This window comes from Macaca mulatta, chromosome 10 (genome assembly GCF_049350105.2).
Source record: "Macaca mulatta isolate MMU2019108-1 chromosome 10, T2T-MMU8v2.0, whole genome shotgun sequence".
Classification (NCBI taxonomy): Eukaryota; Metazoa; Chordata; class Mammalia; order Primates; family Cercopithecidae; genus Macaca; species Macaca mulatta.
Window position 1 is genome coordinate 15,162,197 of NC_133415.1, and position 121,896 is coordinate 15,284,092.

Sequence of the window (121,896 nt, forward strand, 5' to 3'; positions counted from 1 at the left end):
TGGGAGGCCAAGGCGAGAGGATCATGAGGTCAGGAGATCGAGACCATCCTGGCTAACACGGTGAAAGCCCGTCTCTACTAAAAAATACAAAAAACGGCCGGGCGCGGTGGCTCAAGCCTGTAATCCCAGCACTTTGGGAGGCCGAGGCGGGCGGATCACAAGGTCAGGAGATCGAGACCACAGTGAAACCCCGTCTCTACTAAAAATACAAAAAATTAGCCGGGCGCGGTGGCGGGCGCCTGTAGTCCCAGCTACTCAGGAGGCTGAGGCAGGAGAATGGCGGGAACCCGGGAGGCGGAGCTTGCAGTGAGCCGAGATCGCGCCACTGCACTCCAGCCTGGGCAACAGCGTGAGACTCCGTCTCAAAAAAAAAAAAAAAAAAAAAAAAAAAAAAAAAAAAAAATACAAAAAACTAGCCGGGCGTGGTGGCGGACGCCTGTAGTCCCAGCTACTCGGGAGCAAATGATCCGCCTGCCTTGGCCTCCCAAAGTGCTGGGATTACAGGCATGAGCCACTGCTCCTGGGCCACATATATTCTTATTTCAATTTGTTAGCTTATTTGTTTATTCACGCCATGGACATTTATTGAGGGTCTTGCAGAGTGCTAGGTTCCGTGCCATGTACTTGGGATATAAGCATAAAGCACTCGTCTGTCTTTAGGAAGCTCATGACCTCCTTGTCCAGAGGTAGGCAAGCTGACAGCACGAGAATGCTATAACAGAAGCAACCTAAGGCCAGGTGGGGTGGTTCTTGACTCTAATCCAGGCACTTTTGGAGGCTGAGGTGGGAAGATTGTTTGAGGCTAAGAGTTTGAGATCAGCCTGGGCAATATAGAAAGACCCCATCTCTACGAAAAATAAATTAGCTGGGTCATAAGACCCCATCTGAGGCAAGAGGATCACTTGAACCTGGGAGGTTAAGGCTGCAGTGAGCCAAGATCACGTGACTACACTCCAGCCTGGGCAAGAGAGTGAGACCCTGTCTCAAAAAAAAACCATAAAACAGAAGCAACCCCAAGTACAACGGGAGCACAGAGGAGAACATCCATGCCAGGCAGGAGGATCCAGTGAGGCCTCTGGAAGGAGTTACCACACTCAGAGACTCAAGGGGCAGTGGGGAAGTGTTAATGGTATGCAGACCAGGGTGAGCCCTAGATGGACAGTGTTGCGAATCAGGCACAGGAACCATTGCATCAGATTCCCGGAATGTTTGTTGAGTGCACACTAGAGAGGGGCCCTGAGCACGGATCCAGGGAAGGAGGAGGTGTGGTCCTTCAGATGGAGGTCCCAGAGCTGGTGCTCAGTGATCATTTGCTGAATGAATGGTATAAAATGTGGGTGTTCAGGACTCACCACCTGAGATACTGGTTTAATTAAAATCTCTCTAGGTGGTTGGGCACGGTGGCTCGTGTGTAATCCCAGCAATTTAGGAGGCTGAGGGAGAGGGATTGCTTGAGCCCAGGAGTTTGAGACCAGACCAGGCCACAAAGCAAGACTCATTCTCTACAAAAAAAATAAAACAATGAGCTGGGTATGATGGCATGTGCCTGTAGTCCTAGCTTCCTAGGAGGCTGAGGTGGGAGGACTCCTTGAGCTCAGGAATTTAAGCTTGCAGTGCACTATGATTGCGTCACTGCACTCCAACCTGGGCGACGGAGTGGGACCCTGTCTCTTAAAATAAAACCAAAACCAAAAAAACAAAAAACAAAAAACTCCCTAGAGATTCTGATGTCTGACGGATTAAAAACTCCCCAGCACAACCACAAGACACTTCCTGATTAAGCCAGTGCTTTGCGCACTTTAATACGATGCCAGCCCCTTGGGGGCTTGTTAACATGCAGATTCAGATTCAGTGGGTCTGGGCTGGATCCTCAGACTCTGCATTTGCCTTCTGTTCTTTTACTCTCTCTCTCTCTCTCTCTCTCTTCTTCTTCTTTTTTTCTTTTTTTGACAGTGCAATGGCCTGATCTGGCTTACTGCAGCCTCAATCTCTCAGGCTCAGGTGGTCCTTCCACCTTAGCTTTCTGAGTAGCTGGGACTATAGGCATGTGCCACCACCATGCCTGGATAATTTGTATTTTTTTTTTTTTTTTTTTGAGACAGAGTCTGGCTCTGCCGCCCAGGCTGGAGTGCAATGGCCGGATCTCAGCTCACTGCAAGCTCCGCCTCCCGGGTTCACGCCATTCTCCTGCCTCAGCCTCCCGAGTAGCTGGAACTACAGGCGCCCGCCACCTCGCCCGGCTAATGTTTTGTATTTTTAGTAGAGACGGGGTTTCACCGTGTTAGCCAGGATGGTCTCGATCTCCTGACCTCGTGATCCACCCGTCTCGGCCTCCCAAAGTGCTGGGAATTTGTATTTTTTTTGAGACAGAGTCTCACTCTGTTGCCCAGGCTGGAGTGCAGTGGTCTGATCTCGGCTCACTGCAAGCTCCGCCTCCCGGGTTCACGCCATTCTCCTGCCTCAGCCTCCCGAGTAGCTGGGACTACAGGCGCCCACCACCACACCCCTCTTTTTTTTTTTTTTTTTTTTTTGTATTTTTAGTAGAGACGGGGTTTCACCATGTTAGCCAGGATGGTCTTGATTTCCTGACATGGTGATCCGCCCGCCTCGGCCTCCCAAAGAGCTGGGATTACAGTCGTGAGCCACCGCGCCCGGCCTTTTTTTTTTTTCTTTTTTTTTTGAGACAGAGTTTTGCTCTTGTTGCCCAGGCTGGAGTGCAATGGCGCAATCTCGGCTCACCGCAACCTCCACCTCCCGGGTTCAAGCGATTCTCCTGCCTCAGCCTCCCGAGTAGCTGGGATTACAGGCATGCACCACCACGCTTGGCTAATTTTGTATTTTTAGTAGAGACAGGTTTTCTCCAAGTTGGTCAGGCTGGTCTCAAACTCCTGACCTCAGGTGATCTGCCCACCTCAGCCTCCCAAAGTGCTGGGATTACAGGTGTCAGCCACTGTGCCCGGCAGATAATTTTTGCAGTTTTCATAGAGATAGGGTTTTGCCATGTTGCCCAGGCTAGTCTTGAATTCCTGGGCTCAAACGATCCTCCCTCCTGAGCCTCCCAAAGTGCTGTGACTACAGGTGTGAACCATTGTTCCTGGCCTAAAACTCTGCATTTCTTTTTTTTCTCCTTTCCTTTCCTTCCTTCCTTCCTTCCTTCCTTCCTTCCTTCCTTCCTTCCTTCCTTCCTTCCTTCTTTTGAGATGGAGTCTCCCTCTAACACCTAGGCTGGGGTGCAGTGGCACAATCTCGGCTCACTGCAACCTCTGCCTCCTGGGTTCAAGCAATTTGCCTGCCTCAGCCTCCCGAGTAGCTGGGACTACAAGTGCACGCCACCACACCCAGCTAATTCTTTTGTATTTTTAGTAGAGACAGGGTTTCACCATATTGGCCAGGCTGGTCTCGAACTCCTGACCTCGTGATCCGCCCGCCTTGGCCTCCCAAAGTGCTGGAATTACAGGCATGAGCCACCACACCCAGTTGAGACTGCATTTCTAAAGGCTCCAGGTGAGGTTGATGCTGTTATGCTGAGGTTCCCAGGACCCCATATCTGCTGCAGGGCCTTGCCCCTTCCAAACCCTGCTGCCTTCTTGACATTCCCTCCCTTTACACTGAGCTTGTGCACAGACTGTCTTCTCCCCTCTGGGCTACACTAGAATGAGCTGCTATTTCCCTTTACCCTACACACCCCACCTCCTCTTTCCCCAACAGCACCCTGTGCTGAAGCCTTTGCAGGACTTACCAGGCTGACCTGTTACTAATAGGTACCCGCATGGATGTCTTGAGAGCAGAGACTGTGGATTGTCTAATACCGAGTTCCAGCACCTGGTACAGGATCTGGCAAATCACAAGCCCTCAGGAAATATTTGGAGAATGAAAAATGAACCTCTGAGAGGAGATAAGATATGAAGATGCATAATCATCATGACATCATCATCATAGCAAATACCACTTGGCACTTACTCTGTGCTGGCCCTGTTGTTGGTGCTTGACATTTAGTTAAGTCATTTAATTTTCACAACAACCCAGTTTTGTAGGGATTATCATCAACCTTATTTTATTGTAATTAATTAATTAATTGTTTGAGATGGAGTCTCACTCTGTTGCCCAGGCTGGATCTTGGCTCATTGCAACCCCCGATTCCTGAGGTCAGGAGTTCAAGACCAGCCTGGCTAACATGGCAAAACTCTGTCTGTACTAAAAATACAAAAATTAGCCAGGTGTGGTGGCACGGGCTTGTAATCCCAGCTGCTAGGTAGGAGAATCCCAGCTGAGGTAGAAGAATCGCTTGAACCCGGGAGGCAGAGGTTGCAGTGAGTTGAGATTGCGTCACTGCACTCCAGCCTGGGCCACAGATCAAGACTCCGTCTCAAATAATAATAATAATAATACAAATGAAAAAACCTCTGATTGTGGTTTAAAAAATGCCAAAACATTTTAATAACTACCTAGCATTTACATTCTACAGTGTATTAGGGATTATAAGTAATCTAGACATGATTTAAAGTATATGGAAGGATGGTTACATAGGTTATTTAGCAAATACTGTCATTTTATACAAGGTACTTGATTGAGCATCTGTGAATTTTGGTATCCTCGGTGGGGGGCAGGGGCATCATGAAACCAACACCCTGTGGATACTGAGGAAGGGCTTTAATAAACTAATATATATGCCAAACGCTTAGCACCATGCCTGGGATATAAGAACTCCGTGGCAGGGTGCGGTGGCTCACGCCTGTAATCCCAGCACTTTGGGAGGCCGAGGTGGGTGGATCACCTGAGGGCGGGAGTTGGAGACCAGCGTCACCAACATGGAGAAACCCCATCTCTACTAAATATACAAAAATTAGCCGGGCGTGGTGGCTCATGCCCGTAATCCCAGCTACTTGGGAGGCTGAGACAGGAGAATTGCTTGAATCCAGGAAGCAGACGTTGCAGTGAGCCGAGATCACACCACTGGACTCCAGCCTGGGAGACAAAAGCGAAACTCTGTCTCAAAAAATAAAAATAGGCCGGGCGCGGTGGCTCATGCCTGTAATCCCAGCACTTTGGGAGGCCGAGGCGGGTGGATCACAAGGTCAGGAGATCGAGACCACCCTGGCTAACACAGTGAAACCCCGTCTCTATTAAAAATACAAAAAATTAGCCGGGCGTGGTGGCGGGCCCCTATAGTCCCAGCTACTCAGGAGACTGAGGCAGGAGAATGGTGTGAAGCCAGGAGGCGGAGGTTGCAGTGAGCCGAGATCGTGCCACTGCACTCCAGCCTGGGCGACAGAGCCAGACTTTGTCTCAAAAAAAATAAAAAAATAAAAAAATAAAAAAATAATAAATAAATAAAAATAAAAAAAGAAAAGAAAAGAACTCCATAAGTTTGTGCCGAGCTGATGCTTACAGCTGGGCTTCAGGACCATTAACTGAGGATGCAGAAGATACAGATGGCAGTTGGAAGAGACAATGGGGGAGGGCCATGTTGGGAAGCTAAGGTCATGGTGTGGAGGGGAGGAAAGAAGGGCCATTATCAGAGTGGGACAAGAGTGCTGGGGAGGAGAGGACGGCTGGGTAAGATGGTCAGGAGGAGTGATGGGTCTTGGGAGCCAGGGAAGAGGAAGGAGAAGGACTGCGCATGAGTGTGGTTGACAGACAGAGGCTGGAAACCTGAGCAGAGCAGGAAGTCAGGCATGCGGACAGGTTTGGCAAGAACCAGGATGGTGGGAGCCGGGTTAGACACTGTGTGCTGGATTTAAGGAGAAAGCAGTTAAACAATAGGGAAACACGCCAAGAATCTTGGACTTGAGAGTAGAGCTACAGTTAACGAAGGTGTTTTCTTATTCTTTTTTATGTTTTCTAACTTTTAAAATGAGCCTGTATTCTTTTGTACCCATATTTGAATTTATAGCATAGTTTATCACATTAAAAATGGATTTACTTTAATAGGCAATCCAGCCGGGTGTAGTGGCTTATGCCTATAATCCCCAGCACTTTGGAGGGCCGAGGTGGATGGATGACTTAAGCCCAGGAGTTCAAGACCAGCCTGGGCAAAAAAGTGAGACCTCCCATCTCTACAATAAAATACAAAAATTGGCCAGGTGCTACTCTGGGCACACTGCCTATAGAGTAGCCCTGCTCTGCGAGGCCAGTAGTGGGGGGGGAAAAAAAGAAAAATAAAACAAAAGAACAAACAAAATAAGAAAAAAAAATTAGTGGGGCATGGTGGTGAGTGCCTGTAGTCCCAGCTACTTGAGATGCTGAGGTGGGAGATTGCTTGAGTCCAGGAGGTTGAGGCTGCAGTAAGAGTGAGCCGTGATCAGGCCACTGCAACTCCAGCCTGGACAACACAGAGCTCACTGCAGCCTTGACCTCCTGGGTTCAAGCGATCCTTCCACCTCAGCCTCCGGAGTAGCTGGAACTACCGTTATGCACCACTCTGCCTGGATAATTTTTGTATTTTTTTGTAGAGACAGGATTTTGCCATGTTGCCTGGGCTGGTCTCCTGGACTCAAGTGATACCCCCACCCCTGGCCTCCCAAAATGCTGGGATTACAGGCATGAGCCACTGCACCCTGCCCTTTTTTCTTTTTCTTTTTTTTTTTTTTTTTGAGACGGGAGTCTCACTGTGTGGCCCCGGCTGGAGTGCAGTGGTGAGATCGTGGCTCACAGCAGCCTCTGTCTCCTGGGTTTAAGTGATTTTCCTGCCTCAGCCTCCTGAGTAGCTGGGATTACAGGTGCCTGCCACCACCCCGGCTAATTTTTTGTATTGTAGTAGAGACGGGGTTTCACCATGTTGCTCAGACTGGTCTCGAACTCCTGAGCTCAGGCAATCTGCCCACCTCGGCCTCCCAAAGTGCTGGGATTACAGGCGTGAGCCACCGAGCCCAGCCCCTTTTTTCTTAACGTAGATGTTCTTCGTAACTTCTGGGTACATATTCTTTGTTAGATATACGTATTATAAATATTTTCTACCAGTCTATGATTTGATATTTCACTCTTTTAAATGTGTCTTTTGATGAACAGAAGATATTAATAATAATGAGGTTCAATTTAATAATCATCCATTTCTTATGGCTTATACTTTTTTGTGTGTCTTAAGAAAGTTTGGTCTACTTGAAGGTCATGAAGATATTCTCCTATGCTTTTTTTTTTTGAGATGGAATTTTGCTCTTGTTGCCAGGCTGGAGTGCAATGGCGTGATCTTGGCTCACTGCAAGCTCTGCCTCCCGGGTTGAAGCAATTCTCCTGCCTCAGCCTCCAGAGTAGCTGGGATTACAGGTGCCTGCCACCACACCCGGCTAATTTTTGTGTTTTGGTAGAGACGGGGTTTCATGATATTGGTCAGGCTGGTTTCGAACTCCTGACCTCAGGTGATCTGCCCGCCTCTGCCTCTCAAAGTGCTGGGATTACAGGCGTGAGCCACTGCGTCTGGCCTAGGAAACTTGTTAATAGTAGTTGTGTTGAGGTTTTAAGGTTATGGGTGATTTTTCTTTTCTTTTTTTTTTTTTTTGTATTTTCTTTTTTTTTTTTTTTGTAATATTAATACTCAGACAAAATGAAGAAATATTTTTCAAAATCTACAGGAGTAGAAACTATTAAGGGTGCAGGTCTTTACAGGATGGAAAAGGGGTTAGGCTTTATGCAAGTGAGAGAGCTACTTTAGCTATAAGGACCCATGTAGCCTAGCGGATGGGGAGGAAAGAATTCAGGGCCTGCCTGATGGAGGCCTTTTGTCTTCTTAGTGACCTTAAGTTTTCCCTGGAGAGGGTGATGCTAGGAGGCCGGGGCATGAGGAAAGTGGAAATAATCATTACCAATTATGCTCTTTTGTAAGTGCGCATTGCTTAGTGGTTTATAAAACACTTTCAGGTCCATAGTCTCCTGTGTTCCTCCCAACAGTCCTGTGGGCTGGGCCAGGCACAGTGATCACACTCATTTTGCAGATAAGGAAACAGGCTGAGTCCTGCTTAAGCATTCACTAAAGGTCATTTTAATTCAGGCCTTGTGCTAGTTCTGGGCCCAGAGAGACAAATAGGGCTCAGTCCCTGACTGTCCACAGGCAGCTTCCAGCCTGGGCAGGAAAAGCAGAAAGTAAATGAACAATTAAAACTCAGTGTGTAAGTACAACGAGAGAATGGATACAAGAGAATGGAGCACAGAGGAGGAGCTCCTAACAGGTCTTGACAGTTAGGAAAGATGTTTTAGAAGTGGTGACATTGAAATGAGTCTTTTTATTTTTATTTTTATTTTTTTTTTTGGAGACGGAGTCTCGCTCTGTCACCCAGGCTGGAGTGTGGTGGCCGGATCTCAGCTCACTGCAAGCTCCGCCTCCCGGGTTTATGCCATTCTCCTGCCTCAGCCTCCCGAGTAGCTGGGACTACAGGCGCCCGCCACCTCGCCCGGCTAGTTTTTTTTTTTTGTATTTTTTAGTAGAGATGGGGTTTCACCGTGTTAGCCAGGATGGTCTCGATCTCCTGACCTCGTGATCCACCCGTCTCGGCCTCCCAAAGTGCTGGGATTACAGGCTTGAGCCACCGCGCCCGGCCTGAGTCTTTTTATTTTTTAATTTTTTTAGAAGAAGTCTCGCTCTGTTGCCTAGGCTGGAATACAGAGGCGCAATCTCAGCTCACTGCAACCTCCGCTTCCTGGGTTCAAGCGATTCTCCTGCCTCAGCCTCCTGAGTAACTGGGATAACTGCTGCACATCACCACATCCAGCTAACTTTTGTATTTTTAGTAAAGATGGGGTTTCACCATGTTGGCCAACTCCTGACGTCAGGTGATTCGCCCGCCTCAGCCTCCCAAAGTGCTGGGATAATAGGCGTGAGCTACCGTGCCCGGCATGAAATGAATCTTTTAATTTTTGTATTTTTTCTTTCTTCTTCTTTTTTATTTTTATTTTTTCCAGAAACAGGGTCTTGCTCTGTTGCCCAGGCTGGAGTGCAGTGGCATGCTCACAGCTCATTGCAGCCTCAAACTCCTGGGCTCAAGCAATCCTCCCACCTCAGCCTCCTGAGTAGCTAGGACTGCGGGGAAGTACTACCATGCCCAACTAAGTTTTCTTTTTTTTGTTTGTTTGTTTTTAGTAGAGATGAGGTCTTGCTATGTTGCCTAGGCTGGTCTCCGACTCCTGAGTTCAAGCAATCCAGCTGCCTGGCATCCCAAAGTGCTGGGATTACAGGTGTGAACGACCACACTAGGACAAAATCATGTTGTAACAGTATTCTATAAATTTGCTCCTCCTCACTTAGTAGATTTTCTTTTTCTTTCTTTCTTTCTTTTTTTTTTTTTTTTGACAGAGTCCCTGTCTTGTCACCCAGGCTGGAGTATGGTGGCGCGATCTCGGCTCATTGCAACCCCCACCTCCCAGGTTCACACCATTCTCCTGCCTCAGCCTCCCGAGTAGCTGGGACTACAGGCACCTGCCACCACACCTGGCTAATTTTTTTGTATTTTTAGTAGAAGCAGGGTTTCACTGTTTAGCCAGGATGGACTCGATCTCCTGACCTCGTGATCCGCCTGTCTCGGCCTCCCAAAGTGCTAGGATTATAGGCGTGAGCCACCGCACCCGGCCAGATTTTCTTTTTCTTTTCTGTTTTGAGACAGGGTCTTACTCTGTTGCCCAGGCTGGAGTGCAGTGGACGATCAAGGCTCACTGCAGTCTTAACCTCCCAGGCTCAAGCAATCCTCCCACCTAAGCCTCCTGGGTAGCTGGGAATGCAGATGTGCGCCACCATGCCCGTCTAGTTTTTGTATTTTTTTGTAGAGATGGGATTTTGCCATGTTACCCAGGCTGGTCTTGAACTCCTGGGCTCAAGCAATCCTTCCACCTTGACCTCCCAAAGTGCTGGGACTACAGGCATAAGACACTGCATCTGGCCACTTAGTATATTTTCAGTCGGCAAATACAAATCTACATAAAAATTTTAATGACTTTTTTGTACTTTTTGACATATGAATATATCACAATGTATTCAATCTTGTAATATATTGTACATTTATTTCTAACATTGTGTGACTATAAACAATGTTGCAAAGAACTTTAAAGTTCATAGGCCGGGCGCAGTGGCTCAAGCCTGTAATCCCAGCACTTTGGGAGGCCGAGACGGGCGGATCATGAGGTCAGGAGATCAAGACCATCCTGGCTAACACAGTGAAACCCTGTCTCTACTAAAATACAAAAAAAATTAGCCGGGCGAGGTGGCGGGCGCCTGTAGTCCCAGCTACTCGGGAGGCTGAGGCAGGAGAATGGCGTGAACCCGGGATGCGGGGCTTGCAGTGAGCTGAGATCCGGCCACTGCACTCCAGCCTGGGCGACAGAGCGAGACTCCGTCTCAAAAAAAAAAAAAAAAAAAGTTCATATCTGTGTACTTTTCTTTCTTTTTTTTTTTTTTTTGAGACGGAGTTTTGCTCTTGTTGCCCAGGCTGGAGTGCAATGGCACGATCTCGGCTCACCGCAACCTCTGCCTCCTGGGTTCAAGCGATTCTCCTGCCTCAGCCTCCTGAGAAGCCGGATTACAGGCATGCGCCGCCATCCAGGCTAATTTTGTATTTTCAGTAGAGATGGGGTTTCTCCATGTTGGTCAGGCTGGTTTTGAACTCCCGACCTCAGGTGATCCGCACGCCTCGGCCTCCTAAAGTGCTGGGATTACAGGAGTGAGCCACCGCACCTGGCCTCTGTGTACTTTTCTAATGCCTTTAAGGATGAATTCTCACATATAATTGATCAATTTACTTTCTCATCTGTATCTATAAACCTGACCAATATTGAGCATTTTTATTTTTATTTTTTTGAATTAGGTGAAAATGGCATGCTATGTTGTTTTGTTTGCATTTCTGATGACTTTTTTTTTTTTTTTTTTTTTTTTTTTTGAGATGGAGTCTCACTCTGTCGCCCAGGCTCTGTATGTCTGGAGACAGTCTCACTCTGTCTCGGCTCACTGCAAGCTCCGCCTCCCGGGTTCACACCATTCTCCTGCCTCAGCCTCCTGAATAGCTGGGACTACAGGCGTGTGCCACCATGCCCAGCTAATTTTTTGTATTTTTAGTGGAGACGGGGTTTCACCATGTTAGCCAGGATGGTCTTGATCTGCTGACCTCGTGATCCGCCCACCTCAGCCTCCCAAAGTGCTGGGATTACAGGTGTGAGCCACTGTGCCCGGCCTCTGATGACTTTTTTTTTTTTTTTTTTTTTTTTTTTTTTGAGACGGAGTCTCGCTCTGCCCTTCAGTCTGGAGTGCAGTGGCCGGATCTCAGCTCACTGCAAGCTCCGCCTCCCGGGTTGACGCCATTCTCCTGCCTCAGCCTCCCGAGTAGCTGGGACTACAGGCGCCCGCCACCACGCCCGGCTAGTTTTTTGTATTTTTTTTAGTAGAGATGGGGTTTCACCGTGTTAGTCAGGATGGTCTCGATCTCCTGACCTCGTGATCCGCCCGTCTCGGCCTCCCAAAGTGCTGGGATTACAGGCTTGAGCCACCGCGCCCGGCCCCTCTGATGACTTTTAAAAAATAATTATTGGCCATTTATAATTCTTCTTTAAAATCACCTGTTCCTGTTTTTGGCCATTTTTATTTTGGAGTCTTTGAGGTTTTTCTTTTTCTTACTTTCTTTTTTCGTGTTTTTTGAGACGCAGTTTCGCTCTTGTTGTCCAGGCTGGAGTGCAATGGCATGATCTCTTTTCACTGCAACCTCCGCCTCCTGGGTTCAAGCGATTCTCCTGCCTCAGCCTCCTGAGTAGCTGGGATTACAAGCATGGGCCACCATGCCTGGCTAATTTTTTTGCATTTTTAGTAGAGACGGGGTTTCTCCATGTTGGTCAGGCTGGTCTTGAACTCCCAACCTCAGGTGATCCGCCTGCCTCGGCCTCCCAAAGTGTTGTGATTACAGGCGTGAGCCACCGTGCCCCGCTGAGGTTTTTCTTATCAACTGGGAAGAGATCTTTATATACTGCTGATAGTAATTCTTTGTCACAGAGTTGCAAAATCTTTTTTTTCCCAGCTTTTTTTTGCCTTTAGAACATAGTTTTTTTTCTGAAGTTAATTTGGAAGAACAGTTTAGTCATGATAGGAAGAACATTCCAGTAAGAAAGAGTAAGGATGAGAAATTTACCCTCATAGATATAGAATGTATTATAAAGGTATCATCATTAAAGCATTGAAGGATTGGCACAGGTGCACACAGAAAGATCAATGTATACAAGTCAGAAACAGCTTAAAGTATAAAATAGTTGAATAGGCGATGAAGGTGCCAACTAAAATCAGTGGAGAAAATAGTGTCTGGACAAGTGGCTTTTACAAAAATTATGTCAGGTTTCTTCCTCACCCCAAAAATAAATTCCAGATGGATCAAAAGATTTTTCATTTAAAAATGAAAACATTTTTTATCCTCTTGTAGTGGACAGTAACAACAAAAAAAAGTGCAATTTGTAACAAGCATCTGAAAGGATGTATGCGAGTTAATGACATGGAGGTGAAGAGAGGCTCCGAAGGGTATTCCAGGCTGAAAGAACGGCCAGAGCAAAGGTTTGGAGGCTGAAAGGCAGCAACGTGCGGTCTCTAAAGAGGCAGGGTCAGGAATCGAACTCAAGACGCCCACAATGGAATCCAGGGTTGAGTCCATGCCCGCCCCCACAGGGATCATAATTATGTAAAATAGCATTTTTCCCATATATGGTACTTAATATCTGTCCTACTGGTGGGATGACAGGAGACTGAGAGCACAGCTCGCGGGGCGGGGTATCCAGACCTTCCCAGTCGGCTTGCGGGGCGGGGAGTTCCAGACCTTCCCTGTCGGCTCCCGGCGGGCCTCGCCCCGGCCCAGGCAAGGCACCAAAATCCCGGCCCGGAGCCCTCCGCGCCCCGAGTTGCCGCCTCCTGATTGGATTCCCTCTGTGTCAATCCTATCCTAGAACCTGGCTGTCCGTTGGACCCGCCCTAGAGGGCGGGGCTCCCGCCTAGGAAGCGGAGGAAGGTCGAGCGGGTGGTGAGGTGGGGGCGAAAGAGGAGGATGAATCCCCACCCATCTGGCCGCAGAGGCTCCGCCCACTCCCCTTTCCAGAGGCCAACACGTCTGCCCATCAAAGCCAGGCGCGGCCTGCAGTGGGTGAAGCAGGAAGGGGGGCGGGATTGTGCCTCCAGGCTCCGCCCCGGAGCCGGCTCCGGGCTGGGAATGGGCCCGCGACTCCGAGGGCGGGGCGGGAAGGCGGCGAGGAGCCGAGCTGGGTGCGGTGAGGCGCGCAGATCACCGCGGTTCCTGGGCAGGGCACTGAAGGCTGAGCAAGGCTGACCTGCTGCAGCTCCCGCCTCGTGCGCTCGCCCCACCCGGCCGCCGCCCGAGCGCTCGAGAAAGTCCTCTCGGGAGACCAGCTCCTGTTCCCGGGGCAGATCCAGGTTCAGGTGAGCGAGCCCCACCGCGGTCCCGCCCCGGGCAGGCGGCGGCGGGCGGGCGGGGGCGAGACGCGCGGCCGCCGGGCCGACTTGTGGTTCTTGGGCTCGGTGCGGCCCGCCACCCGCGCGGGCAGGCGCGGACGCCGGCGGCCCGGTGCCCGGCACCGCATCCTTCCCAGGGGGACCGGGACCCCCGCGCGGGAACTCGGGGAGGGGGCCGGCGGCAGCGAGGCCTCGGGGTGCAGGGGCGGCCTCGGGACCCGCGCTCCCCTGCGCCCCTCGTGTTCCCCGGTGCGGTCCCAGGACTGGGCACCGGAGCCGACCTCCCCCTGCCGCTGGGGCACGCGCCCCGCCCTCGCCTCGCCTCGCCCAGGCCCGACTCTGGCAAACTTTTTAACCCCTTCCGGGAGCCGCGGCCCCTGGGACCCAGCCTCACGGGTTGGGAGCCCGGGGCAGCCGCTCCGGTGGAAGTTCCTGGCGTCTGAGGCACGGAGGTAACGGGCAGCGGGCACCGTTTGGCAGCTGTCAGGGCGTCCTCCTGAGTCAGAGTCGGACCGTCCCGCTGCAGACCTTGCACCCGGCCCGGTTTCCGCCTCCGCGGCCGACTTCCTCATTCGCCCGCTGCCGTCAGGCTGGCCGAGGAGGGCCCGGGGGAGGTGCGGCGGCTGCCCGGACAAGGAGGACCCGGCGGGGACCTGGGCGCGAGGCAGGAAGGGCCACCCCCAGCCCCTGCTCCAGCCCTCGACCTCCGACTTCTGTTCCCCGGGGGAGGGAGGCCCGGAATGCAGCAGCCGTCGGGGCCGCCCAGGCGTGCACCTGATTCCACCGCACCCAGGGGCCATCCTGCCCGGGCGGGGCGCGGCGGCAGCTGGCTCTGCCGTTACGACCAGGCCTGGGCGATTGCATCTTTCCTGTTTGAGCCAGATCGGAGTTTTCTATTCTCCACTCCCCGCACCCGCTTCCCTGTGCTGGAGTCCCCACCCCATCCTGTTCTGGGGCCACGCGCAGGAGATAGGACGGCGGCATCCTCATTCCTCCAGGAAAGCCCCGCTGTTTCAAACTGAGAGGCAGCACCCCCAGCACTAGCTTGCCGGCTGTCCTGAGGTGGGGGGCAGGGTGAACGTTCGGCCCCACCCAGCCGGTGTGGAGAGCAGACTCCTTGGGAAGTCCCAGGTCGTGGAGGCAGGCGCTCTCTCCACCGGGCAGTTGAGAGGCCCAGCCACTTTTCGGTTCACTGCGCCCTTTTCTGGGTTTAACAGGATTTCAAAGTAACTGTTGAGTAACTGTGGAAAGGGAAGAGAACCTTGGCTCCTTCTCTATGCGGCGCAACACTGTGGCCATTCTAACTCCACTGTCTGGGCCAGTGTTTGGCTCACCTGATGGCTTAGGAGTTCCTTTTTGGTAAGGAGGGAGGCCTTTTGAGACAATCACTCAATTAATAATAGTCAGTTTGTATACAAGGCTGCTATGTGGGGGGAAGGGGACACAGATGTGTAATTGAGCAAATATTTAACTGCCCTCTCTGTGCCAGGGACTCTGGCAGGTGGTGGGGGATGGGAGTTGAGTAAGACCTGGCCCGTGCCCATGGGCACTTAGGGGAGAACTGAGACAAATCCGTAGATGAGTCTAACGTGAGGTGGAGATGACAGGGACCCCGGAAAGGTACTGTGAGTCATGGAGATTGGGAGAAGGGAGCCAGACTGCCCTGTGAAATCCCGGGCCCTGCCTCTGCCCTTGGGGAGTTTACAGTCCTCAAGGGGAAAGTGGCAGAACGAGTGAAATACAAAGGCAGCCTGTGATGTGTGTCCCAAGTATGCCATAGACAAAGGACTCGAGGAATTTCAAGGCTGAGAGGGGCCACTTCTCTGGGACAAGGAGGGAGCTGCTACGAGGGAGAAGCACATTGCAGGTTTGGCAAACTGAGGCAAGCACGCGGTGCTGGAAAGTGAGGAGCCTTTTTGTGGGTAATTGGAGGGTAATTAAAAACATGGAGAGATTGCTTAGTGTAATTTGAGAGCCACTGCGCCCTAGATGACTGTGGGGTGACACCAAAGAACTTCAGTCTTCATACTCAGCAAGCCCTGGCAGCGCAGGTGGGCAGATCCAGGTGTCTGGAGAGCCGGCATTGGCAGGTTCCGTTTGGGGAGCTCTCCAGTCCGGGAGAAAAGAGCAGCATTCTGTGAGGCTGCTCATCTGAAAGGTTCAGCAGGGTAGAGGAAAGAGAAGATCAGGGCCCTGGCTTTCTTGCTTTTATTTTTAAACTTTTTAACCTAAGGGGTTGGAGATGGGACAACTTCTCTCTTGTAGGATGAAGGACGCATGTTAATCACAGCCTGCCTTTTGCCCGCTCTTGCTCCAGAAAAAACAAAACAAGGATCTGTTAGCGCTTTAAAAGAAGAAAAACACACTCAAAAAATGCAGCATTGTTATGTAGCCTGGTAGGGTATTGCTAGAAATCAGCTTGGCTGTTCTTCCTTTACTTCCTCTTCTAGCTAATTCTTCAATAAAGTACTTAAGACAGCCCTTACCAGCTTGACATCTTTATTTCAAAAGGAGAGGAGGGGTTGGCTGTCGTTTTCCTCCGAGCCGTACCCTTCTTCTCTTGGAGGGGGAGAAAGAGAAACCCAAAGCAAAGGAAGAAGAGAAAAAAAAAAAAAAAAACAAACCGAAAAAACCCATGCCTTGACAGCTTCCTCCCAAGCATTATGTTCCAAAAATATTTAGAATAACAAAATCTGTGTGTCCTCTTAATTAAACAAACGTCCTAATTTACTGAGCATAAAACAGCATCTCTGCCTGCTGGGGCAGGAAGTGCATTTCCCTTTGTGCAGCCCCAGAGAGTCACTGCCTCTCAGCCTTAACCCTTGGTGTGCTGAGACCCTGGGCTGGAGTCCTCTGCTGACAAAAGAATGGAGCCCTGGCAGTGCTGCTCCTGTGGCTTACTGAATCCCACTTTTAGAGCTGAGAAGAGTGCGATAGTGGAAAGAACGTGAGCTTTGGAAACAGGCCGAGTTCAAATCCTGACCCTGCCGCTTACTAGCTTTGTGACCTTAGGCAAGTCACTTAGCCTCACAGCCTGGATGTGCTCATATGTAATACGGGAATCAAGATCCTACCCTGTGGGGTAAGATGCGTGAACTGAAAGAAATAAAGTATGTACATGGCCTATTATGTAGTGGCTGTGTGTGTGTGTGTATTTTTTTTTTTTTTTTTGAGACGGAGTCTTGCTCTGTCGCCCAGGCTGGGGTGCAGTGGCCGGATCTCAGCTCACTGCAAGCTCCACCTCCGGGTTTACGCCATTCTCCTGCCTCAGCCTCCTGAGTAGCTGGGACTACAGGCGCCCGCCACCTCGCCCAGCTAGTTTTTTGTATTTTTTAGTAGAGATGGGGTTTCACCGTGTTAGCCAGGATGGTCTCGATCTCCTGACCTCGTGATCCACCCGTCTCGGCCTCCCAAAGTGCTGGGATTACAGGCTTGAGCCACTGCGCCCGGCCAATATTTTTTTTTTTTTTGAGACAGAGTCTTGCTCTGTCGCCCAGGCTAGAGTGCAATGGCGCGACCTTGGCTCACTGCAACCTCCTTCTCCTGGGTTCAAGCAATTATCCTGCCTCAGCCTCCTGAGTAGCTGGGATTACAGGTGCCTACCACCACACCCCGCTAGTTTTTGTATTTGTAGTTGAGACGAGGTTTCACCATGTTGGCCAGGCTGGTCTCGAACTCCTGACTTCAGGTGATCTGCCCATCTTGGCCTCTGCCACAGTGCTGGGATTATAGGTGTGAGCCACCGTCCTCGGCTTGTATGTGATTTTTTAAAATTTTTTTTATTTTTTTGAGATGAGTCTCACTCTCGCCCAGGCTAGAGCGCAGTGGCATAATCTCCGCTCACTGCAACCTCTGCCCACAGGTTTAAGCGATTCTTCTGCCTCAGCCTCCCAAGTAGCTGGGATTACAGGTGCCTGCCACCACACCTGGCTAATTTTTGTATTTTTAGTAGAGATGGGATTTTGCCATTTTGACTAGGCTGGTCTGGAACTTCTGACCTCAAGTGATCCACCTGCCTCAGCCTCCCAGAGTGCTAGGATTATAGGCGTGAGCCACTATGCCCAGCACCCCCTCCCCCACTTTTTTTTTTTTTTTTTGAGACAAGGTCTCTGTCACCCAGGCTGGAGTGCAGTGGCACGATCTTGGCTCACTGCAACCTCCACCTCCTGGGTTCAAGCAATTCTCATGCCTCAACCTCCCGAATAGCTGGGATTACAGGTGCCCGCCACCACACCTGGCTAATTTTTTTGTATTTTTAGTAGAGACAGGGTTTCACCATGTTGGCCAGGCTGGTCTTGAGCTTTTGACCTCAGGTGATCTACCCGCCTCGGCCTCCCGAAGTGTTAGGATTACAGACGTGAGCTACTGCACCCGGCCCCCCGCCCACATTTTTTTTTTTTTAGTATAAATGATCAGTCTTAACTCCCTGGGTTATCAGGTTGAGGGGGCGGGGATGAGGGTGGAGGATAGATTGTTTTCCTGGCTTCTAGCTCCATGTTCTTTCTGCCTCTATGCACAATAAGGTATGCGTGTATTGTGGCTGTGGACTGTGATGCCCGAATGGTGAATAGGCAAGTGGCTATGAGGCCCATCTGCTGATGCTTTTGAATGCACTTGGTGATGAGTTTGTGCTGAGTAATCTCTTCACAGGGTCCTGGCTGGGACAGAAGGTGTGCAGACTGTGGTTTTAATTCAAACACGTGGTTTCCCGTGGTCTGGGAGACAGCCAAAGGGTGATATAGGAAGAGCACTGGACTTGGGTGACTGGAGACCTTGCTTCCAACCCTGGCTCTGGGCAAGGGGAGGTTTGATTTCCTTTGTGTTTTTTTTATTTTGTTTTGAAGCAGGGTCTTGCTCTGCTGCCCAGGCTGTAGTGCAGTAGCATGATCATAGCTCATTGCAGCCTCAAATTCCTGGGCTCAAGCAATTCTTTGCCTCGGCCTCCTGACTAGCCAGGATTACAAGTGCATACCGCTACACCCGGCTAATTTTTGTGTTTTTTGTAGGGATGGGATCTTGCTGTGTTGCCCAGGCTAGTCTCAAACTCCTGGGCTCAAGCAACCCTCCTGCCTCAGCCTCCCAGAGTGCTGGGGTTACAGGTGTGAAATATTGTGCCTGGCCAGGTTTGATTTCCTAGGAGGTGCCATGTCTCCCTACAAAGACATCATACCAGTTTATGTGCCCACAAATTATGCATGGGAGTGCCTGAGAAACTGAAAAATTAAGTAATTTTATTTATTTATTTATTTATTTGAGATGGGTTCTTACTCTGTTGCCCAGGCTGGAGTGCAATGGCGCGATCTTGGCTCACTGCAGTCTCCACCTCCTGGGTTCAAGCAATTTTCTCACCTCAGCCTCCCGAGTAGCTGGGATTACAGGGGTGCACCACCACACCCAGCTAGTTTTTGCATTTTTAGTAGAGATGGGGTTTTACCATGTTGGCCAGGCTGGTCTCGAACTCCTGACCTCAGGTGATCCACCTGCCTTGGCCTCCCAAAGTGCTAGGATTATAGGTATGAGCCACCACGCCCAGCAAAATCAAGTAATTTTAATTTCCTAGGCACTCTTTTATTTTTTGTTTTTTGAGATGGAGTCTTCCTTTGTTGCCCAGGCTGGAGTGCAGTGGCATGATCTCAGCTCACTGCAACTTCCGCCTCCCGGGTTCACGCCATTCTCCTGCCTCAGCTTCCCGAGTAGCTGGGATTATAGGCGCCTGCCACCGCGCCCAGCTAATTTTTGGATTTTTAATAGAGACAGGGTTTCACCAAGTTGGCCAGGCTGGTCTCGAACTCCTGACCTCAGGTGATCCATCCGCCTTGGCCTCCCAGAGTGCTGGGATTACAGACGTGAGCCACTGCACCTGGCCAGCACTCTGGTACCTTATTGATGAGAGTGTATATTGTACAATCCTCTTTTTAGAAGGTCGTTTGGGGCTGGGCATGTTGGCTCACATCTGTAATCCCAGCACTTTGGGAGGCCAAGAGGGGAGGATTCCTTGAGCCCAGGAGTTCTAGACCAGCCTGGGCAACATAGGGAGACTCTGTCTCTATTACATTAAAGAACAACAATAAAAAAAGAAAGTTGTTCGGCAGTATCTGTCAAAGCATACTCCTTCTGAGTGCATTCTAGGAATTTATCTCACAGATAAACTCAGATGTGCTAAAGGGAGTATCTGAGAATCTTCATCTTCACACTGACATAGAAAATGACAGGAAACAAGCTGTCTATTAAAAAGGTCAACTAAATCATGGTACAGCTGTACAGTGGAAATCCTTGCAGCCCTTTGAAAAATGAGGTCAATCCATATATACTGATAGGGCGTGCTCTGCAAGCTATGTTGCAAGTGAAAAACACCAGACGCAACGTAGTGTAAATGGTGCTTCGTTTTGTGTAAAACATGGTATGTAAACTCCGCTCTGTGCATGCAGTATTTCTGGAAAGATATTGAGACCCTGATAATGGTGGTTGCATAGGCAACAGGGATTGAGCAGTACATTTCACTGAATACTTTTTTTTTTTGAGATGGAGTCTCGCTCTATTGCCCAGGCTGGAGTGGCATGATCGATCTCTGCTCACTGCAACCTCCACCTCCCGGGTTCATGCGATTCTCCTGCCTCAGCCTTCTGAGTAGCTGGGATTAGAGGCGTGCGCCACTACGCCCAGCTAATTTTTTGGTATTTTTATTAGAGATGGGGTTTCACCATGTTGCCCAGGTTAGTCCCAAACTCCTGACTTCAGGTGATCCATCCGCTTCTTCTCCCCAAAGTGCTGGGATTACAGGCATGAGCCACTGCGCCTGGCCATATTGTCCTTAAAGAATCCAAAATTCAGCTATTTCTCATTTTTCTTAACTATAAAAATAAGAGGTCCAGCTGGCCAAGCTGTAGGTCTCAACTTTAAAGTGCATTGCTTTAGGTTCCATGGTGCAAACGGAATGCCTACCTTGTACAAGGAAGGAGGGAAGGGTCTTTGTGCTTGAAACCTTAGGGTCCTGTTTTCTTCCCATGATGTCACATCACTAGAGTAACCCCTTAAACAGAAGTGCCTTCTGATCCACTTCTTCATATTCTGGGAAATGGTAGATGATTGATTTTTCTTTGCTGTATGAGAAGAGAAAGCCTGCATGTGTGTGGAGAGCGTTTTGGGATCCCTCTTGCAAGGTTTCCATAATTCGCTTGGCTCCAAATCATAAGCTGTCCTGCCCTAGGGAACCCACCCCAACCTGGAGCCCAACCCAGGCCCTCACATACCTGGCTTGCTTTTTTTTTTTTTTTTTTGAGACGGAGTGTCACTCTGTTGCCCAGGCTGGAGTGCAATGGTGTGATCTCTGCTGACTGCAACCTCCGCCTCCCAGGTTCAAGCGATTCTACTGCCTCAGCCTCCCAAGTAGCTGGGATTACAGTCACCTGTCACCACGCCCGGCTAATTTTTGTATTTTTAGTAGAGACAGGGTTTCACCATGTTGGCCAGGCTGGTCTCGAACTCCTGACCTCAGGTGATCCACCCGCCTCAGCCTCCCAAAGTGCTGGGATTACAGGTGTGAGCCACTGCAGCCGGCCACCCGGCCTTCTTTTTTAACTTGGGGTCGTTGCATCCACTATTATGTCCCTTCCCACTCTGTCCCCAGTTTCCCCTGAGACATCTGGCCTGTGGTTTTTATGTATAACAATACTGGAAAAGCCCAAATTCTTGAGAAGATGTGATCAGAGGGGTGTTTTGAATCGGAGGGCACTGCCCCTCTTCTCAAGGACGGCTGTCTTTCACCTTGGATGGTGTGGGCCCTGGGAGGAGCTGCCGGTGCTGCTGTTGTGCCTGGTTGACTCCTTTCCTGATCAAGGTCTGGAAGACCCCGTCAGGGTCCTGAGGTCCTGCAAGGCAGCCTCCGGGCCTCCTGGGAGAATGGTGTGAGTCACACGTGAGTACACACTATGAGCCTGGCTCTAAAATGGGACTGCCACTGCACGGGCAGGTGGCCTGTATCTGTACCCAGCCCCCGTCCCTTGTGCTTAGATGGCACCAAATATTTGGGAGGCAGGAGGGGAGCTGCCTACTCGGTCTGATGCATGTCTCTTTAAAAAGTAACCTAGGCAGGCTTCTGTTGGAATTACTCAGGTTCCCATTCCCACGATTAGCTTCTTGAGCCTGAGATGATTCAGCAACCGGGCAGGTGTCCCCAGAGAAAGCCCTTGGCTGGACTTCTGCCGAGCACCGGAGCAGCTGGGAGTCCCTCAGTGGCTGTCTGCATCTCTAGCCCGGGACCCTCCTGCTGTGGCTGGAGGGAGCCTTGCATGGCCTTCCCGAAAGGTGTGGCTTCCTGCCACGCAGGTTGGGCTGAGGCCTGTAGTGGGGTTACAGGTAGTTGATCTCCCCCACCCTCGAGTCACTTCCTTGGTACCACTCAGAGGCCCTTATCATCCTTATGGTATGTCCCAGAGGAGAAAGGGGGCTTCTCAGGGAGGTCCCTCTCTCCCCTTCTTGGACCAAGCATGATGTCTGTCTGTACAATTTTTTTTTTTTTTTTCTAATACAGAGTCTTGCTCTGTTGCCCAGGCTGGAGTGCAGTGGTGCTATCTTGGCTTACTGTAAGCTCCGTCTCCCGGGTTCACGCCCCCCTCCTGCCTCAGCCTCCTGAGTAGCTGGGACTACAGGCACCTGCCACCACACCCAGCTAATTTTTTTGTATTTTTAGTAGAGACAGGGTTTCACCACGTTAGCCAGGATGGTCTCCATCTCCTGACCTTGTGATCCGCCCACCTCGGCCTCCCAAAGTGCTGGGATTACAGGCGTGAGCCACCGCGCCTGGCCTCTCTGTACAATTTTTAATGTGTTGGGGAGCTCGAAGCTAATCTCCTTGAGTAGGTTGCCACTCATCAGAAGGACGTTTACATCATTTTGGGAACGTGGGCCTTAGAAAGAAGAGCCTTTCTTCTTTCATTTTATCTCTAATTTGAAATGATCCCCTGCTTAAAAGAAAAATCAGCAACAACAATGAAAGCCCTCCCTACTGAGTTTAGAATTATAGAATGCCTGGCTGGAAGAGATGTTGGGAATAATTAAAATAACATTTCTTTTTTTTTCCTAATTAGAGAAAAAGTGATTTGCCCAAGCTCATTCTGTGAGTCAGTAGAAAACCTCGGCCCCTGGTTTCACTCATCCCAGTGCCTTTCCAAATCAGGAGGCTTCATTTAAACGTGTTTTCTAAATGGTGACTCTCCCTTTTTTTTTTTTTTTTTTGATGTTTATTCCCTGTTTAGCCAAGCAATACATACTTAGCTCCTTTAATCTTTCCTTAAGAGTCTATTCTTCTACTCCCTTCGTCTTTGTTGTTGTTTTTTGGCGGGGGACACTAGGGTTAAGGAATGGGGTGGGAAGTGTTTTGGGTTTCTCTGAACTTCTTCCAGCTGGACGTGGCCACTTGAACTGAAAGTTCCCACAGCTCGAAAAATCAATATTTCACATGGGGTGGTGCCAGGCAGCAGGGTGGGCCATTCAGAAAGCCACACCGCTGCCCACTGTCCTCAGCCAGCCCTGATTTCTAGTAACTTTAGGTCACTTAATGTCTTGGGTGATAATTTGTTGTGTTTTCAACACAAAATGCATGGGAGAAGGAACAAAACAAAGTTGTGGGATCAGGCAGAGCTAGGACCAGACCCCCCGCCTTTTCTCCTGCTGCTTGCCTTAGTTTTCCCATCTGCACCATGGAGAAGCCTCTTTCTTAGCATTATAAATGGATGTGAAGTGGTCTGGTCCTCCTCTTCCTCCTCTTCATCTTTCCTTTTTTTTTTTGAGACAGCATGTTTCTCTGTTGCCCACGCTGGAATGTGGTGGTGCGATAAAAACTCACTACAGCCTCAGCCTCCGTCTCAAGCATTCCTCCCACCTCAGCCTCCTAAGTAGCTGAGACCACAGGCGTACACCACCACGCCTGGTTAATTTTTTTTTTTGTAGAGATGAGGTTTTGCCATGTTGCCCAAATTCATCTCAAACTCCTGAGCTCAAGCAGTCTACCTGCCTTGGCCTCCCAAAGTGCTGGAATTACAGGCGTGAGCCACCGTGCCCGGCCAGGTTCAAGTTTTAAAGATTTCATATTTATCCAACAAGCCTGTCCCTTGATAACAAGGTGTGACGATTAAGATGACTAAGGAAACTGCTGGAACCCACCCCCGGCATTGATGCTGGGGTTTCTGATGCCTGCAACTTTTGCATCCTTTTCCCATACAGTACAGTTCATCTCGTTACACTGATCTGAGGGTTAAGTATTTTTTTTTTTTTTTTTTTTAGAAAGCCTGTTACAAAGCAATAGAGGCACCTTTATTTAGAGTTGTCTATGTTCAAAAGCCACTGCGTTTCCTGTGTTTCACATTAAGTCACTGAGCTAGAGGAGGCAGCTTCCTGTCTGATAAACATAAAGAACGAGACATTTGGGACAGTTTGGGTGACTTAATCTAACTGGGCCAGAATGGGGGAGAAGATTTGAGAACTCACTGTCCTATGCGGACGAGGAGGTCAAAGGCGGGGTCTTCTTTCATTTCTGTCCCCAGGCTGTAACTCCATGTTTGGGACAGTTAGAATCAGCTCCTAGTCCTTGTTGCACAAATGGGGTTCAGGTCTCATTGGTGTCTTCACTTTTTTTTTTTTTTTTGAGGTAGAGTCTCGCTCTTTCGCCTAGACTGGAGTGTGGTGGCACAATCTTGGCTCACTGCAACCTCCGCCTCCCGGGTTCAGGCGATTCTCCTGCCTCAGCCTCCCGAGTAGCTGGGATTACAGGCGTGCACCACCATGCCCAGCTAATTTTTATATTTTTAGTAGAGACGGGTTTCACCATGCTGCCTAGGCTGGTCTCAAACTCTAGACCTCAGGTGATCCACCTGCCTCGGCCTCCCAAAATGCCAGGATTACAGGCGTGAGCCACTGTGCCTGGCTGGTGTCTTCACTTCTAAGCCTGTGACAGGGAGGCCTAGACAGCCAAAAGCTTTTGAATGCCATTTAGTGACCTCTTCGTTTTACAGAACGCTGATGGGGGAATCCCTAGGAGGAGAAAGGTGGTAGGGAGGCATTTTCGAGTTTTTATTTTTATATTTAAGAACCAAGTATTGGGTATAAGGGAGTTGTCCTTTGCCAAATCAGTCCGCAGAGACTCCCTAAGCTCCAGTTATGTGGTCTGCACTGTGCTGTCTTGGTGGGGCTCAGCAGGGATGGAGGACTGACAGACTGTCCCTGTCACCAAGCAGCCTTATCCTCCAACAGGGAGTTGGGATACTGAGGGAAGCCCATGCTACCCTGAGTCACTAGAGACATCTGAGCATCTTGAGCCAAGTTTCTGGAGGCTAGGATTGCCTGAGAGGAGGAGGGAGAATGGGAAGGTGGGCATGGAAGGGAGGAAGAGCTGCTGTCTGGGTCACATCACAGCCTTGCTATTAATTATAATTATTAAACTTTATTGGCCGGGTGTGGTGGCTCATGCCTGTAATCCCAGCACTTTGGGAGGCTGAGGTGGGTGGATTACCTGAGGTCAGGAGTTCGAGACCAGCCTGGCCAACATGGTGAAACCCCATTTCTACTAAAATTACAACATTAGCCAGGTGTGGTGGTGCATGCCTGTAATCCCTGCTACTGGAGTGGCTGAGGCAGGAGAATTGCTTGAACTTGGGAGGCAGAGGTTGCAGTGAGCTGAGATTTCATCATTGCACTGTAGCCTGGGCAACAAGAGCAAAACTCTGTCTCAAAAAAAAAAAAAAAAGAAATTATTGAGCACTTGTATGTACTAGGTACCATGCTGATGCTTTAAAAAATTTATTATCTTTTATTTAAAAAAATTTAACTTATATTTTAAAAAATGGAAATGGGGTCTCACTGTGTCGTCCAGGTTGGTCTCAAGTTTCTGGCCTCAAGTGATCCTCCTGCCTTGGCCTCTCAATGTGCTGGGATTATAGGCATGAGCCTCCACCGCACCTACACCTGGCCATTGCTAGGGCTTTTACATGGATTATCTCATTTAATTCTTCCCTTGTTTCCATAAGGTAGGGACTTATCCTCATTTTGCAGATGGGGATACTGTGCAGGGATTCAAACTTGGGTGCTCCAGCTCCTGACTCTCTGTGGCCTTGGAGACGCCCTGCACTCCTGGACTTGTGTTTCCTCATTTGGCGGTGAGCGGCTGGGCTGGTCCTTGAGGCCTCCACCCTCGCCAGTGGCTGAGCATTCATTCAATGTGCAGAGAGAATGTTGGGCTGCGGCAGAATGGGATCTCTCATACAGCAGATGGCAACCCACAGCGGGGTTGCCAGGTCAGCAGTGATGCCTTGGCTACTGACTTCACCTTTAACCCCACTGGCCATTTTTCAAATGAATGTGGTTGGACCTAAGGGAGAGCAGGTGGGAAGACCCTGGTCCTAGCGTGAATCCAGGCACTGCTGTGCCTGTCTGAGTAGTGCCCTCTGGGGAACCAGCTAGCCAGACGACCTGCCATCATATTGCGTCGTGGGCTCTTGACATCAGCCCACTTGAAACCATTGGGTTCTGTTCGTCCCTCATCTATCCACCCGTCAGATCCATAGTCATTCAGTAGTGACTCCTTGGAACTGATTCTAGGTACAAGGCACTGGTTGGGTGCTGGGAATACTGAGGGAAAGGAAACATGGGCCCTTCTTTCTGGTTGCTGATGGCCTCCCACCAGATACAGATGCTGGGAACCCAGGGAGAAGGCATGGGGGAGTCTGAGAAGGCTTCCTGAAGGAGGCAGGCTTTGAGATTGTAAAGTAGAGACATGGTGTGGCAAGTCCAGGGAGCAGGGGTGGGACCTCGTTCAGTTGCCCAGACTCAGGCAGATCTTTGTTCAGAGGTGATTCAGGTTGGCGAAGGCCCTGTGAGTCACCTGGGGCTGGTGAAATGCTTCCTCTCCTCCTTCGGCCAAGACCCAGCCTCTTCATAAGCCAAGGCGGCCCGTGAAGGCTTGCTTCCTTGCCCCATTTCCCAGGAAATGTGGGAGGGCAGGATTCCACCCCCGGGTCACTCACCTCGGGGTGGATGCTGGGAATGCCGCCTGCGTCCTCTGGTTGTGTGGCCAGCACGTTTTTCCAGCCAAAAAGGTCTTGGCATGAGATTTTTCATGGAATATTGAGGGAGACTTAATTGTTATTAGAATCAGTTCTTCTGTTTTTATTATTATTTTTTGAAACAGAGTCTCAGTCTGTCGCCCAGGTTGGAGTGTACTGGCGCAATCTTGGCTCACTGCAACCTCCGCCTCCCGGGTTCAAGCAATCCTCCTGCTTCAGCCTCCCGAGTAGCTGGGATTACAAGCACGTGCCACCATGCCTGGCTAATTTTTGTATTTTTAGTAGAGATGGGGTTTTGTCATGTTGGCTGGGCTGGTCTCAAAAACTCCTGACCTCAGGTGGTCCGCCTATCTTGGCCTCCCAAAGTGCTGGGGTTACAGGTATGAACTACCCACACCTGGCTAATTTTTGTATTTTTAGTAGAGATAGGGTTTTGCCATGTTGACCGGGCTGGTCTTGAACTCCTGACTTCAGGTGATCCACTTGCCTCGGCCTCCCAAAGCGCTAGGATTACAGGTGTGAGCCACCACACCCAGCCAGTTCTTCTCTTGTTAAAGTAAAAAAGAAATAAGGGTGTGTGTGTGTGGTGTTTATTCCACAAGCATTATTGCAACAAAGCTGGCAATGAGCAGATTTGCCCCGCACCTCATCCACTGTTTTGCATTTTTCTGGGTTTCCTGTCCATAGACACATGTATTTTACAAAATTGTAAGCAGAACAGAGACTGTGTGTGTTCTGAGTTACTTAGTACTATAATGTGAAGTTCCTATGTTGCATTGGTCTCCACAATTCATAATTTAATGACCCACTTATGTCCACTGAGGGGAGGGGCCGTGTTTCATGTTGCCAGAAAGTTCCATGGGTTTTATTGACTCTTGGAAATTCATTCAGCAAACGTATCCAGTACATCTGTTCTAGATCTAGGCCAGAAACGGCCCGCTGGTCAGGATGCAGATGAATGTGAGGTTCCAGGCCCTGTCCTGGAGGGGCTCGCAGTGTAGACCTAGGAAGCATGCCACTTCACTCTGGTGTGGCTGTGATTGAGGGGACTGAGGAGGTGGCGCCTGCTTGGATGCCCAATTCCGGTCGATTCCAGCCGATGGAAAACAGGTAAAACCACTTTGTCATTAGTGGTGAGAAAGCTTAGGAACAAGGGAGCTGGGAGATCTTTCTGGGCTTTTGGAGGAAGCTCTTCAACCTGTTCACCCCGCCTCCACTGTGCCTGTCACTTCCAAGGCCCCTGGCCAGAAAACCCACTGGGAGGAAGTGAGGGAGAGAAAAAGTCTCCAAGAGACCTTGACAACAGGGAGGCTTAGGAAATAGCCCCTGGCCCTACTGAGAGAGACCCTACCGAGGGTGGCAGTGGAGCAGGGGCAGCTGAGGGCAGGGGCAGGGGCAGCTGAGGGCAGGGGCAGGGGCAGGGGAGGATAGTGGGGTGGAGTGGTCTTCCAAAGTCGGAAGGCCATTGGCAGGCGTCTTGGGCTCTGCTGAGGCCCCGCGTTTTCCAGGATGGTGTGAGAATGGTAGCAACAAGTTGCAACAGTTTAGTTTTGTTGTAAAGAGGAAGTTTCAGAATCCTAGTGGCTACTTTTGAGCAGACAGATGCTTATAGAAAGAGAGTATTTGGAGGTGGGCCTAAGGGGAGAAGATGGGTGGTCAAGGGGCTAGAAATTGGAATGCAAGAGTTGCCTTTGCTCTGGTATTTCCTTTCATTCCAGAGAAAGGCTTCCTCTGCCAGGTGTTGTGGCTGCCTCTTTCGGTGTCCAAGACCCACGTTTCCTAACCCCGGTTCCCCACTCAAATCCAGCTGACCTGAATTCTGCTGTCTTCCTAGACAGCGGGAGAGAAGTCGTTTCCTCATGGGAAAGGTTCCAAAGTCTTGTTGCTCCCCACCCCACTAAGGGCACAAACAGGGCTGGGGGCCCAGGTGGTCACGGTGGTCATGGTGGCCACTGCTGCCCTTGTGTGTTTGCAGATTTTCTGAGCTCCTTTCATCCCCTCTCCAGCCTGCTCTTGGGACCTGGATCAGCACTAGGCCTGAGGTTTCACTGGGACAGCTCTGTCAGTCCTTAATACCCTCCCATGGTTAAATACGAACTCAAAAACACAACCTAAATCTTAACCTAACTTTTTTTTTTTATTACCTGTCAATTTTTTTTTTTTTTTTAAGAGACAGGGTCTCACTCTTTTGCCCAGGCTGGAGTGCAGTGGCACAGTCATAGCTTATTGCAGCCTCAACCTCCTGGGCTCAAGTGATCCTCCCACCTCAGCCTCCCAAGTAACTGGGACTATAGGTGCACGCCACCACACCTGGCTGATTTTAAAATTTTTTGGTAGAGATGGGGTCTTGCTATGTTACCCAGGCTGGTCTCAAACACCTGGGTTCAAGTGATCCTCCTACCCCGACCTCCCAAAGTGCTAGGATTACAGACACGAGCCACTGCGCGCAGTCTGAATTTATACTATTTAAAATTATTTAGTAGCTGTTATATTGGAGGAAGTAGAGGTGGATGCAAGGAATAGAGAAAGCAGCAGGAAGTGGGGTGTGGGACAGGGAGTGAGTGACTTCAGAAGCAGCAGGTGGGTTTACATCCCATTTTCATTCAATTTATTTATTCATTAAATACGTATCAATTGCTAGAGACTGTTCTAGGTTCCGGGGACATGTCATTGAATAAGGCAACTGAAGTCCCTGCAGTTTCCTCTCTAGTGGCGGAAACAGACAATAATCAAACACGCTTACTAGGTAGGTCAAGACAGTAAGAGCTGTAGAGAGCCCAAGTCAGGTGAGGGGTATGGTGAGAGGTAATAAATTGCCCAGGCAGCCGGGCATGGTGGCTTACGCCTGTAATCCCAGCACTTTGGGAGGCCAAGGCGGGCGGATCACCTGAGGTCAGGAGTTCGAGACCAGCCTGGCCAACATGGTGAAACCCTGTCTCTACTAAAAATACAAAAATTAGCTAGGCGTGGTGGCGGGCACCTGTAATCCCAGCTACTCAGGAGGCTGAGGCTGCAAGAATTGCGCAAACCTGGGAGGCGGAGGCTGTGGTGAGCCGAGATGGCACCATTGCACTCCAGCCTGGGCAACAAGAGTGAAACCCTGTCTCAAAATAAAAATATAAATAAAAAAAATAAATTGCTCAGGCTGCTATGATGAAGTGCCAGACTGTGTGGTTAAGCAGCAGACATTTATTCTCTCAGTTCTGGAGACTGGAAGTCCACGATGGTGTGGACAGGCTTGGTTTCCTTTGAGCCCTCTCTCCTTGGCTTGTAGGTGGCCGTCCTCTCATTGTGTCCTCACATGGTCTTCCCTCTGTGCACGCACACGCCTGTCTCTTCCTTGTATTATAAGGACACCAGCCATGGGATTAGGGCCTACCCGAAGGACCTCATTTTAACTTAATTACCTCTTCCAAGGCCCTGTCCTCAAATACCACAGTCACATTCTGCGGTACTGGGAGTTAGGGCTCCAACATGATGGATATTTTTGGTAGGGACACAATTCAATCCATCACAGGGAAGAAGAGAGTAGAGGAGTGGGTTTGTGTCAGCAGAGGGTTCTCTGATCCAGGGACATTCTGTTGATGCCTTCAGGTCCAGGGGACGAGCCCTCCAGGACGGTACTTTACCAGTTGTTTAAGTGCTTTGAGCTCCAGTTTCTGCATCTGTAAACTCTGGTTCATAGAACTATCTGTCCGTGTTCTCTGGGTAGCTGAAGTATGAAATGCTCTCAGCAGTGTCTAGTTCATGATGGACTCCCAATAAGTATTAATGCCCCTCCCGCCCTGCTTCCCGCCCCCTCACTCCCCACCCCTCGTTCACCAGCGCTTTTTCCTTTTGTCCCACTTTACTCTCTGCTCCGGGGTTCTACTTCTGATCAAAACGCTTGAGTACCAGGGGCTGCCCCCTGCCCCCTGCCCGGTGCCTGTGGGCCAATTGTTCTTGGAGGTGGCTCCTCCCCTCTGTTACGTCATAAGCCCTTTTGACAGCGGTAAAGAGGAACAGTTGTAGAAAGCTGGTGCAGGACTCTAACCTAAACTCCCAGTTGCTGGCCCGAGTGTTGGATGGCTATGGTTCGAGTGTGCATTGCTGAATACTTCGCTTATGCCACTGTTCCCAGCGGACTACTTCATGTCTTAGCAATTCTCTGTGCTGGCTTATGTGCTGGTCTCGCTTCCCCCTTTTTTTTTTTTTTTTTTTTTGAGGCGGAGTCTCGCTCTGTCGCCCAGGCTGGAGTGCAGTGGCGCGATCTCGGCTCACTGCAAGCTCCGCCTCCCGGGTTCCCGCCATTCTCCTGCCTCAGCCTCCCGAGTAGCTGGGACTACAGGCGCCGCCACCACGCCCGGCTAATTTTTTTGTATTTTTAGTGGAGACGGGGTTTCATTGTGTTAGCCAGGATGGTCTCGATCTCCTGACCTCGTGATCCGCCCGTCTCGGCCTCCCAAAGTGCTGGGATTACAGGCTTGAGCCACCGCGCCCGGCCGTCGCTTCCCCTTTTAGAGGCCTTGCCGCCAGGACCCTAGCATGGTGCCTTCCCCATGGTGAGTACTTGATACCTGCTTGAGAGACAGGTGAGGATATTCATAAACGGTGAGGATATTCATACCAGAATGCGGGGGGCACAGACCCTGATGTGCCCTGGGTAGGTGGCTTTATTTCTTTGGCTTCTGAGCCTCGCCAGCATGATGGGCGTGGGTCTGGTGCTTAGGTAAATAGGCAGGCGCTTTGGACTCAGACCGTCTGCCCTAATCCTGGTTCTCGCACTTGCAGGCCCTTGGACCTTGAGTGAGTCATGCCGTCTTTCTGTACCTCAGTTTTCCTTATCTGTGGAATGAGGAAAATAAGAAATGCCACAGAGGATTTTGACGCTCAATAAAGTTTAACTTTATTGTTTATATGTTTTATCTGTCCACAGTTTATCCGGCACCGTGCCAGGTTATATATTTTTATCCGTTTACAATTTTCAGTCTAATGTTTCTATCACGTTGTAAAGGTTAAAGTCACTTTCGGGATACCGCAACAAGAGTCTCTCAATCCCATGAGGGTGGCGGTATTAGTGTTCCTATTTTGTAGCTGGGAATGTTGAGACTCCAAGAAAACCTACGTGACTGGCCCCAGGTAGCAAAGTGAGTGATCTAAGATCCTCTCCCAGCGCCTCATTTTCAGGCCAGTTATTTTCCATATCTACTTCCATCGCCTCTCCTGCCTTCTTATCCCACTTCAACCCCTTTATGGACAATAGTTGTGAAACTGGGTTTTTGTAGACTTCCATGCATAGCCACACAGCAGTGGTTGCATTACCTAGTTGGCTTTATGGCACCAGGTGTAAATTACAGCCTTCCCTGTGCCATCCTAAGAGACCTGTTGGGTAGACAGCAGGTGAGGGCTGACAGGCTGGTGTGAGGTCTGGTCAGCCTGGTCCTTGTGGGGAACCTGGATTTTTGCTGTTCTCCCTCTGAAGAATGGATACCACCCCCTCGTACCTTCCTGGCCCACCAGCATGCCGTTCTCAGCCCGCCTTCTGCCCAGAGCCGGCCTGCCACCCACTGTTTCCTGCCTTTGCCAGGGCGAGGGGGAGGTGGGTATATAATGCCAAGTGCTCATGAAAAACGCCTCGTCATGAGATTAATTACTTGCTGCTGAGCACTGTGGAATTCACAAGTCTCCATCAGCACCTTGACGTCTCCCCTGAACTCTACCGGGAGTTAGTTCTGCGGACTCTCTGGCTAGAACTTTAAACCTATGTTAGACAGAAAGACATAGTGGCCACCAGTACGATGCTGGAGATCAGTCTGGCAGAATCCCTCCTGCCATTGACCAGCTGTGTGTCCTGGAGCCTTGATGTCCTCAAAGGGGGGACGCTAGGCTGAGGGCGCTTCTGGGTTGTGAGGTCCGGGTGTGCAGACCTGTGCAGTATCATACACCTTGGAGGACCAGCATAGTACAGAGGGATAGGTCTCTTCCCTTTTAATACAAGTCACAGGCTTTAATGACCCTCAGGTTGAAATTAGAGCCCCCACCCCCACCCCCTTGCCTTACTTCTGGCTTTTACACAAGAATCTGAAGAATGTGATGCTCTATTGCGGACCGGGCAGGCTTCGCAGGCCCTTCCGGGGCTTTGCAGGGCAGCCTTTGTTGTGCTGCAGGACCTGGGGCGTTCCGAATTGGTTGTGGTTGGGAGTCAGAGACAACTCCAGGCTCATTAAATTCCTGGCTGTTTAGGGCGATCTAGACAGCTGGGAGGGGTAAGGGTGGGGAGATAACACTCTTCCACCTCCCGGCACTGTTATCTTAGAGAAAATGGGTTAAAAGTGAGTCTGCTGGAGAGGGTTGGTAGCAGCCAGGAGGGCAGATACTGCTGCTTTGGCCCTGGGCGACTGGAAAGCTTGCGGGTCCGCCTCTGCGCTTTCCCTTCCTGATCCTGGAGCAACTGCTGTTGACAAGGTCCTACGTGGAGCCTTGCCGGATGCTCTGGGTGCATTCGCTGCCTTATTGCACCCCTAGAGGCAGTGGAGCAGAGTGGTTAGGCATGGAAGACCCAGAGCCCCAAGTGAGACCTGCAGGGTACAGACACCAGCAGCTCCTACCTGTGTGCCCTTCAGCAAGTAAGCCTTCTGGCCTTCACTTTCCCAATCTGCAAAACAGGATACCAGTAGAACCTACCTCACAAGGATGCTGTGCGGTACAGTGAGATTCCTGGTGAAAAGCACTCAGAATAAAGTGCAAGTGACCATTATTTAATTGCCAGCAGGGTCCTGGGAGGTGGGCTTTTTCATTCCCATTGTACAGATGAAGAAAGGGAGGTTCAGGACATTTAAGTAATTTGCCAGATTTCCTGAACCAGTGAGGAGAATCCAGTGCTTACCTCCAGGTTGGCCTGACTCTGGAGTATCACATTCGGCCATATCCCAGCATCCTCTGGGGTGCCTGTGTGCAGGCATCTGTGGGTGTGTGTTTGTATATGTGCCTGTCTGTGTGCACAGGTCTCTGTGTGCGTGTCTCTGCACCTCTGTGTGCACAGATCTTTGCACGTGTCTGTGTGCACGTGTATCTGTGTGTGTGCAAGTCTCTATGCACACATCTTGGAGTGGGAAGGGGAGGAGGGTGCCTGGGGCTGTGTCCAGGGCAGGATGGCGTGGCCCAAATCTGGCAGCTCTCTAGGGCAGGGGCTACTGCTGCTTCCTTCTCTCATATGCAGCTAACAGCTTTGGCCACTTTCAAACCAGACTGTGGCCTGGGCAAAGGAGCGCTGCTTGGTGGGTGGTAAGGTAAGCGGTAGTCACGTTTCTGGGGAAGGACGTGGTAAGGTCGTCCTGCCGGCCAGGCTCTCTGCTCAAGGACACTGGGGTTGGCCAGCCTTTCAGACAAGGGTGCTGCTGTAACCCAGTCTAGGAGTGATAAGTTAATTTTTCTGTAAAGTATGAAATAAGTGGATTTCATCCTCACTTGTATTTGATCATTTCCCCCGGGGAATGCAAGAGGCTCTGGGATGCTTCTCTGGAAAGCTTGGCACTGCCTGCCATGCCTTCTATGTGCCCAGGGCTGGCTGTGTGCTGGCTCAGCCGAGAACCGGACTAAGGGATGGAAATGTAGGGAGGAGAGACCGTTCACCCTTCAGTTTTGGGCTTCTTGTTCCTGGAGTCCAGGGCACCCTAGAGCAGCGCAGAAGAGTCAGCCTCCCTCCCGTGCCACGTGGACTCTCACTATTGGGCTATTCTGCCCACAGCTTTGCTTCCTCAGTGAGATCCTCCTTAACCCTCCGGAGGGTGACGAAGAGATCTCGCCTCAAGTCTTTGTTCATGTTGCCTTGGTAGAAAAGGAGGCCACTCTAGTGCCCCGTTACCTTTGAGCTTGTGACCAGGGGACTCCTAGAAGTCCGTGCACCGCACTGCAGAGTCTCTGCGAGCCCCCTACCGTGGTATGCAAGGCATTCACCACCTCTCACAAGTTCTCAAAGGGGTCCTTGACCACTGACCTAGACAAATAGAAGCTTTGGGTTTTCCATCTGTAGAGTGCGCACACGTGTGAGTGTCGCGTAACAGATGCAGCCCGGGGGCCGTTAGGATCAGGACGAGAGTTTGTTCTAGTCTAGGCTGTGCCACCCCAGGGGTAGGAGTATGTGGGGATCACCTTCCTGGGGCTCATCACTGTAGCTCCAGCACAGTGGCCTTCCCCTCCCTGATGATCCTTCTTGCATGTAAGCCTTTAGAACACCATCTCTTCTGGGTATTTCTTCCGTGTGGGGCTGGGCCTGGAGATGGGAGGGGCGATGTTTCTGATGCCAGACTTGATCTCTTGTTACTTTGGATGCTGAGGAAGGTGGGCTCTTCTTTCGTTCTTGTGCTCTTGCACCTGCACGTCGGCAAGGATGTTCCTGGGAAGCCCTGTACCTAGGCAAGTCACTTAGCCTCCCTGAGCCTCTGAGGTGCTCTCCTTTTTTAGGGGGAGGGGCAGCATGACCCTTCACTTTGCTGAGGATGGCGGGATCAAATGATGTCAGTGTCACGAGATGAATGTGTCAGGTGATCGGGTAGCTACAGCTGCCTCTCACCTGCCTGGAGTAGGATGCTCCCCCCGACCCCCCACCCCTCACTGAGTTTCCCTTTGGCTTTGGACTTGAGTTTCTGCTTGGCCTGACTGTGTGATCTTGGGCAGATTGTTTGAGCCTCCGCTTCCTAGCGTAGATAAGTCAGGGTGGTGCTTTTCAAAAACTTTCAAGTGAGATTCATTGGTGAAGTGAGTGGCAACCAGTTTGTTTGTTTGTTTATTTATTTTTGAGATGGAGTCTCGCTCTGTCACCCAGGCTGGAGTGCAGTGGAGGATCTTGGCTCATTGCAAATTCCGCCTCCTGGGTTCAAGTGATTCTTTTGCCTCAGCCTCCCAAATAGCTGGGATTACAGGTGCCCACCACCACGCCTGGCTAATTTTTGTATTTTTAGTAGAAACGGGGTTTTGCCATGTTGGCCAGGCTGTCTTGAACTCCTGACCTCAGGTGATCCACCCGCCTTGGCCTCCCAAAGTGCTGGAATTACAGGCGTGAGCCACCATTCCCGGCCGGCAACCAGTATGTTTAGACTTGAATGGAAAAGAGTCAGAGTGAATAGCATGTGTATGTCACATTGTGACAGTTTTGTTGGACATGTTTGTATTTGTGACAAAAAGTTTTTGAATTAAAGTTAAAAAAAAAGGCCGGGTGCAGTGGCTTATTTTGGAAGGCCGAGGTGGGCAAATCACTTGAGGTCAGGGGTTCGAGACTAGCCTGGCCAGCGTGGTGAAACTCCGTCTCTACTAAAAATACAAAAATTAGCTGGGTGCGGTGGCACATGCCTGTAATCCCAGCTACTTGGGAGGCTGAGGCAGGAGAAATGCTTGAACCCAGGAGGTGGAGGTTGCAGTGAGCCAAGGTCGTGCCACCACACTCCAGCCTGGGCGACAGTGAGACTCTGTCTCAAAAAAAATAAAATAAAATAAAAATAAAAATTATAGCTTGAGATGAATGTTGGGGCCCCAAGCATGAGATGCCCTGGCGCCTCTGGCAGCCCTGACTTAGGGTGGTTCCTGCCTCCAGGCCTGAGCTGAGCTGCGTGTTCAGCCAGGGCTGTAAAGGGAGCCCCTTGCCAGATCAGACTCTTTAACTAAAGGGCTTAACAAAATTCTGGGAAATGAGCTACATTCCTGGGGTGGAATAAATCATGTCGAGTTGGGTTAGGCAGGATGTGACTTCAAACCCTCGAAGTGGGCTGTGTGAGGGCAGCTGTGTGAGGGCAGCGTCTGTAACTGACTCATTGTGAGCTCAGTGGCGACACAAGCTGTCTTGAGAGGACGCAAAGATCACGGGGGAGGGGCTGGTGTGCGGGGCTGCCCCGAGCCCAGCTCTGGGAGCTTATTTTGTCCTCACAGTGGCTCTGTGAGTTAGACGGTACTCTGATCCAATGCAGAAGGGGCTGATGGGGTGGGGGTGGGGGTGGGGGCTGTCAGCTAGACCCGCTGGGGCTCCCTGTAGCTGTCCGTGGGGGTAGCTGGGATCAGCTCCATTTTACAGGTGGAGAAACTGAGGCTTGGGGCCCAAGTCAAGCTGGCAAAGTTTGTTAGTTAAGTGGTGGCTCTTGCCTTGCACATGCAGCCCGTCTACCTCCTGGCTGCGGCTCGTCCTCAGATGTCTTCTGTGAAGGTTGTAAGTGAATAATCACCATTAGCAGGTCCCTCTCCTTTTGAAGTCCATGATCAGAGTCCACTGCAATGACCACTTGATCAATTCAGGAAGATTGTTGCTGATCCCTGGCCAATGATGTGTCTCTCGGAAACAAAATCAAGATTAGTGTACGGCAGATATAGTTATCAGTGAGGCAGATGATGGGACGGAGGGTGAGGGCCCTGGATGGCTACAGAGAAGCTATGGCCTGTTGTGGGTGGCCCTTGTTGTCTGTCCTCAGGGGAGACCTGAGCCACACGATAGTCATGCCTCTATTTGGACAATAAGATGGAAGACGATATTGGACTTAACATCAGGCACTTAAGAATGAGTGACACAGATTTGACTGGACTTGGTCCCTGGAGACTGGACCTTTGGGAAGATGGGAACCTCTCCCATGACTTTACTTCAGCACCTCCCATATGTGGGGCACTGGGGATGCAGTGGTGACCCGATCTCTGCCTTGGAGCCCTCAGCCCCGCAGGACTAGAGGTGAAATGGCTACTGGAGGGAAGTGGCTTCTCATTCACTTTTTTTGTGTTATTTAAATATCACTCAGAGGATAACAAGCTGCTGAAGATCTGACGGGTTCTAGGCTGGGCGACCTTCAAAAGGGGTCTTCTGTTTCTGGTCTCCGGTTGCACTTCTCAGCAGTCGTGATGTGGACTCAGAAAGCCCTCATGCTGCACTTTCCCACTGAGACGGGGGCCATATAATTACATCTTCTGAGTATGGTTATTTTTCTGCATTGGGTTTCGGCAAACTGTGCTCACATGCTTGAGGAAAGAAAAACCATTCTATCAGCAGAAGCTAAGGGAAGGAATAACTTTGCTGCAGGAATCTGAAGGGTTCAAGTTGCCCCTCCTGGGGGTGTGGGAAGCCTCCAGCCAGCTGGGGAGATACCATCTGGAGGGGGACCCACTTGGTGTGCTCGGTGAACTCAACCAAACCCTTCCCCTGTCAGCCATTTCCAACCTGGGGGCGAGTCAGAGGGGATCATCTGCCCCTCACTGTTTAGGAGGGGACGCCCCCACCGTACCTGAAACAATTTGCTTTTCTTTGCAGTTTCTCCTGGGTGGCTGAGAGAAAGCTCATTATTGAGTAGGTAAGGCACAGGCGTGATGTCACTGTGCAAATATTGAACCAATTAAAAGCAAAGCCAAGGGCCCAGTGTAGATGACTTATCTGTAGATCCAGCCCCAGGTCTGTCTGCCTGACCTCTTAACGTGGGGCAAAAGCTGCTTAACCTGTTTCCTCCTCTCTTTCCTTCCTTCCCTTCTTTCCTCCTTCTTCCCTCCCTCCCTCCGTCTCTCCCTCCAGCTACCCTTGGAGTGGTCATTCTCTTGGACTGCCAGGTTCCCAGAAAATACTTGTAAGCATTTTGAGCAATTCAGTTATTTTCAACAAGCATTGATGCTCCTCTGCAGCACCCTGGGCAAGAGCAAGAGGGGTGGGGAGACAGTCCCTGCCTCTAGAGAGTTCTTTTTTTTTTTTTTTTTTTTTTTTTTTGAGATGGAGTCTCGCTCTGTCGCCCAGCTGGAGTGCAGTGGTGCGATCTCGGCTCACTACAACCTCTGCCTCCTGGGTTTAAGCAATTCTGCTGCCTCAGTCTCCTGAGTAGCTGGGATTACAGGCGCCTGCCACCACGCCCAGCTAATTTTTGTATTTTTAGTAGAGATGGGTTTTACCACGTTGGTCAGGCTGGTCTCGAACCTCTGACCTTGTGATCCACCTGCCTCGGCCTCCCAAAGTGCTGGGATTACAGGCCTGAGCCACCGCACCTGGCCACCTCTAAAGAGTTCTAAGAGACATTGGAGGACACGGGCAGTGAAGCCATGGTTCTGGTGTAAGGCAGATTGTGCTGGGCCTGTCGGGGAGGAGGGAGAAGGATGAGTAATTCATACTAGGGTAATTCATACTGTGAGAAATTCATACTAGGAGAGGCTGCCTGGGGGAGATGGCATGTCCACTTGGTTTTGGGGACTCTCAGTCTGTGGAGAATTAGGGAGATGGGCCCTCCAGCTTGTCTCTGGGTGACAGCTGAAGCAAAGGCTGCTCTGGGGAGTGTGCTCTGGTGACTGGAACGGAGGGTTCTAGCAGGGGACAAGAGAGGTGTGGCTGGAAAGATGGTCGAGAGGCACTGGTGGAAGGAGTTGGGGTGGGGTTATAAATGCTGTGGGAGGCACGTTTCTATCCATGCTGGGTGGGCTGTCATTCTGGGGTGATGGCAGGGCTGGCCTCAAGCTTTTGCTGCTTTCTGCCCTGGCTCACTGGTTGATTGACTTATTCATTAAGAAATGGTTTCAGGGCCGGGCGCGGTGGCTCAAGCCTGTAATCCCAGCACTTTGGGAGGCCGAGACGGGCGGATCACGAGGTCAGGAGATCGAGACCATCCTGGCTAACACGGTGAAACCCCGTCTCTACTAAAAAATACAAAAAACTAGCCGGGCGAGGTGGCGGGCGCCTGTAGTCCCAGCTACTCGGGAGGCTGAGACAGGAGAATGGCGTAAACCCGGGAGGCGGAGCTTGCAGTGAGCCGAGATCACGCCACTGCACTCCAGCCTGGGTGACAGAGCCAGACTCCGTCTCAAAAAAAAAAAAAAAAAAAAAAAAAAGAAATGGTTTCAGGCCGGGTGTGGTGGCCCACGCCTGTAATCCCAGCACTTTGGGAGGCTGAGGCAGCTGGATCACTTGAGGTCAGGAGTTCAAGACCATCCTGGCCAACATGGTGAAACCCCGTCTCTACTACAAATACAAAAATTAGCCGAGCGTGCTGGCACACGCCTGTAGTCCCAGCTGAGGCGGGAAAATCACTTGAATCCAGGAGGCAGAGGTGCAGTGAGCCAAGATCGTGCCACTGCACTCCAGCCCGGGCAACAGAGCGACTCAGAAATGGTTTCTGTGCTGAGGACCCAAAGCTATGTCTCTGTGGTCCTGAGGTTGGTATCTTACTGGAGGACACCCAGTTGGACACTTTATTGTGTAGTCTATGTGACACATCCTGCATGAGATCTGTGCCCAAGATGCTTTGGAAACGCTGGCCCTGTAGCTCCTGGGATTCCTGGGCTACTTCTCACTGTTGTAGGACGGTGATTTCAGGACTCTCCTCGAGCCAGGCTCTTTGGAGTAGGAGATGAGAGGGTGAAATCTGTGTCTGCACTTGTCCCTCTCGTGTCATTTAATCACTCTCCATCTAGCCTGGTCAGGGAACTGTCTTTTCTTCTCTTAGATTGGAAGCTCCCTTATTGCAAGTCCCCAGTACTTTCTAACCACTGACTTCTCACTGCCCCCTCCGTGCAGGTAAGGGAGGATGATTTCTTTTTTTTTTATTTTTGAGGTGGAGTCTTGCTCTGTCCCCCAGGCTGGAGTGCAGTGGCACGATCTTGGCTCACTGCAACCTCCGCCTCCTGGGTTCAAGCAATTCTCAGCCTCAGCCTCCCGAGTAGCTGAGATTATAGGCGCCCACCACCATGCCCGGCTAATTTTTGTATTTTTAGTAGAGATAGGGTTTCACCATCTTGGCCAGGCTGGTCTTAAACTCCTGCCCTCGTGATCTACCTGCCTTGCCCTCCCAAAGTGCTGGGATTACAGGTGTGAGCCACTGTGCACCCACAGCCAATTACTTTATTTATTTATTTATTTTGAGACGGAGTCTCGCGCTGTCGCCCAGGCTGGAGTGCAGTGGTGTGATCTCGGCTAACTGCAAGCTCCACCTGAGTTCTCGCCATTCTCCTGCCTCAGCCTCCTGAGTAGCTAGGACTACAGGCGCCCGCCACCACGCCTGGCTAATTTTTTGTATTTTGTTTAGTAGAGATGGGGTTTCACCGTGTTAGCCAGGATGGTCTCTATCTCCTGACCTCGTGATCCACCCGCCTCGGCCTCCCAAAGTTCTGGGATTATAGGCATGAGCCACCGCGCCCAACCAATTACTTGAAAATACAAATCTGATGATGTCACCTCTGCTCCTCCCCCACTATCCCTAGAATAAAGTCCACATTCCTAAATGGCCGATAAGATCCTGGGTTAGCTGCCCCAGTTTATCCCCTCCAGCCTGTCCCAGGCTACTGCCCCCACCCTTTCCCATGCAGGAAGAGGGAATCTATGTACCACCTTCTGGTGTCTGGTGTCATTTTTTAAAAAATAAATTGTTCATTTAATTTTTAAGGTGACAAAAATTGTTTATATCCATCGTGTACAACATGATTTGAAATACATACTGGTGGTATTTTTGGTAGTCTGTGTTTCCTTGGGTACCAGGCAAAGTGAAAGTGACCACAGGCCCTCCCTTGGACAGGCAAATGCTGTCATCTTTCAGTGTTCCCTGGACTTTCAGCAATCACCTGAGCCCCCCTCCGTGCCCACTTCGAGGAGGCAAAGGCAGAGCTGGCAGACAGGGCAGGCTCTGAGGCCCGGGCACTAAGTCCCTCTCTGGTTTTCTTATCTGCTAAGCATCAGCACAGGCTTGGGTTGGAATACTGCTAATGGAAACAAGTTCCAGCTTCTTCTGTAAGCAAACAGCATTCCTGAGGTGGGAAGGGAAGGGGGGCCCACCCGCAGTCCTCAGCTCCTACCTCCTGGGCCCTGGGCAGCTGGGAGGAGCCCCTCACCCCTTGTTAGCCTAGGGAGAGTGAGGGCCTAGGTCGAGGCTGCTGTAGGTTAGCCCTGAGTGACAGAGGAGCCACTTTGCTGACCTAGCCTGTAGATAACTGCTCTGACAGCCCTGGTGTGTATTGCAGAGAGTGGGCTTGTGCATACCTGTGAGCAGACAGGACATGTTGCAGGTGGGAAAGTGAGGCCTGGGTGGTGCCTGCAGGATTGCACAGCTGGTCAGCGCCTCGCCAGACTCAAATCCAGCTCTTCTGCCACAGGCTTTGTACCCATCTCACCAGACCAGCATTTCCCAGACCAGCATGGAGAGAGATTTTTCCTGCAGGATATTCCTGGGATGGAGTTAAGCAGATTTCTTTTTTTCTTTTTTTTTTTTTTGGAGACAGAGTCTCATACTGCTGCCCCGGCTGGAGTGCACCACTGCAAGCTTTGCCTCCCGGGTTTACGCCATTCTCCTGCCTCAGCCTCCTGAGTAGCTGGGACTACAGGCGCTCACCACCACGTCTGGCTAATTTTTTTGTATTTTTTAGTAGAGACGGGGTTTCACCTCATTAGCCAGGACGGTCTCTGTCTCCTGACCTCGTGATCCGCCTACCTCGGCCTCCCAAAGTGCTGGGATTACAGGTGTGAGCCACCGCGCCCGGCCGAAGTTAAGCAGATTTCTTTTTGCAGGCTGCTTCCTACAACCTTTTGTGCATATCGTGATTGCAAGAGGGCCATAGGGAGGCAGCATTCCATCCTTACTCGGCCATGAAACTGTCTTCCCTCTGCAGATTGCTGTCTTTATAGTCACCGTCCCTGAGAGCTGTCCTCTATGGATGGACATAACCTGCAGAAAGAGTCACTAGACTCCTGGAAACTGATTTGCAGAGGGCCCAGGTGTCATTCCTAGGAAGAGTGGGGATTAAATAGCTCAGGATCACAAGATAGAGGAATTGGGAGGGGAATTCCTATCATGCCATTCTCCGCTGGGAACTCGAGCTACAACTCTTTTTTTTTCCCCCTTCATTCTAAAGCTAGGAAATTGAGGTGCTGACAGCTTCAAGGTCACAGGAATTGTGAGTAGGGGACCTGGGACTCCAACTCAGGTCTGTCTGGCCCCAAAGCCATAAACCCCATCATGGTGCATTACAAGCATTTATCTTGAGATTTGCAGAACCAGGACCTCACATGGCTGTGGTTTTTCCACCCTTCCGTCTCTCAGTTCTGAGTTGATACCAAAGGTCGATGTTGCCAGCACCTACTTGATAGATGGAGGCGTAGCCTTCCAGGAGGGCACACGACCTTCTCATGGCATCCTATCAAGAGCAGGGGCCATGCCAGCCAAGATTCTTTCTGGTTTGTTGGACTGGTAGTAGGCGGTAGGTGCCTCTACATTTAATCAGGGGGTGCTAGAAGGTTCTAGAAAACAGAGATGGTTGAAGTATATGCAAAACCAATAAATTATCTTCAGTCCTATTTCTGTTTGTAGATTGAAAGCTCCAATATGCATTCTTTCCCTTTTTGTTTTGAGGATATAAAAATTAGTTCGTAAATGGTTTGGTGTTTGTAACAAATTAGGTGGCCGTAACCCTCATGTGTGTGTGGTTTCAACTTGGCTCTCCTGTTACCTTCAGCTCTCCAGCCCTGGCCCTCTTTGCACAGCCACAGCCCAAGGGGATTTTCCAGCCTCTTGGGACCTTCCCCGTTAAGTCTTTCTTGCTCATTTTGGCCTTGTTCCTCATCCATTCATTCAGGACACTTTAACTGAGCACCTGCTCTGGGCCCCGCATTGTGCTAGACATTTGGAATTGATGAATGAGACCAATTTCCTGTCCTCAAATAAAACTACAAATAGTGAGTATTTAGCTGTTTGGTTACGGTGGAACAAGTACAGAGCACAGATGAGAGGGACATATAAATGACACGTCTTTCTGCTGCAAAAAGTCTTTAGAGAAGGGAGTGTTTGAGCTGAGATCTCCGAGAGGGTTCCTAGTACAAAGGACACTTCTCTGGCTTCTTTGAAGGCCTGGAGGCCTGAGCGGAGTGTAATGTGAATGGAATTGATTATATGCCGCTGGGGACAACTGTGGCAGAAAGGAAGGGCAGGGGTAAGATGAACAGGTGGGGTCCTAGAGGGCTTGCTTACCATGCAGAGAAGATTAGACTTTATTCTGGAGAAGGTGTGGAGCTGTTGAACCATTCTGAACTGACCAAGTAATATCGATGAAATAGGAAGTCACATAAATAGGAATTTGAATTTGTGAGTCATCAGAAAGGAGTTCTGTAGAAGTGGCAGGGGAGGCTAGGAGGGAGGCACTGGGAGCAGCCCAGAAGGGAGGGCTTGTGGGCCTGGACTGGAACAGGGCACGGGCCGTAGTGTTGGCAGCGGGCTAGGGAGGAGTTTACGATGACTGTCTTGGGTGGCCAGATGGACAGTGTCTCCCAGAGATGGACACCCAGAAGAGGGTATGGGTCTGGGGAGAGAAGGTGGGGGAGTTCAGGTGTGACGGTGTGTCCTCCAGGTGGAGATGGCTCGTTGGTAGGTGTTTAAATATATTTATTAATATATGAAGGGGAGTGGGGGAGAGCTCTGGGCGGGAAATAATCCGGGTATCCCAGTAGTGGAAGCCATGGATTTCCTGGGTCTAATCCAGATTGATTTGCCAAAAGTATTCAACAAATAGCATTTGGGCTTGGTGCGGTGGCTCACACCTATAATCCTACCACTTTGGGAGGTCGAGGTGGGTGGATTGCCTGAGCTCAGGAGTTCAAGGCCAGCCTGGCCAATATGGCGAAACCCCATCTCTACTAAAATACAAAAAATTAGCCGGGCGCGGTGGTGTGCACCTGTCATCCCAGCTACTCGGGAGGCTGAGGCAGGAGAATTGCTTGAACCCGGGAGGTGGAGGTTGCAGTGAACCGAGATCATGCCACTGCACTCCAGCCTGGGCAACAGAGAGAGACTCTGTCTCAAAAAAAAAAAAAGCATTTGGTGGGATTCCCAGGGTGGGGTGAGCTGGCACAGCCATGTCAACAACTCCCACCCCCGACCTCCAAAATGTGGCTTCTGCTTGTCTTCCGTTAATCATCTGGATCCTTTGATGCTGGTGACTTTGCTTACGAGTCGCAGGCTGAGCTGCCGTGTTGGAGGTTCTGAAGGTGCTTCTTGCCTGCCTGGGGAGGCACATCAGTCTCTTCTGCCTGGTTGATGGGTTTACTTTTAAATTGGCTATTCAGGATCTTTAAAGCACAGTCCAGCAGGTGAATCTAGGTCAGATCTCTTAGAATACATCATGTTACAAGGGCTGTCATTCCTTGGTGACAATGCCATCCGTAATGGCCATTTTTATGGGGTCCTGGGAATCATTTTGCCCTGAGGACTTCTGTTTTGTTAAGGAGATTTGGCCCGTGCACTTAAGAGATGGGGGAGGATGACGACTGAGAGGTCTGGCTTCATAGTGCAGCGTTTGCTTATACAAACCCCTTCAATCAGTGGGCTCAACTGGGGGCAATTTGTCTTCCCCCGCAACCCTCAACTTCCACCTTTGGTGATGTCTGGAGACATATTTGGTTGTCACAACTGGGGACAGGGTGCGACTGGCATCTAGTGGGTAGAGGCCGGGGTGCTGCTCTGCTGCTGAATACCGCACAAGGCACAGGACAGCCCCACCACAAAGGATTCTCTGGCCCTAGATAGCCGTAGTGCTGTGGCATTGTTTTGTATGTGGTTAGTGAGCGACCGTGCCTTCTTTCTGTACGTTGGCCCCCTTTTTTTTTTTTGAGACAGAGTCTTGCTCTGTCGCCCAGGCTGGAGTGCAGTGGCTGGATCTCCGCTCACTGCAAGCTCTGCCTCCCGGGTTTACGCCATTCTCCTGCCTCAGCCTCCCGAGGAGCTGGGACTACAGGCGCCCGCCGCCTCGCCTGGCTCGTTTTTTGTATTTTTTTTAGTAGAGACGGGGTTTCACCGTGTTAGCCAGGATGGTCTCGATCTCCTGACCTCGTGATCCGCCCGTCTCGGCCTCCCAAAGTGCTGGGATTACAGGCATGAGCCACCGCGCCCGGCCCGTTGGCTCTTGCTTTTCTCCCTCAGCCCGGAATACTTTTCCACCATCTCTTCCTTTCCCCGTCAATATCTTACCCATCCTCCAGGACACAGTTTAAATGTCACATCCTCCACGACACTCTCGCTTGAGCGTCCAAGGAATTGTCCTTTTCGCTTTGTTCCCACGGCAAATTGCGTGTTCCCCTCCTCTTCTTCACTGAGTCTGTGGTGGAGCTGGTTGTTGGCGTGGGTCTTCCTCTCTGCATGAATGTTCCACAGTGGTAGGCGTCCTGTCTTGTCGTTATGTGCGTTTAAGGAATACATGCTGCATTAAGCAGCCCTGTGAGGCAGGGAAGGCAGCAGAAAATATTATCTGCATTTACAGTTGAGGCCAGAGAGGTGGCACCGGCCCAAGGCCACAGAGCAAGGAGTTTCGGCTTTCATCCACACGGCAGATCCGTCTAGCGGGTGCTTACTGCCTTTGGGTGTTGGATTCAGCGGTGAACAGGACAGAAGGAAGCCAAGGAACTTGCTTTCTGTCTCCTCTACCACATTGCCCAGGTGGACACTGCATCTAGTTACCTAGACGTGTGCATGCCCGTCCTGCTGCGTGACCTCATTAGAAACCCCTTGGGATCTTTATGCCTTTGTCATGATCTTTTTGCATGTGGATTCTCTATGTATTAGTTGATTGAATAAGTGAATCAAATGAGCTTGAAAAAATCTACATTATTATAGCAGCTGCTTTCAAAGAATCTCTCTTTTTTTTTTTTTGAGATGGAGTCTCACTCTGTTGCCCAGGCTGGAGTGCAGTGGCATGATCTCGGCTCACTGCAACCTCTGCCTCCTGGGTTCAAGCGATTCTCGTGCCTCAGCCTCCCTGGTAGCTGAGATTACAGGCACGTGCCACCACGCCTGGCTAAGTTTTGTATCTTTAGTAGAGACAGGGTTTCACTATTTTTTTTTTTTTTTTTTGAGACTGAGTCTGGCTCTGTCGCCCAGGCTGGAGTGCAGTGGCCGGATCTCAGCTCACTGCAAGCTCCGCCTCCCGGGTTTACGCCATTCTCCTGCCTCAGCCTCCCGAGTAGCTGGGACCACAGGCGCCCGCCACCTCGCCCGGCTAGTTTTTTGTATTTTTCTTTAGTAGAGACGGGGTTTCACCGTGTCAGCCAGGATGGTCTCGATCTCCTGACCTTGTGATCCGCCCGTCTCAGCCTCCCAAAGTGCTGGGATTACAGGCTTGAGCCACCGCGCCCGGCTAGGGTTTCACTATTTTGACGAGGCTGGTCTCAAACTCCTGACCTCAGGTGATCCACTTGCCTCAGCCTCCCAAAGTGCAGGGATTACAGGCATGAGCCACCACGCCTGGCCCAAAGAATCTTTCTTAACAATGGAAGCCAGCTATTTTGACAGTTTTATTTAACTGAAAACCAGCGGCTGCAAGGAGAAAGAGAAAGGACATGTTCAGCTGTGTTCTCCAGGATGGGAGTGGGGAGGGAAACAAACAAACAGAGGGGCTGCTTGCGTACATCAGTGGTGAGGCTGGAATAGGGCTTTCAGTGTCTGGGCTGAGGCCGCTGGGGTGTCTGAACTGAAACCTTGGCATGCCCAGGGCCATTGGAGATTGGTTAGGTTAACTCCCGGCAGACTGGGCACAGAGAACTCAAATGGCTCACCCAAGGTCACACCCCCACCTTCTTAGCCCCCAGCAATTTAGGTTGGAAGGATGGAGTCCCTTGTGCAAGCCAGCATGGGAAGATGGGGTTTACAGCTTTGAGGTGGCATTATTAAAGTCTGCTTAATTAATAAGGGGGGTTCTCTGTTTGCTTCTTGTAGCCCCCTTGACCTCACCAGGAAGGCAGCTAAAGGGGAAATGGAGCAGGGAATTGAAGCCACACGGGGCTGAGTCTGACCCTAGGTTTTGTGCCTTGTCTGAGCCCCATTTCCCCCACCTGTAAAATGAGTATATATGTGCCTCATGAAATTATTGCAAGGATTGAGTGAGAACACACAGCGCTTACTAGCAGGCCCTCGGTCTATGCAGCTTTGTGATGAAGGTGATGACTTGGACGCTCCCAGCCTAGAACTTGGCCCATGGAAAGGTTTACATCAGCCCTCATTGTCTGGGAGTGGAAATGCTCTCAACGTTTCGACCAAAGATCCGAGAGTAGAATAAATTCTGTCTTTAAGGTGCTAGCTGTTCATTTTCCAGACAAACCCACAAATAAGTAAAAAGAGAAACGGAGGGAGAGAGGGAGGGAGAGGATTCTCTGGGAAAACAGGGAGAAATAAAAGATCCATATGGATGTTTGCGGGGAAGGGGAGAAGGCAAATAATTGAGGCATTACATTTTGGGTTGAAAGAAGATGTTTTTGGTCAACCTATTTACTTTCAGTTTCATCATTTCCTGAGAGTCCTGATTTAGCCTCTGGTTGTGTCCTGCTCGATTATGGCCTAAAAAGGCAACTGCTTGGGTTTCTTGGAGTTGGACTGGCACCCGCAGGAAGCCGGCAGGAAGGAAAGCGCTGGGGGATGGCCTCAGCCAGATCCAGTCTCATCTCCAGGGGCGAGAGCTGCTTGCTTCCTTCTGAACCTCTTGCTGGCCTGCCCATTCCCACAGGAGCTCGGGACTTTCTGAGCCCTGGAGATCTTTCCTCTGTGTGTGTGTGTGTGTGTGTGTGTGTGTGTGTGTGTGTGTGTGTGTGTGTTTTAGTGGTTGAGGATGCTGGTTGGTTGCTTTCACATGTACATCCTGCTCAAATGGCAGTGCACATCGATTCAACCCTTTTCGAAAACAACTGGATGGGACATCCCAGGACTGTAGAAATGTTTGTATGTTCTTTGCTCCTGTAACTCCACTTCTGGGAATGTGTCTGAAGGTGATGGTACACTAAGGCCGGCCGTGGTGGCTCACGCCTGTAAGCCCAGCACTTTGGGAGGCCAAGGCAGGCAGATCACCGGAGGTCAGGAGTTCAAGACCAGCCTGGCCAACATGGTGAAACCCCATTTCTACTAAAACTACAAAAATTAGCTGGGCGTGGTGGTGAAAAAACCTTGTAAGTGGTCCTTAAAAAAAAACACACTTGAGAATATGATGCAGCTATTAAATGATGGACATTGAGGCCTTGGAGTCAGGAGTTCTGTGTTCAGGTCCTCATTCCCCCAGCTTGTGTGACTGAGTAGAGTTGCTTTCTCTCAGGGCCACTGCTGCATCATCACCTGTAAAATGGGTTGGATAAAATTGATTAACAAGCAAATCTGAGGCTGGGTGTGGTGGCTCACACCTGTAATCCTAGCACTTTGGGAGGCCAAGGTGGGCGAATCACCTGAAGTCAGGGGTTCGAGACCAGCCTGGCCAATATGGTGAAATCCTGTCTCTACTAAAAATACAAAAAAATTAGCCTGGCGTGGTGGCACACGCCTGTAGTCCCAGCTACTTGGGAGGCTGAGGTGGGAGAATCGCTTGAACCCAGGAGGCGGAGGTTGCAGTGAGCCGAGATCGTACCATTGCACTCCAGCCTGGGTGACAGAGCAAGACTTCATCTCAAAAAAACAAAAACCAAGCAAATCCTCGCCCTACAGGAAAACAGTCATAATAAGTAAGGAAAATACAAAATCTGAAACTCTGTCCTCTGCCTGATAGTTAAAAATCAAGTGTTTCCACGAACCAGGTCCAGAAAGGACCACGCAGAGAAAGAGAAAACTGATTTTGCAAGGAGGGGAAGGGTGGTAGGGGGAGTTTAGGAATTTAGGGGAATATTTTTCTTTTGTTTTCAAAAACCTTTATATTATGGGCAGTTTTAAAAAGTTTTGGCCGGGCTAGTGGCTCATGAGTGTAATCCCAGCACTTTGGGAGTCCAAGGTGGGCGGATCACCTGAGATCAAGAGTTAAAGACCAGCCTGACCTAAAACCCCGCATCTACGAAAAATACAAAAATTAGCCGGCTATGGTGGTGGGCGCCTGTAGTCCCAGCTACTTGGGAGGCTGGGGTTGCAGTGAGCTGAGATCTCGCCACTGCACTACAGCCTGGGCGACAGAGCGAGACTCTGTCTCAAAAAAAGTTTCAAAGAGGCCATTTAGCACAGCCATTTAGCACAGGACAGAGTAGGGAGGAGTGGCTGCACGCTGGCTGCTGTGTTTGATAGACTGCCTCCTGGATATCCTGCTGTCGTGACCCTTACTGAATTTTTAGCAGCTCTTTACTATCCTCCATTCATAAATGAGGCATATGGATTATAGATAAGGTGGTTTAACTCACATGCCTCCTGGAGAGGTCTGAGTATTAACCTGACCGAACACACTTAATACACACACACACCCCCCACGTCCCCAGGGGCACAGGAACCTCCTCATCGGATACGGATGGAAACAGCAGCTCTGCTGCAGCCCTGTGGCTCCCCATCATTGAATGCGGCTAATCCTGCCCAGGTGGGTGAGGGGACTTTCATAGAAACTCCACTATTTATCCTGACCTTTGCGGCTCTTCCTGCTGGTCTAACCCGTGTATTGATCTTGGCGCTGCTGCTAACCCACGTCATTCTAGCAGAATCGCTGAAACCAAATAGCCCTGTCCTTGGCCAGGCTGAGCAGAGCCCAGCCTTGCTTAATGAAAAGTTCTGGGAGGGAGGTGCCCATGCAAGCAGGGGCTGTGACCTTCAGCTGGAGCCTTGGTCTTTGGAGGCGGGGGGTATCCCTGGCAGGATGCATTCTCTCTTGCAAGAACTATGGCTTGGTGGCCAGGCCTCTGCTAGCCTTCGCGTGGACACCACTGACCTGTGACTGTCCCCTGCCCTCCCACCAAGGCCCGAAAGTTGGGCAGGGTGAGGCTCTGAGGGCGGTTGGTTGGGTGGAGTTCCTCCCCGCCAGCTGGTGTGATGTGTGTGACCCTCCAGTGCAGATTTCCAGGGCAGTCTGAGTGCCTGGGCCCTGCAGCCCGAGGGAGGCCATGGGCTGCCGAGAAGCCAGACTACCAGATGGGTTCTTTGCTGTTAGGGTTGGCATTGCTGGGGTGAAGCAGAGTTTGAGGAGGGTCAGAGCTCATTCTGCCATTGCTGATGGGCTGCAAGCTTGCTGCCGACAGTAGCGGGCTGAAGGAGTGAATCTTGAGTTGTAACGTGCCTGCTTTTTGATGGACCACGTGGTCCACACTGGGAAGGCTCACTCAGCCTTCCTGCCTGCCCGATAACATCCGGTAAATATTTGTTGAACACTCTGGAATGCATTCCTCTCCACCCCCCACATCACACTCAGCTCATAGGGACAGTTAGGGCCCAGCTCCAGTGCCGGCCTGGCTTCCAAGGGACCCCAGGCACAAGTGTTCTGGGAGGAGGCCAGGCACAGGGGCCAGGTGTCCCTGGGTTAGCATCCCACTCCATGCCTGGGCTGGGCAACTCTGGACAAGTGACTTGCCCTTTCTGAGTCTTTTTCCTAGTTTATGAATTGGGGAATCTGTTTCCTAGTTTATGAATTATGAATCTTGAGACAGCTCTTTCCCAGGATGGTTACCAGTTAGGTGAGGTGGTGAATAAACGGAGCTTGGTGCTGGGAGGTACTTAGTAACTGTCCCCTGCCCCTTCTGCTCTTGGTAGGAGTCTCATGAGGGGCACTGACGTCCTCAGATGCCTTCATTGGTGGGGTCAGCAGCATACTTAGGATTTTGGGGCATGGGGTTCAAGTGAGTCTCTCTCTGCTATTCATGGAGTTATCCTTCGTGGGTTTGGGGTCTATGAAAAGGCTGAGAACCAGCAGCCCCTGAGACCTGTGTTCTGTGATTGCTGCAAGGTCTTGAGCAGGCAGGGACGCGATGGGGAGACTTTGGGGAGCCTGGGTGCTGGGACGCTAGGGGTGCCTATTGACTAGTTGGTGGTCAGACACATGGTAGGGAGGCAAAGAACAACTAGGATTTACCTGGTGGGGAGAAACCTTGGATTTGCTTGAATGGACTGGCCAGGGTGGAAGTGCAGACAGCTGAAAAAAAGCTGGTGGTGCCCTGGGGACTGCTCCTGGCGTAGACCCTAGACCTCAGACCCGCAGCAAAGACGGGGCGGCCAGGCAGTTCACAGCCACTGTTCCTGTCTTGTTTGCTCTGACTTTCTCTGAGCCTGGCCTGGTCTCAGGGTGGTCCTTGCAGAGTGGATGTAACCCCCTGGTCCCCACAAGGGTCTGTGGGGTTTGCCTGTGTTGGGAATGTCAACAGAGCCACCGGCCGGGGTAGCTGGTGTCGCCGCCAAGCTCTGTTCCTGGGACTTGCATCCCTTCTGGCAAAAGGGAGCCAGCAAACAGGGTTTTTTCCTGGAAAACAGCCCCTCCTGGAGTGAGTCCAGGGGAGCCCCTCGGCCTTGACTGAAAACCGCTAATGAGCCCAGATGAAAAGTTCTGGGCAGCCTAGACTTTTCCTTTTGTTCTTTCCCTCCCATGCCCCTAGCCTCCTTGGGATCCAAGACCCTCTTGGAATCTGGAAGCACGAAAGCCCATGGTATTCCGTATTTGGATCTGGGGACTTTCTGAATTGCAAGGGCCTGAGGGGAGGGGGCTTGATCTCAGAGGGAAAAAAAGCACCTTCCTGATCTTTCTTGATTTCCCGGCGGGAGCTGGGCAGTGAGCTTCTGGGCTGCCTCCTCTGGTGGCCACGAGCTGAGTCTGTTTTACACCATGGTAGCCACCTCAGGTGATCCCAGCCTGCGCCTCTGAGCAGGAAAAACGACTGTGTTAGCCGTGGAAAGGCCACAGGACTGAATGACTATGGAAAAGCCCGTTACATCCAGGGAACTTGTTTCCTCATCTGTAAATTGGTGATAATAATATATACCTTACCTGGTTTACAGAGTTGTTATGACAAAGACCTTTCGAGATAGCGAAATATGTGTGAAAGCATTTCATAAAGTATAAAACCACACAGATCTATACGGCATTATTATTTTATGTCTTTTTTTTGAGACGGAGTTTTGCTCTTGTTGCCCAGGCTGGAGTGCCATGGCACAATCTCGGCTCACCACAACCCTCGCCTCCCAGGTTCAAGTGATTCTCCTGCCTCAGCCTCCCGAGCAGCTAGGATTACAGGCGTGCGCCACCATGCCTGGCTAATTTTGTATTTTTAGTAGAGATGGGGTTCCTCCATGTTGATCAGGCTGGTCTTGAACTCCCGACCTCAGGTGATCCGCCCGTCTTGGCCTCCCAAAGTGCTGGGATTACGGGCCTGAGCCAGCGTCCCCGGCCTATTTTATATCTTCATTTTGCTGATGAGTTTTGAAAAAAGCAAACACACATGAACTTAAGTTCTCTTGGCCCATGAATTGTGAGGGTCACTTTTGACCTTAGTGTCCCCAGAGGGAAGCACTCTTAGCATTCTACATGTTTCTTGGAACCTGGCATCTTTTCTCTTTGCTTTTTTTTGGGCTGTCTTATCAAGATGGAATTCAAATCTGGTGGTAACATATATTGGTGTTTTATTTTCTTCTCTTGTCTTAGTTGACTTCATGAAATAAGAACAAGTTTTTTAAACTGGAAACTTCTGCCATATGGGGTTGTAGTCAGTTGCGTTTTTTTGGCTGATTAGAAACCTGTTTTTGTTGGAAATTCTCCTAAACTGTGTGGCTACTTTGCTACCTTTGTATGTGTAGCATAGCGACTTGAATTGCATCTGTCCTGGAGACTCTTGTTACGTTCATTTGGCACGATAGTTTTCTTGATGGATTTGTTTGATTGTGTATTGACCCTAGGGTGATACACCTTACCTTTAATTGCTAACAAAATCCCTGCTATCAGCCTGTTTCTCTGTTGCCCAGGCTGGAGTGCAGTGATGTGAGCCAGCTTACTGCAACCTCCGCCTCCTGGGTTCAAGCGATTCTCCTGCCTTAACCTCCCGAGTAGCTAGGATGACAGGTGTGCACCACCACACCTGGTTAATTTTTGTATTTTTAGTAGAGATGGGGTTTCGCCATGTTGGCCAGGCTTGTCTTGAACTCCTGACCTCAGGTGATCCGCCTGCCTTGGCCTCCCAAAGTGCTGGGATTAAAGGCATGAGCCACTGTCCTGGACCCAACTTATTTTTTCAGTGATGCACATCTTTATCCCAAAAGTGTGGAGCAAGAAAATTGTACAGCCTGGTTATACAGAGTTTTACTGCGTCTTAATCCTATACAGTTTGCAAAGAGAAGAGGTGTGCGTATGAGTGATCTCGTGTGGCTGATGTAGTTGTATGTAATGTGTTGTCTTTTTCCTCCCCCTTAGGTCCTGGCTGTAAGTCACCATGGCACAGCAAGCTGCCGATAAGTATCTCTATGTGGATAAAAACTTCATCAATAACCCGCTGGCCCAGGCCGACTGGGCTGCCAAGAAGCTGGTATGGGTGCCTTCCGACAAGAGTGGCTTCGAGCCAGCCAGCCTCAAGGAGGAGGTGGGCGAAGAGGCCATCGTGGAGCTGGTGGAGAACGGGAAGAAGGTGAAGGTGAACAAGGATGACATCCAGAAGATGAACCCGCCCAAGTTCTCCAAGGTGGAGGATATGGCGGAGCTCACGTGCCTCAACGAAGCCTCAGTGCTGCACAACCTCAAGGAGCGTTACTACTCAGGGCTTATCTACGTAAGTGGCTGCCCTGGCACCCTGCAGGATGGGTCTGAGGACTCCAAGTGGGGGCGGGCCAGGTCTTCCCATCACCCTCACATGCCTGGGCCCTGGCTCTCTGGTGGAGAAGGGGTCTGGAAGGAGTGCTGGGGTGACATCCTTGGACTTTGACATCTGAACATCCTAGTGGGATGTTCCCATAACATTATTCTTTTCCCTTTGCAGCCAAAAACAAAACAGGAAGCGTGTTTTAGAACATATGTAGGGAGAAGAATATGGCCCTGTCTGAGGGATGCCCACCCACTGGCCTTTGTCCTCAAGTTTTGGTGGAGATATGAAGGTTCAGGTCAATGTTGTAGATTCCTTCTCTTTTTTAATTTTTTAATTTTTTTTTTTTTTTTTTTGAGACAGAGTCTTGCTCTGTTGCCCATGCTGGAGTGCAATGGCGTGATCTTGGCTCACTGTAACCTCCATCTCCCGGGTTCAAGTGATTTTCCTGCCTCAGCCTCCCAAGTAGCTGGAATTACAGGCACCTGCCATAATGCCTGGCTAATTTTTGTATTTTTAATAGAGATGGGGTTTCACCAGGCTGGTCTTGAATGCCTGACCTCAGGTGATCCACCCACCTTGGCCTCCCAAAGTGCTGGGATTACAGGCCTGAGCCACCGCTCCCAGCCTCTTTTTAAAAATTTTAATTATTTTTAATAATATCTTAAAAAATATCTTTTAAAATTTTAATTATTTTAAAAAATATCTTTAAAAATATTTTTTATGGCCGGGCGCGGTGGCTCACACCTGTAATCTCAGCACTTTGGGAGGCCGAGCTGGGCAGATCTCAAGGTCAGGAGATTGAGACTATCCTGGCTAACATGGTGAAACCCCGTCTCTACTAAAAATACAAAAAGAAATTAGCCGGGCATGGTGGCGGGCGCCTGTAGTCCCAGCTACTCAGGAGGCTGAGGCAGGAGAATGGCGTGAACCTGGGAGGCGGAGCTTGCAATGAGCCGAAATCACGCCACTGCACTCCAGCCTGGGCAACAGAGCAAGACCCTATCTAAAAAAAAAAAAAGATATATATATATATTTTAAAATAAAATATCTCATTTAAAATATTTTTTAAGATAAAATATGTTATTTTTAAAAATATTTTAAAAAATAGCTTTATCTCTTTGATTTCTTTCCAATAAGCCTTTTGCACTCTAAAAATGTAGTAGATTCCTTCTAAAGTAGGGAGTGCCATCTCCTGGTTTCCTGCTTTGTTCCTCTTGCGCCACCAGATCCCCTCTCCCTTCACCGTTTGCCCCAAGCCCGTTTTTGGTATCTCTGCCATCTTTTTTTTTTTTTGAGACAGGGTCTTGCTCTGTTGCCCAGACTGGAGTGCAGTGGCATGATCACAGCTCACTGCAGCCTCAAACTCTTAGGCTCAAGCGATCCTGCCACCTCAGCCTCTCTGGTAGCTGGGACTACAGGCCTGTGCCACCACGCCTGGCTAATTTTTTATATTTTTATTAGAGACAGGGTCTCATTATGTTGCCTAGGGCAGGTCTTGAACTCCTGTGCGCAAGTGATTCTTCTGCTTGGGCCTCCCAAAGTGCTCGGATTACAGGCGTGAGCCACTGTGCCTGGCCCATCTTGTTCTTTATGGATGCATGTTGGTGTGGCTTACTTCACTAGGGAGTATACTTTGAGCGGAGGTGAGCCACCAAGAGTAAGACTTGCTCCGGGACTCTGTCCAGCACTTGAGTGCTGGTCCCTTGCCAGGCTTGACCAAGGGGGAGTGTATTGAGAGTCCAGCATGTGCAAAGGGCCAGCACATGCAGCAGATCAGGGGTGTCATTTTCTTTCTTCTGGCAAGAAAGAAATGCAGAAAGACAGCCCATCACCAAGTTAGGAGACAGGGAGATGAGCATTTATGTATCCTGGAGGCAACAGGCTCTGGGATCACAAAGTCCTGTCCAATATCAACCTCAAATTCCTCTGTTCAACTCAAAGATATTTCCTTCTGGTTTTGTCTCCAGTGGGAAAGAAATATCTGCTTGTTATTATTCCTAAAATAGCTCTTTATTTCTTTATGCTGCTCTAGCCACCTTGAACTTTGGGCTGAATAAAACAGTCCTCAAAATGTTTTTGACCTAGAGGAAAAAAGCCATGAAGAGGTTATTATAGGCTGGGCATGGTGGTGCATGCCTGCAATCCCAGGACCTTGGGAGGCCAAGACGAGAGGATTGCTTGAGCTCAGGAGTTTGAGACCAGCCTGAGCAACATGGCGAAACCCCATCTCTACAAAAAATAGAAAAATTAGCTGGGCATAGTGTGGCATGCCTATAGTCCCAGCTACTTGCTAGAGGCTGAGGTGGGAGGATCACTTGAGCCTGGGAGGTCAAGGGTGCAGTCAGCTGAGATTGCACCACTGCACACCAGCCTGGGTAACAGAGTCTCAAATAAAAAAAAGAGAAAAGACTATTATGGCCTTCCCACTTTATAGATGGGAAGACCAACTTTCAGACTGAGGGATTTTGCTCACGATCACATGTGTAATAAAAGGAGGTGGTGGCAGGCTCATTCCATTACAGAGATAGCAGCTCTCAAAGGGTCAGCTGTTTAATTTTCTGTATGATTTCAAAAAGACTTAAGCACATTTCTACGAGGTAGACTCATGCTTCTGAGTGCGCTGCAATGTGCTAAAGCCTTCAGTGGAGCCATGGGGCATTTTATTTGCCCGGAATTCCTGACAAGGACTGCATTTCCTTGTTGATTGCTAAATCAGTCTGTGTCAGTCTGTGACAACGAGGTCCTTGTTTTCTGCCATTGATGCCCACCCTTTGGGGATGAGCCTGGCTCATCAAGGACCTATCAACAAGTAGATATGTGGAACAGTCTCCTTTAAAGCCCAGCCTTCTTTTTTTTTTTTTTTTTTTTGAGACGGAGTCTCTCTCTGTCGCCCAGGCTGGAGCGCAGTGGCCGGATCTCAGCTCACTGCAAGCTCCGCCTCCCAGGTTTACGCCATTCTCCTGCCTCAGCCTCCCGAGTAGCTGGGACTACAGACGCCCGCCACCTCGCCCGGCTAGCTTTTTTTTTTTTTTTGTATTTTTTAGTAGAGACGGGGTTTCACCATGTTAGCCAGGATGGTCTCGATCTCCTGACCTCGTGATCCGCCCGTCTCGGCCTCCCAAAGTGCTGGGATTACCGGCGTGAGCCACTGTACCCGGCCGATAGCAAGGAACTTAAGCAGGGTCACACAGCCAGGTGTTGGCCAGGCTGAGACTGGAACTTGGGTTCCTGATTTTCAGCCCAATTATGTCTCATCTGTTTCTTGATGAGATTATCATGTGGACCAAATTAAAAGCCCCTGTCCCTAAGGAGTATTAACCACTGAAATTCAGACTTAGTGACTTGCAAATAAATGAATGACAGACTGTGCTTTAAGGAAGCACAGTGTCTGTGGCGGTGACATGGGAGCCGCAGCCTCATTGTCTGGGATTGAGAGGTGCTCCTCTTGGCAGGCTTTATAGCTTATGTCACCCCCACTCTGCTGTGCCACTAAGCTAAGACGGCCTCTGCTCGGTAAAGCAGAGCCCTTAAGTGCCACAGTTGGAGCCTCCAGGACCTGGTTCAAATCCCAGTTCTGCCCCGTACTGACCATGAGACATAGCTACATGGAGTCTCACTTTCTCATCTGCAAGGATTCCACGGGAACTTTCTAAAGCGCCCAGCCAGCACCTGGCTCGGGGCAGGGCCTGGGGGCCTGGACTCAGGCTGCTGATGTGTGTTATAAGTGAAAGTAACTCCTGTTCCTCTGCTTAGCTCTTTATTGGTGCCTTTTTAACTTGAGTCTCTTTTGGGATCCACTGGATATGAATTAAAACAAGCGGAGCACCTGAGCCTGCCTGAGCCTGCACAGAGCCTTTCCCTCCCACAAAAGGGAACAGTCATTATTCAGATATATTCAGTGTTAGTGGCTGCGTCTTTCCTCTGCAAGTCACACGCGGAGATTTTACTGTGGGTGGGCGTGGTGGGTAGTGCCTACGCCTTTTCTCCAGGACTCTGGCTGGAGGCATTAACTCTCATTTTCGCTTCCTTGCTGTCACCTCTGGTGTGCAGTTGTTCCTGCCTCTTACCAGCCTTCTTCTAAGCATCATCACTAAGAGGCCCATTGATGGCCTCTGCAGTCACTGTAGTGGAGACCCCAGCAGGTGCAGAGCTATTAAGATGTCAGCGCCCCTGGGCGGGGCCGCCTGGGCAGGAGGTGCTGCCTCATTCACGGTCTATCTCTCCATCAAGCTTCCAAATCATGACCTCAGGAGCCTTCGTGCAGCCTGTTTGCCCAGCATTGTGGGCGGCGTGGCTAATTCTGAGCCACAGCTGCTCTGTCTTTTTCTTCAGGGGGTGAGGCCCTGGGATGGGGGCGGATGGGCACAAAGAGCCTCTGTGGCCTGTGAATGGAGCAGCACCATGGCGTGGCCGCGCCGCGTGGGAGCAAAGCCACTTTGCTCGATGTCTTGCCTCCACGAGCATCCAGTGAATCTCCTTCCTCCCACCTGAGCCTCAGTGCTCATTCCACAGGGCTTAGCTCCATCATCACTGATTTGATGGGATTAGCCCAGAGAACTTGGAGCTCCCGTAGACCACTCCACAGGACCATCTGCCCACCCAGCTGTCAGAAAGACTTGTCCTAATGACCCACAGTCCCCTTCTGCTGTCAGCACCAGCTGTTTCCAAACATCTGGCTCCATGGCACTCCCTTAGTGTGCGACCACGTGTCCTTGATTTTCCTGGGCTGGATTTCCTAGAGTGTGGGTTTTCTCAAAGTCCAGGAACAAAGCTTGATTGTTTCTGAGCTCCTGGGGTGACCTTGCTGTTCCCTGGCCTTCTATCTTGTCCCCATTCAACATTCACGCAGAGGGAAAACCAGAATAGGCTCCCGCTTCTCTTCCTCCTGAAATGCCCGGGCCCGTAGGTTGCCAATACCGTGTTTGCATTTCTTTGCCTCAGAGCTTTCCTGGTCTCTTGTGAAAAGAATAGTTGGAGGGAAAACAAGTGACTAATTATCCCAGGAAGAAAGGAAATCAAGGGCCCTGCATCCCTTTTTCTAAGCAGCCAAACATGTTTGTCCATTTTTAAGCTCAGCTGCTCTTTTCTTTTTAAGAGACAGGGTCTCCCTCTGTCACCCAGGCTGGAGCACAGCATTGCCATCATGGCTTATTGCAACCTCGAACTCCTGGCCTCAAGTGATCCTCTCATCTCAGCCTCTTGAGTAGCTGGGACTACAGGTGCATGCCACCACACCCACCTAATTATTTTTTAATTTTTTGTAGCGATGGAGACTTGCTTTGTTGCCCAGGCTGGTCTTGAACTCCTGGCCTCAAACGATCCTCTCACCCTGGCCTCCCCAAGTGCCGGGATTCCAGGTGTGAGCCCCTGTATCTGGCCTCTGCTGTTTTGAATACATACCATTGTGTGGTTGGTGGGGCCCTCTGCATTCTGCCTTTAGTCTAATTGCTGCCTGGAAGTTCCCTGTGCCAATAGCCTTTGGCCAGTGCCTGAGAAGAGCCTTCTCTTCATGACTGGTTCCTGTGTGGACCCTGTCTTTGGGTTCAGCCACAAGATCCATCCCCAGTTTTGGAGTGACTGGAAAGGGCACAGGTCAAGGGGGCTGGGTTGACCCCATAGTGCATAGACTGGTGGCTGCTTCATGAACAATCAAGGTGCAGGCCACTTGTGATGGAGAAAACAGAGGGTTGGAAGGAGCTTGGAGAACCGGCCTCCATGACCAAGGAGGTTGGCATTGGAGACCCGAGTCTGCTCCCAGCTCTGCCCAATGCCTTGTGACCTTCCATCGTCACTTCACAGAGGCAGGGCCGCAGTTGACGTGGTGCGTGGAGCCCTGGCCTCACTTCGCTGGGTCCCTCAGGCCCATTTTCTTAGGAAGAGGGTACTTGGGTTGCTCCAGCTTCTTAAAGAGAGTTGCGTCCCCCAACTGAGCACCTACCACCTGGGTGGTCTTGGGAGTCTTGCGCAGCTATTAGGAGTCTCTGTCTTTTTTTTTTTTTTTTTGATGGGGGAGAGGGATCTTGGGAGAAAAAAATAACAGGAAGTTTATTAGAAAAAGAATTAGTAGTCACAAGGTAAAGTATATTTACCTGAAGACACGGAGGCAGTCACAAGGTAAGGTGTATTTACCTGAAGATGAGGAAGGACAGATGTGTGTAAACTGTTGCTGTTGGAAATGATTCTCCTGACCTGCCCAGAGCTACTCTCCAAGGCTGTGCTGCCTGCTGTGTAAGCGCTTCATTTAATCCTCTTAACCACCCAATGAGGTCTAGAGCTCTGCCTGTCCCCGTTTTTCACATCAAGAAATGGAGGGAGAGAGAGGTTAAGAACCTTACCCTTGCTGAGATTTGAACTCAGGATATCTGACTCTGGGGGGTCTTATTTGAAATTGATTAAGTCACACTTGGAGTATTGGGTGTATTTTAGGTACCTCACATTAAGGATGTTGATTAATTTTTTTTTTTTTTTTTTTGAGACGGAGTCTCGCTCTGTCACCCAGGCTGGAGTGCAGTGGCCGGATCTTGGCTCACTGCAAGCTCCGCCTCCTGAGTTCATGCCATTCTCCTGCCTCAGCCTCCCGAGTAGCTGGGACTACAGGGGCCCGCCACCTCGCCCGGCTATTTTTTTGTATTTTTTAGTAGAGACAGGGTTTGACCGTGTTAGCCAGGATAGTCTCGATCTCCTGACCTTGTGATCCGCCCATCTCAACCTCCCAAAGTGCTGGGATTACAGGCTTGAGCCACCGCGCCCGGCCTGGATGTTGATTAATTGTGTTCCCCTCCAGAGAAGAAGTCTTGGAGAAAGCTCACAGGGAACGTGAAATAGTCTTAAAGTTTTTGAGGGATTTGCATGTGAATGTCTCTAGAAGATTCCAGAGAAAGAGGTGTCTGTCTGGTTCCCAGTATCCCACAAAAGATCTAATTGGTTTAGGACACAGTGCGTTTTTCCAGTGCTAGAAAGATGTAAGCTTCACTATCTCTCAGTGTCCTTCAGTGTGGAATGATTTGGGTTTCTGCAGTTTGCTGCACTGCAGCTGAGCCCTCTTCTGTTTATGCCTCTCTCACGATGACAAACACATCTCTCATTGTCCTCGGATCTGAGTTTTGTAACTGGACTTCTGCTGTCCGTTGGGCACAGACCTTGCCTGGTGGATACACACACTCAATGACCTATGAGGCTGGAGCACTCCTGCAGTGGAGAGGGAGGATCTTCACTTACAGGGCAGAAGGAGGATGCCGGTGCTCCACACCTGCAACAGGGCTGTGGGAGCTGGGCCACTGGGAGCAAGGGCCATCAGGGACTGCCTTCACGTCAGGCTGACTCAGGTCCTTTGAAGCCGCAGATATTTTGCTGCGAAGTTTGTACACTAGTGAGAATCAGACTTCCTAACCCGTTCCTATCTGCCGCTCTTTTCTTTAGACCTATTCAGGCCTGTTCTGTGTGGTCATCAATCCTTACAAGAACCTGCCCATCTACTCTGAAGAGATTGTGGAAATGTACAAGGGCAAGAAGAGGCACGAGATGCCCCCTCACATCTATGCCATCACAGACACCGCCTACAGGAGTATGATGCAAGGTGGGTGACGCAGTGTGAGCCCACCTGGGGCTGAGTCTTCTTCACCTGGGGCCTCATCGACACCTCCACAGGTGCTAAGTCACATTTGGTGCCACATCGATCTAGTGGCTGGTGATGGGCAGTGCATCATGGAGGTCTGTAGACCTCTGTATGAGAGCCAGGGCCAATGGCTATCCAGAGGACATGTTTACATGTTGATAGAATGTTCTAGAAGCTTTAAAATATACATTTCCTAATTTTTCTCCTAATTTCTCATACTTTTCAAGAGCTCTTGTGCCTGTCCCCTCTGCTTTCTTTTAGGCCCCTTCTTCTTCCTGTTCTTCCCTTCCCTTTGTGTTTTTCCCTCTTCCTCTCTTGCTCCTTCCCCACAGTCTAGAAACACATTTGAGTTATTCCCATCTCTACACAAACAGATGCAGAGCCTCGGGTGGCTTCTGCCCCGCTGTCACTCTGGCTTCTGTGCCCCTTCTGTTCCATTGCAGTGAAGCTTTGTGGAGGAAATGTCTGTGCTCACTGCCTCCATCCCCACCTCATGGTCATTCCCCTCACCTTGGCTGTCTCTCTCCACCCCTTCTCCAGACTGGCCGACAGAGGTCACCTATGACCTGTATGTTGCTAAGTCCATGGCTCTCGGGAGTTCCTACCTCACCTCTCCCCAGCATCGGACAGTCTCTACCACTCCCTTTATTTCTTTTTTTTTTTTTTTTTAATTTGAGACAATCTCGCTCTGTCACCTAGGCTGGAGTATGCAGTGGCATGATCTCAGCTCACTGCAACCTCCGCCTCCCAGGTTCAAGTGATTCTCCTGCCTCAGTCCCCCTAGTAGCTGGGATTATAGGCACGTGCCACCATGCCCGGCTAATTTTTGTATTTTCAGTAGAGACAGTGTTTTGCCATGTTGGCCAGACTGGTCTCGAACTCCTGACCTCAGGTGATCCACCCGCTTCGGCCTCTGAAAGTGCTGGGATTACAGGCGTGAGCCACTGTACCCGGCCAACTTCACTCTTAATAGAGTCCCTCACCCTGTGCTTCCACCAGCTGGTCATCTTTCTGGGATGTAAATGTGATCAAATCACTTGATTTGAAATCTTGACAAATCATAGAAAGGCTCCTCATTCCCCCAGGGCTATTAAGTTGCTGCAAAAGTAATCGCGGTTTTTGCCATTAAAAGTAATGGCAAAGACTGTGATGACTTTTGCACCAGCCTAATAACACTGAGACTCTGTGGTAGTGTACAATGCCCTTCAAAATTGGCCCCTTGCCTGCCTCTCCACCTTCCCAGCTATGTGGAACTCCTTACATTTCCCTAAAAGCTCTTTCTGCTTCAAAACACCCTACCTGCTCCATCTGCCTGCAATGCCTGGCAAATCCCTACTCTTTTTTTTAAAAACATGACTGAAGCATTAGGGCCTCCAAAGAGAATATCTGGGCTAGATTTGCATCAGAGCCCTGGTGATGCTTTATTTGACTGCAGTGTTTAGACATTTCTTTTTCTCCTCTAGATATACACAGGGCCCATGTTGCCTTTATATTCTCAGAGCTTAGCCAAGTACCTGGCATATGTAATCCTGACTGAAACCCAATTTCAGGCAGGGCTGTGTTCTCCTATCTTGTATGGATAGTGGTTTGTTATGTCCCATTATATAAGGATCCTTTTTTCTTTAAACTTTGCAGTCTATCTAGACAGTGGTGGTAATGCATCTTGTTGGGTTAACCACTTTGTCCCTGGTGTAGTGGTTTAGAGTGGCAGCCCGCGGCCTGTCTCCCACCACCCGCGCCGTGCTGTGAAGCAGGCATTTCACTGTTGAGCTTGATGCATTATGTAGGATGCTCAAGTTTGGCTGAGTCTTTGGCTTATGTTCACGTCTATCAAAATTCCTTGAAGAAGTCAGCCCTTCAGTTCTGAAGTTTCAAAATGTTAACTAGAACAGCCTGGTGGAAAAACATTCTGTGGGATTCCAGAAAAGTCTGAGTCTTTGTCTCTAGAGGTTATGAGTCAGTTTGCTCCCAGCTCTCTTAACTGGCCTAGTGCAAGAAGTGTATTCCGGAGTCATCTTGAGATCTGAGCTACTAAGTAAGGGCCTGTTCTCACACTTGGATCCTGGATTGGGATGGTTATCTAGCAACTGGGCAATTTTGCTTTTAGGCAAGACATTAAGACTGAGTAATATGTACTGAGGAGGCAGGAGAGAGAGTCTTTAGGTCTGGACTTCAGACTGTCTTCAGTTAACCTGTGGGACTCCTTCTCCAAGAGATTCATTCAATATTTATTTGTTCAACAACAACAAAAATTTGGTGGGAATGGCCTGAAAGCTCCATATATTGAAAGTAATTGGGAAACAAAAAAAAGGATGCAGAGAACCAGAGCTTTCCTTTGTCTTGGCCATAACCAAATGGCCTTAATAGGAACTTAGGGGCTGCCCTCATGCATCTGTGCAATGAAGAGTCTCTTCATGATTTGTCAAGATTCTGAATCAATTGGTTTGATCAGATTTGCAAATTATGAGGGCAGGTAGGTGGGCGATTTCTTTTATTTTTTTTTGAGATGGAGTCTCGCTCTGTCACGCAGGCTGGAGTGCAGTGGCGTGATCTCGGCTTACTGTATGTAGCCTCTGCCTCCTGGGTTCAAGCGATTTTCCTGCCTCAGCCTCCCAAGTAGCTGGGATTACAGGCGCATGCCACCATGCCCGACTAATTTTTTTTTGGTATTTTTAGTAGAGATGGGGTTTCACCATGTTGATCAGACTGGTCTTGAACTCCTCACCTCACGATCCACCCACCTCGGCCTCCCTAAGTGCTGAGATTACAGGCGTGAGCCACTGCACCCAGCCAGGTGGGCGATTTCATCTTTTGGAGACCAGGGATAGGAAATACATTTGTGAGCATGGGAAACCTGCATTGTTGGTGCCTCCTTTAAAGCAGTCTGTGCAGGAATTGGGTCCATGTGTTTTCTAACCCTCAGTCTGAGAGGTTTTCACTTTGCCTTCTGCCTAGCGTTGGACTTGCTGCAGCTCTTGAGCTCCCACGTTGACTGACGGAGGACATTTCTAGGCTATTTTCCTTCTTCTTCGGCTGGGCGTGGTGGCTCACGCCTGTAATCCCAGCACTTTGGGAGGCCAAGGCAGGTGGATCACCTGAGGTCAGGAGTTCGAGACCAGCCTGGCCAACATGGCGAAACCCTGTCTTTACTAAAAATACAAAACAATTAGCCAGGCATTGTGGCACACGCCTGTAGTCCCAACTACTCAGGAGGCTGAGGCACGAGAATTGCTTGAACCCGGTGGCAGAGGTTGCAGTGAGCCGAGATTGCGTCATTGGACTCCAGCCTGGGCAACAGAGCGAGACTCTGTCTCAATTTAAAAAAAAAAAGGCCGGGCGCGGTGGCTCAAGCCTGTAATCCCAGCACTTTGGGAGGCCGAGGTGGGCAGATCACGAGGTCAGGAGATCGAGACCATCCTGGCTAACACAGTGAAACCCCATCTCTACTAAAAAATACAAAAAAACTAGCCAGGCAAGGTGGCGGGCGCCTGTAGTCCCAGCTACTCGGGAGGCTGAGGCAGGAGAATGGCGTAAACCCGGGAGGCAGAGCTTGCAGTGAGCCGAGATAAAAAAAAAAAAAAAGAAAGAAAAGGAAGTTCCTTCTTTTTGTGTATAGCTGACCTGCAGAGCAATTAGTAATAGGTTTCTTGTTCTTGCAGCAGGGAGGAAGTTAGTAACAGAAGTTGTCCATGTTATGACAGGCTGGTTCACTAGTAAAAGAAAAATGTCCAGAGGAACCTTTGGTTCTTGCCCTGGGTCAGGTGTCACCCGTGGAGCCTCAGGGTCTGCAGGCTGTTAAAATCTGCCCCTGTCTTTTGGAGTGAAGTCTTAGTGCATGCCGCCTACCTGGCTTTGGGGGAAACAGGTTTGTTCTCTGCCACTTACATCTTAAAAGGCACAGTCGGAAAGTTCCTTTTCTGCTTTTCCTTTAAACAAGAACTAGACAAAGATTTCCTTCCTGAGCCGACTGTGGCTTGTGACATACTAGCATTTATTCTGCCAAATAGGGCAGTTGGTGGCTCTGTCTGGGGACTTGTGGGAGAGGAGCTCTTTGACCCTTCCTGGGGACCTGCCTCTGCCTTTATCTGTTCAGTGTGCTGGTTTGCCTGTACAGTCCTGATTTATGCCTGTTGTTCCACAGTTATTATTAATAGCACTCTCTTTCACTTTCAGAAGCACCCCAGTTTGGAGGATAAATTATATGTCACTCACTTATTGTCAGACTAAGCCAGGGTTTCTCACACTTGGCACTAGTGATATTTGAGGTTGGATGATTCTCTGTTGGGGGTGGGGGATTTTCCTGATCACTGCAGGATTTTTAGCAGCATCCTGGCCTCTGTTCACTTGATGCCAGCCACACCTTCCCTCTCCAGTTGTGACAACCAAAAATATTCTCAGACATTGCCATCAGATATTCCGTGGGGGTCAAGATTATTCCCTGTTAAGAACTACTGGACTAAGCATTGCAGATTAGTTTTACTTTGAGTGTCATCTCTGATCGATCAGTAGTGGCTGCCTGGAGCCCTGTGCTGGCAAGGATTTGAGACTCGATGTGGGAATTCTGAGATGGATTAGTGCTGTCTACCGTGGGCACGGGTGGGGCATGACAGCATGTAGTGCCTTGGATTAGGCCGTGGAGGTAGGTGACAGAAGGTGCCAGAATGCCAGGAGGTTTTGACATTATCCTGTTACTGGATGCCCTGGCGGTCCAGGTGGAGAGACAAGGCATGTTTATAGACAGAGATTTGTGGCCCTAGCTACAAAACAAGACATTTGCTGCCTACACCTGCGCCAGCACGACCAAGCCAGTGTCAACTGTCCTGGGAGTTTTGTCAGGTGTGGCGGTGAGGCCTGGGGTGGTCGGATCTTACAGAAAGGCAGTGGTGTGTGTCAGTCAGTAAGTAGTTACAGGGCATCCCAGACGTGCCCAGCATGGCCTCACCCTCCTGCCCCTGGCTTTCCCATGTTGTTAATTCATTGTCATGGCCGTTCCTGGGTCTTCCTGCCTTGGGGATTGGACTGTTCCTCGGAACTCTGTGATGGCACTGAAGCCTTTGAACTGGCCAAGGCCAGGAGAGTGAGAGAGCATAAATGTTGTGTTGCTGGCCCTTGCCAGGCAGGGGTGGGTGGGGCTGTGTCCCAGGGCAGGCACAATGTCTGCTGCAGAGTTCAGGCGGAAACAGCTGTGGTGGGCAAAAGGTCTGCCTCACCTAGGAAATGGCGCTTCTGGATCCCGGGCCAGACCCTCTGGGGTCTCCCCTGTGGGGAAAGATATGTATATCTCTACAGGAGAACTCTCTAGTTGAGGAATTTGACATGAGCCCAGTTATCTCCCCAGTGGGTAGAAAAAGCCCCTTCTGTGTGAATTAGGTAGAATGCCAGGTTTGGTTCACTTTCGGTGACTTTATGGTATTAATATTTTAATGAGTTCCCAGCATTTTGGGGGAAGCAGATCTGCTTTCATTCTAGGCCTAAACTTGTCTGAGAGCATTTAACCCTTTGCTCTGTGCCAGTCTCCCTCCCACCCAATCTCTGGTTCTTAGTGGAAGCTGCACCAGAAGTGGTTGGTCACCCAGCAGCCGCTCAGTGCCAGTGAGTGTGCACATGCCCCTCGGTGTCTGACCTTTTTCTGTAAACTATGAGGGGTAGAAATTTTGTGTATCTTCACGTCTGAGCATGGCTCTTCAAATTCATACGTAAAGAGGCAGGCACAGATGTGTTAACTGACTTGTCGAAAGCCCACAGAGAGGCAACGCCAGAAAGCAGTCTCCTGATTTCCTGTCCTGGTCCCCGTTACCCCGGGACAGGCCCGCGGGGCCTTGGTGCCCCTCATTTTCTCTGGTGGGTCTTGAAGGAATTCTTATCTCCGGCTCAGTGGTTGGGGGGCACTTGGGGAGGAGGGGCCCTCTCTTTCCTTCTCTCCACATTCTCCCTGCCCCGCTAGTTGTGTCTCCTGTGGAACCGTCTGCTTTCCAAGGTCTTTCTGAGGAAAAATGCCATGTTCGGCAGAGGCTCAGGAAAATGCTTCAAGGGGGCAGAAAAGCTCCGTTTGAATCGACTCACCGGGACAGGCAGCTGAGGAAGGAGCGTCGTGGAAGCCACAGATGGGATGACTCTGCTGAAGCAGGAATGCACCCAGCCGGGAGGCCGCCAGCCCTGCCAGCCGTCAGCACACAAAGGCCTCGCTGTCTGCTGGGGAGGTCGTGAGCAGGCCTTGTGCACCCAAATGTGCCTGTGGAGGCAGCGCGGGCTCTCCAAGATGGGGCGTTCTGTGTCTGCACCCGCTGGTCTTCCTGTGCTGGCTGAACACCTACTGTGTGTGTGCCGGGCACTCTGCAGAGAGTGTACACACAGCAGACTGGGGCCTGCCTGGAGGAGGTGACTGACTTGTGCCCAGAGACAGGCAAATCAGCTTCAAGATGACAGCGAGAGACCAGCACAGAGGAGGGGCGCCCCACTGAGCCTCGAGAGCTGCTGGGGTGGGTACGGGCCTTTGATAGATGACACAGCACTTCTATAGGGCACCAAAACGGGGCTGCTGGGCCTGTCTCAGCCTTAGATTTGGGAAAAGTGCCATGTATTGCCTTTGAGCAAGAGGAAGTGTGTTGTGGAGGAGAGACTGTGGGCTTTGGACTAGACAGAGCAGCAATCTGCCTCTTTCACTTCCTAACTGCAACCTGGCTGGAGCAAATCAGCTCACTCTGATTGAGCCTTCGTTCTCTTGTCCTCCTCTTGGGCTTCATACCACTCCCTGGCAGGGCCATGGTAAGAAGTAAGACGCCGTGTGTGTGATGCCTGCGATAAGTACCTTTTAGAGCTGGCAGTAGGAGTCTAAACACTTCTCAACTGAACTGCCCCGCCTTCCACGGAGCCTTCAAATCGCTCATTCCTTCCATCCACACTCCTGCTTGCTTAATGAAGGTGATGGCCAAATGCGTCTTGCAGGCAGCCATTTGAATCTCCCCTAAAAGACTCCCCCGAGAGTCCAGGCACAGGAAGTGAGTTGTCACAGCCGCTTCCCCTGCAGCGACCGTGCCACACACTGGAACGCGATAGCAGACGCGGTCTCTGGCTTGTCTGGTCTGGTCCACGCAGAGCTGAGCTGGGGCCTGGGGCTGATGTAGCCTCAGCGGAGCTTTAGGAGATGTGCTTGATCCAGAGTTGGTTCTTCTGCAGCCCTGAAATGCTTTTCTGTTCCCTGGGCTGCTGGTGGACCAGAGAGGTGCTGTGGGAGGCAGGCCCTGGGCCGCCACCCAACACCATGGCTGCAGCCGGGAGGCGCTGTCCTCGAGCTGATGTGAGCTGGCTGCTTCGTGCTCCTCCCCCAGGAAGGAAAGCCGGGCCCCAGCATGAGGCTGCTGAACTACCCATGGTCCTGCCTGTCAGTCTCATTTCTAGAACGTCTTCTCTCTAGAAGAGGAATCTGTGGTTAACGGGCCCTTTTCAAGGATTCAGCGTTAGGCTTACTTTTTTTTTTTTTTGTAAATCCAACCAAACAGGCCCACCATGCTTTGCTCTGGGCCCACTGAGCGGGAGATAAGAAGCAAGTGCCCTCTTAGAACCTGAAACTTTGGGTGGCGGTGTTTGGAAGCTTTGCCCAGTGTTTTTGTTTCTGTTCCCCATCCCCTGAAACAAACCAACAACAAAAACTCACATCAAATCCCTCATCACTAAGCCACTTTGTGCTTTTGGCCTCCTGTGATGAGTTCTCTTGCTGCCTGGTGAGTGTCACCTACTAGCCCGTTTTTCCTGTTCTCTCCAGCTCCGGCTCTGAGACTTCGGTTGAACTGTGTCCCAATTTGTCAGGGCTGAACAACAGTGTGTTCAGAGAAAGGCACTGCTTTCCTTTACCTACCTGATTTCCGGAATGACGGTATCAGTTGAGAACCAAAGTAATTCCCTACGTACTAAAGAAAGATAAGTGAGCTGAAAGTCTGCAGGTATAAAAGTTGAGATTCTGCAAATGGCTTCTGTCAAATTTGTTTCGTCTTGACCAAGGCCGTCAGCCCCGTGTGGACCTTGACGATAAATTCTCGAGGACCCAAGCTGTTCTTTTGGCAAACAGACAGAGCTGATGGGGGCTCAGGATGTCATTCCCACCTGGTATCAGGATTCTTCCTGAAGATCTTGTTTCTTCCACATGAGCTGGTCCACAGATACAACAGGGCACAGGTCTAAGCTGAAAGGAGAGGAAGTGTGAGCCTTGCTCCAGGAGCAAATCCTGGCCTAGCAGTCACCGACACGCCTTTCCTTCCACTGACCGCTCCTCCAAGGCGGCATGTTCACGCGCTGTTACTGTTCACCTCCTACCATTGATGTCCCTGGTGCTCTCAGGCACGTTTGACTCATCCAAGGGAGTTTCACAAAGCCGGTTGCTGTCTTTGCAGGCCTGTTTGTGCCCCAACAGGGAGCCGAGTTGGTCACGAGCAGTGCCTGGCTGTGTCTGCCATGCTCCCTGTGTGTGTCCTGGCTCCTTCCCTCTTATTCCCTGTTGCTCCAGCCCGCTGCAGAACTCAACAGGGGCCCCTCCTGCCTTGTCTTTCCTTTTCCCAAGGGGAATGTTAGGTAGGAGCAAGGCAGAACTGGACTGGGAGTGTCCTGGTGGCATGTGCTGTGGGTGGTCAGCACTCATGTGTGGCTTTTGAATTTCCCTCCAGTCTGACAAACCTGTTGGAGCTGCCTTGGCAACAACCCCAGAAGGAGAAGGTTCCCCCTCCTGGCCCCGCCCACGGGAAGGGCAGAGAAATGCCCAGCAGTGCTGTTTCTGGCAGATTTGCCTGTGTGCTGGGAACTTACCTGTGTTTTCCTAATGCATTTTGGCCAAGAGAAGGCTTGTTTGGGGCCTCGCTTGGTCTCTGACATTAATGAAAGTTAAGAGCAATCCCTCAAGGTTTTTTTTTTTTTTTTAATTATCCAGGGTGCCTGGAACGGGAGGGCTACCCATTCTCTGCCTCCTGTGACTGGGGACTTGGGTCTCAGCAGGTTCAAACCAAGGTTCCACCTGGGGGAACACAGGGGCTGTGGGCAGAGGCACTGGGCCAGGTCGAACTGGCTTCTGGCGTGGATGCTGCTGAGCAGGCATGTCCCTTGGTCTGGGCCTACCGTGGGGGCCTGGAGGGCACACTTGCCCATGACCGCACTGTGTGCCTGGGAGCCACGGCAGGGGCTCCCTCCTTTGCTGGCGGATTGCTAGGCAGGCAGGCTGCCAGGAAGCTCCACCCCACTCGGCACAGATCTGCAGCCTCTGCTAATATGAAGCATCATTTTGCACTTGCTTTTCTTCACCTCTCTGTTTGCCTCCCAAAGACTTGTAACCCAAGCTTGTGAATTGAGCTGGCTGTGGAGAAGCAGAGCTTCCCGTCATGAGAGTGTCGCGGCCCTTTCTTTGCAGCACTGAGGCAGGCCTGCGGGAGGTGCTGAGTGCTGGGCCCATAGGGTCATTCGATGGAGGGGAGTCCGGGGGTGGGTGAGGCCTCCAGAGGCCTGAGTTCTCAGCCCCATTCGTGCAACTCTGATCAAGTCATTGGGTTTCTGAGGAAAGAAGAATGATGCCCTGATCTTGGGGTCAAGTTGAATTAGGTCCTCTACAAGGCCTTCCCAAGCCCCTAAGTTCCAAGCTTCAGCCCTACAGGTGCTTTGTGCTTTGACCAACTGAGACCCAGATGCTGTCCACATGAGGGTCTTGGGGAGAAGTGACTCTGGGTCTAGGACTCTGCCCAGGACAGCCTGAGACGCCCATCCTGGCCCCACAGGGCAGGGCTCACAGTGCCAACACATATAGCGAGCCACCCCCAGGGGCCACTCTGGAGTTTCCCTGAAAGCAGAAGGTTCCCTGGTGGTGGAAAGTTTTGGTCCCATTTGTCTCAGATTATCCCATCAGTCTCACCCAATGTGGGCATATTGTCCAACCTAAAACTGCCCTTTTTCCTGTCTTTCTTTCTTGGCCCATACCCATTTCTCAAGAAGCCCAGCGGAGCCGAAGATGGGGTGTCTCCCAGGTGGAACCCAAAAGAGCTGCTCCATGCTGGAACCTTGGGAGGTGTGATCTTGGGAGCGGGGTGATGAGTCAGTCCCAGCAGTGGCTGCTGGTGAAGCAGGCCCCTTCCTCTGTGCTTCCTGTCAGGCTGATGTCACCACTCTGCGAGCCTCGTGGCCTTTTATGGACAAGAGTGAGCTGCAGCTCCTCTCACAGAGGAAGTGAGCCTTAAGCCCCCCGCAGAAGTCTGCACCTGGGATGAAATACCTGTGGTCAGGTTCCCGCTTCCTCCCTCCTGGGCCCAGCGTGCTAAGCTGGCTGGAAACACTTGTCCACAGGTAGATGGCCACATCAGCTCAGGTGCCCTCACTGCATGGGCCTGGCCTCAGGACATTTCAGGTTTAAAGTGAAATCCAGGGAGAAAATGACCTGGTTCCTGAATTTGTAACTTTTATAAAAGACTTACTTGTGGCGGTGCCAAGGAATTGCTCAGTTGGGAGCTCCGAGACAGCAGGCAGGTGAGCACAGCATGTCTGGGCGCCTGCCTCACACCGTGTATGACAGGACACCATTTCCTTCCATCGTCAGAGCAGTCCCTTCATTCCCAGAGAGGTCAAGGGGCCAGGCACTGCGTGGGGAAGAGCAGAACCCAGGGCCGTAGCACTCTCGGCTGTGGCTTCCTCCTTTGCAGAGCTGCTCCAGACACATGGACCAGTGGTTGTCAAACTGTGCTCTGAGGAACACAGTCTCCACCACCCACTGTCCTTTGCTCAGGGATTTGGGAAGATTTTGTCTGAGGAAGGACTGCCACTGCTTTTTGAAAAGTCTGAAAACTACTGCAGAGTGACTCATGACCCAGTCTGTACCCCATCCTAACCAAGAGAGGGGCTGGGGCAGGGGGTTCGGAACAGGCGCCTACCACGGCTAGACTTTCATCTGGCAGGGGCCTCGTGTCCCAGAAGAGGCTTGTCCCTGGCGGCCTCCTCCCGTGTAGAGGAAGGAAGGGCGTTTTCAAATAAGCCTTCAGTCCTAACAGGCCAAATAAGGACTTGAGCCAAAACAAGCGGGTTGGGCCGGACTCTGAATGTGCTCATCCTGTGAGATGACAGTGCGGGGAAGGGTTGATGGGGTGGGCGCCACTGGCGGTCTCCACCAGAATGCACAGGGTGGGGAGGTGGGCTGCAGAGTAAACTGAGTCAGGCCAAGAGCCCACTGGTTACTAAGAATTCTAACCACCCCACTGCCCAGAGGAGATGCCTCTGAGATCAGGAACAAATCCAGAAGAACCGCTGTGTGGAAAGATTGCAAAACAATGACGATAATACCTGCTTTGTACATTATAATATAATACCTTGTAAGGTTATTGGAGGCCACACAAGATAACAGACCAATACCCTTCCTGAGCATTGGAAAGACCTTTCCGGTTGCATGGGCACATGGTACGATTCGTGGTGCATAGGGCAGGTGGATTTGGGATACTAAGCAGTGCGGCAAGAGGTGAAGCAATGGGGAGGCCTCCCGGTCGTTTGCCTTTCAGAAAGCATTTGTCCAAATGAATGTTCCTGGCAGAACAAATCCAGATTTCTTTAAGGGATGGTTAGGCTGTGTTGACAGTGGTAAACTGGCTTCAGAAATTGGAGGGGGAAGGCTGGAGAAGTGGGAGAGCTGGGGATGCTGGGGTGGATGGAGAGGAGACACTGAGTTTGGCACTAGGGTTTCGGGATTTGAAGTGCGTGTGCCTGTGCATACGTCCGTGTGTGTGCATGGCTATGTACATACATGTATGTTCACATTCACCTGTGAATACATGTGCCTTGGGTGCCTGTGTTTGCACTTGTGCTTGTGGATATGCGTCTGTGAATGCGTGTGCAGCTGTGTGCCTTGTGTGCGCCCATGTGTGGATCTATGTATATGGCTTTGCACACGTGTGCACGCATGTATTTCTGTGCACACGTACCTCTGTACACCTGCCTCCATATGTGACTGTGTAGGCACAGATGGTTGTGTGTCTGTGTGTGCGTCCGTGTCCTTGTGCGTGCATGTGCCTGTGTGTGCATGCCCTCGAGTGTGCTTGGGGGCTCTGCTTCCTGTTGTTCAGCAGCGGAGCCTCTGACTCCTCCTCACACAATTAGAGGAATTCCAGCCATCCTAGGGACAGCCCTGGGAAAACGGTTCCTCTGGAAGGGTTGGGGAATGTTTCCTTTTATGGTAGCATTGGGCCGTTGCTGCTCACGACTTGCCAGCACTCGCAGGTACATTCTTGCCTGCTAGCAGAGCCGGTGACTAAACATGCCCACAGCTGGGGCAGACCACAGGGAGATGCAGTGGGGGAGGGCAAGGGGCTGGGACGACAAAAATGTTTGTTCCAAACCCTTATCGGTTGCCACACTGTTGTTCGGGGCCAGCAATGAAATTGCTTTGTCTTCCCCAGGCTGTCGTTCCTGCCGCCTCCCTCCCTTCTGTCTTCCCGTCTGTCTTGTCAAGGATGCAGGTCTCTAATCTCTGTCCTTGCTGTGCAGGCTTGAAGGACTCTGTGTTTTTTGAGACAGGCGAGGGGGAGTAAGGCCCCCCTCGAGCTTGCCTCCTGAGCAGTTTCCACATCAGAGAGCAGAGTGTGGGGTGTGTTTGTGAATGGGAGTGACCCAGCCCCTCTGCGCCCCCACCCTGTTGATGCTCAGGGGGCTGGGAGGAAGCTGCCGCCCAGGGGTAGCTGCCTTTGGTGTTGGGTGTGAGGTTTGTTTTTTCTTCTTTCTGTCTGGGCTTCCTTTGCCCTCCTGAATGACCAGTAGGCAGAAGAAGAGATTGGAGGCAGTGCCCAGCCCCACCAGCTGCTGAGGTCGGACACGCTAGAAAGCTCACCTCGGAAGAGGCAGGCAGCCTAGCGGGTCGGTGTCGGCTGGTGTTGAACGGTTAAATGTGTCTCCTGAGGCCATGCGTGTGGAAAGCCATGAGTCATTCTCCCAGTGCCTGGTCATGCAGGGCCCTGACCAGGCGGTGCGAGCCACTCAGTGTGTCCTTCACACGTCACTGAATCCGTGTTTCCACTCAGTGCCGACACTGTACCAACGGCCACGGATGCTCCCGCTGCCCTGACAACACCACTGCCACCCATCGTGGCGACGTCGCCGTGGGGAAGTCAGTATAGACAGCAACCATTTGTGGAGCTTACTCTCTTTACAGGGACTGCGGCAGGTCCTTTTTATGTGTTATTTCTATTTTTCCAACTAATCCTGCAAGGGAGTTAGTAGCAGATCTACTTTGTGGATGTAGAAACTGAGACTCAGAATTAAATACCTTACTGCAGCTCAAATATTTGTAAGCAGCCTGATGCTGGATTCAGGCCAATTTGACTTCAAGGACGGTGAGGCCATTAGATGGGGTGGGATAAAACGGAAAGAAATGAGTTTGTATCTTCAGCTGTTGCTTAAGATTGAATACGCAGTGCTGAACAGCCAGGATGCCTTAGTGCTGCTGGCAAACTTAGCTTTCAGAGTGTGGGCATTACTGCCCCTCCTGTGCCGGGGGAGGGTGGGTATTTATAACCTTCCTGCTGAGCAGTTCATAGAGCTGTTGATAGTTGCTGAAAGTTCCTGACACCCGGCTAGAGAACAGGTTGTCACAGAAACCCATCAGAAGCTGTCATTCTTTACAAGCTACCTCTAAAGTGACATCATTGCACGCCTTCCACTTGCCAGACGCCATGCTGGTACGTTCACATGTCTTGTGGACACAAGTACTGTTATCCCACGCTGCGGAGGAGGGAGCTGGGGCTCCGAGAAGCCTGCGCACCTGTCCCGGGTCTCAGGCTGTGAGGCGGCATCTTATCCCAGGGCTGTCCCGTTGCAAAGCCAGGCCTCATCACCCCTCCTCCTCCAGCCTCTTCAACGGTGCTCCTTCCTTCCATGGGGGTGGTATTTAGAGCACCTGCAGTGGGCTTATTTCTAACAATCTCAGCCCCCAATTATAAACACACAGGGCAGGTCCCACTCAGCTCCCAGGAAAGTGGACTCCTGGAGAGCTTTCCACACACTCGTTCCTCTAAGGTGGGAGACGCAGAACTATTTCTGGTTTTCTGGTGGGGGCTGGACAGTGTGGGTGGGCAGTCTGAGCTCCTGGGTGGCAGGAGCAGCTGCCCAATGGCACTCTCCCCCGCAAATGCTCCTCCCAGCCAGGTGTGAGGGCGGGCTGCGAGATCCCCGCAAAGACAGCATCTGCGGCACTGTACTCCGTCTGGGCAACGGGCAGCTCTTCGGGAGCAAGCGGGGGAGGCTTTTGTATCTGGTGGGAGTTAATCTGATGTCTCCTTTGTTTCAGACCGAGAAGATCAATCCATCCTGTGCACGTAAGTATTTCTCCGTCTGGGTAGTGGTTCGTTTCACCCCAATCTGTTCTCATTCTTGAGGACTCCTACCGAAACCACAGCTGGGGGTGGTGGAGTCCCCGATTCCCAAGTCAAGGCCCCCTCCTCCGCTTCTCCATGGGACAGGACTTCAGTTTGTATGTTTGCTACTCAGCGATCCCACCGCATGGATGAGTTCAGTCTGAATCATCCTTCCTCCAGGAGCCAGTGGGAAGGAAGGTGGCGCTTATGGCAGAAAGGAAAAGCAAGATTTCCCCCCAATCCGGCTGGGAACCAGCTCCTCCGTAACTTCTGGGCGGAAGGCATTCCTTCTTGCTCTGGATGGTGGCTTTTCTTTACCTGGATTGAAGTAGACACTGGGGCCTCTCACCTTTTAACTTAACAAGGAGATCCATAAACCCCATTGCTGAGAGAGTTAATGGCACAGAACGTTCCTTCAAGTGACGTTTCAAAGGAACATGTACAAGTGCCTTTGACCCCTAAGTCCACAGCTGCCTAAAACTGATTTTTAAAACACTTGGATGTGAAGGCTGCCAAGTGACCAGGGCAGGCAGTGGATTTCAGTTTACTTCTATCCAGCCCCTGGAGAGCCATGGGAAGTGGACTGCATGAGGATTCCAGAGCGTTTATGTGGCAATTCCTTTTTCTGCCACACGTTGGGTCCTTCATGGGCACCTGACAGAATGTGAAGCAGTGGAGTGTGCAGTGGGAAGGGACAGAGGTCAAGGACTTGGCCATGCCTAAGCCTGAGACTTCCTTGCCTCTCTTGGTAGGGGTGAATCTGGAGCTGGCAAGACAGAGAACACCAAGAAGGTCATCCAGTATCTGGCGTACGTGGCGTCCTCGCACAAGAGCAAGAAGGACCAGGTGAGCGCTGTGGTCCTCGTCCCCGCGGCCACTTGCTGGGCCTTGGTGGGATGATGGAGGAAGAGCACTTAGTGGTCGTGGCTTCAGCTTTACATGAGGATGCTTTGGGGAATGAAGCAGAGGCTGGGCCCATTTCCATTGAGGCGATGGCATGGCCTGTCCTGGGAGTGGTCCGGCGATAGCAAGCCCATTCTGTCCTTGGCCTCCTAGCCTTCTGAGTTGCTGTGGAAACTGATGAGGTCCTGGAGTTTGCGTAGCAGCCCTCTTGGCGTTTGCAGCTCATTGCTGTGTGTCCCCCCGCTTCTGAGGCTGGAAGGCAGATTCCAAGACTTGGTCCTCAAGTTGATGGAGGCTGTGTTTGAATCCATTTCTTTCCCCTGATGTTGAAATGCCTCTGGGTGGGCCGGGCGCGGTGGCTCACACCTGTAATCCCAGCACTTTGGGAGGCCGAGGTGGGCGGATCACAAGGTCAGGAGATCGAGACCATCCTGGCCAACATGTTGAAACCCCGTCTCTACTAAAAATACAAAAAATTAGCCGGGCGTGGTGGCGGGCGCCTGTAGTCCCAGCTACTCGGGAGGCTGAGGCAGGAGAATGGCGTGAACCCGGGAGGCGGAGCTTGCAGCGAGCCCAGATCACGCCATTGCACTCCAGCCTGGGTGACAGAGTGAGACCCCGTCTCAAAAAAAAAAAAAAAAGAAATGCCTCTGGGCAGACAGCCACCCAACCCCACCACCCCAGCGAAGAGAGAAAGGGCAATTGGAAAGTCATCTCACCTCCATTTTTTTCCTCTCCCTTTTGATGGATTATGGTTGAACCAGCAGCGTCCTCGCTAGGTGAGCTGCACGTTTTACTGCACGTTCTGCACTGGGAATGCGTGTTCTGCCCATCGTGTGCCCTTGAATTCTGTATTTTGTTCTAAGCAGCTTTTCACCCCACACTTGTCACTTTCTGCAGCTAGAGCTCTTCTTTTAGGCTCAGCTCACTGACTGTCTTGGGAGGAGGGGCTGGGTGTGGCACACAGTGACCTCCTGTGCACTCTGAAGTGACAGTCCCTGCAGAATGGAGATGGGCCTCACACCTAGTTGTTCTCAGAAACTCCAGTCACGCCCAGATTTCCCCACAGCGCACTATAGCTGTCATGTCCCATGCAGAACTTGACCCCGGCACGGTGGGCGGGGACTCCGCTCTCACGGAGCCCTCCATGCTCTGTGGTCCAGACCAGATGCAGATGGCCGGCGGCCCTCGCCCGCCACCGCCGTGCCAGTCAGAAGCAGTGCTGGGGAGTTCTCATGTTGGAGTTTTTCAGAGGTTGGGGTGATCAGACAAGCATGGCTGTGGGACGCTGTCTCTCAAGCACACTCTTAAACTCCCCTGTGAAACCTAAGTGCCAGTGGTGTTCCTTGAAGCCGTCAGGGGGAGCTTGGTCGCTCCCAGCGGCGGCTCCACCTTACTGGCGTGCCGTGTGCGGCGTTCGTAAGTAAGGAGGGGTGTGAGTCTGCATGCAGGTCTGGGGTGTGGCCTGCAGAATGGCCTAATGAGTACAGTCTTCTGGAACCCAACCAAAAGTAACTTTTCATGTGCCAAGCTTCTCAAGACATTTGGAATCTTTTTCCATGGGGTGTCAGGAGTTATATTTAGAAACTAATAAAGTTTCTTTTCTTCTCTCTCCCTCTCCCCCTGTCTCCGTATCTCCCTCTCTCCCTGTCTCCCTCCCCTACCCCCCATTTTGCATTCTTTTTAGGAGGCCTATTTTAAAAACAAAGCTGTGAGGTTAGGAGTTCTCTAGCCGTGGTTTTCCATCTCCGAATTTGCAGTAAAATCCTTTTCCCGAGTATTTATTGACTGCCTAGTACATGACTGGTTCTTGGGAGGGTGACACTGGAGTCCCTGTCCTGGAAGACAGAAGACAGGACACAGAGAGCAGTGAAATAGCTCATATGCCTTACATCGGGGGTTCCTGTTGTAGAGGGGAAGGCAGCACTCAGCAAAGACAGCAGGCTGGGGTTGGGGGTGACAGTGGGAGCCATGCTGTCAAAATGCAGACTTTGCTAGGCACCCTGTCCCTGCCCTGAGCCCACTAGAATGAGGGAATAGGTTGCCCCAGGGTTCCAGTCACAGCTCAGGCTGTTAGTGTGAAAGGCCATTGGCCGGTTTGGTTGATTTCCTTGCCTGAAGCTGTGCTGTGATTTTCCACAGGCAGCCGGAGCATGGAACACCCTTGAACTTGGTTTGGGAGCCAGCAGTCTCTCGCTTGCAGTGGCCAAGTTGACCCTCCCAATACCAGCAGAGGGGTTGTTCCAGACCTCACCTTGCTGTGGGGAGGCCAGGTTTGGCCTGGGCTGCGGGTTGGCAAAGCAGAGCTTGGTCCAAGGAGCTTTCCGGGCAGATGCCCGGAGCCTAAATGGTGACCTTTGCCTCTCCCTGGTCTGTTATTTGTGTTCTTGTTGGGGCTCACTGGCAGAAACACCACCCAGTGAAGCCCTTCAGAAACCAATGGGTAACCCCTAACCTTAGACAGTACCATGTCACTTCATGTTATGCAGATTTCATTGAAAAATTAAAATCTCTTCTGTGCCCAATTAGATGTCAGTAGAGGAAAAGCCATAGGTTAGTCATCACTGTTGTCAGCAGGGAACACGGCTCTGGAATCTGAAGTGGCTGCTCCCGACTTGGCCCTGCGGCCCCACTTTCCACGGCAACAGCGTGTGGTCCCAAACAGAGGCCTCAGTTTGCCTCCAAGCCAGGGCAAGCACAGGCCCTGGAGGGGGCCGCGCTCCCTTCTGTCTGCGGGAACGGGAGCGGTTCAGCCAGCCTGGCAGCCTGGCCTGTGCTGTGAGAGGAACGGCGTAGTGGGTGTGGGAGCCATTCTCATCCAAATCTGGCTCCGTGGGCTGCCTCAGCCGACTTCCTAGGCCCGCCCGAGGCCTGTGGGTGGAAACCCGGTGTCCAGTTACCACTGGTGCCCAGCGCACATGTAGAGCCTGCTCTGTGGGCTTGACCCCTGCCCTCTGACCTGGCCCCGCTGACCCTCCTTCAGGGGCGGGCACTAGGGCAATGCCCTCACTTGTCTGGATGGTTCACAAGCAGAAGGCTTCCTAGCCCTGGGTTGGGGGGTCCTGGCCTAGGAGGACTGCCAGAGGAGGAGGCTCTACTCTGTCCCTTGTGGTCTCAGGTGGGCTTCCAGTCTGGCTTGGCTAGACTCCAGAGTGTCCCCGGTGCTCTGCAGATGAGTCTCGTCTATGGCAGGTGTGCTTGTAAGGCCAGGGTCCGTGGCTGTCCTGGGAGCTCCTATTCCTCCCAGTTTTCCTTGTCATCACTCACAGGCGGCTGCTGTTCCCGGAAAACCCTGGCTTGACTCCAGTCTTTAATAAATACAAAGCCTGGCCTGGCCCTTGTGTGATGTTCTTTCCCCCAGAGGGCACTCAGGCATTAAGGGGAACCAGCTCCCTAGTTTCCTCAGTCAGCATTAGTTATTCCCTGGTTGCATGGGCCTGCTGCACAGGTGCGAAGACAGGGCAGTGGCCGACGGGTTAGGTAGGGGACTGGAGTTCTGCCAGCCCGCTCTGCTGATTGACAGCTGGATGACCTTGAGCACGTCATTCCTCTCCCTTGGCCTCAGCTTCCTCTTCTGTGAAATGGGGCCGCTCTGTCCTGCCCCCTGAGTATGGTGAGGGTGTAGGGATAAGAAGGCACAAGGGTGCATTTTGTCTACCACAAAGCACCCCTGGAGTGCACAGCAGGATTTAGTGACATTCTCAGTAAACAGCTTGCAGCCCAAAGTGGGCCTCATGGATCCCGTGCTCATTGCCTGCCGTGGTGGGTTTTGGGTGCAGCAGTGGAGGGGCTGATACAGAAAGTGAAGCATTTATCAGGACACAGATTAGATGAGCGTGTATATTTTCCAGATCCAATCCCCTCATTTGCTTTTCCTATGAAAAGGAATAAAAATGTGAAGATTAGAGGCAAGGAGGTAGAGGGAAGCTGGTGTATACGGGGTGGAGACACTGTCCCAGGGTGTCTGTGCCGCCAGCTCGCTAGTTTGGGTGCTGCTTTCACATAGGTCCTCCAGGGCCAGATTCCTAGAGCTGAGGGAGCTTCCTGCCTGCCGTTTCCAGGGCCACGGAAGTAAGTTCAAACTGACCAAGGTTTCCAAAGCCTGGCGGGAAGGCCACACTTGGGTGATACCGGGACCTGGCTTTGGCTGGAGTGGCACACTGGCGCCCACCCGGAAACCTCTGTTTCTGGCATGTTGGACATGCTGACACGGCTCTGCCATCGTCCCCCTTCCAGGCAGGGCAGGCTCGGTAGCCCAGGTCGCTGCCCGGCCTTCACTGTGCCCCTGGGTTCCTTGCAGGGTGAGCTGGAGCGGCAGCTGCTGCAGGCCAACCCCATTCTGGAGGCCTTCGGGAACGCCAAGACCGTGAAGAATGACAACTCTTCCCGCTTCGTGAGTAGTGCGGTGGCGACCGGCTCTGGGGACAGAGGGCCCTGCCCGGAGCTTTGGCTCATGCTGCCTTCTCCTGGGTGCGCTCCCCTCAAAACCGAGGACGGTTCAGACTCAGTGCTATCTGGCCTGTTGTGTGGACTAGGACAGACCGAATGCCAGCTGGTGTGGACCTGCCCTGCCCCTCTTAAGGAAGAAGGCCACGAGTAGCTTCTTCAGCCTCCCCCATGAGAGGTGGAAAGGCCAGTGAGGGCACTGCCGACTCTGCCCCAGAGTGCTCTTCTGTCACCAGTAGCCAGTTAGTTCCCGGGTCAGGCAGAGAGGAACACTTCCAGATAACTGGTCTCTTTCCCCCTCTGCGAGGAACCTGGGTGTGGGATCGGCTTGTCTTAGGCTCGTGGCCTCAGGCAGTGTGGCACCTGAGTCCTGAGGGCCCGTGCGGTACGGGCATAGGGAGCCCCTGGCCTGGCACATGGGTCCTGTCTCTGGATTTTCTCCCTCCAAGCTGTGCCCACCGGAGGGGGCGTGGGGGCCTCTGGTCTCCCCCTTGCTCTCTAGCTCCCCATGTCAGGGGCACCCCTGATCTCTTGCTATCTTTTTTTACTTAGGGTAAATTCATTCGCATCAACTTTGATGTCAACGGCTACATTGTTGGAGCCAACATTGAGACTTGTATCCTTGTGGTTCATGGGGATAAGAGTTCTGGATCCGGAGGGGAGGCATGACCTCTATAGAGAAGAAGCTGCCTCCTGATTCCAGCACTTTCCCCCTGTGGGCCTGTTATGACACCTTGTCTGTGGAGCTGGGGGGACATTCAGGATTGGCTCAGTGCAAACTCAACACAGAGCTTAGGGCTTGCTTTCTTTACGGGCAGGATAACCACCTGCTTGAATGGGATGGAGCTGTTGAAAGCCGTCTAGTGTGGCTCCCAGAGGTGGGCGTTTGGGGGATGCTACTTTATCTCTCCCGCGTGCCAGCGTTTAGCCTTTGCATGTGGGAATGTTCTCGTTCCCATTACCTGTAAGAATGAGACAAGGCTCCCGAGGGTGTGAGCTCCTCTTGGACACAGCATGACCCTTGAAGGTGAGAACCCAGGTAGTTTGCTTTTGCTGTGTTTTGCCGTTTTGTGCCATTCTTCCTTCCTTGTGAAGTTCAGTTCCTTTGGACGAGAATAAGAGGACAATGGAAGGCTGGCCAGGCACAGTGGCTCACGCCTGTAATCCCAACACTTTGGGAGGCTAAGGCAGGTGGATCACCTGAGGGTCGGGAGTTCAAGACCAGCCTGGCCAACATGGCAAAACCCTGTCTCTACTAAAAATACCAAAATTAGCCAGGTGTGGTGGCACGCGCCTGTAATCCCAGCAACTTGGGAGGCTGAGGCAGGAGGATCAACTCCTCCTGAATCCAGGAGGCGGAGTGATTGTGCTACTCTGCCGAGATTTTGCTACTGCACTCCAGCCTGGGCAGCAGAGTGAGACTCTGTCTCAAAAAAAAAAAAAAAAAAAAAAAAAGAGGAGAGTGGAGGACTTGCCTTCCCCCCAGCTTGTGTTGCTTCCTTAATGTTTGCAAAGATCTTTTGGAGAAATCTCGTGCTATCCGCCAAGCCAAGGAAGAACGGACCTTCCACATCTTCTATTATCTCCTGTCTGGGGCTGGAGAGCACCTGAAGAGTGAGTAGTCGGCCTGCAGCCTGACACCGGGGCTGCCAGGCTCTGGGCCTCTTGCCAGAATTGGGTCATAGACATCATTTGGGAAATGAAAACTTTTGGCCTTGGGTTTAGCAGGGAGAAGTGAGAGCGACTTCTTTCTCTGCGCCATCCTAAGGACTTGGTCTTCTGTTTCTGACCATGCCAGAGAAAAGCTAGGGTGGGTTGCACATGTAGCTGCAAATCACAGGGCCCTGGCGCTCTTCTGGGCCGGGAGATGTGAGTGTCAGAGTCTCAGACACTGAGGAAAGCTGAACGTCGCTGGCTACTCTGCGGTTTTCAGGGCGCGTCAGGGCTCAGGGTCTGTCCCAGTCCCTCCAACCTTCGAGGTCACAGCACTGATGGAGCCTCTGCTTTCAGCACCTCGCTGAGGTGCCCTTGCCCTCCACCCCTTACAGCCGATCTCCTGTTGGAACCGTACAACAAATACCGCTTCCTGTCCAATGGGCACGTCACCATCCCCGGGCAGCAGGACAAGGACATGTTCCAGGAGACCATGGAGGCCATGAGGATTATGGGCATCCCAGAAGAGGAGCAAATGGGTACAGGGCTGGCCTTCCTGTGGGGGAGGGTGGAGTGGGGGAAGGCTGGTACCCATGCTCTCAGGGGCATCAGGGCAGCCGATGGGCCTGGGGAGCCTGCTAGAGGCCAGGGGGAGGGGAAGGCCTGCAGTGTGTGGGAAAATGGTTTCTCAGATTTGAGGTTCAGGGTTATTTGTTCCTGGTGGTACCCCAGGCATTTACACAGAAAGGGTGCAAAGGACATGTCCTTAACTGCCCAGGGCCCGGGTCCACTGCACAGCCCTTGCCATTTGCTGAAAGTAGAATATTCATGTCCTGTCTCGGGGAGTGTGGGAGAAGCTGGGGATGGGTGGGTGCTGTGTGCCGGGGAAGCCCGGCATGAATGGCAGTGTGGACAGGCCATGCTGGCCGGGAGCGGGTGAGCCCTCTAGGGTGGCTGGGCCCACTACACACTGTTAGACCCAGACCTGGCGCCCCTGTGGCCCCAGGGAGTTGGGGGGTGTCCCTGCTTGGCTTGTCTCGCTTGAGGATCCCTGGGCGAGTGACCCCCACCCCCGGGAATCACCATGACCCATGTGTGCTTCTGAGCCGCCTCTGATTGCACCCAAAGGCCTGCTGCGGGTCATCTCAGGGGTTCTTCAGCTCGGCAACATCGTCTTCAAGAAGGAGCGGAACACTGACCAGGCGTCCATGCCCGACAACACAGGTAACACCCGGGGCCTCTCGCCGGAAATAACGGGGCAGGTGCTTGGCCGTGGATTTGCCCAGGAGGGAAGGTCTTGCGGAAATTCCAGACACCGTTCTTTCTAATGTTAGGTGTGTTTATGGCCGTATATCTGTCGGTATTTTCTATACAGATGTAAAACACACGTCAACACGACCCTGCTTTTTTTCTCACCAAGTAAGCGTTTCAGAATAACTTCAACTTGTGATCACGTGGACCAGGGCTTCCCTCATTCATTCCTGAGACCACACCGTTTGTCAGGACACTAATGATTTCTGCTGTAGGTCCACCTTAATGGGAGCCTTGCCTGTGACTATGTCGGGATCTTGAAATTATGTGCTTGCCGCACCCGACTCATCCCCTTTGTTAGGGTTGCAGCAAATGACCCCATACAAGTTATTCAGTCTTAACGTGCCTTCCTTAGGGTCTCTCTAAAGATGTAATGCATGGGTGTGTGGATTGGAAAAGACACTCCTGGCCCGGCGCGGTGGCTCACGCCGGTAATTCCAGCACTTTGGGGAGGCTAAGGCAGGCAGATCACAAGGTCAGGAGTTAGAGACCAGCCTGGCCAACATGGTGAAACCCCATCTCTATTAAAAATACAAAAATTAGCCGGGCATGGTGGCGTGCGCCTGTAATCCCAGCTACTCGGGAGGCGGAGGCAGGAGAATTGCTTGAAGCCGGGAGGTGGGGGTTGCAGTGAGCCGACATCGAGCCCCTGCACTCCAGCCTGAGCAATAAGAGCAAGACTCCGTCTCAAAAAACAAACAAAAAAAGACACTCCTGTGGGATCCTGTGCTGTTCCGTGCCCCAACACCAGGCCGGCCTGCTCCTCTCAGTCGCGTTGGTGGGTAGGGACCTGCTTTTACACTCCAAGGTGTGCGGCTGAGAGTGGACAGAGGAACCACTGTCGCCACTGGGGCCTCCAGTCAGGATGCCTTCCTCTCCGCCCCGTGGGGGAAGTACAGCTGCCCTGCCCACTGACCTGCATGCGGCTGCCGAGTCGGGGGGGTGTTGGGTGTCGGTGGCCCTGCTAAAGAAGGGCCCAGATGCGGTTGTCCTGGTAACAGTTGCTCATTCACCCTGTGGCTTTCTTCCTCTCTGCTCCCAGGTCAAGCAGAGGGACTTGTTCTCTTGGGTCTAATTAGGACTTTCTGTCTCTCCCTTATTCTCTGAAAAATTGTAGCTGCCCAAAAGGTGTCCCATCTCTTGGGTATCAATGTGACCGATTTCACCAGAGGAATCCTCACCCCGCGCATCAAGGTGGGACGGGATTACGTCCAGAAGGCGCAGACTAAAGAGCAGGTATGTCCTCTGGGGCCAGGGCAGCCGCTGCCTCCTGGGTGAATGTCCCTGCAGCAGCACAGTTGAGGCTGTTCCGGGCCGTCCTGGCACTTTCTCATGACTCCCTGATGCAGTCGTCACAGCAACCCTGAGAGAGGTGGCATCACTCCATCTAGAGCACTGGAGAAGCTTCATGGCGCGCCCAGGCTTCACGCCTAGGAAGTGCCATCCTGAGGCTGCACTGTGCCTCTTTACATTGAGACGGTATTTTGACTGATTGGTCATCAAGGATATAGGCATGTCCTCTCTGGTGTAAAGCAGGAACTTGATGCCACTGTAGCTCAACTCCTTCTGGTGCCAGGGTGGCGGCTCCCGCCGTCCTCAAGCCTGTGCCAAGCGGCTGTTTCTCTACCACCTGCTGCCTTGGGCTTGCCACATGTGCTGAGAGATGAGCAGCAGTGCTTGCTCCTTCCTGCCAGACTGATGTGCCTGCCTGCCCCCAGAGTGGACGTCCCTCCCCGTGCGGACCGTTTTCTGCCTCTCTCAGGGGTTTCTAGTTTATTTTATGGTGCTGGCCAGGGTTGTTTTTAGGGTGCCAAACCCATCTCTCAAAGATACTTGGAAGCTCATTTTGTTAGTCCTTCTCCCATTCGCCGTACACTGACAGCTCACGGCTGTTTCTGTGCAGAAGCATTGCATGAAAGACAAGACCGTTTTCAAAAGACATTGCGTATTACTATTGCCACCTGTTCGTTTCCCTGACAATTAAGGAGAAACCTCCATTTTCTATTACAAAAATACTACATGACTCTTAATACAGAAAAATCGAGAGAAGGAAAACAATTCCCCATGATGAATATCGTTGGGCAGCTATTTCCTACAAGACTTAAAAAAAAAGAGTTAAACTTAGTTCTTGTTCTGGCTTTTAATTACAGAGCTTTTCAAACATGTGCAAAACAGAGAAGGGGGAGAGTGTAAAGAGCCTCACGTGCCCATCACGTAGGTGGCTTCAGCAGTTACTAACTCATGGCGAGTCTCGGCTCATCTTTTGTCTTATCTCCCTCTGCCCCCTCTGCCCACTGCTTTATGTTGATGAGATCAGGCGCATTTAGGGTGGTATGACTGTAGACCGCTGCCTTATTTTGAAGCATCACTTCTTCTATAAATCCTTTAGTGTGTCCCCATTTTATTTGGAAAGATCTAAGTTTATTGTCCCCATATGGTTAGATATTAGGTTGTTTCTACTTTTCAACATTTTAAATAACACCACAGTGAACGTATTTGTACATGAAAGACTTTTTTTCCCCCCCACATACTTAGAGCTGTTCCTCTAGGGGGAGGACTCTAAAATTACTGGGGCAAAGGGTATGAGGGTTTTCAGATTCTTTGTATCTGACGCCACGCTCCCCCGGTGTGCCCCGCAGGCTGACTTTGCCATCGAAGCCTTGGCCAAGGCGACCTACGAGCGGATGTTCCGCTGGCTGGTGCTGCGCATCAACAAGGCTTTGGACAAGACCAAGAGGCAGGGCGCCTCCTTCATCGGGATCCTGGACATCGCCGGCTTCGAGATCTTTGATGTGAGCCTCGCCCTTCATTACCCACCCCGCTGCCTTCTTGGCCTCTTGGTTGCCTTCTCCTTGGCTAAGAACCCTGCTTCTCATGGGCCCGCACCGATCGGAGTTGGCCATCTCATTTGCATGGAGACTTTGGTTGGGTGTGGTTTTTTTTTTTTTTTTCTTTTTTAAAAGACAGGTCTTGGCTGGGCATGGTTGCTCATAATCCCAACACTTAGGGAGACTGAGGCCGGCAGATCACCTGAGGTCGGGAGTTTGAGACCAGCCTGACCAACATGGAGAAACCTTGTGTCTACTAAAAATACGTTAGCCGGGCATAGTGGTGCATGCCTGTAATGCCAGCTACTCAGGAGGCTGAGGCAGGAGAATTACTTGAACCCGGGAGGCGGAGGTTGCAGTGAGCTGAGATCGCACCGTTGCACTGCAGCCTGGGCAATAAGAGTAAAACTCTCTATCTCAAAAAAAAAAAAAAAGACAGGGTCTCGTTTTGTCACTCAGGCTGGAGTACAGAGGTACAGTCATAGCTCACTGCAGCCTTTATCTCCTGGGCTTAACCGATCCTCCCACCTCAGCCCCCTAGTAGCTGGAACTATAGGCACACACCACCACTCCCAGCTAATTTTAAAATTTTTTGTAGAGAGAGGGCCTCACGGTGTGGCCCAGGCTCAGTTAGATGTGTTTTAAGCTAAACAGAAGTGCTCATTTTCAATCGGAAATACTGGAGAAATGAGACTTTTGGTTTCTTTATTTTTTTTGAGGCAGGGTCTTGCTCTGTCACCCAGGCTGGAGTGCAGTGGTGTGAACATGGCTCACTGCAACTTCGCTCTCCCGGGCATAAGCCATCCTCCCACCTCAGCTTCCCGAGTAGCTGGTACTGCAGGCATGTGCCATGACACCTGGCTAATTTTTGTATTTTTTGTAGGGATGGGGTTTCGCCATGTTGCCCAGGCTGGGAGGATGGGACCTTTTAGGTCACATTCTTGGAGGCTTCCTGGGCAGGTGCTTCCTGTTTATTCTTCCAGCAAATATTCCCTGAGCAGCGGGATTAGGCATTTTCCTGGCCTGTGACGACTTTGAGGTCTAGTAGGGAAACTGATACTTATAGTAGATTAGAGGTTCTTAACCTGGAGTCCATGGGAGGTTTGAGAGGAGCCATGGAGCTGGGATGAGAAAATTACATCTTTATTTTTTACTAACGTCTCATTGAAATCATGTATTTTTTTCCAGTTGTGAATTGAACAAACTATACAAACCACAGTTGTATTAGCAGTGCTTGTGATCTGTCACCAATAGAAATCAGATGTTTTCATGTCACATTCCGGTTGTTGCGGAGATCTGGTAGTGTCATTTATGCATCACTACCTCACAGTTTTGGAAGTTATTAAGCCCATGGCTAGTTCTTGTTAATAAGGAAGCACAGAGGCTGGGTGCAGTGGCTCATGCCTGTAATGCCAGCACTTTGGAAGGCTGAGGCAAGAGAATTGAAGTCAGGAGTTCGAGACCAGCCTGGGCAACAAAGCAAGGCCCCATCTCTTCAATGAAAACATAGAAAGGCCTGGTGCAGTGGCTCACGCCTGTAATCCCAGCACTTTGAGAGGCTGAGGCAGAAGAATTGCTTGAGCTCAGGGGTTCAAGACCACCCCGAGCAACACGTTGAAACCCCATTTCTACAAAAAATATGAATATTAGCCATGTACGGTAGTGTGTGCCTGGACCCCAGCTACTAGGGAGGCTAAGCTGGGAGGATCACTTGAGTCCAGGAAGCAGAGGCTGCAGTGAGCTGAGTTTGCACCATTGTATTCCAGCCTGGGTGACAGAATGAGACTCTGTCTCAAAAAATAGAAAATAAAAATAAAAAACAAGGAAGCACAATGTATTACGCGATCACAATATTTTGATGTTTATAGTTCAGCCTAACTACTTTATTTGTAATCTATGGGATGCAATTTAAAACACTATTCTGAAAAGGCTTTACCAGACTGCCCGCGGTTCCCGGCTCCAAAGAGTAAATGTCGCCCACTGCTGGGTGGATAAAGGGAAGGCCACGAGCATCCTGGCTCTAAAGGCAGCAGCATGGAGGTGCCCAAGGAGGCCCTTCCTGTATCCCTACCCTGCCCTCCTTCTCAAGGGGTGTCCGGGCCTCTTAGTGCAGGATTGGCGTCTCTCTGACATTGTTTTCTTTCCTTGCAGCTGAACTCCTTTGAGCAGCTGTGCATCAATTACACCAATGAGAAGCTGCAGCAGCTCTTCAACCACACCATGTTCATCCTGGAGCAAGAGGAGTACCAGCGCGAGGGCATCGAGTGGAACTTCATCGACTTCGGCCTCGACCTGCAGCCCTGCATCGACCTCATTGAGAAGCCAGTGAGTGCCAGGCGTGCTTTGACCTCACACCTGCCTCTGGCTTTTCCCTTCCGGGGCACCCGCTCCTCCCCTCAGCTCTGTGTTGGTTGTGGAGGTGTCTTAACGCCCCTTCCTTTTGGTGCCACCTGGAGGACGAAGCCCCGAGGCTGAGATCCGGTGCCTTGGAGGCCTGGGTGGGTGCCTCCATTAGAGGAGATGCTCTGTGCTGCAGCTGTGGGCTGGGCTTCTCCCAGCTGCCGGACCAGGTGCGGATGTGGCTGGGGCCCTAGCATCCTGTTTTCAGTCCCAGAAGACCGCCCAGTATGCTCCTGAAGGCTAGGCTCGATAAGCATTTCTTTGTCTTAAAGAAACAGCCATGCATGGATGTAGTAAGGCCCTGTCGCGGGCTGCCTTCACTGTAGCATGGAACTGTGCAGACGCTGGGCATTGAGTGCTCTGCCCAGGTTTACATGTACCAAAGCTCAGCTCATCCCTCCATAAAACCAGCACAGCAGCAGTGCTTTTATCACCAGCATTAGCTGTGTGAAGATGGAAAAGAGGAACCTTTTCCAGCGAGTTCATACTTAAACCTCTTGCCAGGTGGAGGTTGGGTCGCCTGTTTGTGTTTCAGGCTTGTTGGGGGTGTGATCTGTAATGAAGCCTGAGCTGTTTCTGTCTCTGGATTTTCTTTTGATTATAGTTAATTAATCAGAAGGCCTAGGACAAAATTTTTTCAGTTTGAAAAAATTTCCTTTTGTTTTTGAGATGGAGTTTTGCTCTTGTCGCCCAGGCTGGAGTGCAATGGCGTGATCTCGGCTCGCTGCAACCTCTGCCTCACTGATTCAAGCGATTCTCCTGCCTCAGCCTCCTGAGTGGCTGGGATTACAGGCTTATTTTTGTATTATTAGTAGACTTGGGGTTTCACCATGTTGGCCAGGCTGGTCTTGAGCTCCTGACCTTAGGTGATCCGCCCACCTCGGCCTCCCAAAGTGCTGGGCTTACAGGCGTGAGCCACTGCGCCTGGCGAACAATTTACTTTTGTAATGAGCTTTTTTCTTTAATCAATTGAATTTTCCAACTAATAAGAACCCACCAGGCTTCAAGTTTTGTCAGACAGCCTCTCTGCAGTGTCCAAATCTGCTTTCTTGTCTTGTAAACTCAGTGTGCAGAAGGCTGTTGGGTCCTTGGGACTCTCTTCCTCAAGGGGCTCCTCTTGTGTATCCCATCTCATCATAGACGTGCAGACGCAAAGCGTGTGTGGTGGTATCTCCTGTGGCAGGATCACAGGGTACTTGTTGAGGGCAGCCTCCTGGGCAGACCCCAGTACACGGTGAAGTCAGACTCGGGCCCCGCGGGTCAGTGGATCTGCACTTTTCCTCACACCCACTGGGGGTTTCACTAACGCTGGAGAACCACCGTGATGGATCCTTGGGAAAAGGTCTCAGCTGCAGCCTGGGCCTCTTTCTTTATAAACGAGAAATATTCAATGGTCCTCCTGGGGAGCGCATTGCCCACCCTCTGTGGGATTCAGTGGATTCTGATGTCCGGGCTTTGGCTTCTTGAAGGAAGGGGTGCCCCTCCCAGGGTGTGCTCACCTGTGCTGATGCTGTGCTTCCTCCAGGCAGGCCCCCCGGGCATCCTGGCCCTGCTGGACGAGGAGTGCTGGTTCCCCAAAGCCACAGACAAGAGCTTCGTGGAGAAGGTGATGCAGGAGCAGGGCACCCACCCCAAGTTCCAGAAGCCCAAGCAGCTGAAGGACAAAGCTGATTTCTGCATTATCCACTACGCCGGCAAGGTGAGGAGCACTCATGGGGAGGTGCCGGCCAGACCTTCACAGGAGAGGTGGAGTCAAGGCTCTTTAGGACCAGGAGCCGGGCACCTCCTGAGGATGCGGGGGTGTGGCCTGAGTACAGTTCTTGCCCAGTGACTCACCCAGTAATGTGGCTGGTGACAGCATCAGCATTGCATTTACACAGCCTGCAGAGCCCCCTCACCTGGTCCGTGCTGTTAGAAGCCTGCAACACTGCACTGCGGGGCCCAGGCTGGTTGTCGTCACGCTGTCATGCATTACTGTTGGGCCTGTCTGCCAGGTGCAGAGATTTGGCTAAAGGCATGGGCTCAGAGTTTGAATAGAGCTCTGCCACTCAAGCTGTTTGACTTCAGGTCAGTTACTTAACCTCTCTGATCCTTGGTTTCCTCATCTGGAAAATGAGAATGACCACCCACCATACAGGATCATGAGGATTAAACGAGCTCTTGAGGCCCAACACGTGGCACGGATCGGTGCTACGGGGCAGAGCTCCTCAACCTTGGCATTCCTGGTATTGTGGGCTGGGTCATTCTTTACTGTGGGGCCCTCCTGTGTATGCTAGGATGTTTAGCAGCTACCCATTAGTGTTAGGAGCACCGTCCTTAGTTGTGACAACCCAAAATGTCTCCGGACATCGCCAAACATGTCCTAGTTTGGGGGAGGGCGGGGCGGGGAATTGCCACTGCTGTGGGTGACAGCTGCTGTTGCCAAGTCTGCCACAGTCAGTCAGTGGTGGACCTGCCCTCAACACTTACCTAGCAGACATCTTCCCAGTCTGCATGTGACTGGGGCTTAGACCCAGCTTAGTCCATACAGGTGCATGCTTAGACAAAAGCTGGTTTTACTCAGCACAAAGACCCTATCAGTTAATTGCTGTGATTAGGCAGGAGCTTCGCCATCTCCTAGTTGGTGGTGACTAGTTGGTGGTGACTGGTGAGATCTGGGAGCTTTCACAGGTCTGCTCCCAAGCCACAAGGAGCCCAGGCCTGGTTCTAGGCCATGGCTCCCCACTGCCCGCCTCTTCTACTTAGCTTGGCTGGTTCCTGGGGCTGCAGAAGCAACTGTCTTAAACTACCCATGAAAAAAATAATAAAGCCAAAAAAGCGATTTACACCATTAACCAAGGAATGTTTCCCGAGCCTCCTTTCCATGCTCACCTTTGGGAAACGCACACGCTCATCAGTGCAGAAGCTTCCAGGAGTGCTTTTGCTGTGGGATTGTTTGTAATGCTGAACAATTAGGAACACCCTAGAGCCCACCAAGGGGCCTGTGCGATGGCATCAGCTGTGATACGTCTTTCTGTGGGCTGTGCCGTGGCAGCTAAAAGGACAAGGATGTTGGCCTGGGTGGGAGGGTCTGAGCCTGGGGAAAGGAAACTGGCATCACCTACCTCATGATAAACAGCAGCACGCATTCGCCTGCATACTGAGGGCAGCACCTCTGGGTTGCAGTTTGTGTGGCGAAGAGGGAGGCGCAGGTCCCTGCTGCTCTCTGGGTATTGTTCTGGGCCCTTTTGCAATGAAAATATCATGGTGTATTACTTGTTTTGTTAAGTACATATTTTAGCGGAGCACAGGGGCTCATGCCTGTAATCCCAACACTTTGGGAGGCCAAGGCAAGAAGACAGTTTGAGCCCAGAAGTTTGAGACCAGCCTGGGCAACATAGACCCTATCTCTGTTTTGTTTTGTTTGTTTGTTTTTGAGATGGAGTCTCGTTCTGTTCCCCAGGCTGGAGTGCAGTGGCACGCTCTTGGCTCACTGCAACCTCCGTCTCCCAGGTTCAAGCGATCCTCCTGCCTCAGCCCCCCAGTAGCTGGGATTACAGGCACGTGCCACCACGCCTGGCTAATTTTTGTATTTTTAGTAGAGATGGGGTTTCGCCATGTTGGTCAGGCTGGTCTCGAACTCCTGACCTCAGGTGATCCACCCGCCTCGGCCTCCCAAAGTGCTGGGATTACAGACGTGAGCCACCGCGCCCAGCCCCTAACTCTATTTAAAAATGAGAAAAAATGAATCTCTTTCTGGGAGTCTCTCTGAACCCTCTGGTTTAGGAGGCTGCCCGATTAAAAAAATATATTTGAAAACAGAATATATTTCCAAAAAGATAAAACTGACACATACTCAGAGAAAATGTGAACATTCTAAAAAGACAAAGAAAAAACAAAAATGACTTGTCTTATGACTAAAAAGAAATAGTAACATTTTGTCGTCCTTCCAGGATTGTTTTTCTTTGTTCATATTACCTAAAAATTTTTTTAAAAACTGAAACCCGGCACGGTACTGTGTGACCACCATGCCATGTCTAGAGCCAGGCTCCCGTTGTTGGCCATGCCTTGCTTTGAGGCTTTGGCTCTGCACGAGATGCTGCAGGGAATGTCTTGAGGCCTTGTGCCGCTTATCCTCATCACTTCCTTCTTAGGGGTGGAGATGCTGGGTCAAAGGGTTTCCACGTTTTCTGACTTTGCCACGCTTGAGGTCAGCCTGTGCTCTGGAGAGCCTGTGAGCACGCGTGTCCCCAGCGCAGCTTGTGACTCCTGCATCTCTGACCCTGCCAGGTGGATTACAAAGCTGACGAGTGGCTGATGAAGAACATGGACCCCCTGAATGACAACATCGCCACGCTGCTCCACCAGTCCTCTGACAAGTTTGTCTCGGAGCTGTGGAAGGATGGTACGCCCTTTGCCCTTCGCCCCCTGCCTCCTCTTGGCTGCGGCTGGTCATCTTCCCACCTCCACAGTGGGCCGAGCCGCCAAACAAGGGGTGCACACGTCCCCCTGACATAGGCCAGGTGGTCTCCGCCCTCTGTGGCTCCCATGAGAGAGGGCTCCTCGGACTGAAACAGGAGGCCGCCGCCCTCGAGCCCACACCGCGGCCGGGTCCTCTTGGGCGGAACGCTTTCTGCGTGTGGGAAAGTCCAAGGCGGCCCCAAGCCTTGCAGCCTAGGCTCCCAGCCCCGCGCCATGTCGCATTCCCGCCTCTACTCCTTGGTAGGCTGGTTGCTTTGAGTGGTTCTTTTTAATTCTTTCTGTTGGTTTCTCCTTTTCCTTTGCCTGGGTTTTGCTTTAACCTCTCTGTTGCAGAGATGCAGAGCACTCAGAGAGCCTATTTCTATCATCGCTTTCCTATTCTCCACCTAGAACCAGGTGACTGGCCGCCCGAGTGGTGTCTCTTGTGTGTGTGGTGCGTCCAGAGCTGTGCAAGAAATGCTTCTGCCTAGGTTTTCCCGCCCCCGCTGCCCCTTGGCTTCTCCTGCCTGCTTACACCCCAGTTCCCTGATCTGGCCCTGGGCTCCTGGGCAGGCTCCCCGCACTGTGCCTATTGCTGGCCTGTAGTAGCAAACTGGGCAAATGAGGGGCTATGTCTGGAATTTGGAGATGTCACATTCAAATCTTAAAACACTGTAATCCCAGCACTTTGGGAGGCTGAGGCAGGAGGATCGCTTGAGTCCAGGAGTTTGAGACCATTCTGGGCAACATAGGGATACCCCCATCTCTACAAAAAAATTAAAAGAAAAAATCAGCCAGGTGTGATGGTGCATGCCTGTAGTCCCAGTTCCTCAGGTGGCTGAGGCGGGAGGATCACTTGAGCACAGGAGGTCAAGGCTGCAGTGAGCTGTGATCACACCACTGTACTCCAGCCTGGGTGACAGAGTGAGACCCTGCCTCAAAAAAAGAAAGAAAAAAAATCCTAAAACAGCAAAAACTGTTTAAAAATTTGTATCCTCCTTAGAGCTTCATCCCTAAAGACAGTGCCTTAAACTGCTTGAATGGCTGCGAGTGTCTCAGCATGAGGCTCAGGTATGCACACTGTGTGTGTCTGTGCACCTGAAAGCTGAAGTGGCAGCTGTGTGTTCATTCAACAGTTGCTCAGCAAGGTCTGCTCCATGTGGGTGGGGCCTGCGTGGGGCAGGACACACTCAGCTAAAAGGGCCAGTTATGGTGAGGCCGTATTAACCTTTCTCTGGACAACTTGAGTGGCTTTTGCAAGTTGCCACACCCAGGAAACCTGTGGTAGCCAGGAATATTGGCCCTGTGGTGGGTACGTAAGATCAAAGATGACTCCTGTTTTTTCGTTTTTTTTTTTTTTTTTTTTTTTGAGACAGAGTTTTGTTCTTGTCACCCAGGCTGGAGTAGAGAGGTGCAATCTTGGCTCACTGCAACCTCCACCTCCTGGGTTCAAGCAGTTCTCCTGCCTCAGCCTCCCAAGTAGCTAGGATTACAGGCGCCTGCCACCACGCCCAGCTAATTTTTGTATTTTTAGTAGAAATGGGGTTTCACCATGTTGGCCTGGCTGGTCTCGAACTCCTTACTTCAGGTGATCCACCTGCCTCAGCCTCCCAAAGTGCTGGGATTACAGGCACGAGCCACCACTCCCAGCCACCTCCCATTTTAATTGACTGGTTTGTAGGCTCCATCCACACTTCTGGCTTCTGTCTTAAGCAAGCATCCTTTTTGCTGTCTTCAAGTAAATAATAGTAATCTGGCCGTGAAGGAATACGAAACGGGCTTCGTCAGTATTCTTCACTTTTACATCCAGTAATGGAAGACTTCACATTTAACATTAGCTCTTGCTTAAACTGATCTCAAATCACTGGCCACTTTGGTTTGGCTTGTTTGTTTTTTACCTTGGGGGATGCAGTTGGTTTAATTGCTGCTGGGCATGAGTTCCAGTGCTAGGGGCTGCTTCCCTTGAGGGTCGGTTTACATGAGAAAGACTCGTGCACCAGGAGACAAAATGAAATACAAGGACGTGAAGAGATCCCTAAACTTTGGAGTATTTATGATCAAGAGCGGTTCTTTGGAGCTCTCTCTTCCTGAGATGTCTGCGTAGACATAGAGGGGACCCTGCTGAGTTCTGCAGACAGTGACAGGGTGGCTCCAATCTCCGCCTCCTGACTCCTAGCCTGGTGCTTTTACGACAGGGTCAGTGAGAATTCAAGATACTGATTTTTGTTTTCTAACTGTGACCGTAGGACAGCAGGATTCCGTAAGCCAGGTTTTCACACCCCTCCTTAGAGACAGGCTAGTAGAATTCTCACTGTTCCAAAATACTTGACTAGCTTCATTGAGTCTTTTTGGAAATAAGAGCTTCGAGAGTGGCGGAAGGTAGGTGATGGGAAGGTGAGGTGGCCGTGGCAGACGCATGGCTCCCTGAGAGACAAGCCCAGTGCCTTTGTAACCCTCTCGGCTTTCTGCTGTGTTTGGGGATGACCTTAGCACCCTGTGTAGGCTCCAAGTGGAAAGGGTCCTGTTGTTTCATTCTGTCTCCTCTTTTCCTGTCCCATGTGTGCCTGTTTCTCCTGCGTGCTCCCCCTCCTCTGGGTGCAGCTGCGGGGGCACTTATTTGGTCTCTGTGGTCTCCACAGTGGACCGCATCATTGGCCTGGACCAGGTGGCCGGCATGTCGGAGACGGCGCTGCCCGGGGCCTTCAAGACACGGAAGGGCATGTTCCGTACCGTGGGGCAGCTTTACAAGGAGCAGCTGGCCAAGCTGATGGCCACGCTCAGGAACACCAACCCCAACTTCGTCCGCTGCATCATCCCCAACCACGAGAAGAAGGTGCGGCCGCCTGGTGGGGTGGCCCGGGCGGGGCACCATGCTGTGGGGCGCTCAGCCCGTCTGTCTCCCCAACAAAAGCACCCCTCCAGCCCCCCAGCTGGAGCATGCACAAAGCCCTCCGTCGTTTCTCTGCAGGGAGGGCCTTGGCTCGATTAGGAGATACTCTCCATTCACAACCCACACTTCCTCTTGGTGACACCGGCCCCTCCCAGACCTGGATCCTTTGACTTCACTGTCAAAACCTGTGGGCTGCAGCGACCCCCTCCCTTAGGCTCTTGCCCTGTCAGGTTCCTAGGGGTTCCCCGACCTTTCTCTGACTGTTTTAGGCACAGAAGTGAGACCGCATGCGTGTGTTTTCTTCCCCAGGCCGGCAAGCTGGACCCGCATCTTGTGCTGGACCAGCTGCGCTGCAACGGCGTCCTCGAGGGCATCCGCATCTGCCGCCAGGGCTTCCCCAACAGGGTGGTCTTCCAGGAGTTTCGGCAGAGGTGAGCCAGGGCCCGGAGCCCGCTTCTCCTGGACCCGGCTGTGCGCGCAGTGAGTCCCAGAGGTGGGCTGCTGATCCCTGGCCGGGTCCTGTCGTGAAGGAACGACATCCTCCATCCACGTAGAACTGAGTCTGGCCAGCTCTTCCCCACCGCCTTCTCTTTTCCACCATTTGCAGGAAAGGAGACTTCCCCATTTTAATACCGAAATGCAGGTCATCATCATCCTGTTGACTTTTGCTCTTAGTCACTGCCGGCCCTGGTGCTATTCGCTACAGTTAGAGGAGCTATGAAAAGAAATGTGAAAGAATCAGCCAGAGACCTGGGATATTACAGGAACTTTGTAGAAATGAAAGTCATAAAACACGGCCGTGCGTTGCTATGTGCAAAGATGGCGACATCTTCCTATTTCTCTAATGACTGTGCTGAGTGTCAGTTGCTGTCGGCATGCAGCCCTTTATTTCTTGGGGCATCTCTGTTTATTATCAGCTCCCTGCAGCATCCCAGGGAAGCTATGTGAGCATGGCTGTCCGTGGGTGACAGATGAGGATCCCAGGCAATTAGCAGTTAGTGAGCCCAACCTGAAGCACACCCTCGAGTGATTGAAACAGTCCTACACGAGTTTCTATTCACTTTCCGGAAAACATTAAGCCTTCCTTGTGTCATTCAGCCGAAGAAAAGAGTGGGGTGGGATGTGCCTGTGTCTTCTTTCCTTAGGAGAGTTTGTGTAAAGAATTCTGTGTCTGTTGCACTGTAAAAATGATCTTAATCTCTTGCCTATATTCCAGGCACGTGGAATCAAGGCAATGGGTAAAATGACCAGGCTTCTCTTTCCTTCCTTAGATATGAGATCCTGACTCCAAACTCCATTCCCAAGGGCTTCATGGATGGGAAGCAGGCGTGCGTGCTCATGGTGAGTTGAGCTGCTGTCCCTGCCTCTCTGGATGGGCAGCCCCTTGTTTGGGGAGTGCCCGCATGGCCAGGGCCCGCCTTGCTGTGTCAGTGGTCGTGGGTGCCCAGGCTGTGTCCCTTCTGATGCTCTGCGTCTGACTCTGCTGGGCGCCCTTTGCAGCAGCCCCTTGACCTCAGATAGCCAGGGATGGTGTTTGGCACCAGGGTGGTGTGGAGGAGACAAGAACTGTAGCCATGGCCAGGCTCTGATGTAAGATGATGGCCTCTTTCATTTGGGGGACATTCTCCTGCTTTCTTGCTCACGGGTCTGACTCCACGCCCATTGTGGTGAGCAGGGCAGCTCACAGCCAGGGCAGCTGGCCTGGTGCGCCATGATCTGGGCTTCTCCTGCCTCCCTCCCCACTCCCAGTCCTAGCACAGTGCTGGATGTGCTGTGCGCATGCTTTGAATTCCGGTTGAATGAAGGCCCTGCAGTGACTCAGTACCAAGTCAGGGCTAAATCCCACCCTGCTCCTGTTTTCCCTTTCCCAGCATCCTGTTTCTGGCGTGTCCAGGTTAACAGCCGCTACCTTTGGCCTCGTTTTACTTCACGTTCTTTCTAAAGAATCAGAAAGCGTTGGCTGCAGAGTGGGGAGTTGGTGGGGGGAAAAGAGAAGGAAAAATTCAACATCTACTGTGTGCAAAACCTGCATTTGGTGACGGGGAGATGGGGAACAGGAAGAAGGAGGGAGAGGAGATGGCTTTCTGCTCTCCAGATGCTCGTCAGCCAGTAGCAAGAAGGGTGAAGGACACGCCTCCAGCTGTGCCTGGGCCACCCTTTCACGGAGCCGTGGCCAGTTGCTGGCCAGGCAAACAGCCTACTCCTCCCACCTAGATAAAAGCCTTGGAGCTCGACAGCAACCTGTACCGCATTGGCCAGAGCAAAGTCTTCTTCCGCGCCGGCGTGCTGGCCCACCTGGAAGAGGAGCGGGACCTGAAGATCACTGACGTCATCATAGGGTTCCAGGCCTGCTGCAGGGGCTACCTGGCCAGGAAGTGAGTCCCGGGAGATACTCCTGCCCCACACGCCAGGCCTTGCCACGCCCTTTGTTGCCAAAGAGCACTTAGCAGGCTGTGGTCTAGGACACCCCACTGCAGCTGGTCACATGCCTGTCAGGGAGGCCCACGTGGCTCTTCCTGACCCCGTTCCTGGATTTCTACCTTTGAAGAGTAGAATCGGGCAGTTCTTTTTTCTTTTCTTTTTTTTTTTTTGAGATGGAGTCTCACCCTGCTGCCCAGGCTGGAGTGCTGTGGCATATTCTCAGCTCACTGCAACCTCCACCTCCCAGGTTCAAGTGATTCTCCTGCCTCAGCCTCACTAGTAGCTGAGGTTACAGGTGCACACCACCACGCCCGGCCTATTTTTGTGTTTTTAGTAGAGACAGGGTTTCGCCATGTTGGCCAGGCTGGTCTCAAATTCCTGACCTCAAGTGATCCACCCACCTCAGCCTCCCAAAGTGCTGGGATTACAGGCACGAGCCACTGTGCCTGGCTGAATCGGGCATTTCCAATTGAGGTTTAGAGTGATGGTTGGGAAGAGGCTGACTCTGCTTGGATTTGCCTGCCTGAAAGATCCTGCTTACCAGGACTCCTCACCGTGTGACCCTTGTGGGGACAGCACCCAGAGCCTGCCCTAAAGAACCCTGTGATTCCAGGGGAGCAGACCATCCTTGAGTCCAGACTCATCCTTGACTCCCTGGGGAGTGAGGGCTCCCCTGCTGCAGGACAGCAGGTGTGGGCACTGCACACTCGTCCCCTGGTGCTCGGGGCTGAGGGTCCTAGCAGGAGCGCCGAGCTCTGGGAGATGAAGCCCGAGCGTGTGGCATTTGCACAGATGGAGGCTTGTTTATCCAAAAGCCCTCCCGCTGACACCCGCAGCCCACCTTCACAGAACATCAGCTCCTGACTTTCTCCCACCAAACAAAAGCTCAGATAAGGAACAGCACGAAGGGTGGGAAGCTGAAGTCCAGAGTCACCCAGGGCCAGTCGGCTTAATGACCAAGGGTCATGCTCAGTCCCCACGCTGAGTGAGATCTGTGGTTACTTCACAGGAGCCTTCACCCCGTGGGCTCCTCAGTGGAGGGGTAGTCTGGTGACTTAGGTCCTTCACCCACTGTAAGATTAGAGCCTCATGGGGTCACACAGCCTGTAAGTGGGAGAAATATATCTCAACCCCAGGGCCAGGCCACTTCCCTGAATTTCTGTCTTGAGGTACCCCAGGCAAGGGTAGACCCCCAGAAAAGCCTTGAGGACAAGGCCAGGACTGTTAGGTCGGGTCTGCTGTCCACTGCCCCGCACTGACCATGTTCCTCACCCCACAGAGCGTTTGCCAAGCGGCAGCAGCAGCTGACCGCCATGAAGGTCCTCCAGCGGAACTGCGCTGCCTACCTCAAGCTGCGGAACTGGCAGTGGTGGCGGCTCTTCACCAAGGTGCGTGGTAGAAAGGCCTCCTGAGTAGCTGGGACTACAGGTGCACAGCACCATACATACCTGGCTAATGTTTTGTAATTTTTGTAGAGGTGTGGTCTCACTATGTTGCCCAGGTTGGTCACAAACTCTTGGGCTCCAGCAGTCCTCCTACCTCAGCCACCCAAAGTGCTGGAATTACAGGCATGAGCCACTGTGCCCGGCCCTTTTTGATTTTTGGTAGAGACAAGGTCTCACTATCTTGCCCAGGCTGGCCTTCCTGGCCTTTAAAAAAAAACAACTCGTTATTTTTAAACTTGTCCGGGCTGCTTTTGTGTATAATCCATAATTTATGGTAATGGCAAAAAGCCAACTAACAAAAAGTCTAAAGAATTAAATAAAAATTCACACATAAACCCTTACCCTAAACCAGCAGCAGCAGCTATTTTAGTGTTTATTCTCTCGCTCTTTTTCTCACTGCCTATAAAACCTCAGCTATGTAAACAGTATGCATTCTTCCATAGCTGAGTTTGACTCGTATAAACAGTATTGTAGTGTGTACGTTCCATTTACGATTCCTTCATAAGCATCGTTTTTTTAGAGGTAGCGTACTGTTCCCTAGGGGCCACGTCATTATCTGGGTACTTTTTCAGAGATGGGTCCTTCCTCATTTTCTTGCTGTTATAAACAATGCCGAGGTGAACATCTTCACACGCACGCAGGGATAGTTTCCCTGGAATGTAGTTAGCAGGTCAGAGGCCCGTGGTACAGAGCACCAGATGGATTTCCAGGAAGGCTGTAGCCCCCTCCACAGCATGTCTTCTTGCCCCTCACTTTCATGTTTCCAGAGGTGAGGGAGAGGCCTCAAACTTGTTGGCAGAGGCGGGCATCTTCCAGCCAAGCATGTCTCTACCTCCATCTCCTCTCCCAGGTCAAGCCGCTGCTGCAGGTGAGCCGGCAGGAGGAGGAGATGATGGCCAAGGAGGAGGAGCTGGTGAAGGTCCGAGAGAAGCAGCTGGCTGCGGAGAACAGGCTCACGGAGATGGAGACACTGCAGTCGCAGGTGGGTGTCAGCGCAGGCTCCGTCCAGGTTGCGTGACCTGCCCGGTGCTGCCACCTGCTGGCCATCGGTAGGCACGGCATGCTGGCCTCTTCTGTTACTATAGGGGTTTCCTACGACTGAGTTTCCTATTACTGTGGGAACAGTGATCAGTCTCTGCAGACTGGATTTGGGGTTATGTGATGTAGGGAGGCCACCTAATAGAATGGAACGTTCACCAGTGTTGGGTTCAAACCTCAGCTCTACCACATGACCTGAGCCCGTTTCCCGGGACCTTGCTGTGGAGCTCATGGGGTAGTGAAAAATCAAGGACACGATGTCTGGAAGGTGCCTGGAAGCTTCAGAGCTCTCCAGATGAAAGCTACTCTTGTCCGCATGTTCCTTTCCTGCTGGGATCCTGAGCCACGGCGTCCATCTTTTGAGGATGGAGTGACTTGCGGGTGTTGCGAGGAGCTTGTGTTTTCCACTTGCTGTTTGCAGCTCATGGCAGAGAAATTACAGCTGCAGGAGCAGCTCCAGGCAGAAACCGAGCTGTGTGCCGAGGCTGAGGAGCTCCGGGCCCGCCTGACCGCCAAGAAGCAGGAACTAGAAGAGATCTGCCATGACCTGGAGGCCAGGGTGGAGGAGGAGGAGGAGCGCTGCCAGCACCTGCAGACAGAGAAGAAGAAGATGCAGCAGAACATCCAGGTTCCTGCCTGTTGCACCCGGGGAGGAGTGGGACTGGAGGGGCAGGGCGGGGCAGAGAAGCAGGGACCAGGAGCTGGGAGAACATGGAATTAGGGTCTGAGGAGGCCGCTCCTCACGCTGTGTGCTTGGGGCACTCAGTGAGAGGTGTTCCCTTTGGGCTGGTAGTTTGTGACATGTGCATCTGAGATCTCTCCATGAGTACTGCCTGGGCCAGCATCAAGGCCAGTTTGATTTCCCTGCCATTAGCCCTGGCCCTGGCTAGCCAGAGAGGCACAGGGCCAGCAGCTCTGCATCCTGCCTGTTTCATGGGTGGGAGCTTGCTGCAGGAAACCCTTCAGAACATTGCACCGGTGTTCTGGCCCTGTGTCCCAGTTTGAAATCTGGAATCCTACAAATAGGGCTTGGGCCCTGCCTCGGGTGTGGCCCTGGGCTTGCAGACCTTGCTGTCCCCACCTCAGCCATGACCCTGGGCTCACAGACCTTCGTATCCTCTCCTTGGTGTTCGGACCTGGCCTTCGGACCTTGCTGTCTTCACCTTGGCCATGACCCTGGGCCTGCTGTCCTCACCGTGTCTCTGGCCCCCGGCAGGAGCTTGAGGAGCAGCTGGAGGAGGAGGAGAGCGCCCGGCAGAAGCTGCAGCTGGAGAAGGTGACCACTGAGGCGAAGCTGAAGAAGCTGGAGGAGGAGCAGATCATCCTGGAGGACCAGAACTGCAAGCTGGCCAAGGTGAGGCCCGCGGCTGCCGCCTGCAGCTGCTCCAGGGAGGCCGTGGATGGGAGAGTGTGGTCACCCTTGCCGGGCCGGACCCCAGCCCTGCCGCTGCTGCTTCCTGGCTCTTCCGCCGGCAGCACGAGGGTTTCTGCCTCGCTGCAGGTGCTCCCTGGAGGTCCCATGGGCCATCGTTGAGGGATTTCCTCATAAACGAAGGGGCCCTGGGGAAGGGTTTGTCCTTTCCCCTCTGGAAAGCTCTTCTTTGCCACCCGTGAGACCCAAGCCTTTGTAAAGGTGGCCATCTGTGCAGCATTGCAGGCGTTGGTCACTGTGGGGTTGGGGACACTTTGGTGGCTCTATATTGAGATGTGGGGTACTCCTCCACTGTCCCTGGGCGGCAGCCGTTCCTCCTGAGAATGAGCTGGTCCCTGTCAGTGTCTGCCCAGGGAGCAGATAGCAGCCGGGGAACCAGATAGAGGAGAAGGCAGCCTCCCCACCTTTTGGGGCTCCTCAGACCACGGGAGCTCCAAAGGCTGAGGTGGCAGGACGTCCGCCCGGGACTGGGATGAGAGGACTGAGGCGCTTGTGCCAAGCTCTGGCCCCTGGGCAGGGGTGTTGTGGGGGCCACACAGAACAGAAAGCAAGGAGAGCAGCCCGGGGTACCGCGGGGCTAAAGAGGGGGAGGGGCTGTGGCCCCCCTGGCAGGTGAGAGAGGGGCACGGAGAAGGTGGCCTGGTGGCGCAGGTGAGCGCCGTATGGCAGCCTCCTGAAGGAGTGGAGCCATCTGTCCCTGCTGACACTAGCTGTCACCTGGAAGCCTTTCTCACCCAAGCCCACAGGGGAAGGGGAAGGGCTTGGGCACCCACATTTTTCGATCCTGAGGAAGCATATACCTCACTGTTTCAGGGAAGCTGGTGACCTTTCAAAATTATCCTTTGATCCAGGAAAATCCTCATGAACTTGATCAAGTGTCTAAAGCCCTCTCCATTCAGCCCCAAATTTCCGGGCGAGTCATGCTTTGAGGCTAGTGTTCTCTGCTCAACGGACACTAAATGCCGGCCTACTCCCCTCTCCCCAGGAAAAGAAACTGCTGGAAGACAGGATAGCTGAGTTCACCACCAACCTCACGGAAGAGGAGGAGAAATCTAAGAGCCTCGCCAAGCTCAAGAACAAGCATGAGGCAATGATCACCGACTTGGAAGGTGAGAGGGTGACGGGCAGGAGGTGATGGGCAGGGGCTGGCGGGCAGGGGCTGGCCTGTCTGACCGGAACACGGAGGCCTCCTCAGCTCACGGGTGAGCCTGGGCCACACTACAGCACTGGCTGCTGCCCTTCAGACCTGAGGTCACAGGTCGAGGGGAGCCGTGTCTGGTGCCTGCGGGAGCCTGAGCCTCCAGGCCCCTGTTGTTCTGTGGCTAGTTGCCCCCCTGCATGAAGTGTGTTTAAAGGAGAGCTTTGGCGCTGCCCTGTTGTCGTGTGCCGTGGGTTTTGGAAGCTTCTGAGACTGCCTAGGAGGCTCTGGGTTTGGCCCACAGGACTCACTAGCTCTGTCACTGACTAGCTGGCTCATCTTACACCTGTGACTTAAGCTCCATGAGCTTTAGTTTTACCTAAAAAGGGGACACAGTGCTAGGGTACTGTGAAAATTTCATTAAATACATGTGAACACGTATGTACCGTAAAGTCCTTGACAGTTACTGCGGAAGCTCATTTGGGGCAGGGTGACAGATCCTGCCTTGTCTCTGTGTGCCCCGGGGATCTGTGGCAGGGAGGGGCGCTGGGGTAGAACACAGGTCCGTGGTTGTCTGAGGACCCCCGGCCCTGCCCCTTGAGAGGAGTTGACAACTGGGGGAACAGGAGAACCCTGACTATTGTGGGAACTCTGAGCTCATACCCAGGGGAGGGAGGCCACAGCCTGACTGCCGGGAGGATTTTCCCCGGCTTGGTGTCACAGCCTTGTCCAGCCCCCTCACATCTGCAGGGGATGAGGTGAGTCAGGTCCAGCGGAAGAGAGGTCTGGACACTAGAGAGATCTCTTAGCCCACAGATACCCTGCCTCACCTGGGAGGAGCGCGGAAGACTTGGTCATCCAGGAGGTCTAGGGGTGGCGCCCACCAGGTGGACAGACATGAAAGGTTGACACTAATAAGCGCTAACACAGACACGGAGCCGTCAGAGCACACACACGCTGCTGCTGGGACTGCAGACTGGTAGACGGCGTTAGAGAACGATCCAGCGGTCCTAGTGAGGTTGAAGCTTGGCATGCTGGTGACCCGGCCGTTCCATCCATCACTCAGCCGTCTGCGCTGAGAGTGAGCAGGATGCTTGCAGCAGCGTTGTGTATCAGAGTGTGCGATGAACACAGCCCCATGCCTGCCAGCTGCAGGACGGGTACATAAATAAGTTGTGGTGTATTCACATCATGGAATGCTAGATAAATGTCCATACACATCTATTCCAGCAAAACTTCACGGGCTACATCTCAAGACCATGGGATGGGGTGGCAAAGGCATGGCAGGGAATAAACATCACCAGCCAGGCACTGTTCTAGGTGCTTTTTAAGATAGTAACTCATTGGCCCCTCACACCATCCTAATGAAGTAGGCCGTCTCCTTTTGTTTGTTATTCAGACGAGGTATAGAAAGTAGCTTTCCCTAGTGACATCACAGAGTTATAAAGCTAGACACCGAGCCCTGACTCTGTGATTCCAACTGTGGAATTCACACAAGGCAGTTCCATCTTAAAAGTTGAGATTCGCACAAAATTGAACATGTTTTTTAGAGATACAGACATGGTACAACCTTCAAGGGAACCAAGGGGGTTACGAACACCAGCTTTAGGAGAGTACTTAACTCCTGGCAGGGAAGGACGAGGGGTGAGTTGGAGAGAGACACGCCAGGGGCTGGCAGTTTGCGGTGATGTCCTCTTCCTGCGTGCAGGAGTTGGGTGTGAGTGTCTGTGTATTTGTGATGCTTTCAGCCTGACACACGTTTCATAACGAGTGCTCGGTATTTTGTATAAGTAATTGACACGGAGACAGAACCCACGGCACTGAGGGCTATGTGGGCTCCCCGCTCCTTGCAGAGCGCCTCCGCAGGGAGGAGAAGCAGCGACAGGAGCTGGAGAAGACCCGCCGGAAGCTGGAGGGAGACTCCACGGACCTCAGCGACCAGATCGCCGAGCTCCAGGCGCAGATTGCGGAGCTCAAGATGCAGCTGGCCAAGAAAGAGGAGGAGCTCCAGGCCGCCCTGGCCAGGTGAGGACCCCGCCTGAGGCCAGGTGGCCTGGGCCAGCCCTTTCTGCTTGCTGCTGGGCCTAGTTCTCTGCACCAGAGAGCTGTGAGCATTCTTTCCACTGTTGTCTTAGAAGAGCCATTTATTTCATAGCAAAGCAGTTCTTGTGCACTCAGGGCACAGTGAGGGGCCTCATTTGTCTTTTGTTTATTTGTTTGTAATTTGAAAAAAAGTCATCCACAACTCTATCACCCACCTACAATAGTCCTTTGCTAATTTCTTGCTATAGGTACACTTAAAAAAAAAAGACTTGGCCAGGCATGTTGGCTCATGTCTGTGATCCCAGCACTTTGGGAGGCCAAGCTGGATGGATCACTTGAGGTCAGGAGTTCGAGACCAGCCTGGCCAACATGGTGAAGCCCCCATCCCTACCAAAAATATAAAAAATTCGCCAGGGTGGTGGCACACGACTGTAATCTCAGCTACTCAGGAGCCTGAGGCAGGAGAATCCCTTGAACCCAGGAGGCAGAGGTTGCAGTCAGCCAAGATCGCGCCACTGCACCCCAGCCTAGGTGACAGAGCGAGACTCTGTTTTTAAAAAAAAAAAAAAAAAAAAGAAAGCGACTTTATTTTGTAGAGTAGTTTTAGATTCACAGCAGGAATCAGCAGAAGTTTCTCCATCTTCCGCTGCCCCACTCACGCACCGCTTCCCCAGCTGCCAACACCCCCCAGTGCAGTGGTGTGTTTGTTCTAATTGGTGAACCTACGTTGACTCCTCACAACCATCTAAAGTCCATAGCACTTTCATATTTTTACTGAGTTACAGTCATCCTGTGGTGTAATATTTTATTTCCTTTTCTTCCCATTTAACAAATCATTTGACTTTTTTTTTTTTTTTTTTTTTTTTTTTGAGACAGAGTCTCGCTCTGTCGCCCAGGCTGGAGTGCAGTGGCGCAATCTCGGCTCACTGCAAACTCTGCCTCCCGGGTTCACGCCATTCTCCTGCCTCAGCCTCCAGAGTAGCTGGGACTACAGGCGCCCGCCACCACTCCCGGCTAATTTTTTTGTGTTTCTAGTAGAGACGGGGTTTTGCAGTGTTAGCCAGGATGGTCTCGATCTCCTGACCTCGTGATCTGCCCGCCTCGGCCTCCCAAAGTGCTGGGATTACAGGTGTGAGCCACCGCGCCCGGCCACAAATCATTTGACTTTTAAAAATATTTGAAGCAGTGAATCTTACTTTGGAAATTGAAAGGATTCCTCTATGAGGTTTTCTAGTTCTCAGAGGGGTGTTGCCCTTCAGTCTGGTTGCCTCAGATGTTGTTTCTACTGAGAGCCACCCTAAGTGCCATGATTGTGACCACCAGAGGCAGCTTTGGCTGCCGCACCTCTCTCAGGCCTGTCCCGCAAACTCTGCTCCTTGGAGGTGAAACTGACCTTATACTGATGTTGCTGGTCGCTTTGGCAGAGTGGAAGAGGAAGCTGCCCAGAAGAACATGGCCCTTAAGAAGATCCGGGAGCTGGAATCTCAGATCTCGGAACTCCAGGAAGACCTGGAGTCAGAACGTGCTTCCAGAAATAAAGCTGAGAAGCAGAAACGGGACCTTGGGGAAGAGCTAGAGGCGCTGAAAACAGAGTTGGAGGACACGCTGGATACCACAGCTGCCCAGCAGGAGCTCAGGTGTGCCCTGGGACCAAGTCCCTGGGGATGGGGAGGGCAGCCACGGGGGTCTTGGCTTGGAGACATGGACCCTGGGCCTCTGTGCACACGCGCATTCTCACACACACACACGCGCGCGCGCGCACGCCCCGTGGCCCTGTTATGCGCCAGCAGGCATGGAAGCTGCTGGTTCCTCAGCGGTTTCTGTCTACAGAGTAGAAAGCCTGTTGAAGAACCTGACTCAAAGTTGGGGGTGAGGCAAGGGTGGGCTTTAAAGCTGAAAGGCTACAGAAGCCTTTCACAGTGCGTCTTTCAGGCTGGCCCATGGGATAGATGGTCAGGAGGGGCTGATGGGTAGAGAAGCTGCCTGGAGTGCCTGTGCCCTGGTCAGGCCTCTCTTTGGTCAGGGAAGAGCTCCAGGGACAGCCTTGCTCCAGTGCTCCCAGCCTCCACTCTGAGGGGATTTCTCTGTCCAGGTCGAAACGTGAGCAGGAGGTGAACATCCTGAAGAAGACCTTGGAGGAGGAGGCCAAGACCCACGAGGCCCAGATCCAGGAGATGAGACAGAAGCACTCGCAGGCCGTGGAGGAGCTGGCGGAGCAGCTGGAGCAGACGAAGCGGGTGCGGAGCCTCCCTGAGACCGCAGCAGGAAGGCAGGGTTCCCCGTGCTGGGCCCACAGAATCCGAATCAGTCCTGCAGAGCAGCTGCAGGATCCAACTCAACTGCCTGGTTCTGAGGCCAGGCTCCCCCTCTAAGGGGCTTTGTGACTTGGGCCTCAGTTTCCCTGTTCACAAGGGAAGATTATGATAGGTCTGTCTCATGTGGTTATGTGAGGGTGAAAACATTACTTCGTTACTTTGAACATCAGGCTTCAGACAGGCTTTACTGGAAGTCTTAACTACAAACAATTACAGTTCCCCTCATTGCATTATAAATATTGCTAACATCTGCAACACCAGTGCCGTGCCCTAGAACCTGGCCTCTACCCAGGGTAGAAGGCTGGGCAGGTATTATTTTAGAGATGGGGAAGCTGAGGTCCCAAGCAGTGAAGACAGGAGCCAAGTGTCACCCACCAGCCAAGAGAGAAGAGGACAGGACAGATGAGGCCTGAGCCTTCTGAGTCCAGGACTCAGGCGCACCGTCGTCAGGGCTGCAGCAGCAGCGATGTCTGGATCTCGAGTCCAGTGATGACAGACCAGCCAGCCTTGTGTCAGGAGGCCGCCACTCACATCTTTGCTTTCTTCCCCGCCAGGTAAAAGCCAACCTCGAGAAGGCAAAGCAGACCCTGGAGAATGAGCGGGGGGAGCTGGCCAATGAGGTGAAGGTGCTGCTGCAGGGCAAAGGGGACTCGGAGCACAAGCGCAAGAAAGTGGAGGCGCAGCTGCAGGAGCTGCAGGTCAAGTTCAACGAGGGAGAGCGCGTGCGCACGGAGCTGGTCGACAAGGTCACCAAGCTGCAGGTGAGGCCTCCGCCGGGATCCTGGCGCGGGCAGTGGGTGCCAGCAGCAGTGGTGGCCCAGACCCCCGGGTGCATGTGTGCTCTGTGTCTCTCTCTCTTCTCAAACCGGCTCCTCAGACCCTCACGCTTCAGCTTGTGACTCAGGTCCAGCTTTACGTAAAGGAGCTGAGGTGGGGCAGGAGCGGTGGGGCTGGGTCCATGGTCCTTTGCGTCTCCCCGCCCCGTGCAGGTGGAGCTGGACAACGTGACCGGGCTTCTCAGCCAGTCCGACAGCAAGTCCAGCAAGCTCACCAAGGACTTCTCCGCGCTGGAGTCCCAGCTGCAGGACACTCAGGTAAGGGTGGTGCCAGGTTCCCAGAAGGTGAACTCCTCCAGGAAGGCCCCTGTGTCCACGACATTAGCTCCAGAACCCATCGGACTGCCCGTCCTCTCCTTCATCTCCTTCATCCCGTGGGTGGGTCTCTGCGTCCTCCTAGCTCCCATCAGGTCTTTACGTGGCCATCCCCTAAATCAGCAGGACCAGCTCCTCTCTCTCCTCAAGGGTGTGGAGTTCCTGGGTTTCAGACACCGCTCTCCTGAGCGCCCACACCCCTCTCAACCTGCGAGTAGGAGCTGCTGCAGGAGGAGAACCGGCAGAAGCTGAGCCTGAGCACCAAGCTCAAGCAGGTGGAGGACGAGAAGAATTCCTTCCGGGAGCAGCTGGAGGAGGAGGAGGAGGCCAAGCACAACCTGGAGAAGCAGATCGCCACCCTCCATGCCCAGGTTTGGAGGCCTGGGGAACCGGCCTGACTCTGCAGGCTGGGGAGCTGCTGGCCGGGCACTGGCCTGGGCACTGCAGGACAGCCCTGCCCACTGGGCCAGCCCATTGCTGCTCTCCCCCAGGGAAGCCCACCCTGCTCTCCCACATCAGGGCTTTCAGCCTGAGTCCCTAGGAGAGGAATCCAGGGGTCTGTGGACTTAGATGGGGGACACCACTATTTTCACTATTTTACACCTTTATTTTCACCAGTCTTTAGCTGAAATTCAGCATTGCTTCCATGATGGATGTAGGCAGCAAGCCACAGTGGTGGCAGTCACTGCACCCTCGTCATCTGTAGAAATGGCCAGTTACCCTGTCAGGGTTGCGGCCGAGCTCCTTGGCCTCGTGGTTCCCGGGCCTGCGCCGAGTTTGCTGTCTGATGTGCTACCTAGCAGCACGTGGCTTCCTGAGCCACGGTGTTTTAGAATGTGTGAACACTGCATTTTTCTGTACTGGTTGCCTTGGTGATCCCATATGTTTATTTAATGCCTGTTAAAACATTGTCATGAGAAGGAGTCCCTAGGCCTCTCTAGACTGCCAAGGGGTCCGTAGCCTAATATATATTCAGAGCTCCTGCTCTAGATCCTATCTTGGGCCTCCATATGCCAGGCCAGAAGGCCTGAGCCACCTCGGGATGGGCTGGGAGTCTGTTCCGCAGTCAGGGTGGGAGCAGCCCGTGAGTGTGCGTGATTGCAGGTTTATCTCCAAGTGCAAGGATGGGGCTGGGTGATGGGGACCCCGCAGACATCCCTACAGGGCACTGGCCCTGCTCTCTGGGAGCGGTCTCCGTAGAGCAAGAGGCTTGGTGTGGATGAGGGCTGGGAGCCCCCACAGTGGGCCTGAGGGTCAACCTCCCCCGGGCTTCACACGGTAGACGGATGCCCCTTTGCAGAAGCTCCATTTGTCTCGCCCCCGTGGAGAGGGAAGTGACTGGGGGAGGCGGTTTCATAACTGGGCGGATCCCTGGTGCCCCTTCCACGGTGTGGCAGGCAGGCTCCCAGCTGCCCCAGGGACGGGTGTGCCACCTGAGCAGGTGCCATCTCGGGCGTCTGCTTACTCCTGGCTCCTGCCCAGGTGGCCGACATGAAGAAGAAGATGGAGGACAGTGTGGGGTGCCTGGAAACCGCTGAGGAGGTGAAGAGGAAGCTCCAGAAGGACCTGGAGGGCCTGAGCCAGCGGCACGAGGAGAAGGTGGCCGCCTACGACAAGCTGGAGAAGACCAAGACGCGACTGCAGCAGGAGCTGGATGACCTGCTGGTGGACCTGGACCATCAACGCCAGAGCGCGTGCAACCTGGAGAAGAAGCAGAAGAAGTTTGACCAGGTGTGTGGCCACTGGCTCCATCCTTTGTATTTCTTCTTCAAGCACTGAGTCCAAGGCGAAGGGCCCGTCAGAGAAAGCCTAGGCTCCCTCAAGGTCTTGCCCGGGAGGGCCGTGCGGGGCAGCGCTTGGAGGCCCCCCCGTCTCTGGCTTGTCGAGGGGCCCAGGGGGAAGGCCAGTGGAAGAGGGTGTCTTCATGCAGTGGGTTGAGGAGTGACTTTTCCTTTCTGGTTTTTTACATTTTTCAGATTTTCTGGAATTAAGTGGTTTGACTGTCTTTTAAACGATTTATTTATGCCCTCATATCGCTTCCTTTTCCAAAATGTCAGAGGGCAGCTGAGGGGGATGCGGACTCAGGGGCGGGACAGAACAGTAGAAGACACCGGGCCACTGACTGCGGCAGTCGGGTCCAGCCCACTGCGTTTCGTGGGGAAAGATGGAGTGAACGCAGCCACACTCCGTCGTTCTCGCGTTGTCTTTGGTTGCTTTGAGCTGTGGTAGTGGGGTTGAGCCATTGCTGCAGAGACCGTAGGGCCTGCGTACTCTAAAGAATACACTATCTGGCCCTTTAGGAAGTGGTCAGCCACCCATGGAATAATTAAGGTTTGGGCCAAAAGGAAGGGAAGCTGGGGAAATAGGATAGAGCCAGGTGGGTGCACACAGAGAACAGATGCCAGGGGACAGAAGCTTTCGTTAGAGGAGACCACAAATGGGGTTCAGGCTTCCTGGTAGCCAGCTTGGCATTCACTCCGTGAAAAATGCCAACCAAATGCCAACTTTGGTTCAGGAGAACCAAAGCTCTTACAGGTTTGGAGGGCTCTCATGGAAGGGGCAGCATGCCATAAAGGGTTACGATTAGTAAGTGATGAAAATTAAACAGATGTTACGACATGGCGTTCGCAGCAGTGCCTGCCCCAGTCGGCAGTCATCCCGTCATGAGGATGCACAGGACTGTGTGTGTTGTCCCGGGCACAGCCCTGGGCCTGTGCTTCCTAGATCTGCTCCTCTCCGCCGTGGCCTCTGGGCTCCGCGTTCCCCAGGGAGCTTAGGCCCAGCTGCTCTGCCCCGCCGGGGGCCGTAGCTCTGAGCCTGTGGTGCTCAGCCTCATGGTGCCCACCTCTCTCCCAGCTCCTGGCAGAGGAGAAGACCATCTCTGCCAAGTACGCAGAGGAGCGCGACCGGGCTGAGGCGGAGGCCCGAGAGAAGGAGACCAAGGCGCTGTCGCTGGCCCGGGCCCTGGAGGAAGCCATGGAGCAGAAGGCGGAGCTGGAGCGGCTCAACAAGCAGTTCCGCACGGAGATGGAGGACCTCATGAGCTCCAAGGACGACGTGGGCAAGAGCGTGAGTGCTGGACCTGGCAGCAGGCTCTTGGGAGGGGCCCGAGGGGGGTCATCACAGAGGGTCGCTGTGTGCACAGACTCCGGGTCTCGCAGACCCCGGTACCTGCCAGTCCCTTTGCTCCTGACTTGGGCTCTCTGGGGCTCAGGTCCACGAGCTGGAGAAGTCCAAGCGGGCCCTGGAGCAGCAGGTGGAGGAGATGAAGACGCAGCTGGAAGAGCTGGAGGACGAGCTGCAGGCCACTGAAGACGCCAAACTGCGGCTGGAGGTCAACCTGCAGGCCATGAAGGCCCAGTTCGAGCGGGATCTGCAGGGCCGGGATGAGCAGAGCGAGGAGAAGAAGAAGCAGCTGGTCAGACAGGTGTGCATGGCCTCCTGCTTCCCCACGAGTGCCCAAGGCTGCCCTGGCTTCACGCAGGCTTCTGTTCTCTCCTTCCACTTGGATTATGTTAGGGCCCCTTGACCACGCCTCCCCTCCCATATCCCTCCTTTCCAGCCCCCTGTCTCAGGGTTCAGTGACTCACCTTCTTAGAGTTCTTATGGTCAGTAATCCCCACTGGCCCCCCAAGGCCCCATGGATCCTGCAGAACTGGCCTGAGGCTCCTGAGTTCAGAGCTAGGGCAGGGTCTCTGAGTGGGTCCAGCTTCCCAAGCTGTTGATTTCCCTTCCCCCAGGTGCGGGAGATGGAGGCAGAGCTGGAGGATGAGAGGAAGCAGCGCTCGATGGCAGTGGCTGCCCGGAAGAAGCTGGAGATGGACCTGAAGGACCTGGAGGCTCACATCGACTCAGCCAACAAGAACCGGGAGGAAGCCATCAAACAGCTGCGGAAGCTGCAGGTGAGGGCGGGCGGGGCCCAGGTGAGGGCGGGCGGGGCCCAAGCCAGCCAACTACATGTGAAGGTGCCGGGCCCGGGGCAGGAACCTGGCAGGGTGGCACCTCCTGGGAAGGTCCTGGGTGCTTCCAGCCCCATCTCACTGACAGAGACTCAGAGGCTCGGAGGTGAGTGGAAACATGATAGTCCAACAGCAGACTTGCAAAACGGTGAATGACTGAGTACATAAAACACAGAAGCAAACAAGTACAAGCCTAGACATGGGTGGAGTTCGAGAAGGTCTCACTTAATGCAGATTTCCAGAATCAGCCGGGTGCTGACACCCTCCAGCCTTCTGGGCTCTGGGGTGATGGTTCTGAGCAGCAGCCCAGAGTGCGGGACACGTACTTGGAAATCTTTACCTCACCAATAATTAAAGAATAATTACCACGTAAAAACAGCTCTGATACACCATATCATGTAACAAGAATAACCTTAGTTTAAAAAAAATTTTTTTAAGTGTAAAAAAAAAACCCACAAAAACTTTAAAACCTCTCTGTGGTCAAGTTTGTGGGCATAGCTACTGTGATTGCTGGTGGCATTTTTTTACTGGTGTGGTTGAGCTGTACACAGCCAGTCATGCTCTTTGGTTTGGGGAATCTCAATTTAGGATTTATCTGCAAAGATCTTTAGTGTTCAAACAAATAACAGGAGAATAACAAAAGGAAAGGTGTTTCCTGCCTGTGGTGAGGACGGCCCGGCAGGCTGGGCACTGGTTTTGAGGGGCAGGTGCACATTAGGGGTGGCACCGTGGGCACCGGCTTCCGGCCCACAGGAGGGGACAGAAAGTAGGACATGAAGCTCAGCTTGGGCTCACGTCCACGGTGACCAGCACTGTCAAAGTGTGCATGATGGGGTGGGTCACAGAGGTGTTTGCCTTTAGTTGCCTTTTCGCCCTGTCACCACGGTTAGTTGGTTAAATAAAGCATCGAGCGGAGCACCAGCCATGAGCCCTGCTGGCGAGGTGACCCACGAGGGTAGGGGTGGAGGGCCAGGGAGCTGGGTGGGGTGCCAAGCCTCTGTCCCCACCCCAGGCCCAGATGAAGGACTGCATGCGCGAGCTGGATGACACCCGCGCCTCCCGTGAGGAGATCCTGGCCCAGGCCAAAGAGAACGAGAAGAAGCTGAAGAGCATGGAGGCCGAGATGATCCAGTTGCAGGAGGTGGGTGGGGCTGCAGTGGAGAGCGGCACCGCTGCCCTGCAGCCAGCAGGTGGCAGCGTAGGGCCTTCAGTTGAGGACAGGGCTAGGGTCCCGACTGGGCTCCAGGATTTGGCTGGGGATGGCTCTCATGTTACAAACGATTCCCTCCAGGGTTCCGTTACATGGCGGGGCTCCCTGGTATGATGAGAGTGTGTGTGTGTGAAACTGGCATGCCTCACATGAGATGAGGCTTTGTGGCTGCCACCACCTCCTGCTATGAATGGTGCCTGGTGAGAAGGGGTCTGGGAGGCCACCCTACCCGTCTCACCTGAGCCTGTCCTGAAGTGTTTCCTGGCTCTGGAGGGTGCCCTGCAGTGTGATGTGCTGGCTGCGAGTGCGACCAGGGTGTAGCCATCTGCCTGTGGCCTCCGGAGCTGACTCCGGGCTCTGGCTCACCCAAATAGGGAGGGGCCGCACTGAGTAGCTCTGTCCACATGGTCTCCCTGGTTAGGCCAGGACACTTCTTATCGCCACACCCTGGCACCTGGCTTGATTCCTAGCACTTAAATGTAAGAGTTTTAGAAACATGTGGTGCTTAAGCTATGACTGCAGGGGGCACCAGCCTGTGAGCTAGAGGGTTTCTGGAGGAAGGGCTTCCTGGGGGAGGTGGGCCTGGGGAAGGGCTTGAGAGGAGGGTGCCCGGGGCTGGGAAGGATGGTCTTGCAGGGCTGTGGCTGCCTTCAGGTCACACTCTGGGTCTTTGTGGCAGGAACTGGCAGCCGCGGAGCGTGCCAAGCGCCAGGCCCAGCAGGAGCGGGATGAGCTGGCTGATGAGATCGCCAACAGCAGTGGCAAAGGGTGAGCTGAGTGAGGGGACAGAGTTGAGGGGGACCAGCTGTGCCCCCGGGGTAGGCCCCTCACTTTTCCCACCCACCCCACAGAGCCCTGGCGTTGGAGGAGAAGCGGCGTCTGGAGGCCCGCATCGCCCAGCTGGAGGAGGAGCTGGAGGAGGAGCAGGGCAACACGGAGCTGATCAACGACCGGCTGAAGAAGGCCAACCTGCAGGTGGGTGCCAGGCCTTCTCCCACCCTGGGCTCTGGAGCCACCACGGCAGAGCTGGCCTCAGACCCAGCCGGCAGAAGCACAGGCCAAGTGCCAGCTGCTCCCCAGGTGCTTACGGGAACATGTCCAGGCACCTGGACATGAAAGAGTCCCCTCTGGCTTCTGTGTTGGGTGTTCAGAAGTTTCTAATCCTCCCTTTTCTGGGAGACCCACGACTCTGGACCCCAAGGGTTTGGTGAGATCCTGCTGCCACCTTCCTCCGGCCCTGCTCGTGCCCTCCAGCCAGGGCCCCAGCCCTTCCCGAGGTCACTGGCCCTCCTTCTGTAGATCGACCAGATCAACACCGACCTGAACCTGGAGCGCAGCCACGCCCAGAAGAACGAGAATGCTCGGCAGCAGCTGGAGCGCCAGAACAAGGAGCTCAAGGTCAAGCTGCAGGAGATGGAGGGCACTGTCAAGTCCAAGTACAAGGCCTCCATCACTGCCCTCGAGGCCAAGATCGCACAGCTGGAGGAGCAGCTGGACAACGAGACCAAGTACGTGCCCCTGACCCCGCCCAACTCCAGCCGTCCTGGCAAAAACTCCAGCCCCCTTGCAGTCCTGCCCAAATCTGGGCCACAACCAGCTCTCTGTCTCCTGAGTGCTGGGGGCTGTTTCCCTCCCTCCTGATGGGGCCCACATCCCTTCCGCAGTTGGGTGGTTGGGGGAGTTTGTGGGGTTTGAACGGGATTCTCTGTTCCACCTCTAAAGCCAGGAGCTTCGGTGGCTGTCTCCGAGGGTGAATCAGAGCAGGAGGTAGAGGGGGGTCCTGCCCACCCGGGCAGTTGTTCTGTGGGCTCAGCAGGACTGAGACTTCCTTGGAGGGAATGGGGGTTACAGTAGGCCCCCAAACCTCCTTTCCAGTTACACAGATGCCCTTTGAGGTGTGTCACTTCCCTTACCTGCGCCCGTTTCCCCATCTGTAAATGGGGCTTTTTGCAGTGCCCATCACAAGAAGCCAGGCACACATAGGTGTCCAGCAAAGGCCTCCCTAGGTGATCCCTAGATGCCAGCGAGCCCCGGGGAACGGGTGGTCCATGTTAGGGTTTGTTGGCTGGACCCTCTGAAGGAGGGTGTTCCCTCTGAGCCACCTTGTCTGTCATGCAGGGAGCGCCAGGCAGCCTGCAAACAGGTGCGTCGGACGGAGAAGAAGCTGAAGGATGTGCTGCTGCAGGTGGATGATGAGCGGAGGAACGCCGAGCAGTACAAGGACCAGGTGCGGGCGCTGGTGGGGCAGTGAGAAGGGCAGCCGGGCTGGGCAGCAGATGGGGCAACAGGCAGGGCAGTGAGGCTGGCTGGCTGCACGCCCAGAGCCCCTAACCAGGGCCACGGGCCACACGTCCATCTCCACAGGCCGACAAGGCATCCACCCGCCTGAAGCAGCTCAAGCGGCAGCTGGAGGAGGCGGAAGAGGAGGCCCAGCGGGCCAACGCCTCCCGCCGGAAACTGCAGCGCGAGCTGGAGGACGCCACCGAGACGGCCGATGCCATGAACCGCGAGGTCAGCTCCCTCAAGAACAAGCTCAGGTGAGCCCCCACCGCCCAACCCACCCCTTTGCCTCGGCACTTCTCTCAAAAGGTAGCTTGTTCCTCAATCACAGCCCACAAGCAAACCACAAATGACACCAAGAAAGGACTGCACAAAGCAATCTCTGCCCCTTCTGACTTCTTGCCTTTGAGGCTTCAGCTTAGTGTTTTCAACACACAGTAAACTCTAGGTAGTTTATTCCTAGCCTGTCCTAAAAGTCTGTTGTCTTTTGAATTAGAAGTTGCTTGAGGCCACCTGGCCCAGTCCTGGCACATATTAGGTGCCTCATAAATATCTACAAAATGAATACGGGCCTCAAACAATGTCTACAGAGGTTAAAAAGGCTCCTTTGCATTTCCCAGGGAGTGTTAACACTCAACAAGTAGTGAATGTTTGAAGCAGAGGATCTTATTCTCTGAGATTTTCATTTCTTACCTCTTTTTCATGGGGGTCTTGTTTGTTTGTTTGTTTGTTTGTTTGAGATGGATTTTCACTCTTGTTGCCCAGACTGGAGTGCAATGGTGCAGTCTCAGCTCACTGCAACCTCCTCCCGGGTTCAAGTGATTGTCCTCCCTCAGCCTCTGGAGTAGCTGGGATTACAGGCATGCACCACTATGCCCAGCTGATTTTTGTATTTTTAGTAGAGATGGGGTTTCACCATGTTGGTCAGGCTGGTCTCAAACTCCTGACCTCAGGTGACCCACCCACTTCGGCCTCTCAAAGTGCTGAAATTACAAGCGTGAGCCACTGTGCCAGGCCTTCATGGTGCTCTTTTTTTAAGCATAAGGAGTCAGTATTGGATATGAATTTTCTGCCGTGTGGTAGAAAGAGGGTGCCCGGCTTTGTACTCTGTGTGAACAAGCACACCTGTTTACCTGTCTTGGTTTCACCGGTTTTATAGGAGTTGCAACAGAGGGTGGCATTTTACACTTACTTCTGTGCCTTTCCTGTTGTAATTGGTCCTGTTTGCCTGAACTGTTTTTGTGCTATGGTTGTGTGTGAAGATGTCTGACACCGAAACATTTTGCGGGAAGCTTTGCCTGCTTTCCTGAGAGCGGTCCTGTCCAGCTCACCTGTGGCTCCCAAGGCTCCGCCTTGCTTCTTCCTGGTGGGAGCAGCCAGGCGCCTGGTTTCCCTCTCGAATTCACTTTGAGATGTGTGTGCTGTGCTGCGGCCACCCCTGGCCTGTCTGTGCCCACTGACCCTCTGCCTCTGCCTCTGCCCCCAGGCGCGGGGACCTGCCGTTTGTCATGCCCCGCCGAATGGCCCGGAAAGGCGCTGGCGATGGTTCCGACGAGGAGGTGGATGGCAAAGCGGATGGGGCTGAGGCCAAACCTGCCGAATAAGCCTCTTCTCCTGCAGCCTGAGATGGATGGACAGACGGACACCACAGCCTCCCCTTCCCAGACCCTGCAGCAGGCCTCTCCCCACCTTCTTGGGACTGCTGTGAACGCGCCTCCCCCTGCCCTCAGCCCCGTGCCCCCATCCTGTTTCCCTCCAGGCGTTGTTGAGGGCATTTGGCTTCCTCTGCTGCATCCCCTTCCAGCTCCCTCCCCCGCTCAGAATCTGATACCAAAGAGACAGGGCCCGGGCCCAGGCAGAGAGCGACCAGCAGGCTCCTCATCCCCCTCTTGCCAAAAAGCACAAGATGTTGAGGCGAGGAGGGCAGGCCCCCGGGGAGGGGCCAGAGTTTCTATGAATCTATTTTTCTTCAGACTGAAGGTGTTTTGGTAGTCGGAACCCCCGCAGTTGTCAGCCTCCCTGACCTCTGCCACCAGCGCCCCCACTCCTCCTTTCTTTGCTGTTGGCAATCACACGTGGTGACCTCACACACCTCTGCCCCTTGGGCCTCCCACTCCCGTGGCTCTGGGCGGTCCGGAAGGAGCAGGCTCTGGGGCTCCACCTCTGTGCAGGGCACAGAATGCTGGGGTGGGGGGAGGAGTGGATTCCTCCCCACCCTGTCCCAGGCAGCGCCCCTGTCCACTGTCTCCCTTCTGATTCTAAAATGTCTCAAGTGCAATGCCCCCTCCCCTCCTTTACCGAGGACAGCCTGCCTCTGCCACAGCAAGGCTGCCGGGGTCAAGCAGGGAAGGCCAGCAGCCTTCCAGTGGCTTCTCCCAACACTTTTGGGGACCAAATATATTTAATGGTTAAGGGACTTGTCCCAAGTATGACAGCCAGAGCGTTAGAGGGGCCAGCAGCCCTGCCAGGCGATCTCGTGTCTACTCTAGGACTGGGCCCGAGGGTCCTTTACCTGCACCGTTGACTCGTATAGTTTAAAAATCTGCCACCTGCACAGATATTTTTGAAAGCAAAACAAGGTTTTCTTTTTTTCCCCTTTCTCGTAATAAATGATAAAATTCCGAGTCTTTCTCACTGCCTTTGTTTATAAGAGAGTTAGCTCGTCCTCACTGGTCTACACTGGTTGCCGAATTTACTTGTATTTCTAACTTTTGTATATGCTGCATTGAGACTTATGGCAAGAAGGCATTTTTTTTTTTAAAAGGAAACAAACTCTCAAATCACGAAGCGATATAAAAGCTGTGTAATGCCTACAAAGCTCTGAATTCAGGTCCCAGTTGCTGTCACAAAGGAGTGAGTGAAACTCTCACCCCACCCCTTTTTTATATAATAAAAGTGCCTTAGCATGTGTTGCGGCTGTCACCACTACAGTAAGCTGGTTTACGGATGTTTTCCATGGAGCGTCACAATAAAGAGAACCATGTGCTACCAGCCGTGTCTGTAGCGTTTGTCTGCGGCCAGGGGGCCCTGGACAGGACTGGGCCTGGCTCCTGCAGCCGGTGCCGGCTCTGCATCGTCAGGGAGCCAGACTGGCTGAGGCGTAGGCTGGGCTAGCTGTGGGCGGTTGTGCAGAAAAGATAAGATGGAAAGGTGTGCTAGGCCAGATCCAAGGAGGCTGAGAGCATCTTAGAAACCTTGGTTCAAGGCTGGGTACGGTGGCTCACGCCTGTAATCCCAGCACTTGGGAGGCCGAGGCAGAGGGATCACCTGAGATCAGGAGTTCAAGACCATGGCGAAATCCCATCTCTACTAAAAATACAAAAAAATTAGCCGGGCGGGGTGGTGTGTGCCTGTAATCCCAACTACTCTGGAGGCCGAGGCAGGAGAATCGCTTGAACCCGGGAGGCAGAGGTTGCAGTGAGCGGAGATCTGCGCCACTGCACTGCAGCCTGGGTGACAGAGTGAGACTCTGTCTCAAAAAAATAAATAATAATTTTAAAAAGGTGGACACTATCTGGGTCAGCTTAAGGAGGTGGCTAATTTTTGGCAAAACAGCTGCATGCACATTCCCTGGCCATTAGCTTCCTATGTGCCACCCTGGCCTGTCACCCTGGACAAGTCACTCCCTTCCCGGTTAGCTTCCTTGTCTATTAAGTAAAGTACACTGGATCTTTGCTGCTGGATGGCGGTCCTTGCACCGACAGCATTGGCTCCATGTGGAACCTGCTTAGAGACTATTTCAGACCCCGCCCCCAACCCTCTGAATGTGACTCCACTTTAACAAGATCTACAGATGATCTTCACGGCATTTTGTCAGAATCTTTTTTTTTTTCTCTCCCTCCCCCGAGATGGAATCTCACTCTGTCACCCAGGCTGGAATGCAGTGGCGCAATCTCAGTTCACTGCAACCTCCGCCTCCCAGGTTCAAGTGATTCTTCTGCTTCAGCCTCCTGAGTAGCTGGGACTACAGGTGCACACCACCACGCCCGACTAATATTTTTGTATTTTTAGTAGAGATGGGTTTCACCATGTTGGTCGGGCTGATCTCAAACTCCTGACCTCCAAAGTTGGGATTACAGGCGTGAGCCACTGCACCTGGCCTTTTTTTTTTTTTTTTTTTTTTGAGACAGAGTCCCTGTCACCCAGGCTGGAGAGCAGTGGTGCGATCTTGACTCACTGCGACCTGTGCCACCCAGGTTCAAGTGATTCTCGTGCCTCAGCCTCCTGAGTAGCTGCGGCTACAGGTGCACTCTACCACACCTGGCTAATTTTCGTATTTTTAGTTGAGACGGGGTTTTGCCATGTTGGCCAGGCTGGTCTTGAACTCCTGACCTCAGGAGATCCACCTGCCTGGGCTTCCCAAAATGCTGGGATTACAGGCATGAGCCACCGCACCTGGCCATTTCACCCCATTTGAACCTTAGTTTTCTCCTCTGGGAAGCCAAATTAATAAATGTTTTTATCACAGGGCCGTTGTTGAAGCATGTATGACTATGTGTGTGAAAATGTTTTGCAAACCAAAAAGGACTCAGGTGCTATTATTATTATTATTATTATTATTCTGCAAAGGTTGGGCTTTGAAAGGATTTTAAAATATTTTAATTGTGGTAAAATATTTATAACCTAAAATTTGCCTTTTTAACCATTTTTAAGTATACAGTTTTAAGTATACAGTGGAATTACATTCACATTGTTGCGCAACTACCATCACCGACA

General features: G+C 52.1%; 1 protein-coding gene across 14 annotated transcripts; it reads left to right on the forward strand.

Moving 5' to 3' along the window:
- Positions 1 to 13,218: 13,218 nt before the first annotated feature.
- Positions 13,219 to 120,171, forward strand: MYH9 (myosin heavy chain 9). Of its 14 annotated transcripts, none has more exons than XM_077949788.1 (42): positions 13,219 to 13,378; positions 53,521 to 53,872; positions 61,325 to 61,481; positions 75,811 to 75,838; positions 76,630 to 76,732; positions 81,081 to 81,173; positions 81,779 to 81,842; positions 82,742 to 82,840; positions 83,275 to 83,418; positions 84,008 to 84,103; positions 85,308 to 85,426; positions 86,830 to 86,982; positions 89,170 to 89,343; positions 90,944 to 91,117; positions 93,688 to 93,802; positions 94,213 to 94,275; positions 96,498 to 96,691; positions 97,058 to 97,179; positions 98,020 to 98,089; positions 98,963 to 99,123; positions 100,449 to 100,557; positions 101,465 to 101,596; positions 102,074 to 102,280; positions 102,869 to 103,006; positions 104,070 to 104,193; positions 106,076 to 106,247; positions 107,690 to 107,902; positions 108,358 to 108,502; positions 109,135 to 109,341; positions 109,570 to 109,674; positions 109,950 to 110,102; positions 111,214 to 111,462; positions 112,588 to 112,800; positions 112,946 to 113,158; positions 113,472 to 113,633; positions 114,703 to 114,831; positions 115,580 to 115,668; positions 115,752 to 115,875; positions 116,200 to 116,408; positions 117,019 to 117,127; positions 117,265 to 117,437; positions 118,667 to 120,171. In XM_077949788.1, the coding sequence occupies exons 2-42, from the start codon at positions 53,540 to 53,542 to the stop codon at positions 118,782 to 118,784; spliced, it is 5,955 nt and encodes a 1,984-aa protein (XP_077805914.1). In that variant the 5' UTR covers positions 13,219 to 13,378; positions 53,521 to 53,539; the 3' UTR covers positions 118,785 to 120,171. The 14 variants fall into 14 exon arrangements, 11 of the variants coding, with proteins under 11 accessions (XP_077805914.1, XP_015005719.2, XP_077805917.1 ...); XM_015150233.3 differs by having other exon boundaries at positions 76,630 to 76,723; XR_013399116.1 differs by lacking the exon at positions 94,213 to 94,275 and having other exon boundaries at positions 76,630 to 76,723; positions 112,946 to 113,186; positions 113,441 to 113,633.
- Positions 120,172 to 121,896: the final 1,725 nt, after the last annotated feature.

What these genes read in the sequence shown, in the direction of transcription:
- MYH9 (XM_077949788.1), top strand. Translation starts at nt 53,540, where the DNA reads ATGGCACAGCAAGCTGCCGATAAGTATCTCTATGTGGATAAAAACTTC. An exon ending in TCCCCAACCACGAGAAGAAG is followed by an intron (nt 96,692 to 97,057) that starts GTGCGGCCGCCT and finishes TTTCTTCCCCAG; the next exon opens with GCCGGCAAGCTGGACCCGCA. An exon ending in TCGCCACCCTCCATGCCCAG is followed by an intron (nt 110,103 to 111,213) that starts GTTTGGAGGCCT and finishes GCTCCTGCCCAG; the next exon opens with GTGGCCGACATGAAGAAGAA.